Raw genomic sequence first — 106425 nt, forward strand, 5'->3', positions numbered from 1 at the left:
TATCATTGCTCATTAATATTTGACTACTGATAGAACAAAATACATGATTTGGGCACCTTTGGTGCTTTCATATTTTTGGGATATATGAATTACATAACATTCTGATCATTGTATCATTGCCAATTCTTTAAACTGGAACTACTTCTTTGAAGGGAAAAGCTGACAAAATAAAGATTGAAACAACTTCATGATCATGGTATTTTCGTTGTCAATCACCTTCTGTGGCAATGATGATCTTTCTTAACCTTGTTATTAGCCGACTAAGATTGATGTCTCTATTTTCCAGGAAAAAAAGAAAAGTTAGAATGGAAATTCCTTTTTATACTTTTTTTGCATTATTATTAAAATTCTTGAATTTGACAGTAAGAATGTTTCTTTCTTTTTTAAAAAAAAATTATAATTTTCTTTGGCTCTTCCTCTCTAGCTGTATCTTTAGCACTTGTAGTTGGAATTGAAATTTCAGAGTTGTTAAATTTGTTTGAAGGGATTGTTCAAACTGCCCACTTGGAGATGCTTGCACACCGAGTGACTTCGTTTATAAGCAAAGTTTTGAAAAAGAAATATTCACGTAACTTGATGAATAGTTGGAAAGCGACCATATATTTTGATTAGAGTTAATGTCTTTCTCCTCAAGTCTTTCTTGGTTATATGTTGGCCTTTTCTTTTTAGGGCGAATTACACTTTACCCCTTGAGGTTTGGTTAAAGTACGAAATGATCCTCATGATTTCAAAAGTAACAAAAAAAAGTCCTTGAAATTTGGCTAAACTAATAAAAAGCCCCTTGACTGGTCAGCGATAGTAGTCAACTGGCAAAGATAAGAAAAAGACATATATACCCTTGCTTTCAGCGAGAAAAAAAATAAAAAATTACCTTAAGCAGTTGAAAATTAACTAAAATAAAAAATTACTGCAGCTTGAGAGAGTCATTTCATTGATCTATTGTGTAACCCTAAATCCACAAAGTCAGAATATCTTTGATTACAAATTTCTTACCAAAATGTATCTATTGCAAAAATCCGTTCTCCTCGTCTTATGCTCCAAATCACAAACAGCCGTTCTCCTCGTCTTATGCTCCCAACCGGACTCCTCTTTCCCACGTTTTGTTTTTTTCACTGTAAAGAGTAATCGATTACATTTCGATAAAGAATTTGTAATCAAATATATTCTAGCTTTGTGGGTTTAGGGTTTACACAATTGATCAGTGGAATGACTCTCTTAAACTGTAGTAATTTTTTACTTTAGTTAATTTTCAGCTGCTTCAGGTAATTTTTTTCTTTTTTCTCCGCTGAAACGCAGGAGTATATATGTCTTTTTCTTATCTTTGTCGGTTGACTACTATCGCTGATCAATCAAGGGGATTTTTTTGTTACTTTAGCCAAATTTTAGGGGCTTTTTTGTTACTTTTGAAATCACGAGGGTCGTTTCGTATTTTAAGTAAACCTCAGGGGGTAAAATGTAATTCGCCCTTCTTTTTATGACCAAATTTTGGACATATCTGAAGGGCCTGTGCTATTCTAAACTTGTAATTTAATATATCACAGCATATATATGAGTTGGAGCCCTCTCTAGAACATATGCATTGCCGCCTAGTTTCAGATTAAGTTTGACTCTTTCTTGCACTTTTAGTATGGATATATTGCTTTGTGGATAGTTGTAATTAGAAGGAAAAACAGAGGAACATTAGCATGTGTTAGACCTACAGCTTGAAGCTTTGCTAATTAATTGGTTATATTTTTCCCCCTTGTCCGAATCCACCATATCTTAGTTTATAGGAATACAAAACTTCATGAGCATTTTTTTTTAATAATTCCTCACCGAAGAATACTTGATTTAAGACTGAGCTATATACTCTTTCAAACAGGAAAAGTCATTTTGGAAGCTGCTATTCTCACAGCAGTAGTGGTGGTTAGTCTTACTCTGTACACATTCTGGGCTGCTAGGAGGGGCCATGAGTTCAACTTTCTTGGCCCGTTTCTTTTTGCTGCCGTCTTGATGTTTTTTTGCTCTCGTTCAGGTTATCCATGCCGACCTTATTTTTTAGCTTTTCTAATTAGCTTAATGAATAATGCTTCACTAGCTCATGGTGCATCATCTTTTAAACCAGGTTCCTATTTCCACTTGAAAAATTGTTGACGATGATATACGTGACCTGGCAGCCTTGGTGTTTTCCGACTACATATTATACGACAATCTGATCAAATGATTTACCTATGATCAATATATCTAAGCTGCCGTTTCACTGTATCTTGACATTGTCAGTTTGTTCCTTTCGTTACTCACTTTGCTCAGGGCAGCTTATAGTTGAAAATATATTAGCAATGCAACTTGATCGGTTTGTTTTTTCTCTTGTATGCCATATTCATAGTGTTGAACTAGACAACCAAGTAATCTCTAAGATGTAATTCTACTACATTGTTTCTCGGTAAAAAAAAAAAACGTTTTTTTTGCCTAAATCATTTGGCACTTTCTATGCTCTGTCATTTTCATGTCATAAACTAATACACAGATCAGCTGCGTAAGACAAATTACAAATTTATGTCATATTTAATTGCATCTCAAGTTGATCCTTTAAAACTTAAACAAATCAGCTGCATTATAAAATTACAAACTTATGTCATAATTGACTGCATCTTAAGTTTATCAGTTTAAACTTTTCAGTGTTGAAAAATATAATTCGGGAATTTAAATCTTGCTACAATTCAAACTGTTTTATAAATTAATTTTCCATTTAAAAAACTAAACTTGGGGTATAATTGGAGAAAATAATATCTGGAGCATCCTTTCGTGAATTAATCCTCTAGTCCGGAAGAAAAAATTAAGGGAATCTTAAACTATCTTTCATGAGAAGAAATTGAAGGAGCAAGCATATATCAATTATGATAGGCTTTTTGGTAAAGTGCTAATTAAACTATAATTTTATTCATTTGTTTTATACACTGCATTAACTATTTTGCTTCATTAATTGCACCTTACTATATCTACTGCACTAAAAAATAAGGGTGCTAAAGAAAAACCTGATTTGCAAGTTGCATCAGGCTACGGCATTCTTTCCGAACTTTCCATCTTCAGATTTCTTCCATCTCCATTTTCCAAGGAACAAGGAAATATCATCATGTAGTTTGTACTAACTAGATCCGGCCCCGTACCGGGTGGTATACAGGCCAGTTACCTGAACAGGTCAAGTATATGGGCGAGGAGGTTTGATGAAGATGAAACGACTCTTCCATCACTTGTATGAGGGTGGGCACTCACTAAAAAAACTACACCCTGACCTCGCATCAATGTAAAAGACTGCCGATTTGTTTTGCCTGGGGTAAAAGAGATAGTGGAATATGGTGGGGTCAAACGAAACTTGGTATAGTCAGAAAATGATAGTAGCACCATAAATCAAGTGACACGAATAAGGGGTGAACTGTGACCGAGAGATTCGAAAATGGGTGACAAAGTCTCGGAAAAAAAGAAGGAATGAGAAACCTTAAACCATTCGCTAACTAGTCTTGGAAGTAGAAGTAGGTGATATAACCTGGGGGAGGATCGTATGGTCGGTGCTCCGACATCGAAATCTGTATCCTATGATTAGAGGGGGTACCATAAGATTATTGGAGCTTCTCATCGGCTGCCCTGGTATATACAGTTTGTTGAGACTCATACCAATGGTTCGAAGAGTTGTCGGTAGCCATGGGGTGAAGAAAGAGACGAAAGACACAGAAGGTAGAGAAAGGATCAAAAAATGAAGGCGAAGAGAATGGTGAACTTATTGTGATGGTTAGAGCAGAGAGTGCCAAGATGAAGATGAGGACAAAGGCCAGGACAAAGACAAGGGCAGAAGCGAATGAAGACACAATTTTTTTCGGATGACCTAATATACCTTGGTGGCGACATAGTAAAGTTGTCACTTCCAAACCGTTGGATGACGATAGGAGTATGACAACATCTCGCCAAAGTCATTAGATTGCCCAAGCGAAGTTACAATGGTTGCAGCATACTCTCTCTTCCATTAAAATCATAGCAATGATAAGTTAAGAAGCGACACATTGATCTCTGCGACGATTCAAACACGATCATCAAATGGCAAAATTGAATAGGCAACAATGCTCTGTCACCGTTGGATTTAGGGTGTGTTAGCAGCAACATCGTTGCACGACTTTGTAATTACTGTGGTAAATTTCTCCCACGGCCCGAGACAGATACTACATGCCACCCATTAATACAACGGTGTAGTGTGCTAATCATCTGCATGATACATGATCTAGTGCATGCCATCCATTTAATTCTAGGTTTTCTCTCCCCAGTGACCAACACCTAGCCAGCTATCTTAGTGAAATGTGACTACCTCATAGTCAGTTAGACTACGCCTCCTTCAACTGGACTTGAAGGGGAGATTTGTGATGCAGTAGTTTTCTATAGCCTCCACGTATCCCGTGTGGTCAAAAGTCATGTTGATTTATCAGTCAAAGTCAAGATGGGTCAAACATAACCCGAAGGGGATGAGACTCTGGTCGGATAAGGCTCAAAGTTGGTTGAACCAGCTTAGTATGCCTAACCTAGAGATTCAAGTTGATTAAGTACAAGTCTTAGCTCTTGACCCTAAGTCACCTCCTAGCTTTAGGTCTCAGCTCCCAACCCAAACTCACCTCCTGGATCTGGCTCAATGACTAACACTAACTTAGTCTTAGATGTCGTCACCATATATATGGCTCGACCTCAGTTGCCGACATTGCCTCTAACTCAACTCCAGATCCCAACACCATCTACTTGGCTCGACCTCAGTTACCGACATTGCCTCTGACTTAGCTCTAGATCCCAGCACCGTCTATATGGCTCGGTCTCAGCCGCTGACATCTATCTGATTAGATCTTGAGTTATGGCAACATCTACTTGGTTCAACCTTAGGCACCGATATTGTCCGAGGCTCAGTCTCGAGTCCTAACTTCATATACTCTTAATGCCACTACAAAATAGCTTCATTTCCTCACCTCCTCATATTCATATCCTATCTACACCTCATGTGGTTTTCTTAGAGTATGCGAAGGGTAGTGTAACCTCTTTATCATTAAGATCATTCCTCCACAATCGTTGAATGAATGGAGAGACAGTTACTAGGTTGTTAGAATTGGTCTCCTAGATGCTCTTCTTCAAACACGTGGTGTCCCATGGATGGAAAGACAGCTAATTAACGACGGTTAGATCTGGTCTCCTTACTTGCTCACATGAGGATGATGGCGAAGGAATAAGCAGTGCCCACATGGAAATACTCTCTTGATAGTTATATAAATACTCACAAATGTAATGGTGAGGGGATCCCCAATTCAAAACTCTCTACCATGTGCTCTCCTACTTCTTCTTCTCGCATATCACCTCGAACAAATCCTAACATGAGTGTCGGAATGGTCTGTCAAGACTCCCTACACCAATCTAACTCTCTGTTGAAGTGTGTTTCAGGGTTTCTTCATCATCAGCGCCAACAATCTTTAGGGAACGTGTAAGTTGGATTGTTCATTGATTAGTGGCTTGACCATCCACGGTATTTGGCTAGAACAAACACCATTTATGGAAAAAGTATAAAAAAGAAAAAAATCTAAATGATAATATAAAAGTAATTAAAAAAGAGAAATTCATTATCTTAATGGCCCTTAGTGCCGAATATAAAAGTAATTAAAGAATATATTAATTATTGAGAGAATTTAGTGAATTCAAAATTATAAAACAGTGGTAGTAATACTATTTTAAATATTTCTACCACTTCCTTATATTTCTTTTGTATTTTATATGCCCTAAGGCTATGGTACAGTAGAAGAGTGTCAAGTTATCACTTAGGTATTCTCAGTTCGATCTTCAGTTACGGTATATTTATAGAGATTTTTCCTTCAAATGAAGGGCGCAACCACGGGATGCTGGGCTTCTGGGTTGTCCGCTACGAGCACTTCCTAATTTACCTTAACAACCAATGGAAAACTTCCATAGAACCAAGCTGGTCATCTTAGGTTTGATGTTAGAGTTCATCAATTTTTTTTTTATATATTTTTAAGTTCTAAAATTATTAGCATGATTTTTACATAGTATTATTGGAGTCTCTTTAAAGATATACATCTAACTTAACTAACTTAGTCTTTTCAAAAATAAATATCTAGCTAGCTTAGCAAAACTTATTTAAGAGTTAATAATTTAACATATTGGCTCATATTTTTTAACATAGTCAATATATATTGTTATTTATAATTTCCTTTTACACATGGCTATTCAACATATTGTTTGAATTTATTTTAACAAATTCATCTATACTTTTGAGATATTTTCTAACTTAAAAATAAGATAAAATAACAAATTCAACCACATATTTTTACTTTATTAAAATTAATTCGATTAATATCTTTTTTATTAATATCGAGTTAAACACATGGCGCTACTAGAATGGTCTTAGCTGAGGGACTGAATATGTAAGATATATAAAATTAATTTTTTTTTTAGCAAAGTAGTTCTTCTAATTTCCAAAATAAATTTAATATTTTACGATCCGATTCTAATTTATGAATGACTTTTTATTCATTCTTAACAATCGCATATCCAATAAGAATATTTATAGTCTCAATTTAAAATAAAATAAAATTTTAATTTAGTGTATCATATCTAATCCTTTTAATTATTTTGTTTACAATTCTCTCATTAGTGTCATTTATTGTTCAACAGTTGAATTTAAGACGTCTTCTCTAAAACTTATTTGTGTATATTTTTTTATATTTTCACTTAAAAATTAACCCTTTCTTTGCATCTTAAATAATCATTATTGAGATGCATCTTGGTTTGATATTTTGAATGGGAAGTATAAGCGTCAATTTTTTCACTTTGATTATTTTGCTCCAATAATTATACCGTCCTACTCCTACCTACTCCATGAACCGATTAAGACTGTAAACTTTTTTCTCCACCTTTTCTTTTATTTTTAAAATTGTTTAAAGAAAATGTTTATGGACTTCTTCATCTAAAGCTGTTACGAAACCGTCCGATCAGAACTCCAGGCGTGCTTCAATTCATGCTGTAGGTTAATACCAATCCGTGCTTAATTTCCACAAATGATAGGACTCACAAAAATCATAATAATTAAATTTACAATCGACAGGATAAATGCATGCAGGTTTGTGTGGAGGAGAAAGTATCTTGACTTGCAAGTCGCCTGCAAAATGGAGACTATATGCTTTGCTTTCCTCTGCCTTTTTTTCTCACGCTTTGTTTGTAAACTTCTCCTCTAATTGTTTCTCAATTAGGAAGAAGGAAGCATCAAACAGCTAGCAATCATGATTGGGTGGCTCGTGCAGACAGCCTTGGGAATGCTCGTGCAGAGCATCATGGATGCCTTGGCCGTGAAGAACGTCGACGACGCTGTTCAACGGTTCGGTGAGCAGCATGGAGTTGAAGATGATCTCGAGAAGCTGCAGAATTCTTTTGATCACGCCAGGTTGGTAAAGAGAAATAATAAAAAAAATTTGAAAATAGTAGAAGGTTAAGAATATATAAGACATGAGTTTTTTAATCTCTAATATCCCTTGATGCAGTCTCCATCGGCAAACAAAATTTTGCATGTACTTTCCATTGAAAAAAAAATGTATTTTCACTCACTATTTTAATATACTTTTCTAATTGCTCCTGATATTTTAAGTATAAAAAGTTTAAAAATGAGTATAAATCCTCTTAAATTCAGTATATTAAATTAGGACCTAGTATATTTTCTATCAAATTGAGTACGATCTTTTTCCACCTCAATTGGATGGAAAATATACTAGATTTTCTTTAAATGGTACTCAATTGGATGAAAAATATACTAGATTTTCTTTGAATGATACTCAATTGGATGAAAATTATATTAGATTTTTTTTTCAAATGGTGCTGAATTTAGGAGGAATTATATTAAATAGGAAAAAAAGTCGTACTCAATTTAATAGAAAATATACTCAATTCTAGTTTAAAATGTTAAATTTAATAAGAATTATACTCATTTTTAGACTATTTATACCTAAAAAATATGAAGGACAATTTTAATAGAAAATATACTCGAATATACTAGATTTTCTTTAAATGATATTCAATTGGATAGAAAATATACTAGATTTTCTTTAATGATACATAATTGGATAGAAAATATACTAGATTTTCTTTTTACATGGTGCTGAATTTTGGAAGAATTATATTAAAATAGGAAAAAAAATATGCTCAATTTAATAGAAAATATACTCGATTCTAATGTAAAGTGCTGAATTTAAGTGGAATTATACTCATTTTTGGACCTTTTGTACCTAAAAAATCTTAGGACAATTAGGTCACAATATTTGCATGAGGGAGTTGAAGCAAATAAAACTCTGCATGCAGGGAGTGGAAACAAAGTTTTTATGAGTGAGGATTGCATGTAAAATTCAAGTTGTGATTGGAGATTTTTCTCCACTTTACCTTCACATCAATATCATATTAAAAATATAAAAACTTATTATTATCTCCAAAAAAAAAATCATATAACTATTTTATGGTCCTACCTTATAAATCATATATTTATTTATTTATTATTTTTTACTTAATATCTCTATATAATTTTAATTTAATATTTTAATTAATTATAAACTTTTATTTAATTTGTTTATAATTTATAATCAATATATTATTTAACTTATGACTTTTAATTTAATTTATAATTTATATTTAATATTTAATTAACTTATGAAAACTTATCGAATATATTTATTTTCAAAATAATAATTTGCTAACAATTTTAATGAAAAAATTATATTTATATAAAAGAGGGAAGGAGTACAACTTTGATCATTACTAACCATTTTATTAAAAACAATTCGTTTTTAAGTTGCTTGAAATGTTCATATATGCAACAATATTATTATCATTAATTATGAGCTCCATTTTCAAGAAAGAAAAAAATTGGTTTGATTTTTTCACTATCGTTCTTAAACTAAAACCTTAAACTTCCTCTACAGTAGTTTAAAAACTTTTATTCAGTTTTTTTGATTTTACAAACCTCTCAAAAATCTTATACTAGAGATGTCCTAAAGTTCATAAAATAAATTTTTTTCAAAATATTTTGTTGATGCCCTAAGGATTGATTAATTTTTTATTAATATTTTAAAATTAGTTTTCAAGTTGTGGCGAGGCACGGAGACCTTAATTCTTGAGTATAAAAGGAATGTCCACTTTTAGACAAAGCTTTTTAAAAGAAATTATACACTTAAGGATGTGACGAGCTAACTTCGGTTAGTTCCACTTAGTCTAGTAGACCAAGTAAGATACACCTTACCTTACTTGACTCTCTAAATGAAACTTCCATAATGTACTATTATATCACCTCACCCTAGTACTTGATTGGGCAAGTATTGTTTCCTCGGGGCGGTGCGATGGTTAAGGCATGGGGTGTTGCCACATGAGGTCTTGGGGTCGAAATTCGGCGTGACCGAGCATAACCTCCCCCATGTCTCGACCATTTGCACTAATGGTTAGTAGTCACCCGTGATTTACCTCCTACGTGTTGACCTAGGGACAGGTTAATGGGGACACTGGGAGCGAACGAATCGCCTTTTTTTTTACCATATGATTGAGCAAGTGTCAAGCAATTTCATTCTCTTTATATTAAACATGCATGAGAGAAATAAACAAGCATGAAAGAAAATATGCATGGAAGAAATAAACAAACAATCAATTTATTTGATAATAAAGATGTTTTTCTAATTGGCTCCCCCTTAAAATGACTTAGATAAAGTCCATCCAAAATATGTACATGTTCTTGAGGGACCCAATACTGATTTTGTTTAACTTGATTAATCAAATAGTTTTTTTAAACACATGCTTGGATTCTAGGTTTATTTCGATTAACTAGAGATATGAAAGACTTGTTTTGACAAGTTTCTGCTTTGTATCCAAGACCGGCACGACTCACTAAGACCCAAATAGCGTGTCAAGGCCCTTGGAATCGATAAAGAATCGATGCGCTAGAGGAGGAGGTGAATAACGCTCGTGACTTTTTCACTTGTTTCGGAAAACACAAAATAATACGTAGCGAAATAAAGATAAATAATAAAATCAATCGCTAACATGATTTTTTTTACTTGGTTCGGAGCCTATGACGACTCCTACTCTAAGGCTCGCGATCGTTGATTATTTTCGGTGGACAATCACTAATAGCTCGGAAATTCTTTTACAAGTAAGCAATTACAAGTACAGAACAAAACAAAGTATACCAACAATATAATGATGAAGAAATGAGTAGTCGATCGTCGGAGCAGTGGTTGAACGTTGTTGAATCGTTTTGGCATAGCACACAAGAGCACAAGTAGTCTGATTTTCAGTGTCCTTAAAGTGTTGGCCAAGACCCCTTTTTATAGCCTCTTCATACCTGATCCAAATCCTCTGATCTCGGGATCAAGTTTTGACTCAACCCGAATCGATCAACCGATCCCTTGGTTCGGTCGACCGAATCTGCTGAACCCACCCGACCTTCCATCCAAATGCAGCCTCTTCGGATAGATCCCTTGTTCCATCGACCGATCAGTTGATGGTCTTCGCCTCATCCGATCCGATCAACCTGACTCGATTGAATCTCTGTCTATCCTCGATTCGGTCGATCGATCCCGAGGTTCAGTCGACCGAATCTCTGGTCAACACTTCATCAAGAGTTGGAACTCTAATCCTTTTGTACTGGGGTTCGATCGACTGATCTAGACGTTCGATCGATCGATCAAGGCTAAGTCCGACCTGTAGGACCGTTAGATTCGATAGAGGGGGGGTGAATATCGATTCGAAAACTTAGAGTATAAACGCAGCGGAAAAGTAAAATAGACACAGATGTTTTTTACTTCGTTCGGAGCCTGTGACGACTCCTACTCGAAGGCCCGTGGTCCTTGACCACTTTCGTTGGGCAATCACTAGCAATTCGAAATGATGATTACAAAAACAGTACAATGAATGCTAATGAAAATGAAAAGCAAATACCGACAATAAAGACAAGAAAGGAGCGTAGTGTCAGAGCTTTGTTAGCGTCACAGAAGTGCAGAGCAGTGGAAGACTTTTCTTTTCGTTGTTTTTTTGAAGCTCTCCTCTGACCCTTCTTTTATATGAGGCTCGGGGCACCCTGGATGCCTTCCGGGCGCCCTGGTGAGACGTGGCAAGTCCAACCAGCGAGCTCCACGTGGCGACGCGCGATCAGGATGAAATTTCCCTCCCGGGCGCCCAGATCCCTTCCGGGCGCCCGGACCCTGTTTTCCCGTAGAATCCGTCCTGCAAGACAAACGTTAGTCCGGAGGCAAATTTACCCTGCAACACAGATTGTTAGCAAAAGCAAAGTGAGTATGAATTAGCAAAAATAGTATGACTTAGATTCCGTCTTTCCGAGACCGGAATCTAGTCACGATCTCGACATAGATATCCGAAATGGATCTAAGCCGGATCGACGCCTAATGTTCCCTTCCCGGGAACGCGTCCTCGCAGTCACTCCCCTCCAGTGACTTACCTCACTTACCTGCCAGACGTCCGGTCAGCCTGTCGACCCGTCTGGACTTCTCGCCAGCTATCCGGTTAGCCAGTCGACCTAGCTGGACTTCTCGCCAAGCGTCCGGTCAGCCCGTCGACCCGCTTGGACTTCTCGCCAGCTATCCGGTCAGCCCGTCGACCTAGCTGGACTTCTCGCCAAGCGTCCGGTCAGCCCGTCGACCCGCTTGGACTTCTCGCCAGCTATCCGGTCAGCCGGTCGACCTAGCTGGACTTCTCCTGCACACTCGATCAAAGTGTCAGACAACAACAAAACTAACTTAACCTATTTGTCATTCATCAAAACCTGGGTTAAATCGTTAGTGCTAACCGCACCAACAATCTCCCCCTTTTTGATGGAATGACAACCTGGTTAAGTTAGTGAAAACATATGCAAGAAACAACATGCATTTATGTGGTTTTAAAGTTAGTTTGTATTTTCAAATTGGTTTAGCTAACTTAACCACCTAACCCTCCCCCTTTGGCATTCATCAAAAATAAGCAAGGGTAAACAATCATAGTGTAGAGTTACTGTAAAAAGTAATCAGATTTTGAAACATATCTAAATTTGGTTCAATTTTTAACACCAAGTAAAAAAATAGTCAAGTTGACTTGGGGGAGACAAGTTGAATTTTGAAAAGTATAAATTTAAAGTTAATCAAGTTTAACTTTTCAAGTGTGTAAAAATTTTCAAATCAGGTTTTTCAAATTTACTTTTCATGTTTAAGTAACATTTACTTTTTAACAAGGTAAATTTTCAACTTCGATTTTTAAAAAACAAAGCAAAAATTTAAACAAGTAAGAATAATTTTTCAAGAAGTAAAATTTTTGCCAAAATAAATTTTTAAGGATAATTTGATAAAAGCTAAGTTTGGAAAGTTGAATTTTCAAGCATATGTTACAAAAATTGAATAAGTTTAAATTTGCTATATTCAGCTTTTAAAATCAGGTTTAAAAATTAGGTGGGATTAAACTTAGTTAAATTTAACTTTTTGAAAACTGGTGTTTTAAAAATAAGTTAGTTTTCACAATAGATGTAAAAAAGTATTTTTCAAACACACAAAATTTTAATTAATTTCTCCCCCTGAACTTGATACTTAAAAGTTTGAAAATATTTGCTAAAAATATTCAAAGTAATTTTTTTTTTTAAATGAGGTAGAGTTTTCTAGAGAGATTTTAAAGAGAAGATTAAAAAAATAATGCTTAAGGAGATAATTAAAAAATAAACCTCCCCCTGAATTTTATAATCCTTTAATTTGATATTCCTTTAATTTATTAATCCTCCTTATTTATTATTTTTTCTAGGGGATTTAAAAGAAATTGAATCTCCCCCTGAAATGGTTACTCCCCTTAATTTAATATCTCCCCTTTAATACTAAGGTTTGGTTGTGTTAAATTTCAAAGCCCTAACACATTTGTCTAATTTAGTAATACATATATTATTATCTCTGTATCCTTGGTATAACTGTTTATTTGAATTTGATTAATCAATTATTAATTAATTTTAGATTCAGGTGCTTAACTTTAGTTTAAGGTTAAATAAGATAAGATTTTATTAATTCAATACCAGTTAAGCATTATCAATAATTTATTGATTAGTTTTTACTTGATTTAATAATTTAATACTTAGTGAAATAATTTAAATTTCATATTACTTGATTGAGCATTGGGATTTCTAAAACAGCATTTAAAAGGAATTTAAAATGATTTTTATAATATGTTTTATGTCAATTAACATATATTTGATTCAGTTTTGATTTTAGATTTAAATTAATATTAGTGGTTAATTTAAGTTTAAGTTTAATAGTAATTTCAATATTAAGTTTTAATTTAAGATTTAATTTTTAGTTAAGTCAAATTAAAAATTAATTTTAAGTTTAAAATGATGTTTAAGATTAAAAATGAGTTTAAAGTCAAAATAATAATTTTTAAAGTGAAAATAATCTATAGAAATAATTTATTATTACTATTTTTAAGTTAACAAAATTTCATTATAGTGAAAAAAATAAGAAGAATTTTTCAAAATGATACAAAATTTTTAGATAGTTTTAAAATGATTTTTAAAATATTTTTTAAATGATTTTTAAAAGTTTTTTTTTAAAATAATTTTTGAAATAATTTTTAAGTTAAAATAATTTTAATATAATTTTTATATTAAAATAATTTTAAGTTAAAATAATTTTTAAGTTAAAATAATTTTTAAAATAATAATAATTTTTAAAAGGTTTTAAAAGAATTTTTTAAAAGAATTTTTAAAGTTTTTTTAAAATGATTTTTAAAAGAGTTTTTAAAATAATAAAAATGTTTTAAAATAATTTAAAAGAATTTTTTTTAAAAAAAAATTTTAAATGATTTTTTAAAAGAGTTTTTAAAATAATTTTTAAAATGTTTTAAAAGATTTTTTTTAAAGTTTAAAATGATTTTAAAAAGAGTTTTTAAAATGTTTTAAAAGAATTTTTAAAAGAATTTTTTTTTTAAGTTTTTAAAATGATTTTTAAAAGAGTTTTTAAATTAATTTTTTAAAAAGTTTTAAAATAATTTTTAAAAGAATTTTTTAAAGTTTAAAATGATTTTTAAAAGAGTTTTTAAAATGTTTTAAAATAATTTTTAAATGAATTTTTAAAAGTTTAAAATGATTTTTAAAAGAGTTTTTAAAATGTTTTAAAATAATTTTTAAAAGAATTTTTTAAAGTTTTTAAAATGATTTTTAAGAGAGTTTTTAAAATAATTTTTAAAATGTTTTAAAATAGTTTTTAAAGAATTTTAAAAATAGTTTTTAAAGAATTTTTAAAAAATAGTTTTTAAATAATTTTAAAAATAGTTTTTAAAGATTTTTTTTTTTTAAAAAATAGTTTTTAAAGAATTTTAAAAAATAGTTTTTTTTAAAGAATTTTTTTTTAAAAAAAAATAGTTTTTAAAGAATTTTAAAAAATAGTTTTTTTTTAAAGAATTTTAAAAAATAGTTTTTAAAGAATTTTAAAAAAGATTTTAAAGAATTTTTAAAAAATAGTTTTTAAAGAATTTTTTTTTTTAAAAAAAAAATAGTTTTTAAAGAATTTTAAGAAATAGTTTTTTTTAAAGAATTTTAAAAAAAATAGTTTTTAAAGAATTTTAAAAATAGTTTTTTTTTAAAGAATTTTAAATAATAGTTTTTAAAGAATTTTAAAAATAGTTTTTTTAAAAGAATTTTAAAAAATAATTTTTAAAGAATTTAAAAAAAAAAATTAAATAATTTTAAAAAAGTTTTTAAAGAATTTTTGAAAAAGAGTTTTTAAAGAAATTTTTTTTTAAATAATTAAGTTAAAATAATTTTTAGGTTAAAATAAATTTTTAAGTAAAAAAAATAAGTTTTAAAATAAATTTTTAAGTTAAAAAAAATTAAGTTTTAATCTTTTAAATAGATTGTTTTTTAAAAAAAAAATTAATTTTTATTTAATTTAATTTTAATTAATTTTAATTTAATTTGAATTTGAAATTCCAAATTTAATTTTAATTAATTTTAATTTCGTTTGAAAATTAATTAATTTAATCCTTATTCATCTCACCCGATCTATATTATCAATCAGGGAATCCTATGATTTTGTGAGATGAAATTAGATTTTTTTTTTTTTTTTTTACTTATGGAGTTTTGGTTTAACTTGTGTTAGATTCAGATTTAGCTTTGGTCTCCACAAATAGACATTCTTCGGATAAATTTCTAAGCTTGGTGAGTCACATGGACGTCATTAGAAGTAACCAACCTTTCGAGATTTTCCGAATAGTCCTATCCACGGAGCTTAGTACTCAATCTTGGTCTGACTGATTAGGATCCATTTAAGGGTAGCTTCGGTCAGTTCTACTTGGCCAAATGCACCAGATCGAAGCCATATCTTTCTAGACATCCCAAGCTTCCTTCATCCATATTCACCAAGACCATGATTCAAGTTAAACTTGGTCTCTTTTTAACTAATCCTAATTACCCTGCCGGGTTGGTAAATTTTGGGTTACCCTGTCGGATAAGTTAGTTTTGGAGGTGCCAGCTATTCTGGAGCCTCCCCCTGAATTATTGGCCATAAATTTAGTTTTTAGTTCTGAGTTTATTATAGTTAAGTTTTGGTTAAAATTTAATGTTTAATTTGTAATTTAGATTCAAGTTTTTAATTTTGAATTAATTAAATTAGTCAAATTATCTTTTTTAAGAGAATGTATTTAAAATTTTCTTTCATTTTCACTTTTATTAGGTTAATTGAATTATTTTTCTTTAATAGCTTATTTTTAAAATTTAAGTTTTTATTCATTTTTAAATTTGAATTAATTAAATTGTTTGAATTATATTTCCTTAAAGGTTTATCTTTTAACCTTTTATTAATTGTTAATTTTGAATTTTTCAGATTATCTTTATTTAATATGTTATTCTTAACATTTAATTTTAATTTTGTTAAATTTAGTTTTGATTTTATCAAAGTGTTTGATTTTATTCTTATATTTTCTTTATTTTTTAAGTTGATATAATTAGTGGAATTTATTAGATTATTCTTATCATTAAAATTTAATTTTTTATTAATTAAATTATCTTGGGTTTGGATAGGATTTTCTAGATTAATATTGTCTAGATTATTAAATAATTTATTAATTTTATCTAGATCAATATTCACCTTGTCCTCTCTATCATTTGAGTTTTCAGATTTGTTTAGGCTCAAGTTTGGATTTGTTTTATCAGATAATATCTTAAGGGTATTTTTGTAATTATTGTCAACTACATTATTTTCACATATATTTTTAGAAATAACCAGATCAATGCTCATATTTTCTAAACTACTATTAGCAGGGGTGTTTTGGTAAATATCACTAACCTTGAGCGCAACCCCTAATTCAGTAGGCTTTTCGATTGGATCTAACCCGAGTTCAGATTCGATTTTTACTTGATCCTCAAGTTCCATCGGCTCCTCGTGAAGTTTGATCAATTGGGTCCAAAGCTCATGTGCATCTTTGTACTTTTTTACTCTGCATAAAACATTGTTAGGTAAAACATTACAAATGATTTTACTTACATTTGTATTTAGTTTTGAGTTCTGAGAAGGTTTTCTCAATATCAGCCAATAATCAAAGTTTACGCTTCCTAAGAAGCATTCCATTAATCGCTTCCAATAGTTGAAATCTTGATCGTATGGTGGTGGTTCGTGGGGGTTCCGTCCTTCTTGAAGAGTCATTATTCTTGCACACAGAGAAACAGAAAAAAATCCCAAGACTTGGTCTTGGATTAGCAGTGCTGAAAAAATAATATTTCACTATTTTCGAAAAAAATAATAAAATATTATTAAAATATTAATAAAAAATATTATTCCAAAATTTTGAAAATGTAATATTTTATCAATACTAAGCAACGGTGAAAAGATGATGATGTGTTTTTCAAAAACAGTTTTGGAGGGAAAAAAACGAAAGGCGGGTGATATCTAATTTTTCTTTAAAAAACACCCCTCTTTGCCTGACTGGTGATTGCACCAAATCAGAGCGGTACCTGCTCTGATACCACTTGTAGGACCGTTAGATTCGATAGAGGGGGGGGGTGAATATCGATTCGAAAACTTAGAGTATAAACGCAGCGGAAAAGTAAAATAGACACAGATGTTTTTTACTTCGTTCGGAGCCTGTGACGACTCCTACTCGAAGGCCCATGGTCCTTGACCACTTTCGTTGGGCAATCACTAGCAATTCGAAATGATGATTACAAAAACAGTACAATGAATGCTAATGAAAATGAAAAGCAAATACCGACAATAAAGACAAGAAAGGAGCGTAGTGTCGGAGCTTTGTTAGCATCACAGAAGTGCAGAGCAGTGGAAGACTTTTCTTTTCGTTGTTTTTTTGAAGCTCTCCTCTAACCCTTCTTTTATATGAGGCTCGGGGCGCCCTGGATGCCTTCCGGGCGCCCTGGTGAGACGTGGCAAGTCCAACCAGCGAGCTCCACGTGGCGACGCGCGATCAGGATGAAATCTCCCTCCCGGGCGCCCGGATCCCTTCCGGGCGCCCGGACCCTGTTTTCACGCAGAATCCGTCCTGCAAGACAAACGTTAGTCCGGAGGCAAATTTACCCTGCAACACAGATTGTTAGCAAAAGCAAAGTGAGTATGAATTAGCAAAAATAGTATGACTTAGATTCCGTCTTTCCGAGACCGGAATCTAGTCACGATCTCGACTTAGATATCCGAAATGGATCTAAGCCGGATCGACGCCTAATGTTCCCTTCCCGGGAACGCGTCCTCGCAATCACTTCCCTCCAGTGACTTACCTCACTTACCTGCCAGACGTCCGGTCAGCCTGTCGACCCGTCTGGACTTCTCGCCAGCTATCCGGTCAGCCAGTCGACCTAGCTGGACTTCTCGCCAAGCGTCCGGTCAGCCCGTCGACCCGCTTGGACTTCTCGCCAGCTATCCGGTCAGCCCGTCGACCTAGCTGGACTTCTCGCCAAGCGTCCGGTCAGCCCGTCGACCCGCTTGGACTTCTCGCCAGCTATCCGGTCAGCCCGTCGACCTAGCTGGACTTCTCCTGCACACTCGATCAAAGTGTCAGACAACAACAAAACTAACTTAACCTATTTGTCATTCATCAAAACCTGGGTTAAATCGTTAGTGCTAACCGCACCAACACGACCTTGTAAAACTGTTAGTTTTATGCAAAATAGAGTTAGACAAATAGCAAATAATATGTAAATAAATAACTTGACAGCCTTCAGACTGTCTAGTTCTGACTTCGGATTTTTTACGGAACCCCTAGGTTAAACCGACATCTACTGTTCCCTCAATGGGGAACACATCCTCACCTACTTCTCTCACAAGAAGTTACATATTGTCAGACTGGTCATTCAGACCGACTAGACTTTTGCTTAGTGCTCGAGACTTTAGGTCTTCATGCTGGGCGTTCGCTCCACAACCTGTCCAGACTTCCACCCGGTCTGTGACCACCAAGATTTTAACCTAGAGTCCCCGACTCTAGGATTTTGCCCGAAGCGCTCGACCTGCCAAGACTTTCCACCTAGGGTTACCACCCCCTAGGGTTTTCCACCTGCCTAACCGCTACTAGGACTTTTCATCACCTAGGGTTACCGTCCCCTAGGACCTAGGATTACCTTCCCCTATAGGGTTTTCCACCTGCCTAAAATCCACTAGGACTTTTACCTAAGACAACTTAGGATTTTCCTGCAAGCTCAATCAAACTTGTTAGATCATAAGACAACTTAACTTTGGACCCTTTGACATAATCAAAACTCGGGTTCAATCGTTTGGTGCTTCCTGCACCAACACTTTGCCTATGAATCTTTAAGTTTATTAACCTGATCTTTCAAATTGGAATTCTATTCCTCAAGTTGTTGGACTTGAGTTGTGGTTCCACCATGAACCTAATCGATTATGTAAAATACCGGAAATAGGCGAATATGAATAAGGGAATTTTCCAAAATTTTTGGACATTTTTCGGGGATTTTTCGGAGTTCGTACGGACGAGTTAACGGGGATAAAAATGGGGCCCGGAAAAGCCTGTTTAGTCTACCTCGTTTAAGCGAGGAAATGTTTATATTTACATTTCCTTTTCTTTTGTTTCTTTTTATTTCCTTATTTCCTCTTCTTATTCCTCACCTCGCCGAACCCAAGCCATCCCCGCAACTCTTCCCTTCTTCTTCCCGACGCCGTGCCCTAACCGTCGGTCCGGCGGTTTCTTCCTCCCCGGAGTCTGCCCAAGCGCCGGCGAGCGCGAGCCACTGCTGGTCAAGCCGTCGGCTGTGCCCTAGTCTCCTTGTCGACGGCGCCGACACCCACAGAAGATTTCCTCTTCTCTGCCGACGCCGAAACCAATTCTCCTTCCCTTCCTGCGACGCCGACGCCACTGCCGATCCACCGCAGGTGCGTCTGTGCCCTAGTGTTTCCACCGACGCCGAGCAGTGCCGGCCATCTCTCCTCTTCCTCCATTTCGAGATTTTTTTTCCAGCCGATTCTTCTCGGACGCCCTCTGCCCTAGATTTGGGCCACAGCCGACCAAGCTCCTTGCCCTGAATCTGCCGAGCCTCACTTTCATCTCTTCTCCTCTGCCCTAGTTTTCCTGGTGTCGTTGTCTTGGTACCACACTGCCGCCGGCCATCAGGATCAGCCGAGTTCTGTGTGATTTTGGAGGTCACGGATTGGTGTGGTTTGGTTGGGAAGGGACTGCTGATACAGAGTTGAGATTTAGGTATGAAATGTTGGGCTTCAATTTGATTCATCTTGCAATCTTGAGATGTTGATGCAGTGTATTATCATAACATGTGTTGTTTGGGCAGTAACTTTGTGATCCCCAGCAGCGGCTCTGATCTTGTTTCAGCAACCAACGTCTTTGATTTTGGATCAACAGTGATACATACGAATTGAGGTAAGGAGTAGGGATTTGATGCATGATGTAGATGATTGTTAGATTTGGTAAATACATTGAATTAGGTTGGAATTGGATTATTATGATGATGAATTTGAAATAGGTTTATGTGTTTTTGGAATTAGGGTTTTTGCCCTAATTTAGGGTTAAAGAATTTATTTAGCTATTTATAGGAATTTAGCTAAATAATTCGTATATGTTTGGTATTACAGGACTTTGACGCGAGACGAGTATCTCGGAGTCAGATTGGACCTTTCTATTTTCGGAGGCGGGTACTTTTGACTTATGTCATTTGATATGCTTAGTAATTAAATTAACATGTTGCATTAATTGTGTTTCTTATCTGTTTCGGTTAATCACTACCCAAATCTTACATGCTTGATTGATTGATTGGTTTTGCATCTCGTATATTTCCTGTTTGTACATGCTTATAGGGTAGTGATATGTCATGCTTGACCATGTTCAGGACCTAGGTTTTATACCTTCTGTACCTTTGATTCGATATGATTCGTTGACCTAGGTGCACTTTTCTATATATACGGATTAGGTCGATGTTTATATGGTTATTGCCATGCATCATTTGCATGATTGCCGTGCGATAGTCCGCTCCATTATTGTTGAGCACATCGCCATTACATGGATCTGCACACACCACCACTCATGGGTTAGTGGTCGATTCAGCCGAGTGTGTGGGACTCGTTAGGCACCGCTGGTCCGCTCATGGGTAGTGTGACACAACGTGTTATCCGGCAGGATTCCTCCCCGTCTTTGAGTACGAGTTGACAAGATTGCGCTCCCCATCTATGATTTGGGGTAGGAGGATAGGTGTACTCGACAAGATCCCGTCCACTCGGTCACCATCGTGAGTAGTGACGACAGAGTGCACGGTTGTCACCCTACCCACTCGGCCTCACTTTTGTACGAGATGATCGACGCGCCGGGGTGACCAGGACGCATCATCGCATCATACGCATGATGCATTTATTGTTTGTGTTTGCTGCATTTATATGCTGCATATTGTTTGGATACCTATGTTTGACATGCATACAGGATTTCCTTATCCCTCGGACTGTTTGACCTTATACTCAGGACCTGGTTAGTACAGTATTCTCCTGTTTATTTCAGATGCATTCTTATTTTTTTTATCAGGAGACTGTACGCATGATTAGTGCTAGGTGTTGTTTCTTTACTTTGCATATCAACTGTACCTGCTGAGTGTTGGACTCACCCCGCCTCCATTGTTGTTATTTTCAGGTTGATGCTGTCAGGAGGGAGTTCCAGTCGCTAGTCCCCACTGCACGTAGTGCTACTCCGCTGCTGGTTTTTGAGTTGTTTCATTTTAGCTTTTCGCTATCAGACTTTATTTTAGTTTTGTTTTGGACTTACATATGGATATTGTATGGAATCTTTCCGTTGGATGAACTTTTCGTATGATTTGGATTTACTCTACTACATGCCTGCCTGAACGGCAGAAGAGGTAAGAAAAAAATCGGATTTGGGCTTTACGAGTGTAGTTGAGTAGGGTTGATTTCGAGTCAGAGTATTATTACTGCGTGGTTGTGTCAGCCAGAGGCTGAATATATATATATAAACTGCGTGGTGATTGATTTTCATTACTGTTATTATTCCAGCCGTCTGTGGCTGAGTATTTAGTGCTTGTAGAAAATTTTGATTGTCCGCCGTACAGGGGAGATGCTGCCGAAATTTTCTCGGACAGGGACTCTTCTGGAGGCTTGACAGATTACTAAGCTTGGGTTAGTATGCTCCTTGAGAAGTTTGACTTCCTTAAATAGTGAGTTGACCCGGTCGTTGGATTTTTCTAATTTGCTAGTTAAGTAAGAGATTACTCTAAACAAATTAGATTGATCAGTTGAGCTTATGGTGGGGTTAGGTCATTCGGAAACAGATACAGATCCACGGCTTGATTTAGACTTGGCTTTTGACTCAGACTCGGTTCTAGCCATCAAGGCCAAGTGGTTGAGTTCTTCTTTTTCCTCTTCTTCATAGGATGAAAATTTATCTTACATTGCTTTGAGTGCTTTCTTTGTCCGTTTGTTATTCTTCTTCAATTTTGGACACAACTTTGAAATATCTTTTTTGTTGGCAGTCGTAGCCAGGTGAATTTAGCCTTCCATGTAGGTGCTTGGTTTGATCCATCCTTATTGTTCCAAATTACCTTCTTGATTTCTCGTGTGATGAATTATTTCTTCTTTTTCACCAACTTCTGGACAAGGTTGACTAATTTAGCGGTTGTTTCAATGTCGTAGTCAGATTCAGACTCTTCTGACTGTGGTTCAACTCTTGTCTGTTGATTGTTCTCCTTTCATTATCCCGCAAAAAGAGTTATACCCTTTCGGCTTGGCTTGTGTTAGTCTGCTCATGGAATTCAAGTTTGAAAAGTAGTTGATCAATTTTAATTTTAGACCAGTCCCAAGAGACCTAGTAAGCATTTACTATTGATGCCCATAAATTATTTCTCAGGAAGGCTCTTAGTGCATACCTGATTTTGTCCTGATTCTCCATTGTTTTCCGACTGCATGTTATCCATTGAGAATATTTTGTAGTTGGATGTGGAGTTAACTGGCAGACTCTCCTTTTTACATCGTTATATTATATAAATTATTCAACAATAAGTCTCTTTTACTTTGGTATTCGATGTCCCTTCGTGTAGTTTGATCAGTAGTGGATCAAGCTTATTCCATAAGTCTTGTTCCATAGGTGGTTTGTTGACCTTTAAATTGGATCATCTTATAAACCAAGGAAATATTTTTGAGGTTGAATGTGATTATTATTATTGTGTTAATCAAAATTTTATATTCTTTCATTTTATAATATGAAAATATAAATATTATTATTGTGAGAGAATAGTAGTTAAATTACTAGTTAATTTAAATTTATACATATAGTAATGTAATTTGAGGTGTTGAAGGTAAATGATTGCATATATATATATATATATAATTAGTTATCTATTCATATGTAAATGAGTTTTTTAAGATATTTTTCTAATTATTAATCATGTATGATAAAATTTTAAGGGTTTTTGGTAGGATCGTACGATTCTACTATCTGATCCCGATCGATCTAATCCTAACTCCAAATCAATTTTGTGTAGGATCATGATTCTACAAATTATGATCCACATAACCTTAATTGAGTTGTCAATTTTTTTTTCTCAATAAGTACTTTATAACTTTTAAAAAATGCAAAGGCTTTAGTTTTTTCTTGTAAAAAATAAATTCATATTTTACAACTATAATTAATAATGAAGGTAACTATGTCTCTTTATATGGTGTTATTAGCTTGTATAATTAATAATGAAGGTAATTATGTCTCTTTATATGGTGTTATTAGCTTGTAAATATCTGGATGGACAAGCTCTAGTGTTGCCTTTACTCTCCAATATTTTCCATTTAGTATGGGAATAAAGAGGAAATATACGATTTGCTATCATATTAACTTAGCAATTAAATCTATCTTTGCATCTTGAATCTGACAAACTCCTTTAATAGAAATTTCACATGTTTTTTCTTGTATTTGACTTCTTTCCTTTTCCTATATATAATAGAAAAAATAGAGTTGTCATCAAATTTAACATAAATACGAAAAGATTCATTCAAGTAAAAAAATATCTCATTCTATCCACACATGTGATAGTTGGAGCCTATATCTAAATATAATATATTTTGTTGAGTTTTCTTTTTTTTCATGAAATATTATCAAAAGAGACCCTTCTTCTTATTTATTTATTTATTTTTATTAATTTAGTCGGATCTCCTCTTTATTTCTTCAAATTAGTATAATATTTTTATCTATATGATATCTATAACATTCAATATTGAATTTATCTATTAACTTTGATCTTATTAAATGATGATCTCCATGTTATTTATCTCTTCTTTGAAAATAACTCTCGTGGTCATTGTTATTTCTATCTCCTCTGTCTCAACCTCTATCTCAAACTCTGTCTCTTCCCCATCTATCACTCCTATCATTCGTAGTATAATTTCATGATAAAAACTTTAATGTTTGCATTTCATTGATAAATAAGTAATATATTTATAAGCTAATACATAATTTACTCACCGACCCACTGACTCCTCTTACCCTTCAATATTAACTCCACTAACTCTATGATACAACTATTAGCCAACTGCAACGTTCATATTGCATTATAACGTCACTATAGAATTAATGTGTCGGTGTGAAGGTGTGCCTACGTGTTCATTCCTTGAACACGTTCAAGATATTGAACCTGTTCAAGCATGTATGGGGTGGGTCAGCCTGATCCACTCCATGTGTATATATATATTTTTTAAATTTTATTTATTAAAAAAATATAAATTTTAAAATTAAAAATTAAATAAAACAGCTAATTTTTAACGATTATTTTTTAATGGCTAGTTAATGGCTAGTTTAAAATTTTATCTATAAATATCCATCAATATGTATACATATTTTCATTCCAACTCACTATTCCTTCAATTCTACTCTCTAAATATTCTTCCCATCTATTTTTTAAGGTCATACCATCTTATTTTTTATCCGAAATAAATAAAAATAATAAGATATTTTTTTACAAATTTATTGAATTTTACAAACAACTTGTAAGAATATTCATCTTTCCAAAATCCATGAATTCCACCAAATTATCAATACCCACATCCATTTTTAAATATGTCGTTTCCTCCACAAAATCTTTAAAATTTTCAAGATTTTAAAAATTTTATGAATCATCCGAATTATGCCCCTCGAGGTCTATACTTTTAAAAAAAATATGAGTGAAAGAAGAAGATTGTTATAATGAGTATATGATAATAGACCCTATATTTTTATGATGAAGTGGTGAATGTTATAACATTGGAGCGTTGGGTTATCATATTATCTCTCATCCACTTTGCGTCTCTCCATCCAATATAGATAATTTTTATAATCACTAACTTTCACTATTAATTAAAATATGATAATTTCCTTTTGCCCGCTCATCAATCCACTAACTCACTAGCATTGTAAAATTCTATCAACAAGGTTGACCATTGCCACCATTGAGCGCTTACGGATGAAAGATGAAAGCCTGCAGCAGAGCTTGAAGGAGTTCCTGATACGCCTCAAGAATGCTGCTTATGATGCTGATGACTTATTGGATGAATTCCAATACAGAATTTTGAAGCAACAGATTGAGCAGCAAGGAAATGAAGCTGGTAACCGAGCATCGTCTTCCTCCAACTCTGCTCCCCCTCCGAGCAAAAGGACAAAAACTTCATTTTCTAGTTACAACAGTGGCCTTTTCAGAAAAGGAGATGATAATGATGATGATGTGCAGAGAATCAGGAAAATAAAGGGGAGGCTAGATGACAACTCAGTTGCTCTTGAGAAAATTTACAGTTCGCTAAGCGCAGAAGATGATAGAGGAAAGAAACAATTGGTGTCCTGGGATAGCCGGCAAACGAGCTGCTTTTCGACCGAACCTCAATTGTTTGGCAGAGACAAAGACCTGCAAGAACTCAAGGATTTGTTATTGAAACGAGAAATTGCATCTAAATTTGGCCAAAGTGGATTCTCTGTTTTGTCTATTGCTGGTATTGGAGGGATTGGAAAGACCACTCTGGCTCAGGAAGTCTTCAATGACAGTAGCGTGAAAGAATACTTTAAGCTCAGAATTTGGATTTGTGTTTCTGAAAATTATTCCACAGATAGATTGACTAGAGAGATTATAGAGTATGCAACCAAGAAGAAGTGTGATCTCCCGAATTTCGCTGCTCTTCAAGAGGTTCTCAAGGAGAAGATCACGCCAGAGAGAGTTCTTCTTGTATTGGACGATGTGTGGAACGAGGACAGGCACAAATGGGAGAGCTTCTGTGCACCATTGAGGTCTGGAAAGCCTGGTAGCAAGATATTGGTAACAACTCGCTCTAGGAAGATTGCTAACATGGTTGGTGATGTGGATCCCATTTATCTAGAAGGTCTGGATGAGGAAAGCTTCTGGGAATTTTTCAAGAAATGTGCATTCGGTTCTTCAAATAGTGGCATTCATCATCCTCATTTAGAAGCCTTGGCGAAGAAGATGACTTACAAGTTAGAGGGATTGCCGCTTGCAGCAAAGACTCTAGGAGGGTTGTTGAGCATGAAGTTGGATGAGCAATACTGGAAAAGCATTTTAGATAGTGAAATATGGCAGCTTCCCCAAGAAGAAAATGGGACTATGCCAGTGCTACAACTGAGCTATCAATATCTTCCTCCTCATCTCAAGCAATGCTTTGCATTTTGCTCCTTGTTTCCTAAAGATTATAAGTTTTCTGAATCTGAATTGATCAGTTTTTGGATAGCAGAAGGATTCATAGTGCCTCAAGGAAGTACCCGAATGGAGGAGTTAGGAAGCAATTACTTTCATGAGTTAGTTAACAGGTCATTCTTTCAAAAGTCAAAGGATGAAAAATTTATAATGCATGGCCTCATACATGATCTTGCAGAACTCATATCTGTGGGTGAGTCCTACAGGATTGAAAAAGGCAAATCTCATGAAATTCTTAGCACAATTCGCCATCTTTTAGTGCACGAAGAGGAAGAAGGTACGCAGACAAGACGTTTAACAGAATTCTCTCATTGCAATAAATTACGAACGCTAATGTTGTCAGTACCATACAAATGCAAGAGCTTTATTCTTGATTGTTGTGTTTTGCAAAAATTAAAAAGGATTCGTGTTCTTGTCTTGAAGAATTGTGCTTTGGAAGAGATGCCTGATAGTATTGTCAAGTTGATACATCTCCGCTCTCTTAACCTATCCTGCAATTTCAAGATTCGAAGGTTATCTGAGTCATTATGTGACTTGTACAATCTGCAGTCATTGATATTAAACCATTGTGCTTTGGAAGAGTTGCCTAATAATATTGGCAAGTTGATACATCTCTACTATCTTGACTTAGAATGTAATAAGGAGATTAGAAGGTTGCCTGAGTCATTATGTGACCTATACAATTTGCAGACATTGATAATATCTGGTTGTGGTAAATTAGAAAGTCTTCCGCATGGCATGATAAAATTGATCAACTTGAAGATACTTGATGGAGCAGATAAGTTTATTCCTGAGATAACAGAGGTTGGGAAGCTTACTTCTCTTCAGAATTTGTCTGCTTTCAAAGTGCTAAAGAAAAATGAACACAAACTTGCTGAATTAAACAGTTTGAAACAGCTCCGAGGAGCACTGTGCATAACCAATCTTGAGAATGTGGAGAACAAAGATGAAGCAAATATTGCTAACTTGAAGAGTAAAGAGCACCTCAATCACTTGGAGCTAGAATGGACATTTTCACAAGAATCCGGTTCAGAAGTTAATTTGCAAATCTCAGAGCAGGTGCTTGAAGGTCTTCGGCCGCATCACAACCTACAAAGGCTGACAATTAGAGGATACAATGGTGCTAGACCTCCCAATTGGCTAAATGAACAAGTGTATTCGAGATTGGAAGCTCTCGAACTTGTAAATTGTAGAAGGTGGAATGAGCTATCAGTTATTGGGCAGCTATCACAATTAAAGTCCCTCTCCCTGGTGAGAATTCCAGTCCAGATCCATAATTTACATAAATTGTTCGATCCAAAAGACTGCAAGTTCTTCTCCCAACTAGAAGTTTTGGAACTAAAGGGCATTACCATGTTGAAGGATCTCCCAAATCTTGGACAACTTCCATGTCTTGAGTCTCTTGACATTCGGAGTTTGCCGGGAGTGAAAATGATAGGCGATAGATTCTTTGCGACAACAGAAGAAGGCACTTGTTTTCCTAGATTAGGTTTTCTCCATTTCGATGAAATGCCTGCATGGGAGGAGTTATATTGCTCCGATGATAGAAATCTATTTCCCTACTTGAAGGGCCTTGAGATTTCAAATTGCCAAAGGCTGCAGATGTTACCGCCCCTTCCTCCTTCAATAACATGGCTAAAATTAAATAAGGTTGGGCTGGTAGATTGTCCAAGATTCTGGAAAGCAGATGAAAATAGCAACATAACTAATTCTGCATCTGTTACAAATTTGTCCATTCAGGAATGTCCAAATTTGACAAGTCTAGAAGAAGCTTTGCTAGCACACCATCTACAGCAGATTCATATACAGAAATGTGAACAACTGTTGTGGGTGTCAGTCAAAAGGTTGACAGAACTCACCTCTTTATGTTCGTTGTCAATAACAGAGTGCCCAAAGCTCATGAGCATGACACAAGATGAGTACATTGATTTCCAACTCCCACCATCAATCACACAACTATGTTTGTCTGATTGCGGAAATCTTTCCAAATCACTGCCTGGCTGCCTTCGTAACCTGACCTCATTGCATGACTTGAAGATAAGCAATTGTCCCAATCTAGTTTCTTTACCAGTAGAACCATTGCTGAATTTGGCTCGTGTAACAATTAAGAATTGCAATGAATTGAGATCAGTAGAAGGGCTAGGAGTAAAATCCCTCCAGAACTTGAAGATTAAAGGATGTCCTAAGCTTCTTCTTTCTCAAGGAGAGGCACAAACAAAGAAATTGTTGGTGTTGCGCTTAGAGATTGATGACACATCTCTCATAAAAAATTTAATATCCTCTGTCACAGAACTTAGAATCTCATCCTCATGTGAAGCCGCGATGTTTGAGGGGCAAGGTCAGGAGTCATTGCAAAGCTTGACATCTCTCGATTTATTAAGTTTCTCCAATTGCAAGAATCTACAATTCCTGCCAACAAAGTTGTACACCCTTACGTCCCTTCGTTACTTGTGGATACATAATTGCCCACAAATTCAGTCTCTACCAGAGAAGGGGTTACCTTCTGCCCTCAGAGATCTAAAATTTGAAGGTTGTCATCTGGCACTGCAGCAGAAGTTGGAAAGGCACTTGTCGGAGATTAAGAAGTTTGGCGGAGTTATTTGAAAAATGTGAACCAGGTAACATTAACTGGGTCAGTTCCACGGAAATTTTCCATTAGTCACTTAAATCGGGAAGCAATCTTTCATATGCGTCGTAGCTAGGAATCGAACCGCAGGTGTCTGGATGACAACTTGACGCCCTTGCACTGTAATGTAGTTACGTGGAGGTAAAATTACGACAGTATTTATTTTCTTCAGTAGAGTAATTATACATTAATTTGCTATTCATCGGAATCGCTTCTTTGACAATCCTTAGTTTCAAGAAATTATATTGCATAAAGAAAATACTTGTTTTCTCTTACATTATGCCATAAGAAATTGTTAATTTATGAATCAAATGTCTTGCGTAATAGATGTGATACTAGACAGTGCTCCGTATGTAAAAGGTAGAAGGAGATTGATCTTCCAGTATTTGACAAATAAAAACAAACACATATACTTATACTTTTACCTTATTTCTGCTATCAAAGTAGTCAAATCTTCCTGCAGGCAAACATGCATTTAACATTTGGGATCAAGTTAAATGTTGTAATGAATAGGTCATTTTCTGACAAAAAGCTTTAGGTTTAGCTGTTGTTTTATGAATTAATTAGCAGTTAATAGCTTCCATTGTTTACCTTAGACTCAGCGTTATTGAAGAAATTAATGAAGATGATATCTTAACAAAGTTCCTACAAGTGTACTTTTTTTTCTTTTATTCTGAATTGATAGATGTTGGAATGTATTGAAATATTAGTATGATCTTAGGAATATTCAAGGTGTATTGAAATATCAGTATGATCTTAGGAATATTCAAGGTGTACAAATAATCTATAGCTTTTAGGAAAATTAATTAATTATAATTAGTTATTTCCTTTTTTTAGTTCCTTTGTATATCTTTAAATACAAGGCATATAAACTGATTTGATAATATATATAAAAAGATATAATAATCTTTTTTTTGGTTATAGAGCAACTTCTCGTTTTTTTTTAAAACCCTAGCAACCAATTTCTTTTCTTTCTTTCACCATGTCTAAAGTTTTTGATTCCTCTCTTATTGTGACTTCTAAAACCACTGGAACCAAGAATTCCCATGTTGACTCTCATCATGTTCAAATCACCATAATCTGACTCAATGAAGGAAATTTTTTTAGGTGGTCTCAATCAATTAGAATGTACATCTAAGGGAGGGGAAAGATCGGATATCTCACTGGTGAAACCAAAACACCTGTAAAAATTATTCCAGCCTTTGCAACGTGGTAATGGTTTGGTTGGTCAATTTTATAGTGCCAACTACATGTGTTACCCCACTGCCAAAGAGTTTTGGGATAATATTTGTTGGACGTATTCTGATCTCGGCAACCAATCACAAATTTATGAGTTGTAGTTGCGTCTTGGAGAGATTCGGCAAGGGGAAGATAGTGTAATGAGATACTTCAATATCCTAAAAGGCCTATGGCGGGACTTGGATCTATTTATTAATGATTATGAATGGAAAAGTACTGATGATTCATCATCGAAAGATAGTAGAGAATAACATAATTTATAAATTTTTGATAGGATTGAATGTTGAATTTGATGAAGTAAGGTGTACAATAATTGACAAACAATCCCTTCCATCATTGGACAGACATTTTTTGAAGTATGGTATGAGGAAAGTCATCAGAATGTCATGCGGGGCAAAAAGGGGATTAGTGGATTTCTTGAAAGCTCGATATTCACAGTTGCTGATGCTAACGCTACTCTGTCAAATGGTAATAGTGGAAAACTAAATGAAGACCTCGAGTTTGGTGCGATTATTGTAATAAACCATGTCATACTCAAGATACTTGCTAGAAACTTCACAGGAAACCGACAAATTTGAAGGGCAGCAAACCTGGTGACAAAAATAGCTTTGGGACTCCTTAAGCAAATGAAGATGAGGTTAGTTTCTTCACCAAAGAGAAAGCGGATCAACTATTGAAGCTACTTAAATATAATCCGACATCTAGTATTCCTAGTGATTCTCTTGCACAATCAAGTAATACTTCCAAAGCCCTATCCAGTACCTTCAATTCCACACCTTTGATCATTGACTCGGTGCATCAGATCATATGACAAATCTGTCCCATTTATTTGAATCTTATTTCTCTTGCTCCGACCATAGAAAAATTAGAATTGCATATGGGAGTTTTTCACCTATTACAGGCATAGGTTCGTTCGAAATTTTAGAAAAAAATTGAACTAAATTTCATCCTTCATGTTCCTAAACTTTAATTCTTGCAATCTTTTATCTATTAGTAAGTTATCAAAAGATTCTAATTGTCATGTCGTATTCTTTTACTCAAGTGAATTTCAGGACCAAAATTCTAGGATAATGATTGGCAGTGCTAGGAGGCCTCTACTATTTCAATGACATCTCTTCTTGCAATAAACAAGCTCATGGCTTAAGTGGTAGTTCCAATTCTACATCTATTTGTGAAAATATTATGCTTTGGCATCATGGACTAGCACATCCTAGTTTTCCGTATTTAAAACATTTGTTTCCTAATTTATTTAAAAGTTGGATTGTAATTCCTTTAATTGTGATGTTTGTCATTTATCAAAAATTCATGAGTTTCATATAAGTCAAGGTCTTATCGTGCATCAAGACCATTTTATTCTATTCACAATGATGTTTAGGGTCCTTCAAAAATTACTACTTCAACTGGAAAAAAATGGTTTGCCACTTTTATTGACGATTATACTTGGCTTTGTTGAATTTATTTGATGAGTGAAAAATCTGAAGTTCAAAAATTATTCAAAAATTTCCACACTATGGTTGAAAATTAGTTTCAAACTAATACGGATGGTAATGAGCAGACCCAAGAGATGACGTGATAATCAAAGTCAAGGTGACATGGTGGTCAAAAAAACAAGGCACAACTGGAGTGGAATACAGGCTGTTCAGGAAAAACTCAGCCGACCTTAGGGTCAGTTGGATGTAAAGAGTCTAATATCTTACTTTAGCTAGGAAGATAATAGATTAGGCCAGGAAAAACTGTCGGCCGAAAGTAAGGCGCTCAGCCTTTTTTAGTATCCCTATACAGGCCCGGCCGAGTTAATGGCAGACCAGGCTCAGAGGCACTTAGCCTCATAATCTTTCCTAGGAACTCCCGAACAAATAGAAGTCGCTCGAGCTCAAAGGCCCTTAGCCTTTTAAGTATTTCCATATACGCCTGGCCGAGATAAAGGTCGGACGGGCTCAAAGGCACGTAGACTTCTAAATAGCTCTATATACGCACAAGCGAGATAACTTAGCCTCATAATTTTCCCTAGGAACGCCCAAGAAAATAGAAGTCGCTCAAGCTCAAAGGCTCTTAGCCTTTTAAGTATTTCCATATACGTTCGACCGAGATAAAGGTCAGCCGGGCTCTGGAGCACTTGGCCTCATAATCTTTCCTAGGAACGCCCGAACGAATAGAAGTTGCTCAAGCTCAAAGGCTCTTAGCCTTTTAAGTATTTCCATACACGCCCGGTTGAGATAAAGGTTGACCAGGCTCAAAGGCACTTAGCCTTATAAATAGCTCTATATATGCCCAGTCGAGATAAAATCCGGCCAAGCTCAAAGGCACTTAGCCTCCTAAATAGCTATATATGTGCCCGACCTAGATAAAGGCTGGTCAAGCTCAAAAGTGCTCAGCCTTCTACATATTTTCTATAAATGCCTAGCCAAGATAAAGGCTGGTCGAACTCAAATACACTTAGGTGCGTTTGGTTCAGGGTTATCTTTGATAACCTTGGTTATCCATCCAAGGTTATCAACCAAAACCTCGTTTGGTTTTGGTAATAGATGATTCCTAAGTTATGATACATGCCTGACACATCAGCAATTTGGGCATATAGCCCGGAATCAGAAAACCCCATAAAACTGGGGTTTTCCTTGATTCCCTGGTTAACCAAAAATTTAAGACAATATTACCCTTCGTTATTTACCCTTTGAGACAAAAATAACCTTATAGATTTATCAAATTTCAATCCACCCCTCGAATATAACCAAACCCTCCCGATTCTCCTCTCGCGAACACGCACCGAAACCCGCCGCTCCTCCTCTCGCGAACACGGACGGAAACCCTAGCTTTTCGCCGCTCCTCCTCTCGCGAGCAGCACGAAAACCCTAGCCTTTCGCCGCTTCTCCTCTCGCGAACACGCACGAGCTTTTCCCTCTCGCGGCGACGTAGCGCCAATTCTCCGCGACGATCCTCCCTCTCGCGCACACGAAGCTCAGGCCTTCTAGTGGAGTTTCTCTGCGACGATCCTCCCTCTCGTGCACACGCAGCGTTCCTCGCTCTCGCGACAATCTAGCGGCTTCCCCCTTTCAAACCGTCCCATTCGTGAACATCCCCACTCGGCTTCTTGGAAAATGTATGATCTTATACAATGTTAGCGATTGTTGCATCATGATTTGGTCAATTTGAACTGATCTTATACACTGCTAGAACTGATCAACTTTGATTTGGTCAATTTGTCGTCCCATAGTTTGTCATCTATGGGTTGCCCTTTTGTTTTAGGTTCTGTTTAGTTTTTGTTTTGTTCTTGATATTTAGTTGCTATTTAGTTTTTATTTAGCTCTTGTTTAGATCTTGTCGGTTAGGTCTTGTCGGTTAGGTCTTGGTTAGGTATTGTAGTAAGCACCTATACTGGTATTAACAATGCATTAATCTCCAAGGCTTAATAAATCATAATATATATCAATTAAATATTAAATGTATGAAAATCGAGAATATAACACTCTATGAACAAGATCAAAGGGCAAACCTACTATTTGAATCCACACAAGAAACTCAACAGCAGACAAAAGCAAGACCTCCAAGGAATCAGTGATAATGGAGTTCCATTAAGAAACCAAAGGCCATGGTTTACCCTCATTTCCACCTCACTCACGCAAGAGTGAGGTGCCTACTATCGCGAACTCTGATCATGAGAGGGACCATATTGCCATGCCTGATGTATAATGTCATCATCTATGTATGGATGCAGATTCCACAGGAGACAATAGCCTTCTAGTTCAGATACACTTGTCCCAATGTTCAAGTTCAAAACAATATTTTTCTGCATTATAAAATTTTGTATTAACAATTGAAGGAGAATTATGAAAAACTACCTCTATGAATCCATCTACCTGCATGGCATAGTCGAGCTTCAACATATCACTGATGATCTTCATTAGCATGACTTCTGATATTGATGTATCTTGAGAATGGTTGGGCAATGGTTCCTTTTCTTCCTAGTAAAAGTTATTAAATACACTCATGTGCCATCCAAGAAAAAATAATCAAAATCAACAATTTCTTTTTGCCGTCAAACAAATTTATGAGAAATCAAACTGGCCTGCTCAGGTTGACTAAATGTTCTGATACTGACTCTCTGTTAAACAAATTACATATGAGAGATTGGATCTCTCGTCTATTAACTTAGTTTAATGCATGTTTCTTAGTGTTTGTTTTCCTTATTTTATCTTTTGAACTTTTAAAATGTATACTTGTTAGGCTTCTGCTTAATGAAAAAGGATGTGTTAGATTGACACTAACAGAAGGCATGTACTCATCCTATTGCATATGGGCTCAAACCTGAACAATGACAAAAACAGATCACTAAGATAAAACTAAGCTTTTGAGTGTATGTTGTCCTCTTGCTATATATTTTTTCTAAACCTTAATTCCAATGAATTAATTTTCATGAATACTCAGTTTCCTATGCGCATTATAAATACATTTTTCAAGAAGGAATAATTTAGCTGAGAACAAAAAGTGACTTGCAAGCCAGTTTCGTTTGCATGAATGGTAACAACTTACAATTATACATATTTTGAACACTTTGCAACTGTTTAGTTCTTGTTTAGTTTTTGTTTGGTTCTTGCAACTTGTAAGTTGAACCTACAAATTCTCTTTCGACTATTTAGTTTTTGTTGTAACTTGCTGTTTACAATTTGAAATTTTCTACCATGATAATTTATTATTTGGTTCATTGCCCTATTTACATGATAGGTTGATATGACTCAGTTAGCCGTACGACAGGAGATAAAAATGATTTCTGTACTTATTATGCGCATGAAGATGATGGAAAGCAAGTTATTTATGCTCTTATCGTTGGCAATGGTCTTAGCTATTAAGAGGAGGAGTGCTAGATTGAGGAGGAGCATATCATATGCTTATCATGCATTGTCTAGATATAATATTAGGTCTATAAACATAAATGAGATGACTTTTCATAGTGATCGACAATGTGTTGATAACTGTAGGATGGATAGAAGGTCTTTAAGCAAACTTTGTTATTTGCTAACGACGCGTGGGAAATTGAAAGGAAACAGAAATATGTCAATTAATGAACTTGTAATATCTTTTCTTCACATTATTGCACATAATGTGAAGAATAGAGTCCGAAAACGGCAAATAGCTAGATCCGGCGAGACAATTAGTAGGCAATTTCATTTAGTTTTGAACTCTATTATGCGGTTACACAACATTTTGCTTAAGAAGCCAGAACCAATCCCAGAAAATTGCACGGATGTGAGGTGGAAATGGTTCAAGGTACAAGTATATGATTTCTATACATTTTTTTTATTAATCAATTTAATGAACATAATAAAATAAATTGATTTTTTAATACTTCTTTGAGTGTAGGGTTTTTTGGGAGCATTAGATGGGACTTATATTAATGTCAATGTGCCAGCAAATGATAAACCTAGGTATCGAACCAGAAAAGGTGAAATTGCAACCAATGTCTTGGGTGTATGCACACCGAACATGCAATTTAGCTATGTCCTATCGGGTTGGGAAGGATCTGCGGCAGATGGTAGAGTCCTAAGGGATGCTATTAGTAGGAGGAATGGCTTGAAGATTCCTCAAGGTAATTAAGTTGTAATTATTGTAAAATAATAGTCACTTGTAATATATTTAACAAATATTTGGTTTATATATTCGATTTATTTATACATATATATATTAATACTTGTTCACTCGTGATATATATAGGTTGTTATTATTTGTGTGATGCTGGATACACAAATGGGGAATGTTTTTTGGCACCATATACAGGTCAAAGGTACCACTTGACTGAATGGAGGCAAGGTTACCAACCAGCGACAGCTAAAGAATACTTTAACATGAAGCATTCTCAAGCAAGAAATTGCATTGAGAGGTGTTTTGGCATTTTGAAAGCTAGATGGGCTATATTAAGAGATAAGTCATTTTATTCTGTTAAGACTCAATGTAGGATTATTTCTGCTTGTTGTATTCTCCATAATTTCATAAGGTATGAAATGACAATTGATCCGATAGAGACTGAGCTTGATGTCCTTGATTCAAATGAAAGTGGTGGTGGTGGTGGTGGTGATGATGATGATGATGATGATGATGATGATGATGATGATGATGATGATGATGATGATGATGATCTGATTAGGCATTGTGAGACCAGTTCTGCTTGGACTGAATGGAGAGACAAGCTTGCATATGATATGTTCACAAGCTGGCAGTCATCAATTAATTAAATTTAATGTTCTTTCTTGAAATTTCGGTTTCATTTCCATGTACTGAACTTTTTAATTATGTTGTATTTGGATTTATTATCCATTTGAATCATTTGAACAATATGATTGTTTCTGCATTTTGTGTATTATTCATTTGAACAATTTGATTATGATTTGTGCAAAAACAATGTGTTATTTGAATGGTTTAATTCCAGTTTTCAATGGAAGGAAAGAGCCAAAAGATGCCAAATGTAGTTGAAAACGTAGAAAGTTCAATGCCACCGAAGATCAAAAGAAAAACTCAAAGTACCAAACGCTTATGGACAAAACAAGAGGATGCTGCATTGGTTGATTGCCTTGTTGAGTTGAGTAAAGATTCAGCTTGGGAGCGAGAATGGTTTTCGAACTGGGTACTTGGTGCATTTGGAGAAACTCATGGCTACTAAATTGCCATCAAGTAGTTTGAAGGCTACTCCTCATATTGAGTCAAGATACAAGCTACTAAAGAGACAGTTTCATGCTATCATCGAGATATTGAATCATAGTAGTGGATTTGGATGGAATGATGTTGAGAAGTGTATTATTACAACAAAAGATGTCTTTGATGATTGGGTAAGGTAACTTTTTCTACTTTGCGTATTTCCATTTCTTTGATAACTGTGGGGTTTTTTTTTTTTTTTGCTAATGATATGTTTTTAATTTAGAGTCATCTAGTTGCTATTGGGTTAAAGAACAAAGAGTTCCCCCACCTTGATGACTTGATGTTTGTGTGGGGGAAGATCATGCCACAGGAGCTAATGCAGAAACCCCTGCTGATGCAGTAGAAGAGATAAATTTATGCGATGAAGAGATCGACACATCTAATGCAGAAATATTTGCTGAATGTTACAAAGGTGAAGAATCTAATGATGTCAACCAAGCAGTAAGGAAATCTGAGACTCTGGATTCATCAATTTGTCCATCAAACAAGAAGTCAACCACTAGAAAGAGAAAAGGAAAGGCTGATGATGCTTTAGATGACTTGGTGGGAGAGATTCACAAGTATGTTATTGCTGTTACTGAGGCTAATGAGGAGATGAAGGGAATTTCCACATACTTCAAGAAACAAACCGAGAGTGGTGATAGAAAAATGAAGATATATGATGAGCTAATAGAACTTTCTGAATTCTCTGAGCAAGAAATTATGGATGTCGGAGAGCATATTCTCAAGGATGAACACAAGATTAACAATTTCTTTGCAATGCCAAAAGCATTTAGGAGAAATTATGTGATAAAGCAACTCAATGAGATCCATCCAAAATGAATTAAATATTTGAATTAGGTTCTTGGTACTTATGTTTTGATATGCTTTGGTTTGAACTTGAATGTATCTTTTTGTTTGGATTGAACTTGGATGTTATTGGATTGAACTTTAATCAGCTTAATGTGTTGGGTCTAACTTGGATGTTGTTCTTGTTACTGAGTCTATCTATCATGTTCTTGTTATCTGTTGCTGTAGCATTTGTTCAGAAATATGTCAACAGCTGCAGTATGCTTCCCTAGGTAGACCAATTTTGTATTGTTGCACTGCTTGTGTGGAAGTAGATTTTAGAGAGTATCATTTAACAATTAAATTTTAACTGGTGTGAAGCAACAAGTTAACTTGTTCCACAAGGTCCCAGAAAAGGTAAATTCTTTAACTTAAATGACTCCAAAGACATGTTAGTGTCTTCTTGAGACACTTTTTGAGTTAAAATTGTCATAATATCTTTGTTTCATTATTTGTAAATTCATATTAAGTTTCTGTGTAATTTCCTATAGAACAATTTTGCATTAGCAGAACAGGTTGCAAATTTTTTGAAGACTAACTGGCAACAGATGTAACTCTGATATACAACTACCTTTCCCTCATTCTGCTACCCTTTTTGATTGTTTAACACAGTCTTCTAAAATGCTTAATCGTTGTTGTTCTTTACTTTGTCGGCAGCATTTCCTGCCCAACAATTGCCTCTAGCAAAGTTATTCAATGAGGTAATATATTTTGCATCCCTGATTGATCTTATAAAGACACCTTCATTTACTTTTACATGCTTAATATGTTGATTCTGTCATATTATTTCTAGTTATCTTTAACTGTCGAAGCTCAACAATCTAATATACACCACAAAGTTCACGTATCAAATGGTTCAACTATCAAGTTTTCAATCATTTTAACTCATCTCCTCGATCTCAATATATTTCCTTCCAACTTTGCATATTAAAATTTCTAACTTCTCTTCAACTTATTTTTATTGAGTTATTCACTAGGTCCTGTACTGTTTTTGGCAAGGACTCGAAAGAAAACTTGATCCAAATTGGACAACATTAAAAAATTGAACAGAAAATCTGGAGTTCGTCCGAAGCAATTTTTTGTCTATTAAAAATTATGGAATCTTAATGGACATTCAAGATAGTATTTAAACATTTCATTGTTGTGCATTATTGCGTGTAGGATTTATTTGTACCTTCAGCCATTTCTTTAGCGGTTCCACTGCCTTTGATGTCCCTTACTAGGTATGTAATGCATAACTAGCAAATATAAAGTTACATTTTCAATAATATTACTGATATAAATTTGTTGTTCTATTTATTGTAGCGAGGTCAGTGGTACATCAGAGAAAGGTGTCAATATTTTAGCTTCCGAGAAAATGGCTCCTAGAGGACAGCGTGTTTTTGCTGTTGGCATAGGAGCGTTATTGTTTGTTCCGGTGTTCAGGCTATTACAGGCTTGCCACCTTACATTGGTATTCTTCTTGGACTAGGAGTCCTATGGATTTTGACCGATGCAATTCGCATTGGTGCCACCTTACATTGAAATTTGACATATCTGTTTCGTTGTGATATATATATATATATATCACTATTAATAATAGAATATTATCATTATTAAATCAAGGGTAATATGGTAAAATATCACATTAGGTTATGTACTAAAACCTCCAAACAAACGGGATTTTACTAGATTACCTAAATTGAACCAAACAACCAATGATTATGTTTCATTCCCTATAACCTTGGTTATGTGATTACTTGGTAATCACATAACTAAGGTTATATACCATAACTTGAACCAAACGCACTCTTAGTCTCATGGAGTTCCCAATAGTCGTCCGACCTAACCAAAGTCACCTAGGTCTACAGATGCTTAAGTCCATATTAATAATGCTTGATTGCTATTATGTTCAGTATATTGGATCAGGTTTTTGAGCAGGTTAAGATACGAGATAGAATAGATTTATACAAAGGGAAGTAGGAATACGGTCGACCTCAACGATCGACCGAGATATGCCTAGCAGACAACATTCTAACAACTTAGCATAGTTTGTCAGGGAATATTCCTCTAGAACCTTCTTTATATGTTATAGTGTTGCTCATAAGCGGGATAATGATGGCAACATATTCTCTTAATAAGTCTTAGTAATGGTGGGAAATAGAAACGACAAAAGATGTACATCTATGGATATGTAAAAGATTCCTCAGATACTTATTGCACATGTCCAGGTTGTACTTCTTTCCATGACCTAACAAACTCTGGACCTCGGGGGACCACCTCACGATCGCAGAGGTTAGGTGAGGTGGTATAAAAGGGGGATTCTCTCCGCTGGTAGGGTACGCAAACATTTGCATTTGAACCCTAATCTGCGCACAAGCACTTTCTCTACTGTCCTTCTTCTTTGTCATCCATTTCATCGGAGAGATACTAACTTGAGCACCGGAGGGACTTGCCAGAGATCCCCACCTCGGGTTTTGGTCACTAACGCTTTGTTGGATCATCTGAGTGTGTGTAGGCTTTCGGAGAAGTCTTTCATCATCCATTGAAAAATCCTCTAGCGACCAACCAATCGTCCATCAGAGCCAGCGTGTCATCTCTAAAGCTTTCAGATAGGATCACAAACCAAAATAAACATTCTTCGAACTGATACTGGTATTGAATACTTTAGAGAATGTTTGGGAACCTTTTTAAAAGGGAAATGTTTGAACACCAATCCACTTATCGTGTTACTCTTCAACAAAATGGATTAACTGAAATAAAAAATCAACATTTACTTGAAATAGCCTGAGCAATAATGTTTTATATGCTTGTTCCAAAGTATTTATGGGGATGCAATTCTAACAACAAGTTATCTGATTGTTAAATGTTCTATTTTGTGTGAAAAAAACTTTAAGCAGTTGGTTTAGTTGTTGTTTTATGCATTAATTAGTAGTCAATAGCCTCATTGTTTACCTTGGACTCTAAGCTACTGAAGATGCTAAGTTCCTACAAGTGTAACTTGTTTTTTCTTTTATTCTGAAATGATTCATTTCTTTTACCTTTGGCAAAGTAACTCATTTCTTCTGTCTTCTTATTATTAATGCAGTGAACATGCTGAGCTAGAATGGATGTAAAAAAATAACCCAGAGGCAACAACTTATAATTATTAGAGCTCTCTAACAAGTTAATGCTAGCTATCTTCCAACATAGTAATGCAAATCACCAGGTGTCATTGTCTTTTCCTTAAAAGAGGTTAAACAAAGGCATTATACGTACTGTCTTAGTTTAGCTCTGTATGTCTTTTTCTTTCTGCGAAGCTGATACACCGGAGCATTTAGCTGTGTGTTTTTGCAAACTCTATTTTTGCTAGTTAAGTACCTTTTTTTTTATTTTATGAAAATAACTTTGTGAACGCTGACTGATCAAATAGTTGTAATTCAATGGTGAATGTTTACTGTTTGAATACTTCAGTTGTCTTCAAAAAGTTTGTGTTGACAGATATTGGCAACTAGTTTTGGTGCATATATTACTTTAATATGGGGAAAATGTTTGGAACATCAGCAATATATAGACCAACATCTTGAAACGTATAAGACAGTGATGGTTATATGTCACCGTGCATGTCTTTATACTCTTAGCTCGTAACAATAACCATGGAGCCTGGATATGCTCAACAACATACAGAACAGGAAAACCTCACTGCCCACACATACTAGATCCTCCTTTCAGCAAGGTTCGAAGGGTGCGGAGGCTGAAAGGCGAGCAAAGGGTCGGCACTGATGGGGATGTTGGAGATGCTGCTGAGAAGGAGACAAACCAGTGGCGAAATCAAGAACGTTGCTGCTCGTCCGCCATGCATGGTTCTTCAATCCTCTGATTAATCTAACAGAACCATTTGAGGCGTCAACGACAGAAATCGTGGCTGGGAGAGAGAGATGAAACAGGAATTGTCATCTTGGAATTTGCTCAAAACGCTAGAAACTTGTAAGGCATCTTTTTATACAGATTTTATTTCCACTACTAGAACTGTCTACGATGATTGTACGGTAGACTGGCAGTGTTGGTGTTCTTCAGCTACAATCAATATGCCTGGCCTTCCATTTCATTGTATCTCCCCATCTTCAAGCTATTCCATTCGCTAGTCGCTTTGTTCAGGACTGCTGATAATTGGAAGTATAGTTCATTAGTCAAGCAAATCAAAATGTAGCAATTTGATATATCTTGTCTCAGTTTTTTTATCATGCCATGGACTGTCAATTAACATTGTGTTTTCTTCAGAAAATAAGGGCACAATTTCCCTGTTAGTTTATTTGAAAAATTGAAAAGTGTTATTAACGGAGTACCTACAATCGGAGCATGAGCATGAGCATGCGGAGGGCACAATTTCCCTGGAAAGCTGAAGGATATCGGAAATTGGATTTTAGATATTGGATTTGGGATGTACATTTATTATGAAGGAATCCTTAATCGAAGCTTTGGACACAAAAAGTACTATTTAAGTTCTTTTCGGGCCTCCGAATATATTCTTTACTATTTTTTAGTAATTTTTACTTTTACAATATTTAGATTATTTTTTATATTATTTATGGATTAGGATTTGTAAGAGTTCTGTTTAACAGTTTGAAAATTATCCTCTAATATTGAATAATATTTCTTTTTCTTAAAATTCTAGAGGTTGGTTGTTTTTTCCCTTTATTTCTTCAATATCTCTTTTTATTCCTCCACAATTTCTTTTCTCATCAGCTGGATACTCACTATTTTGTCTGACGTCCGAAAACATAAGGAATATATATTTGATTTATGCTATATTTACTCTCAAGCACGGATAAAGAAAGGAAAGAAATCTACGGTAAAAATTATTCTCGGAGGAAGAGAAGAGAAAGGGTAAAGAAATCCCTTCCTTTGTATTTTTGTTTATCTTCATTGAGGAAGATGGATATACGCGACGTAATTTTATAAACAAACAAGGTTACATGCGTCATTTTTTTAGTACATGGTATAATTTTGTAAGTTAAAAAGGGTACATGCATCATTATTTTTGCGTATATGATGTAATTTTGTGAATAAAAAAAGGTACATGAGTTATTTTTTTTCTCATCCGTTGCTTTCCGTCCGATTTTAAGGTGATCGATTTTGGCTCCAAAATCATCCATGATGGATTGCGTTTCTCTTCCATCTAAAAATTTCAATGAAATAAACGATGAAAATTTTTCCATTACAAAATTTTTTTCTTAATTTTATTTTCCGCTCTTCGAAATAAACATAGCATTAGAGCCTAACCCATGCCAAGTAATCAATTGCGACAACGAAACACCAATGGCAGCACTGTTACTTACCATTATAAGGAAAGGGCCAAAAACTCCTCTCAATTTGTGACAGCAAAATTACTATCGTTAATGATGTTCCATAGGAATAACAAAAGCAGGGGAAAAAAATAAAATCAATTGTCTCATAACGTTAATGATTTTCTATCTTTTTTTAATCCTTTCATATTGAATGTATCCACCCTGCACACAAACCAAAAGAACCAGAACAGTCCAAATCATTTTCTAAAGTATAGAATTTTACTGATTAAGAAGATGGGAGCCTAGACATGTATATGATCCAATAAAGAAATAACAGTAGAGATTTATTAGTATTAGAAATTTATACGTATAACGAAGATGATCTATTGATATATCGACTATAATTTAAGCATTTTCAAAATTGTTGAACGGTATGCCTTAAGCCTGTAAGATTTGCTGGGAGTCCCAATGAACAGGCTATCAAATATGACCTAGAGCCTCTACCATGTGGGCATAAATCTTCAGCAATGATTTGGTCACGAAGTATGCTTAATTACGATGTCATGGTTGCAATAACGGCTAAACTAAGAATCTGCGTAGTGATCCTAATCCAAAAATCAAATGTGAGTTGTAATCAATTCTTTACTGTACCGATAAAGTTAGTAAAGGCTAGCAAGTTAAATTTACTAATTCAGTAAAATGGGAAGTTATTTGATGGTTCTAATGGCTAGTGCAGAGATAACTTGGGCCCGAATGCAATCTCTGCCAGAGACTTGGTTGCCTCCTTCCCTCACAAATTTACAATGCATGTTATTACTGGTAGTTTGCCATCTACACTGGAGCATAAGTTGGTAAGACATTTGGCGGAAATTAACAAATCTAGTGGATACAGTGCATGGTATTATTGGTAAATACGGAAACTATCGAGGTCTACTCTTCCTCATTTTGACATGACCTGATCAGAATGATGACGCGAGGTAAATTGTCTGTTTTTCAATAGAATAGTTATACATTTATTATTCATTGGTATCTCATTGCTCAATACTTTATTTGGGAAAATTAAATTGCAGAGAGAAAATTGTTTTATTATGTACTTCTGCCCTAAGAAATTGTTAATTTACCAATCAAATGAGTTGTTGAGTAAGGGTGATAAAAGATTTATTAAATCTTATTAACTGACTAAATCAATCGAAGTTAAAAATTTAGTTCGGTTAATTAAGAAATTTAATTTGTTTTCTTAAAATATTGATGATTTTGATCAAATCGGTTCAGTCTCGATTTTAAAAATATGAATTTGATTAAACTAATTAAACTGAATTTGACTATGTCAAACCAGAATCGGGAGTTTTAAATTCCCTAATTTCCCCTCTCGAGTCCCGATTTAATTGAAAGTTTGATTATTTCAATTTTTGACTAATTTATCCGATATTTTATCAATTCGGTTTGTTCAATTTTTATTTAAAAGTTCGGTTAATTCAGTTAGATCTAAATAGTTTTGTCAGTTCGATATTAATTGATTGATCACCCCTATGTATAAGCAAGTCCTATTGGATTGAAAAAGGGAAGTCTCATTAAATCCATAATACAGTTCATCATGCACGAAGAAAAAGGTACATAAGAAAAAATTTAATAGAATTCTATCGTTATAATAAATTAAGAACACTAATGTTGGCAAGAATATACACTAGCAATAGTTTTCTTTTTGATTGTGGTGTTCATTTGCTTGTGTCGATTAATCGTGCTTAATTTGTAATACTTGACTAACATTTTTGGGAAGTTGATACTTCTCTACTATCTTGACTTATCTGAAAATTACAACATTCAAAGGTTGCCAGAGTTATGCGACTTTACAGTCTATAGACATTGGATATTATGTGTAGCTTAGAAGTCTCCCATCTGGCATTAGAGCTGAGTAAAAGATTGCTTAAATTAAACTCAATTAATCAATTGAACCTATGGAAGTTAAAAGTTCATGATTAATTTCAAAATTCATTTTTTTCCTTAAAATATTGATTTAATGGTCAAATCGATTCAATCTCAATTTTAAAAATTCAAATTCTGTTAAACTGATTAAACTGAATTCGGCAAAACCAAGAGTGTAAAATTTATAATTCTGTAATTAGTAACCCCTCCCCTCACAAGTTTCGTTTTAACTAAAAGTTTAGTTATTTCAAATTTCGATTGATTTACTCAATGTCTTATCTGTTCATATTTTTTATTTTTATATAAAAATTCAACCGGTTCAATTATTAATCGACTACTCACCTATGGTTGGAAAAGGCAGCCCCATGAAATTATTAGCAGATTCATCATCTTTCATAATTCTATCATTATAATAAATTAAGAACCCTAATATCGACAAGAAGATGCACTAACAACAGTTTTCAGTTTTCTTTTTGATTGTAGTATTTTGAAAGGAATAAAAAATATTCATGTGATTGTGTTGAACAATTATGCTCTAGAAGAGTTTTGTAACAATATTGAAAAGTTGATACATCTACGCTATCATAACTTATCAAAAAATTACGACATTCAAAGGTTGCATGAGTCATTATGCGACTTGTACTATCCAGACATTAATATTATGTGATTGTATGATTAACTTATAAAGTCTCCCACGTGACATTAAGAGTGAGCAAAAGATCTATTAAATTGAAATAATCAATCCAGCTATAAGGTGATACATCTTTGCGATCTCAATTTATCCTAAAATTATGACATTCAAAAGTTGTCTAAGTCATTATGCGACCTGTACAATCTACAGACATTAATTAATATTATGTAATCGTGTTAACTTAGAAAGTCTCACAATAGGGGTGAACGAATAATCGATTAAATCCAATCAATCGATTGAATCGATCAAAGTTAAAAGTTCGGTTAATTTAAAATTTTAATTTTTTTCTTAAAATATCTGTTATTTGGGTTAAATTGATCCAGTCTCGATTTTAAATATCTGAATTCAGTTAAACCGATTAAATTGAATTTGAATATATCCAACTCGGAAACGTGAGTTTAAAATCCTTAATGATGTAATTTGTATCTTCCCTCTCCTCTCAAGTCCTGATTTGATCAAAAGTTCGGTTATTTTGATTTTTGACCGATTTATCAATTGTTTTATCGGTTAGGTTTGTTTAATTTTTGTACGAAAGTTTAGTCGATTCAATTAGATATAAATAGTTTGGTCAGTTTGGATATTAACCAATTATTCATCCAGCGAGTTTTACGTGGTTGAAAAAGGTAAGTCCCATGAAATTTCTGGCACGATTCCTCATTTTTGATTCTCACAAAAGAAAACAAAGGTATGAAAAAAAAAAAAATTAATTAATTAATTAAAAAAATAACATAATTCTATCATTATAATAACTTACAAACTTTAATGTTGCCAATAAAATCCAGTAGTAATAATTTTCTTGTTGACTGTGGTATTTGGAAAGAATAAAAAAAATACTCATGTACTTAGTGTTGGCGTTTGGTATGAGCATAGGAATCGGAATCGGAATGGAAATCATTTTATTGTGGAATGAGAATGGGTATGAGCATAGATATCACTCTTAAAAGTAATGTTTGGTTAGTTGTATACTTTCTATCGGAATAAATCAATATTTCTTTTTTTACCCTTAAATGAAAATAAGAAGAAAAAATTAGATATGAGAGAAAGATGAATGTGAGAGAAAAATATGATGAAAGAGAATGATGAGAGAGAAAGTGTGATGAGAAAGAATGAAGAGAGAGAAAGTGTGATGAGAGAAAATGAGAAAAGAGAGTGTGATAGAAGAGAGCATGATGAAAGAAGATGAGAGATAAAATATGATGTGAGAGAAATTATGATGGGAGAGGATGAAGAGATAGAAAATGTAATGAGAAAAAATGAGGAAAGAGAGAGAGTGTGTGATGAGAGAGATTGAGGAGAGAGAAAGTATGATGAGAGAGAAAGTGTGATGAGAAAAAAAAGAGAACAGTGAGTGTGATGGGAGAGATTGAGAAGAGAGAAAGTATTATGAGAGAGAAAGTGTGTTGAGGAAAAAAAAGGAGGGAGTGTGACAAGAGAGATTGATGAGAGAGAAAGTGTGATGAGAGCGAAAGTGTGATGAAAAAAAAAAGAGAAAAGAGAGTGTGATGGGAGAGATTGAGGAGAGAGAAAGTATGATGAGAGAGAAAGTATGATGAAAAAAAGAAGGAAGAGAGTGTGATGGAAGAGTATGAGGAGAGAGAAAATGTGTGATAAAATGATGAGAGAGAACAAGAAGAGAGAAGTGATATGAAGAAAAAATAAATAAATAAATTTTGATATTTGATATTAAGGGAGGAAATTTTAATTTTAAGTCAAGGGTATTTTTGGAATAAGAGAATATTTTGATTGATGAAAATAGGGTAATGGCTCATTGAAGGGGAGGTACATGGGAATGAGTTATTACCCAATTTCAAGGATTCATTCCCTTATTTGTATTCCTATTCCTATAATCCAAACATTAACAATGACAATCAATGATTCTCATTCTCATTCCCCATTCCTATTCCCCTAAACCAAATGCCCCCTAACAGTATTGGGAAGATATATTTCCATAATCTTGGCTTATTTAAAAGTTAAGACATTCCAAGATTGTCTTATGTGACTTGTACCATCTTTTGACATTGATATTATACGATTGTATTAACTTACAGAGTCTTCCACATGGCAATAAAGTTGATCAATATGAGAAAATTTGAAGGACTAGTTAAGTTTATTCCCAAGATAATGGATGTAGATGTAGGAAAAATATTGAAAATTTCAGTATATTACATATATTGTACTGAATATATCGAATTATATCAAAAATTTAATATACTAAAAATTTTGATACGATATATATCGATATGTAATTTAATAGTTTGGTATTTGATATATTGTATCGATACTAAAATTTGAGTGTAAATAATATAAATTTTATATTATACTAAAAATCAATATATCAAAATTTTGATACAATATCGATATTATTTTTATGTAAATAGGGATTAGGAAAGCCTATTTCACTTCAAAATTTATCTGGTTTCAAAATGCTAAAGGATAATGAGCATGCACTTGCTGATTTTAACGGTTTGAATCAGCTTCATGGAAAACTATTATTATAAATTGAAGAATAAGACACAAATATTGCTAGTTTGAACCATAAAGAACACCTTGAGTTAGAATGGACATCTCTATAAGAATCTGATTTGTTAATTTGCACATCTAAGAGAAGATGTTTTAAGACTCCAATCTCGCCCCCAGAGCTATGATGTAGTGGTAAGACATTCAGGTTGTCACTCAGGCACCCGTGGCTCAATCTCTAACTATGACGAATTTGTAAAAAAAAATTCCTTCAAATGGGGCGCGCAACCAAAGGATGCTGGGCTTCTTGGCCGCCCGCTGCTGGCACTTTCCGATTTATCCTAATAACTGGTAGAAAACTTTTGTGGCGCCGGACCGATCATCCCAGAACTAACTGGATGTATCCTTTAAGATCTCCAATCTCACAACCTAAGAAATTTGATAATCAGACGATGCAATGCTGCTAGACCTCCTAATTGGCTACCATAATAAGTATATTCTAGATTGGAAAAACTTAAACTTGAAAATTGTAAAAGGTGGAATGATCTATAAATTATTGGGAAACTATGACAATTAAAGTCCCTTTAGCTTGTAAGAATTCCAGTTCAAACTCATAATGTGCACAATTTGTTCTATCCAAAACATTGCAAATTTTTCTCCCAACTAGAAGATTTGGTACTAGAGGGCATTATCATGTTGGAGAATCTCCCAAATTTTGGATAACTTCCATCTCTCAAGTCTCTTGACATTCAGAGTTTACCGAGAGTGAAGATGATAGGCGATGTCAAGGACGGTAGGACTAGTGATGTCGATGTCAATGTCGAGGTTCGAGGGGTGTGGAGGCTGAATGGCAATCAGAAAGGTCCGCCATCGTTCTTCGATCCTCCAATTTGAACTAGCAGAAACAATTATAGACATGACGAGACCACATGGCCGAGGAGAGATGAAACTGGAATTGTTTTCTTGGAATTTGCTATTCTCAAAATGCTATCAATTGTTAGTCTCACTCAAACAATATCTATTTAGTTATATGAACAATTCTTCAAAAACTTAATTGTAAGGCATATTCGTTGATAAAATTAGTGTATTAGTGGGTTAATTAGTAATTGAGTTAGTAGAGGAGAAATAATAGGATAATGGTTGTAATGTGGTGTTCGTGATTTTTGAGTATGTGTTATGTATTAACCTATAAATAGGATATTTAATTATCAATGAAAATGTGTGTGAAAATTTATTTTTATCCTCCTTGTATCCTCGACTCTTTTATTATTTTTCTCATCAATGGTATCAGCGTGAGATTTTGAAGAGAGTTATGTCTTTTGAAAGTTTTGTACAATCTGTCATTCCTCTATTTGATGGTCACTATGACCATTGGAGCATGCTTATGGAGAATTTTTTAGGGTCCAAAGAATATTGAACGATTGTGATTTCTGGAGTAGCAGAACTGACAGATGATGTTGCGCTAACAGATGTGCAATTGAAAGATCTTAAAGCAAAGAATTATCTCTTCCAAGCTATTGATCGCTCAATCTTGAAACCATTCTCTGCAAGGATACCACCAAAGATATGTGGGATTTTATGAAAAATAAGTATCAAGGTACGACAAGAGCTAAGAGACAACAGCTTCAACCACTTCATTCGGAGTTTGAAATGCTTCGAATAAAATTAGGAGAATCGGTTTCAAATTATTTTTCAAGAGTGATGGCAATCGTCAACAAAATGCAGCTACTTGGTGATACGACAAAGGATCTTCTCATCGTCAAAAAAATTATTCAATTTATGATGGACCTACACATCTCTGATCGCGTCCATTTCAAGTTTTATGAGTTTCTAGTATTCCAAGGACTCCAACGATACTATCCATTACTAATTTAAAGATCCTTAGAGGTGATCGAACGTTACGAAACATCCCAGCCTTATTTTGGGCCTGATATGCTAACATATCAGACCTAACGTTGGGCCTGATAGGTTGGGACCTTGGCCGCTTTGTTCAGCCGATCACTTCCAAATTCTTGCTCCACAAATCTAAAACTTGACACCATCTCTCCCTTCTATAAACTATAAACTCACTACGAATTGTGAAAAAGTATAGAAATTTCAGTAGGCCAGGTCCAACAGTGGGTTTTAAGGCTACGGCGTGTGATTGGAAATTTCTAATAGTAGTGCAATATTGCTTTAACCTCTAAGTAAGTTGTCACTAAAAAATAAAATGGTGGTGCTTGGTGTTGTTGTAAATTTAATGATGTTCATTTAAAGAAATCCAATAGGTGCACATGTTCAGTGTCAACTGGCACAGAGCAAGAGCTTCATTTTTATTGGTTAAAGCTAAGTTTTGACACCATATATAGATTCTACAAACTCAAATCTTGATAGGGAAGGTGATTTTAGAGAAATCCAAGTACCATAGGGTCATCAGTGCGTTTTCACCAAAATCTACTGATGGACCTACACAACTCTAATCGTGCTCATTTCAAGTCTTATGAGTTTCTAGTATTCCAATTACTCCAACAGTGCTATCCATTACTAATTTAAAGATCCTTAGAGGTGATCGAACGTTACGAAACATCTCAGCCTTATTTTGGGCCCGATATGCTAACATATCAGGCCCACGTTGGCCTTGTAAGATCCGTCCTTGGCCGCTTTGTTCATTAATCACAACCAAGATTTTGATCCTGAGATCTAAAATTTCACACCATATCTTACGTCTCTAAACAAAAAAAATTGCTAGGAGTGGAGATTTTTTTTTTTTTGAAATTCAAATAGCCTAGTGCACCAATAGTTGGTTCGTGTTATTATTCTAAAAAAAAATCGATATATAAAAACCTGTCACATTTAATTTATAAAAATAAGTGTAATATTTTGTTCTTATAATGACCGACAACCTGTCACATTTAAATTTACAAAAAAAAACAACCACTAATTTAAATTATCCCATATATATTGTTCGACCTAACCTATTTGAAATTCTAAACTAATTCACAAATCACAATCCGTAGCAAGTTTTTAGTTTATTGAACGAAGATATAGTCTCAAGTTTTAGATATCAGGATCAAAAAATTGGATTGTGATCGGTTGAACAAAGCGGGCGAGGTGCTAACCAATCAGGCCCATGTTGGGTCTGATATGAACGTGGGCCTGATATAAGCGAATATCAGGCCCAACTTGGGCCTAATATCAGTGGGTCTGATATCAGGCTGAAAATTTTCCTAATGGTCGATCACCTATAGAGAGCTTTAAATAAGTAACTCATAGTACCGTTGTAGTCCTTGCAAGAGGGGTTCAATCGGAGAATTCTAGGACCATCAATGGGTTTTAACCAAAATCCACCGATGGACCTACGACACTTGGATTTCTTTAATTTCACCTTCCCTAGGAAGGTTTGAGAGGGGAGAAGCAAGATATGGTGCTAAATCTTGGTTCTAACCACCACAAATGAAGTTCTTGCTCCGTACATTTGAATCTTATGGATTTCTATTCAATGAATAACACACACTCTATCGAATTTTAATATCCAGGGATAACACCTACCATCAATTTATTTTTAAGTCAAAAGTTACTTAGATATTTAAGCTAAACTACAATACAATTAGATATTTCCAATGTTCTTGTTGTAGACTTCAAATCAAGTGTTCAATCTAGCCTATTTGAAATTCTAAACTAATTCACAAATCACAATCCGTAGCAAGTTTTTAGTTTATAGAATAGATATTTAGTCTCAGATTTTAGATATCATGATCAAAAAATTGGATTGTGATCGGTTGAACAATGCGGGTGAGGTGCCAACCAATCAGGCCCAACTTAGGTCTGATATCAGATAATATCAGACCCACATTCGGCCTGATATTATCCCATATCAGGTTGAAAATTTTCGTAACGGTCGATCCCATATCAAGCCCACAATCCGCAAGAAACTCTTGATGTCGCCTGACGGACAAACGAAGACACTTACGTACTCTTTCGTTGGGGGGACGATCTCGCAACTAAAAAAGTGTGAAAGTTTTTCACAATCAGATAGTTTAAAAAGTGTGAGGCTTGCACGCGTTGAGAGAGGGAGGGAGAAAGATGTTGGTGTCATCACAATCTAAAACATTAATGAAATTTTTAAATCTAAATAATTCAAATGTGCTTTGGATGCCTTGAAAAATGGGGTAGCAAAAGATTACGTTAGCGGGAGGAGTATAAAAGGACTTTCATATTTATTAATGCGTCTTTTAGTAATTATAAAATCATAATATATCTTGATAAATAAGTAATTCTGCCAACGCCTTTTGGTAAAAAGGAAGTATTTTGTTTTCTCACATTTAAAGTCAAGACTATATACTTTGCTTTCCTCTCCAGTACTTTTTTTCTCACATTTTGTTTGCAAACTTCTGCTGTTTGTTTCCCAGGGAAGAAGGAAGCATCAAACAGCTAGCAATCATGATTGGATTCTTACTGACAGCCTTGGGATGGCTCGCGGAGAGCTTCATGGGTGCCTAGTTGGGAAGGCTGCCGATCGCATTGTTCAACAGTTCGGTGAGCAGCATGGAGTTGAAGAAGACCTCAAGAAGCTGAAGGATTCTCTCGCCAACGCCATGTTGCAAATCAGCACCATCGAGAACTTGTGGCTAAAAGATAAGAACCTGCAGCAGAGATTGAAGGAGTTGCTGATAGGCCTCAAGGATGCTGCTTACGATGCTGATGATTTATTGGATGAATTCCAATACAGAATTCTGAAGCAGCAGATCGAACAACAAGGAGACGAGGTTGGTAACCGAGCAAAAAGATAAAAACTTGGTTATCTAGTTACACCAGTGGCCTTTTCGGAAAAGGGGATGATGATGATAATAATGATGTGCAGAGAATGAGGGAAATAAAGGGAGGTTTAGATGACAACTCAGTTGCTCTTGAGAAAATTTACAGTTCGCTAGGCGCAGAAGATGATAGAGGAAAGAAACAATTGGTGTCCTGGGATAGCCGGCAAACGAGCTGCTTTTCGACCGAACCTCAATTGTTTGGCAGAGACAAAGACCTGCAAGAACTCAAGGATTTGTTATTGAAACGAGAAATTGCATCTAAATTTGGCCAAAGTGGATTCTCCGTTTTGTCTATTGCTGGTATTGGAGGGATTGGGAAGACCACTCTGGCTTCTTCAATGATAGTTACGTGAAAAAACACTTTGAACTCAGAATTTGGATCTGTGTTTCTGAAAATTTCTGCATAAACAGGTTGACCAGAGAGATTATAGAGTATGCAACCAAGCAGAAGTGTGATATCACGACTTTTGCTCTTCTTCAAGAGATTCTCAAGAAGAAGATCACTCCAGAGAGATTTCTTCTTGTATTGGGCGATGTGTGGAACGATGACAGACACAAATGGGAGAGCCTCTGTGAACCATTGAGGTCTGGAAAGCCTGGTAGCAAGATATTGGTAACAACTCGCTCAAGGCAGATTGCTAACATGGTTGGTGATGTGGATCCCATTCATCTAGAAGGTCTGAATCAGTGGAGCTTCTGGGAATTTTTCAAGAAATGTGCATTTGGTTCTTCAAATAGTGGAGTTCATCATCCTCATTTGGAAGCCATGGTGGAGAAGATGACTTGCAAGTTAAAGGGATTGCCACTTGCAGCAAAGACTCTAGGAGGGTTGTTGAGCAACTTCAAGTTGGATGAGCAATACTGGAAAAACATTTTAGATAGTGAAATATGGGAGCTTCCCCAAGACAAAAATGGGGTTTTGCCAGTGCTACAGCTGAGCTATCAACACCTTCCTCATCTTAAGCAATGCTTTGCATTTTGCTCCTTATTTCCTAAAGATTATAGATTTTCAGAATCAGAGTTAATCAGTATTTGGATTGCAGAAGGATTCAAAGCACCTCAACATGGTGGCAAAAAGACGAATACGCTCGCCCCCAACGCCCTCGCTAACCCGAAAAATTCAAAGCCATAGCACCTCAAGAAAGTATCAGAATGGAGGAATTAGGAAGAGCAACTACTTTCATGAGTTAGTTAACAGGTCATTCTTTCAAAAGTCACAAGATATAGAGTTTATAATGCATGATCTCATACATGATCTTGCAAAACTCATATCTAAGGCGAGTTTACAGGACTGAAAAAGACATGCTCTATAAAATTCCTAACACAATTCGTCATCTTTCAATGCACGAAATGGAAGAAGGTATGCAGACAACACGTTTAACAAAATTCTCTCATTGCAATAAATTACGAACGCTAAGGTTGTCAGGACCATACATTTGCAAGAGTTTTATTCTTGATTGTGGTGTTTTGCTAAAATTAAAAAAGATTCATGTTCTTGAGTTGAAGAATTGTGCTTTGGAAGAGCTGCCCGATAGTATTGGCAAGTTGATACATCTCCGCTCTCTTAATTTATCCTACAATTACACGATTCGAAAGTTGCCTGAGTCATTATGCGACTTGTACAATCTGCAATCATTGATATTAAACCATAGTGGTTTGGAAGAGTTGCCTGGCAATATTGGCAAGTTGATATATCTCCGCTATATTGACTAATCCTGCAATAGCGAGATTAGAAGGTTGCCTAAGTCATTATGTGACTTGTGTAATCTGCGGACATTGATATTCTCCCACATGAAATGAAATTGATCAACTTGAGAAAATTTGATGGAGCAAATGAGCCAAGATAATAGACGGTCGGGAAGCTTACTACGCTTTAGAATTTCTCTGCTTTCAAGTGCTAAAGGATAATGAATACAAACTTACATAATTAAACAGGTTAAAATAGCTCCGAGACGACTATGTATGACTAATCTTGAGAATGCGGAGATCAAAGACTAAGCAAATATTACTAGTATGAAGAGTAAAGAACACCTCAATAGTTTGGTGCTAGAATGGACTTCCAATTCAGACGTTAATTTGCACATCTCAGAGCAAGTGCTTTAAAATCTTCAGCCGCATCACAATCTACGGAGTTTGACAATCAGATGATATAATGGTGCTAGACCTCCCAATTCGCTATACAAACAATGTTCTAGATTGGAAAGCTATCAATTCCCCCATGTCTTGGTCATCTGCACTAATAGTGAGTAATCACCCGTGATTTATCTCTTCCATGTTGACCTGGGAACGGATTGTATAACTATTTTATAAGAGGTAAAAACTGAGAATAAAAGCGTTTTAGAAACAAAACAAGACCGTAATACATTCTGCCCATCATACGTGCCTTGAAAACATAATGCTCCACACCGCCTATCTGCGTGACGATGGTGATTGGTGATCTATAAATGCATGGCTCGATGGTGGATTCACAAGCTAAAGCGATGTCCCACCTCGAGTTACGGATCAGTTTACTACACTTGTTACAACCACAAAATTGCACATAAGTAGACCTGCAATTTTGCCGAGTAATCAATTCACAACGAAACACCAATGGCAGCACCGGTACCATCACTAGAAAGGGAGCAAAATCTCCTCTCAAATTGTGACACCAAATTTACTATCGTTAATGATGTTCCACCATACGGCAAATAAAATCAATTGTCCCAGATAGTCATGGAGGATTACCAAAAGCAGGAGGGAAAAGCATTCTGCAGAACCTACAAGATAGACACTCGTTCAATTTCATGATATTCCTTTTGGGTACAGAGCGTTGTTCATCTTTTGCATGTCATTGGTTGGAAATGCAGATCTTTTATTAATGATCTTCTATCTTTTTCAAGTCTTTCATATTGGTTGTATCCACCCTGCAGACGACCAAAACAAAAGAACCAGATCAGTCTTTGTGATGCAAACAATTTTCTAAAGTATAAAACTTTCCTGAATAATAAAATGGGAGCCTAGACATGTATGATCCAATCAATAACTGGCCGTGGAGATGTGGTAGTATCAGAAACTTCAACGAAGATGATATATTGCTATATCGACTAGAATTTAAGCATGTTCAAAAATGCTGCACAGTATGCCAGCTATAATTGACATTGAAGCCTGTAAGTGGAATTTTTGCTGGGAGTCTCAATGAACAGGCCATCAAATATGACCTAGAGCCTCTAACTGTCTACCATGTGGGCAAAAAATCTTCAGCAATGATTTGGTCACAATGTATGGCTGCTAAACTAAGAAGTAATCCTAATCTAAAAAGGATTCTACTTTTAATACAGTTCAAGGTTGATGCAGGAAGAAAAATGAGGTCTGCCCATAGCATAATTGCAACTAGTAAGACAGAAAATCGATTTTGGATGAGACAAATAAGGTTTAACAGGACAAACAAAAGAAGACTGAGTTTTTATCGGTCAAAAGATCTACAATTTAATTATTCTATTAATGTTTCCACAATGTCAATGATTGAACCAGAAGTTAGGTCATCTAGGAATGAAATTTATGCAAATATGACATGGACACTCACGTTGTTCCATAGAGTAAAATCTTCTGAACTTTTGAGATATCACCACCACCATGGTTGTCCTCAATAAAAATAGTTAAGCTGGTGAAATATTGTATAAATCAGTCCATACATACATTTACTTGCATATTTGAAGAATGTTGTAGTAAAATAAAATTTTATATACTTTTGTACATAGCATTTACCTGCGAACATTTTGAAACTTGACGTACTTCAATGTGACTGGCTTCCCCTGAAATTTCAACACATATGAAGCATGACTATTAAACATACATGCAGTGAAAGCAATGTAGCTGCAAAATCTACAGATTAACACACACACAAAAAAAAAAAAGGCATAGAAAAAAAACAAAGCATAGGTACTTCACCTTTAGATCTTCAGGTGATAAACTAAGGGAGTCGCTTGGTGGATAATCATTAACATTACTGCAAAATTATCAAGTGTTAAACAAAGTGTGTAGCGATATAGGGAAAATTCTAAAAAAATGTTTTCTTTGGGAGATTTGTAATCTTGATAATAAGGATATCTAGCAGCTATACTATACCTGAAGCCCATATGCTCTTTGTTTGCAAAGAGTTTTACTGTCCTAGGACCTGATAATTAAGAGAAGAGTTTTGCCATATCAACAGAAAGTTCAAAAGGAAAAAAGAAATCAACTCAGGAAGTACTGCATTTATAACATCTGAACCCATAGTCAACTTCTCTTGCATTGACATTGTGAAACATGGATCCCACAGCTGAAACATGTGGTGGCATACATTGCACAATTGTGTTTTGGAAAAAGAAATGGACTGCATTATTATCTAGTAAGGTTTAAGAATTATAAAGATGCCTTGTCATTTACTAAGTAATTTAAAAAAGGTATCTATATTAACACAATGGGATATAAACAGTGACACAATTAAAAAAAGAAGCATGATGACTCCTATAAAAAATATAACTAAACAAGAATAGCTCATGCAACAGTACAATGAGTATGTGAAGATGGTTTTTACAGTACAGGTCATGCAAAATGCTTACTCGCACTCTTACAGAGTGTAACTTGTAAGGGGTACTAAACAACTGAAGCAATGTGAATGCCTCAGATTTGATGCAAGGATTATCATCTCAATCTCAACAATAAGCTTTGCAATGAATAAGGAACTTAGTTCCAACAGTAAAGTAGTTCAAACAGTAAATCTTGATTTTAGTATTAAACAAGATTCAAATTGAAGAACTCATGGGCTAAAATCCCTTGTGTAAATTTTAAAAAATCATTCACACAAAACATGTACTGGAACAAAAAAAAAAAAATTGAGTTTGGTTCATACGCATAAATCGAACAATATCTTCTCCTCGGCATTTACAATTTAATATCAATCTACATAAGTCATAAAAAAACATGTAAAATAACTAAGCAGCAAGGACTATTTGTAAAGTGTTGCCTATTCATGTATTTTTAAAAACATGCAAACAAAACACACATATTGGAACAGAGGAAATTGAGTTTGGTTCCTATGGATAAATCCACACTATTTTCTCCTTGGCATTTGCAATGTAATCTTAATCCACACAAGTCACAAAATAATGCAAAATAACTATTCCAGCAAACACCATTTGTAGAGAAACTTTGCCTATTCCTATCATGGTAACTCCACAGAAAAGCTATTTTTACATGCAGCGAACCTTATTACTAAACTATATTCTTCTCCAATTTGACATTGTTCAGCCACACAAAGAACAACTACCAGGCAACCTATCATTTACCAAAATTTACAATGAATTTTCTATTTTTGTCATCTTACCTTGACTATTATAGACAATGCACTTCAAAAATGTTGGTTAAATTTCCCCCTCAAATTCTTAGAAGTCTTCTCTCACTGAAGTTAAATGTTGGGTTTACATGAAAGGGGAGAAAGTAGGAGGGAGAAGTAGTAGTTTAAGCGAAGAGAAAGAAAAGAAAATAATTATATTATCTTATTTCAATGCATTCCAGTCATCTGGTTACTTGATCAAATCGAAAGGAAGGAATAATATAACTCATTTGCTTTTATCGGATGCTTCACCTTCATGGGTAGAAACAAAATAGAGGAATTGGATGAAATTAAATTCCTCCTCTCTATTTCCTTCGATATTAACAAGAGAAATTGCCAAAAAAAAAACATCTTCTATTTTTTCCTGTCTTACTTCTAAGTAAAAAAAAGAAACATAAGTTTCCAGTCCACAGGTGGAACAGAACAGGTTGTTTACTATGTAAATTTACAAAAAATAGTAATAATAAAACATGTTGTATATCTGCAAATCATAATCAGTTGGAATCGGAGTTGTACGAGTAGCAAGATCAAGCAATTGAAGCAATAATATAAATGCTAAGCAGTTACTTGGCATGCTAAAAAGAAATCAGAAAAGACACTAAGAATGGAAAGGGCTACTATATGATTAAACGCATCAAAAAGTGCTATTATTTATAAAGCAATCAACAAAGGAAGATTATTTCAAATTTTAATCCTACCTGATATTTATTATCGCTACACCAATAATGAATTATATCAAACATTAAAAGAGCAGGCCGGTTTTACAGTTGATGACTGGAGCAAAGAAAAGACAGCACCTTCCTCCTCCGGGCCCGTGATCACAGCCGAGTGCAGCTTAACCACTTGGGTAAAAGGGATATAAATCAAAAGCTGCTCGTCAGCGTCACTCTCCAGATGCAAACCATCGTCATCCCGGTAACCCTAATTTTAACAAAGAAGCAGAATGAACGATAAAATCATTCCAAAGACAGAAACTATGGCATCATTCATGCTATAACTATAAAAAAAAAAAAAATCTGCCACAAACGATAGGTCACCTGCTTCAAAGTATTGGCAATCGGGTGATTCCCTGTCTGATTGAGGCACTCGACGCCGCTCCAGTCCACGAAATCAACGAGATCCACCTTTGAAATAGTGGGGGAAACAGTTTTAAAAGAGGAACTTTTTGAGACAGCGAACTAGGAGAAACTTGAGAGAATTACCTGTCCCCGCGGGATCGCGGACGAAGACATCGCCGAGAAAGAAGAAAAAAAAGGTGTCGAGCAGAAAGAGACGAAGGGCAACAAAAGAAAATTAAAAGGGCATATTCGCCCTTCCAAAATTATATATACATATAAAGAATATAGTTGCTGTTAACCTTTTTCAAATTTAATAATTTCATCAATATAACCAAATTTGAAATATATTCAAAATGATATTTGTTTAAACAAAACTCCATAGGTAAATACTTTCATTATAATTTTAGTATACCACAATCTTTTCATTTTAATGTCAAATCAAATTCAATAAATATACTTTTTTTATTATTATTTTTTCTTGTTAGCAAATGTCCACTTGATAGTTCTACACTTCTACTTCTACATCAACTTGCTTGTCAGCACGTATCCTCTTGATAGTCCTGTAAGTTTCTGTCAGATGATAAACATTTATCAAGCGAACTGTTGTATTATCTATCTGCAATCAAGAAATTCTCCAAGCATTTATATTTTGTACACGAAAGGGATCATTCCAAACTGTGGAGTTTTCTCCAAGCATTTACACAAAATCCACATTCTTGCGAGAAAATGATATATAGACAGGAAAGGGAACTACTGAAACAGCTTCAAATACTATTCAAACTTTTAGTACATGGAGGTTTAGCAAACATCATCTACTCATACTAAACTATCAGCCTATCAAGCTATTCCATATTAAGGAACTGGAACAAAATCTCCTGAGACCTAGTGTCAAAACTTCAGTTAAACGAGCACCTTAAGTTTGGTTTCTATGTTATAATGCCGGTCCTTTGAAGCTCTTGGTTAGCCATATTGCCGTTTCCCTCGGAGAGACCTTCCCAGGCCCGAATGGCTTCAGCAAGACACCCAACTCTTCGTATCTCTCCTGTTGCAACAGCTGAGCACTGAATTCAAGCAATCCCTCTAGTGCTTCCGCCCTCTGCTGATATGATGAAGGGTCGAACCTCCGCTGCCTTGATTCTGATGATCCCCTACTAGAAGCATCTGTTGCCACTGTTGGATTTTGATCAGAAGAATCACTTCCTTTGTCACCTTCAGTTCGGTAAGTTTGAACAGTGCATTTGTCCTTTGTGATAGAACGTTCTCCGTAATGTGGAGTGGCTGAGGAGCCATGAGCTGATAATTTGGGAATTGGTAGCAAGGGATCTTCGGATGAAGCTAATGGAAATTCTGCAATTCTGTCTATTCGAGGGGAGTTGACTGAGACGTCAGGGGAATCAGCTCGGTGGAGAACGCTATAAGTTGATTTAGAACGAGTTTCGAATGTAGACAAAGGAAGAGATGCTCTTCGAGAAGCTTGGCTGATTCTATCAGCAGGAGTTTGTGATCCAAGCTGCATTAACAATCCAAATATTAGTTGAGTGCAAATAACTAATAATCTTGTGCAACAAGAGTTCTAGTGACACCAATGCACATTGAGTTTTCTGGATAGATAAGCATTTCTCCATCTAATTCAAAGCGTTTAGACTAGCCAAATGTGGTATACTGGTCAAGCTGCTTACGGTGAACTTACTTTAAATAGGCATGATATGTAAAACTCAACCTCATAGTATATTATGAAATCATTTGTTTAGTACAATGGCAACCACAATGCAGTGCTGTACATATCCCAAAATGAAATCTTAATGGCTGGAGCTACAAATTTAACGAGCTTGTGATTCAGGTTGATCATCTAAGCAATTATTTTGCTTATTGGGAAGTCCAACCCAGTAAAACAATGTAAAATCTGATATCTATCAATCAATGCTCTGAATATGATACAAAGGTTTATGCGAACAGGAAAGGATATGAAAGCTCTATATTTTAAATATCCAAATAAATATCTAATAGGTAAATCCTCAGTATATTAAATGAAAGAAACACGACAGTAGTGTCATGGCCATACCGATTCACGTCTGGGTTTTGTATGCAATGATTTTGAGGGTTCCACTTGTGTCCTAGGAACCATCTTCAAAGTACTTGATTGTTCACTGATTGTTTTGTCACTACCCATCTCCACGACTTGGCTGCTGCCAACTGAAAGATCCTTTATCTTCTGGCTCCTATAATTTGGGAAATCTTTAATAGTCTGAGTTAAATTTATAGTATCCTGCTTCGCAGGCTTGTTGAGTTTCAAGATCCTCTCATTGCCTAAAGATTTTCTTTTTTCCTTATCCTTGCACACAGGATCATGCTCATCATCTTGAAATCTGATTTTCCTTGCAGGATTATATGGAGCTTGGTTAATATGAAGCATATTCCTTGAAGGACTACACTTTAGATTGACTTGAAGTACATAAGGTTGGAGATGTGGATGTTTGAGCAGTTCTGCAGCCTGTTGATATTATACTTGTATAAGGGTCTTTCGACTGAAAGAATCGCAAAATAAACTCTAGAACAAAAGAGAAGCTTCCAATATTTGCTCCTTTTTGTCAAAAAAAAACATACACTTGGCCTGTATTCAGGATTTTTTCTGAGCATGCTTCTAATAAGTCCCCTACTGCAAACAATGATAAAAAAAATGTCAGCATAATTTGGATTAGTTAATGTGTCTACCTGACAAATTAAAAGAGATGCTTACAATGCACCAGAATATGAACTCGGTAGAGGAGCCACTATGGACTTGCTGATTTTGTTTATCAAAGCCTGCATATCCTACTTGAAAAAAATGGCAAGATAAGAAACAAACTTACATGTTATTGTCAGCTGAATTAGATAACAAGTTTTAAACATTAAAAAAAAACTCAAACTGACTTTCTTCACGTCAGTTCTGTTAAATGTTAATCACATCCTATCGTCCACAAGATATAAATAAACATTTTATATAGAGGGATGGTAATCCTGTTTAAATGTTACATTCACATTCCAGCTTGCAAGATCTTTTGGTCTCAAGGCATAAGATAATCATGAACTTGAGGATATTTCTTTGCAATAATCTAATGAATCCTGAATCTATGAAAAGATGTTCATCAATCTATTACAAGATCCAAAATAAGGCATCTAATCAAGCAACTGTATGAAATGAAAACTATCAAGATAGGGATTAGGGACATAAGACCACCACAAACTTGAATTTCAAATCTGTTTCTTCCGCAACTATGGCACTGCATTTTCATTTCATGTTATGTAAAGCTAGGTGTCCTCCAAGATTAGACTAACAGAAATACAGGATTGTACTCATAACTAGAGCAAAGGTAAGAAACAGATCAAGATTGACTAAGCTACAAACTTGTCTCCTCTTCCCTACCAGGATTCCTCTTTTCGTTTGTTGCAATAGGAAGCTGTGTACAACCACACAATGACATTATCATATAATAAAAAATAAATGCTGGTTAAAGGTAGAATTTACAGAAATAATAGAATGACGATCTTGATAACGTGTAGGAAATCATACAACAGATACCAGTTGTATGATATCGACAGTAAAGAAACAAAAAATCTATATTTAAAATAATCGTTTTTATAGTGTACTACTCATATCATAGTGTACTAAAATTGGAAAGAAAAAAACACTGTTTGTGACAGACTTGCTAAAATTCGTAATCGGCCTACAGATTACTAGCCTGACCAGTAAATTCCAACCATACAATGACACTGATCCAAATTTTAAAACCCTGATAAAAGGGCTAATTCAGATTAAACAGTGATAGACAAAATAAATAGTCCATGAATAATTGTAAATAATAGACTTAATCTTTGTTCTAAAACTGGGTTCAAATATTAACTAATTATAAACCAAAAAAAAAAGCAATAGAATTGTATTTTGATAATTGAGTTATTAAAACTCACAAAAGCTTTGAATGCAGGCTTGAGAGCAGTCATCTCATAGATACAACAACCTGAACCAGGAATTTGAATTCATAGGCAATACAAGAAAGCTGCTGATTAGTATTCAGAAAGAAAAGAAAAAAGGACTTTACCTAGAGACCAAATATCAGACTTGCAACCATAAGGAATATCAGCTAGAAGTTCTGGGCACATATAACTAGGAGTTCCTACAACCTGCATCAGGACCCAAAAGCTTCTTGACAATAAGGAAATATGAAGAATCTTTTAAGATGCTTAGTCAATAATCATCTTTAACACTTACAGAACAAGCCAAATCATCTGAAGATAAAATTTTAGCAAGCCCAAAATCACCTGCAGATAAGATTGAAGGCCATAAAACTTTATACAAACCTGAAATTTTTTACTCAAATTGCGAGAACATACCTAGACGTATGTTTTGATCTCTGGTAAGGAATATATTTGAACACTATAAAACAGTAGTGAAAGGAAATCATTAAGCATGAAACTTATCAACAATTCGACCAAACACAAAGGTGATATTTAATTACCATGATAATGCAACTTACCTTTACATCACGGTGTAGTATATGATGGTTGTGCAAGTAATCAAGAGCCATAAGAAGCTGCACAAGCCACTTACATAGCTTCTGTTTGCACAGAACAAAATAAATTGAAGATGGTTTGGTGAAGAAGAAAATGCAGAAAAGAGAACAAATAACACAAAAATATACCAGAAGAGTACTAGATATGGTTACTAAGATCAATTACCTCCTCAGGAAAAAGGTGTCCACTGGCCTTCTTAATGGCTTCAGCCCTGTAACAAGAAAAGATGACACATCATATCTAAATCTTGGCATAAATGGATTTTTAGGTCCTAAACTACACTGAAAAACAAAACTTACATATCACCTCCCTCGCAATAACCTATAACAATGCTCACATAACAACCCTGAAAGAAAGCCATGGAAAGGTCATTAGGAGATCGTACATCACATAGCTAGTTGAAAGTCGGAAGAAGTTGTATATAATGTTCAACTCAAATCCATAATCGAAAATTTGGTGAGGAGAAATTCTAATAGGATTCTCCCAAAAATGTCCAAAGCTTTCCAGTATATGTAAATCAAGAAACCATTATCTCGTAAATCTAATGACAAATATCAAGAAGTTAAATTCCAGGGAATCAACTTTAGAGATGTTCATTGGACGAATAGTATCCTTCGCATGCAGAACTGAGTTGATTATTGACATCTACATACAAAGTCCTGTAAACAACACAATCTGTAAAACCTAAATCATCTCAGACATCGTTCATGATCAGGACATCAGTCAAACATGTGAACCCTTTTCTTGTCCTATCTGCAGCTAATTTATGGGAACAACATCCAAAGTGATCGTTGAGGTTTCACTTCTCCAATTTCCTTCTCTTATAAGCTAGGCAGCTGTCACAAGAGAACCCAAATCTGCTTGATAAGAAATAAGAAAAATAATACAAAAATAATAATCTTAAGCAGAAGGTTGGTTTCAACTTTCAAGCATAACATTAGAGAAAGATGATCAGACAGGGAGAGACATAGTAGCTTAGATAAATTATATATCATTGTTTTTGAACGACAGAGGAAATAAACTAGGAAACTGTGTGGTCATAAAGCATCCATTTATGATCTGAATGCAGAAGCAGAAAAAAAAAATTATGATAATAAATCAAGAAGATGGAAAATTTTAGAAAACCTTTTCAACCCAGGAATCTTTGTACTCCACAATAAATGGGTTTCTTACTTTTGAAATTAGCTCCATCTGCAACAGTGACAAAGATAAGCAAATGAATAAATAGCAAGAATTCTCTATTCATAATACATGCTATGATGCAGCATATGAACAAGTTGACTTCTTTTTTTTTTCCATATAGGTGATAAAACAAAAGAAACCACTATAGATAAAAGGTTTTAACTAGAGTAGGGTCCACGGAAAATTTGAGCATCCACATTCAGTTATCACATGGCAGTCTACACTTAACCCACTAACATGTGAATCCCAACGAAACTAAGTTAGGGGCATACTTTACCACAAGATCTGAAGAAAACAAATGTTGCTTAGAACATCATAATGAATGAAAAAGGCTCAAACTTGGAAATATTAATTATTATAGAGTTGGGCAAGCTCTATCTAATAACTTCCAAATAGTGATCCAGTTGCAATCCAATAGCTATCATAGTCATAGAGGAGTCATCAAAGAAAAATTGTCTGATAATATGCAAAAAAAAATGCCCAAGATGGGAATACAGGCTCAGCCATGAATATGCTCCATGTCGACAAAGTAAAAGTTCTCACTTCCAGGTGCGCAGACCGACGGGACCTGTTAGTTTGACGTGCCAAGCGTATCTTTTTCAAGACATACCTGCAGAAACAATCGAAAGAATGAGATAGCATTCCAGAAATGCGGCAGACGAGAGGAAGGAAGAAGGTGATATGGAGATGGAGCATACAAAGAACTGCAACAGCAAAAGAGATGGAGATATAACCCTCACCTCTTGTTCTCGACCTTATGTTTCACCAGTAGAGCCGACCCAAAAGCGCCTTTACCTATCTGCTCTAATACCTCATACTGCTCCATTTCACATCCAATCTTCTCGCAACTCGTTTATAGTAAAACGATGTTAGTCCTACAAACACAAGTGGAAATCAAACCTTCTTTTTCCGAACTGCGACCAAATGTTGGAAAGAACCCTATGTCATACACCATAAACTAATTGAATGTGCTAACGACAGCAAATAAAAGCCGAGATTAGAACCGGACCCAAATGTGGACCTTTTAGGAAATCAAGAAGGGTAACAGAAGGGAAAATGCCTCCTACACAGAATGTGCAACGGAAGAACACATATAAGAACTCTAACAGGCATTTCTACCAACGATTAGCCAAGAACGTGGAGCACAGGAGGAGCGCCATTAACTGCATTACTCGTGGTGGATCGAGCTGGATCTCAGTCTCAGCCAACATCAAGCATTCATCACTGGAACCCTGGAAAGAAACAGACAGATGTAGAAGTTTCTCGCACTTTCTTGTACTTCGTCAATACCATCTCCTCGTCGCCATTTAAGGCAGCTCCACAATGCGCAGAGGAGAGCGGGGTAGAGAGAGAGGCGGCAAAGCGGATGAGAGCAGGAGACGTACCCAGATTTCAAAGTCTCGCCTTTTCTTCCCCCTCTTGGCCCTTCCCTTTTCTTTTCTGCTTCTCTCTCTCTCTATCTCTCCTCCACTTAAGACACGAAGTCATCCCGCGGGAGTGGACACTCGACAGTGGTGAGCACTGCTTTCGCGTCCAGGTTTAAGTCACTACTTCGTCGACGAACCGCCTGACGGGGCGCGTTTGGACAAACGGCGCGCACGGGCTGGTGGAAAGGCCAGATTCATTATTCGTAACTTAAATCGTATTACTAGTCACGAACGCGCCGAAACCGGAATCGGCTGCGGCTCCACTGCTACAGAACATTTGGTTAAACACGCGTGTATCTTAATCTTCCATTCAAAGTTCGCTTAAATGTCTATAATTGCAAGGGGGCCCACGCGAGTATGCACGTGGCATGCTACTATTGGCTCTCTTACTGCAAGAGCACGTATCGTCGACCACCGGGTTGATAACTACCCAGCGGTCCATCTTACTCTGTTTCAGTGGGGAGGGCCCCACTTCAGAGTTCATACACCTGCTCGCTTGTAAAAGACGGTGGGGTGGGAAAATGGGTGTGGTAACCTCTGGCTCGATTTAGCTGCGCTCACATGTTTGCATTTGTCTCACTCACTTGCGGATTCTATTCATTACAAAATGTCATCTTCCTCTGTAAAATCTTCACAAGAATTCATATTTATCTGTTTATTAATATTAATTATTTGCAGTTCTTGGGATGTGTTCTTGGTCAAACATGTAGATTAGAGTTGTTCTTTAAGGAGTTGTTCTTTTGACCATACTTGCTCTTGCTTTAGCTTCCTCAGTGTCACAAGATCCTCATGACAGTAATAACTTCTCCATCTCTTCAGCATGAAGAACAATAACTTCTTATTTCTTCATTTACTTCAGTTAAAAATAAGCACAGAGACCAGCAATGTCTGCTAAAGCAGGAACCTGCTCACATCCAAAGGCTGAAACAACTACTCTCTCACTTTACCATTTCCACACCCACCAACAACTCCACCATGACTGCCAGAGAACCTGCTAATTTCTGACAGCAGAGGTAAGTGGTCTTGCTTTAAGGCCAGTAACTTCTCTACTCTTTTACTTTTCTTGTTTACCCCTGGGAAAGCTATGGATGGATGGATGGAACAACCTCATAGATAGGGGCGTTGATCTCTTGACCTGATGGAGAGACGGAAATGCAGTGTTTCTTCCATGGCCACAGTGAATCTGCTTCATCTAGTTCCCCACTTGTGGCAGAGCAAGGGCTGAGGAGGGAATCTGGGGCAGGTCCAGTGCCCTCCCTTGTCATCCTGATTAGTCCTCATCTTGTAGTGCATCTCCAGCATTTCAACCATAACTACAGAACAATGAATACCTTTAATAAGAATATGAAGTTGCCACCGTCATTAATTGCATTTTTTTTTGTCCATTTCTGATCAACCATGCATCACCATATGGTGTAAGCTAAAAGATGGAACTTAAGTTGTTAGATTTTGACAGTAATAAATCAATATTTGTTATGGCTTTCTGTGCATGAGACAGCACTAAGCATGTGTTGTAATCAGTATTAATTTCTTAGCTGCATCAGAGTTTCAATCCAAATCATGTCCTTAATTGCCCCAACATTTGAACCCCAAACCATTACAAGCAACTCTTGTAATCCATGTTTGCATCCTTAGATACAAACAAGGAACACATGGTTTGCAGTTTCCTAAGCCTGGGTAGTTCCATTCATACATGTGGTATGTCTGCCTTGAATCTTCTCAAACTGATCCTCCCAGGGCAGGTATCTTATTCTCGACTTGAGAGATCGATTAAAATTAGGGATGTAAATAAATCGAACCGAGTTGAATAATATTAGGCTCGAGCTCGACTCATTTAAATTATATTCGGGCTCGAGCTCGGCTCGAGCACGAATCGAGCTTTTATCACAAGATTCGAGCTCGACTTATTTTAGAATTATCAAACTCGCGAACAGTTCGAGCTCGGCTCGTTATTAGCTCGATTATCAAAGTTAACGAGTCTAACTCGTTAAGCGAGCTCATATTCGTTTTCAGACTCGTTTAGAGCTCGTTTTTGGCTCGTTTTAGAGCTCATTTTTTTTGTTCATTTTAAAATTCATTTTAAAGCTCATTTTAGAACTCATTTTTTTGGCTCGTTTTAGAACTCATTTTTGGCTCGGTTTAAGGCTCATTTTAAGGACATCTCCAATGGTTAGAGTTCTACAAAAACTTTTTTTATGATTTCAATATGTCACATCATACCACATCAACATTCTAAAACCTATTGAAACAACTCCAAAAACTAAAGTTCTAAAGAATTCTAAATAACTTTTAAGTGGTCTAATTAATAACATGTAATTACAGGGCTACATGCATATTACATCAATTTCAAAGAAAAAAAAACAGTTTTAAAATTTATTACATCAATTTCAAAGAAAAAAACAGCTTTGAAATTTCACTATTGCTCTTAAAATACAAAGCTCAAACCTTACATCCACAATAATTAAAAAAAAAATTCAGGTTTTTTATTTTTCAAATCTCTTTAAAAACCTTGGATTGGAGATGCCCTAAGGCTCGTTTTTTTGGCTCGCGAGTCTATAAACAAACATGTTCACGAGTTCACGAGTCGAATATCCTTAAGCTCGAGCTCGGCTCGATAAAACTGTAGAACTCGAAATCGAGCTCGAGCTCAACTCGATAAGATACACGAACGAACTCGAACGAATTTTTTATCGAATTGAGCTCCGAATAACTCGCGAACCGTTTGATTCATTTACATCCCTAATTAAAAGGGAGATCTTTCACTTGTTCTTATGCATTTTTTTTAATATCACGAAAGTTTTTGATACTTTGATAGAGTTGATTTCTGCAACCTAGAAACTATGTTGGAGTCAAAAGCAATCATGAGATCACTCGATAGGGGTATTTTAATAATTGGACACAAAAATAATTATCACGCGTTCATTTTTATTTCTAAACCAAAATTTTAAAAACCTTATCCCTGTTCTACGCACTCTGCGTTCCCATTCCCGCACCACTAGTCTTCTTCCTCACCGCAGTAAATTCATCGACACCGAAGCTCTCCAAAACGCAGTCGTCGAAGATGTGAGTGGTCTTCGGGTTCGGCCCGCGCGAGATGATGCAGGTGTAGTCCTCCGACTTCTCCAATTCCGCCACCGACACGCTCTCGCCGGCGAACGCCGGCGGCGAAAAGGGTGCGCCAGGGGAGACCAACGCCAACAGTGAGTCCTTGTTCTTGACGCCGAACTCAATTGGCGATCTTGGCGAATCCATGGACGGAATTTTAGTTTTCAACTGCGATCCGAACAGGATCATGCTCCCCTTGGCTGCGTCTTCAATGAGAGCGTCCACAATGCCGAGTCCAATTGGCTCCGACTGCAATTCCAAAGGAGGCTTCGCGGGCTGCTGCTTCTTGGAAAAAGACAAGTGTTTGGGCTCGGGAATGGAGTTAGGGTTCATGGCGACCGCCTCGTGGTCTGAGAAGCCCTTGGAGGAGAAGCTCCTGAAGAGGCGTCGATTGGGAGAGAGGGACAGAGGTGAAGGGGGCTTCTTGCTCTTGGAACCGCCATGGCTGGAGGAAGGCGAGGGCTTGCCCGCAACTGGTATGGATCTCTTCCTCAGCATCGTCTCTTCTACTTCCTGAAACTCAATAGCAACCAAGTAAGCACGCAAGAAACAGAAACCGGAATGGTTCTTCCAGGAATCGACGAGCAAAACCTCCTTTCGCTTCGGTGCCGAATAAATGCCCAAAATTTGTGGTTTCTTGCTTCTGTGCCGGATCACCAAAACGAACTGTACTCAAACATCTCCATGAAATTGGAGAAAGTAAAGAACCCTAAAACTTAAAAAATCCGATTTTGATGACGATAAATTAGCAAAGATAGCTCCTTTCCGAGCGTGATTGATGCTTCAGAGAAGGGATTTGGGACCTGCTAATTCCCGGGGGAGGAACAAATACAGCAAAAGCTTGATTTAAAGAGAAGAGGAGGCGTCGGAATTGCATTACCAATTCCACTAAAACTGCAACATCTGGCGAATAATTTCCTTCATTTTTTACTCTTATCTTATCTCCTCTGATGGGGACTGCTATCGAATGTAACAATTAGTAGTGATTTTTTGTTTCTATTTTTTCATGATAATTGCTGTGAAACAGAGGGCGCAACGAATCTGTGGTCCAGTACATAAATTATTCAATTGAGTCATTTTTATTCATTCAAATTACTACCTAAATTATTAATTTATTAATAAAAAACATTTTGACACAACATAAAAGGTTTGAGAAGTATTTTAATATTAATTTATGAAAGATAATAAATGCTGATTGTGTTTTGAAAACCATCCTATTTATTTAGACATCTGTGAACAACTATTTAAATGGTGAGTGAATTAAACAATTGGAGAGATTATGAAAATATGAGACGTGGCGTAAGAAATGTTCATATGATTTTGTTCGATTCCAATATCCTTTAAAATATTTCTGGACTTCTACATCGCATTTGGTATGTGATGGATTTTGTCGATTGATTCAAGAGACTAAGAAGTCACATTGAATATACGAGTACAGTCGGTCGATTTAATTTTTTTTATTAAAAAATAAAATTGCAATATTTCTAGAGCCATCTTAAAATTTAGTTAATATTTTTCTTATACACCCTCACACGTGTCTATACACTAGTGTATGAACTTCTTCCAACATGTTAAAGTCCTAATAATAATAATAATAATACTAACCACAAATAAACAAAACTCTACGATGAAATGGACTCATTACACATTTGGTTGAAAAATAAATTATTCCGTGTTGAAATTTAATTAGAAATTATACAATTTAGTAGAGTTAATTGTCGTCAAATAAAAATATACATTCTAAAAAGCAGTACAAAGAATGCCACATGAGCTACATCTATTTATTTGATTGCTTTAGGTAGCAGAAACACAGAGATACGCCAACATGGCTGCTAAACAAGCAAACGTCCAGTATTCCAATGAGGACTTGGAACCTCCAATCCTATCCATCGAAGATGCTATCGCAAGGTCAAGTTTCTTTGATCTGCCTCCCGCAATCTATCCTAAGCAGATCGGTGATCTGACCAAAGGAATGGATGAAGCTGATCATAAGATTCTCTCAGCCGAGGTAATTTGATGTACTTTTTCTCACAGTTTTACCAAGATAAATGGTAGTAACTTCCTCATCTTCAGCTTGGCTAGTGTTTTCACTGGCTATTTTATATTCTTGGCATTTCTAGCTATGTGTTTGCTATTGGATTCTTTTACATTCTTTTTTGTATTTCCTTAATATCTCCTATGTTGTTTGTGAATCCACCATTCTTCATGCCCTAGTGACAGAGTACATGACTATTTGATGTCTGTTGCATATGCCTCCAGAGGGGTTTGCTTGCCACGTTCATAATAAAGTAATAGAATAAAATGCACATGAAAAATTTATATCCACATGCTTATCTCCTTAGTTCCTGGCCAATATTATTTAAAGACAAACCATCTACCATAGTAAATGACAAAAAAAAAGACCAACCATAATTTCTAAAGGTAGTCTCTGCCAGATAATTTATTCTTTAGAAATTCCAATTTTGCGGTAATGAACTTGAACAAGAAAATTTTCATCTTGTAGTTAATCAATAATTGGTACATCAATGAACAGAAGAGCATAAATATTTAGTGAAAATGACATTTGGTAGTGGTGCCACAATTACATTTCTGTATATTTCTGACATTAGCTGTATTTGCTTGTAATCAAAGATGCTTCTAAGATGATGGCCACCTAGAAATAAAGTGACAATTCTGAAGTTAAATGATTGAAATAGTTATATAGGTGCCACCTGGCATTTTGGAATACTAGTGTCTAGTAACGACCTATCTTGCTCACATGGTGGCACACTGATCTTTCTAGACTCTGCACTAGAAGTAGCATTCTGCTTCTTTTAGTATGATTTTGATTTAGCTATCCCAAGAAACAGCATGAGTAATTTTCCTGTGTTCTGTTACGTTTCTAATTAACTGTTTGTGATGGGTATCTACAGGTTAAACTTGGTTCCCAACATTATTTTTACATGGAAACACAAACAGCTCTTGCCATTCCAGATGAAGATAACTGCATTGTGGTTTACTGTTCAACTCAATTGCCCGAGCAAACCCAGGGTGTGATTGCAAAATGCCTTGGAGTACCGGAGCATAATGTTCGTGTAATTACAAGAAGAGTCGGAGGAGGTTTTGGCGGGAAAGCACTACGAGCCGTGCCGGTGAGCATCAAAATTTACAAAAAAAAAAAAAATCTATTTGAAGTATTTCATATGGATATGACCCAATATTAGAGCTATTTTGTTTTCATTTTTTACTGGAGAAATGATAATGATCATATAATACAGAGCAAAGAAGTCTTTGGATAACATATATGCTAGCATTACCCTAGGTGAAGCATGATCTTATTTTCGCCTCTTTGTATCTATTTGTTTTAGCTACCATGTATTGTCAGAACAACATGTCTTGCCACTATCACTCACATGACATGACATTTAGATTACTCGTGTTTGAATTTTATTAGACATTTCTGATTTCCCTATTCAAGATTGTATATTTTTCATCCAAGAAGACCAATGCAATTCTTTTTGTGATAATGCAATATACAGAAAGTTAAAATAGTAAGGCCAAATCCTTAATGTTATATGAGACACCATATGCATTTACTATTATATGAGATTGTCCTAGAAATGGTTTATAATGATCTGCTATGTTAAACTGAAATGTGTTTAATCTTCTTTCATATAATTGTAACTTCTGGTATTTGGTGAACTTTACTTCCCACATATTGGTGTTTAGGAAACTACAAAAAGATTATATCTCTTAGCTAATGTTTTATTGAGAACTCAATTAAGATAATATCCTAATATGCAAGGTAGTTCAATTATTTTATTTTTGGCAGCAGTTTATTTAATGCTGTGTTAAAACTCTAAAATATGTTGTGATATATAGATAGCAGCCGCATGTGCTCTTGCAGCATTTACATTGCATCGTCCAGTTAGGATGTACCTTGATCGCAAAACAGATATGATAATGATAGGAGGACGACACCCAATGAAAATAAACTATTCTGTGGGTTTCAAGTCTGATGGGAAGATTACAGCCTTGCACATTGATTTATTTATAAATGCAGGCATGACAATCGATCTTAGTCCACTTATTCCATCTGCTGTTATAACAGCTTTGGAAAAGTACAATTGGGGTGCTCTCTCTTTCAATATCAAGTTATGCAAAACGAATCTTACAAGTAAATCAGCCATGCGAGCTCCAGGAGATGTACAGGGATCTTATATTGCTGAAGCTATTATTGAACATGTAGCAGCTTTCCTATCCATGGATACTGATTCTGTCAGAAGGAAAAATCTGCACACCTACGAAAGCCTTAGGTCATTTTATGGACCCAGCAGTGGTGATGCTTCAGAATATACTCTACCTGGTATAGTCGATGAATTGGCTTCAACAGCCAGCTATCTGCAACGCCTTGGAATGGTCCAATATTTCAATAATTGCAATAAGTGGAAAAAACGAGGAATATCCTGGGTACCTATTATATACCGTGTTACACCAAGGCCGACGCCAGGGAAAGTATCTATTCTAAATGACGGCTCAGTAGTTGTTGAAGTTGGAGGTGTTGAAATAGGCCAGGGGCTGTGGACAAAGGTAAAGCAAATGGTAGCATTTGTTCTTGGACAGCTTTGGGATGACGCAAGTTTAAATCTTTTGGATAAGTTGAGGATCATCCAAGTAGATAGTTTGAGTTTGATTCAGGCAGGTTTTACTGGTGGAAGCACCACATCTGAATCAAACTGTGAAGCAGCTCGTCTTGCTAGTAGTATTCTAGTCAGCAGATTGAAGCCACTCAAGCAAAGTTTAGAAGAACAAATGGGTTCAATCTCATGGGAAACCCTAATTTCCCAGGTGTGCATTTACGTCTCAAATTTGATTGACTATTATTTAAGCATTGTTGTAGCTCATTTCTGTAATTCATCTTTGGCACTCTCATGTACTGCATGGGGATCAACTGTTATTTCCATATCACTTATAATACATTTAGTAGTTAACTGCATACTAGAATTAAATAATAGAAAATTACAACACCACCTCTTCTATTTAGAGGAAATGCTTTCATATCTGCCAGACAAAAAAACAAGTTTAAAATTTTTAAATTGTCATATATCTTTATCTTTACTCTAAGGCCAGTAAGGTCAGTCAGTCATTGTCATGTAGATAAAATAAAAATAAATTATATGGTAAGTTTTTGGATGCCTTAATGCCCTTTTGGTGAAAGATAAGTTGTTCTTAAAGCATTGGCAAGAATATTACTGCCAATTGAAAATTTTCGCTTACAATCAACAAGCAAACACTAACTGCCATATATATTTATCTTTCATATATTCTACTTAAGAGTATCGTCTGTCTAAACCCACTTTCAAATGTTATTGGTCATGAAAATGATGAAACAATTTGGAAACCTACAATGCATTTGTTTTTCATGAAGTAGTAGTCAGTCTCACATAATACATTTTTTTCCTCTTTTGCTACTTTGATGGTATGCGCCTACTTTGGAGTTCATCTCTAATTATTTACATTCCATTATGAATTATGCACAGGCAACTATGCAAGCAGTGAACTTGTCAGCAAGTGCTTTTTGGGTCCCTGAGAATAAATTAGACTATCTGAACTATGGAGCTGCTATAAGTGAGGTAGCTTCATATAATCATTGGTGTTTTCACCTTTAATTCCATTGCTCATAACATTGTGGTGTTGCAATAGCCCGCTTTATTCAAGTTTAATTTGCATTCTTCGTAACTTGTGATTTGGTGCACAATGTAGGTGGAGGTTGATATTCTTACAGGAGCTACTACCATCTTAAGGACAGATCTTACTTATGACTGTGGGCAGAGCTTGAATCCTGCTGTGGATCTAGGACAGGTCTGGTGATGTTTCCATTGAATCTCCTCTTTCATCTGTCCTTTTTTTTTTTTTTAATTTTGATCGTGATAACGGCAAAATGTCTCTCTTGATAAGGGTCCATTTGGATCTCATTGTGCAAATTTTATGACTGCAATATGCCATTGGGAACCCATAGTTCTTTTACTACAAATTAATCTTGCTATCTCTTTTTTCTACAGATTGAAGGTGCCTTTGTTCAAGGAATTGGGTTCTTTTTGTACGAGGAACATGTGGAAAACTCAGATGGCTTGGTAGTTTCAGACGGTACTTGGACATATAAGATCCCTACCGTCGACACCATCCCGAAGCAATTCAACGTCAAGCTAATGAAAAGTGGACATCACGAGAAGCGTCTACTTTCCTCAAAGGGTATGAACACCAATTTTGCTCACAGTTATTCTTCTACTATGTGAACTAACTCTACTTTGAAACCTGAATCTGTAAAGTAGCTTATGAGCTTCTTGCATGTGCAGCTTCCGGAGAACCACCACTGCTTCTGGCTTCTTCAGTTCACTGTGCGGTTCGAGAAGCGATTAGAGCTGCTCGGGCCGAGTTCTCGTCCAACGACGATAAACATTCCACATCAACATTCCAACTCGACGTTCCAGCAACCATGCCAGTAGTGAAAGAGTTGTGTGGCCTAAACACGGTGGAGAAGTACTTGGAGACTTTGGCGTCTTCTCAAGGGAAAGTGGAAGCCTAACAAGCTTGACTTGGTATATACAGAAGCAAGATCAGATACAATATAGTGATTTCCAGGCATCCTTTATTCACTCGAACAAATAGTTATATATCTAGTGAGTGATTCCTAATCTAGTTATATATTTGCTTTGTCGTCTGATGTTGATCAATAAGAAGTTAGTGCCATGCAACTTCCTCTGTTCTCTTCTGAAAACTATCGACATAGAAGACTTCCCTATTGAAAGGCCACCCACAAAATTACAATTCCAAAACCACAAAATAAAATCATTCAATTTATACATTTAATTACATGCAAAATAAAACCTCCCAATTGCTCCAGCCGCCGGTCCAAAGCGTCGAGGTAAGCCAAACCACTCCCGAGCCCCGTTCGACCTTATTAATATTAACAAATCAGAGGTTATACATCTTTGGAACACATTTACTTTAGTTTTAGTAACAAATTTAGTTTAGTAATTAATTTTTATAAAGTAATTAGTTATTTTGAAATAATTTTTTTCTAAATCAATCCACCCAAATCCAACTTTGATGGTGTTATTTTCATATAAAGTTAGATTATGCTCATTTTTGAACGGGTCGAATTAAATATAACTAACATAACTATAAATAAATAAAGAATACTATTTTATAATAAAGATTTTTTTTAAAAAAAATGTTTAAAACAGTGTAGATGTACAAATCGTTGAATGATCTATGAATAAGTTCAAGAGGGCTGAAAATTTTTGATGTTCAAACCTAGGTGGTTATAGATTCAATGTCACATTCAGTAAAAATTTATGATACATGTATAGGGTGTACTCAATGTGTACGAGCTTGCCCTACGGATGTGTTGGAAATGATACCGTGGGACGGATGTAAAGCTAAGCAAATTGCTTCCGCACCAAGAACCGAGGATTGTGTAGGTTGTAAGAGATGTGAATCTGCTTGTCCAACGGATTTTTTGAGTGTCCGTGTCTTGTGATCAAACATGTAACCAATAACCACTTAAACTTTGACTTAATTTCATATTGGTGTTGTTGGACATAATTTATTAGTAAATAGTTTTGTTTCTCAATCTAAGACTTTGATCTTGTGAAAAATAATAAATGATAATAAATTTTTTAAATAAATTATTCATAAATTTGTATTTTTCATCCCCATTTTTTCTCAATTATAATGGTTGGTAATGTTGGGACCTTGACGTCCGCTAGAGGGGGGGTGAATAGCGTCTCACCCAAAACTTTACTTCCTATAATGTTAGTGCTTGCACAGCGGAATACAAAAACAAACTAACAAATATGAAAGTTAACCTAAAACAAGAAGGAAGAAGACAACAAACCAAACACAAACTCTAACACAAGGCGTTTACGTGGTTCGGAGATAACTTGCTCCTACTCCACGGCGTGTCCGTAAGGTGGACGATCCCTCAATCCGTCGGTGGATTAGTCCCCGGCAAACTCCGGCTAGCTCAACCTCCTTGTGGGTGGAGAAACCTCACTACAACTCCAACCAAGACCTCTTGGCACACAAAGATCTCTTGAGCACTTTGGTGACTACTAATTAGGCTTTAACCAAGTCTAATTTAGTCACCATGGCCGGCCATCCCAAGCTCCTTCTTATAGAGCTTGGAGCAAATCGAACTGATTTGCCCGTTACCAATCGATTGGTCATTGCACCGGTCGACGGTGCAGCTCAATGGCTATCTCAATGGCTATGCTACAGTGCATCAGTCGACTGCTACAGTATCGCTACAGTAACGCTACAGTAAACCCTAATTTTAGAATTTTGCCTCGAGTACATTCACTCAGCACTCGTTCTCGCCCGACCAACCTAGACCTAGCCTTCTAGCCTCCTCCATCAGCCTCGCGTCCCTCGGATGTCTCCCCATCCTTCACGTCTTGCCTTCTGGAGCTTCCTTCGGCCTTGTCCATATTGTTGGGTCTTCCTTTGCCAAGAGGCTCCTCATCTCCGGGGCTTCATCCATTGCCAAGTCACACTTGGACTTACGTTGCCAAGACTACATGCTTGGACTTACACCGCCAAGACTCATTCTTGGACTTTCCTCCTTTGCCAAGATCACACTTGGACTTTTCTTGTTGTACTTGTATCCTGCACACTCACAATGCATATCAAATACAACAATAAACCTAACTTAAACCTTTGCCCAAACATCAAAACCTAGGGCACCTAGATTGCTCCAACAATCTCCCCCTTTTTGATGTTTGGCAACCTGTTTAAGTTAGGGAAACATAAATGCAATACATATGCAAATAAATATGCAAATCAACTCATGCATAAATAATGGAACCTAAATCCCTAGGCTCCCCCTTCACCTAAGCTCCCCCTTGAGCTAGGATTTCTCGCAAAGGTAAACTTCTCCCCCTTTGCCTAAACAATCGCTCCCCCTTTACCTAAGCTCCCCCTTGAGTTAGGATTTCTTGCAAAGGTGTATAGGTTTCCCACTTAAACCTAGACTTCTCCCCCTTTGCCATACATCAAAAAAGAGCTCCAACAATATCCCAATTGTTGAAAACATGTCATCCAAATTGACCCTAAACTCATGTATTTATCCCCCATTGATCTCATACATTTAAACGAGTTGACACGGTCAAGAACAATGTCGAAAAACACTTTTAGGCTGGTATCAGTCGACTGAACTAGGTACCAGTCGACTGCCCCCTTCGACAGAACCTCACAGAAACATTCTGTGGTCGAAATCTACTGTTACCAGTCGACTGGTATCGGCATCAGTCGACTGGTATCGACAAAATGAGCTTACAGAAACATTCTGTGCTCAAAAACACTGTTACCAGTTGACTGGTATCTGTACCAGTCGACTGGTACCCTATTTCTGAAAAAATCAGCATTTTCAAGCCAACTTCATAAATGCACCAGAAATTCCACAGACCTCCAAAAATTTTCAAATTTTGTGGAGAGGTCTATTGTACCCATGTCTACTTGGGAAAAATATATATAAAAATATATTTATCACAGATCCCAAGATTGACACAAAATTCAAAACTAGCTAAATGGTTCAATTAAACCTTGACCTAAAGTCCTAGTTTTGGCTTCCTCTTGATGTATCTGCCCATACTAAACCATAATGAATTACTAGCATTAGTTTATATGGCATCTCTACATCAAAAACTAATTTTCATGCATTATGAACCCAATTCATATTTCTATGCATGAAACTCAACTCAATTGTGCCAACCCACTATGTTAGAGACTTAAGTCCGTCTCCTAACCACTTGGCACATTTGATAACCCATCTACCATGGGTCCCAAAGGATCTTCCTAACCTTAGGAATCTTAACCTTAGTCACCTCCCTTGGTGATTCATCCACTATGGCTAGGCCACTTCGGTGCACCTCGGGTGACACTTAGCCTACAAAACTCACCTTCTTAACCTTAGACACATTGTCTTTGGTTAATTTCTTCTTGTCCTTAACCTTGGACATCCCATCCTTGCCATAATTATATGTCACCCTAGCATATTCCTTCTTATTGGCCTTAGATGACTCTCCCTTATCCTTGGTCACACCTCCCTTACCAATGTCATGTGCTACCTTAGCACTTGACCTCTTTTTGGTCTTGGAGGGACCTAATTTGACATTTTTAGGTTTTTGACTACCCAAATACATGTCAAGTCCTTTAGGTCCAATAATGAACCTCTCTAGGACTTTCTCCATTTCCTCAAGCTTTGCCTTCAAGACTTGATTTTCTAATTCTAGGGTTCTAACCCTAAAGTCAACATGTCCATCTTGGACATGCCTAGACCTACCCACCTTCCTAGGCATATGTCTCCCTTTCTTGGGATTAATGCTTAGGTTTTCACCCACTTTCCTTCCCTTAGGCAAAGTGGTTTGGGTCTTAATAGGTCTACCCTTAGTGTATGATTTCTTAGGGTTATCTACCGTGTTAACCCTATTTCTATCATTATACCTAAATCCATGATTATGCTTGGGTAAATAATCTACATTATTTCTAACAAGCATATAAGAATTAGAGCTTGGATCAAGCTTCAAAATAGGAATTACCTTCCCTTTTACCTTTGAAGCTCCCCCTTGACTTGTGCTCCTCTTCTTTTCCCATTTCTTCAAGTGCACCAATTTCTTGAGCTCTCCTCTCCTTGGGCACTTTGTGTGGTAGTGACCCCACTCACCACATGTAAAGCACCTAATGTGCTTCTTCTCCTTCTTCTTCCTACAACTCACATTAGTTTCTAAATTAACTTTAGTGAGTTTAGGGTTTACCTCCTTTACCTTCTTGAGCGAAGGACACCTACTCTTGTAGTGCCCCATCTTACCACACTCAAAGCATTTGATGTGGTCCTTTTTGCTCTTCTTGGTAGTTGAGGTGGAGGGTTGAGCTTCCAAGATCTCCTCTTCCTTGGATTGCTCTTCTTCCTCTTCACTTGAAGATGTGGATGGTTCCACTTCTTCCTCCCTTGAAGATGTGGATGATACCTCCTCATCTTCCTTCTCCTCCTCGGATGTTGAGCTCGTGTCAACATTCGATTGGTCCTTCTCTTCTTGGACCAATGAGTCATTCTCCTTGGGTTCCTCCTCTTCTTGGATTTGTGTAGGACTCTCATGAAGCGCAATTACCTTTTTCCAAAGGTCACTTGCATTCTCGTATTCACCTACATTCAATATCGCATTAGGAGGTAATAAATTAATTAAAATTCTAGTTACCTCCTTGTCCGTCTCCGATTGCTCCCTTTGCTCCTTGGTCCAATATCGACGTCGGAGACGTTTTCCCTTCTTGTCAGTTGGAGTTTTAAACGGTTCCTCCAACGCAATCCATTGGTCCCAATTCATTTGGAACCACATCTCCATGCGCTTCCTCCAATAGTCGAAGTCCTCACGCTCGTATGGAGGTGGGATTCGGATGTCCCATCCGAGAGGTCCCTCCGACTCCATCTTTTTCCTCTAGCCGCTCTCTTGGCGATTAGTCCAACAAGAGCTCACCTTGCTCTGATACCACTTGTTGGGACCTTGACGTCCGCTAGAGGGGGGGTGAATAGCGTCTCACCCAAAACTTTACTTCCTATAATGTTAGTGCACAGCGGAATACAAAAACAAACTAACAAATACGAAAGTTAACCTAAAACAAGAAGGAAGAAGACAACAAACCAAACACAAACTCTAACACAAGGCGTTTACGTGGTTCGGAGATAACTTGCTCCTACTCTACGGCGTGTCCGTAAGGTGGACGATCCCTCAATCCGTCGGTGGATTAGTCCCCGGCAAACTCCGGCTAGCTCAACCTCCTTGTGGGTGGAGAAACCTCACTACAACTCCAACCAAGACCTCTTGGCACACAAAGATCTCTTGAGCACTTTGGTGACTACTAATTAGGCTTTAACCAAGTCTAATTTCGTCACCTTGGCCGACCATCCCAAGCTCCTTCTTATAGAGCTTGGAAGAAATCAGTAAGCTGATTTGCCCGTTACCAGTCGACTGGTCCTTGCACCAGTCGACTGGTGCCAGCCCAACGGCTCTCTACAGTGCACCAGTGGACTGCTACAATCATCAGTCGACTACTACAGTAACGCTACAGTAAACCCTAATTTTAGGATTTTGCCTCGAGTACATTCACTCAGCACTCGTTCTCTCCCGACCAACCTAGACCTAGCCTTCTAGCCTCCTCCATCAGTCTCGCGTCCCTCGGATGTCTCCCCATCCTTCACGTCTTGCCTTCTGGAGCTTCCTTCGGCCTTGTCCATATTGTCGGGTCTTCCTTTGCCAAGAGGCTCCTCACCTTCGGGGCTTCATCCATTGCCAAGTCACACTTGGACTTACGTTGCCAAGACTACATGCTTGGACTTACACCGCCAAGACTCATTCTTGGACTTTCCTCCTTTGCCAAGATCACACTTGGACTTTTCTTGTTGTACTTGTATCCTGCACACTCACAATGCATATCAAATACAACAATAAACCTAACTTAAACCTTTGCCCAAACATCAAAACCTAGGGCACCTAGATTGCTCTAACAGGTAATAGGATTTACCTCGTATTGAAGGTCGGCAGGACAATATTCCTAAGACCAGTAGGGCAATATTCCTTAGGCCAACAGGATAATATGCTTATAGTAGGGCTAGCAGGATAATATTTTTCAAGTCGACAAAATAATATTTCGACAATATTCCTCAAGTTAGTAGGGCAATATGCTTAGTAAGGCCCGCAGGACAATATTCTTCAGGTCGACAGGACAATATTCTTCAGGCCGGCATGACAATATACTTAGTAGGGCCAGTAGAGTAATATTCCTTAAGTTGGCAGGACAATGTTCTTATTAAGATCGGCAGAGCAATATGCTTAGTAGGGCTAGCATGACAATGTTCTTAAAACTGACAAGACAATATAATCTACTTAACGTCAACTGGGCAATATTCTTAATAAGATCAGTATGACAATATGCTTATTAAGACCGGTAGGGCCAATATGCGTAATAAAGCCAAACGGGCAATATAATTAAGTATGTGTATTGTTAGCAAACACTTGGTTATCCACACATGGTAAATCGGGAAAGTAACAGAGACAACTCCCTTGAAGGTCTTTCATCCCTTACGTGGTAATTAATAAGTGGATGATATGCATCACTATCCAAGAAGGTATTCTCGAAGTCTCTTCATCTTATGTGGAAACCATAGATTGTTCTCACTATAATCAACTCATGGAACTGCATCTTCATGAACTAACTGCATCTTCACGAACTTGGGCAGGAAAGGGAGAGGAAGTGTGATAATTGACATTTGGACACTTTATTTTATTATCATAACTCGATGTTTCTATCTTCTTATGTATCCAATTATATGTTTTTAATGTGTTTCATGAGATTGAATCTTTGTTAGTCTCCATTTCAATTCTTATACATTTTATGAAAATTTTAGATATTATTTGATTATATTGCGTTTTATAAGAATTTTAGATCTGACGGTTCTTGGCAAATTTTCTTCACATCTAGTCAACTTTCGAGTGGTGGCTTTATAGGAAGTTGTGCTTCCACTGTGGTTGATTGTTTTTCTGACTAGCAGCGTCGTAGTCCACTGAAGTCAGGAGGTTTCTGAGTGACAACGATTTCCTTTCTCAGTAGTTGCGTTTGTGATAGACATAATGCTTCTCATGTTTCATCGTGGATTGTGGTTGGATGGTTTAGTTTACTTTCATGTTTGATTGTTTTATGTTCAGTTGGTAGCTTATTTTCTTGTTTGATTTTATGATTGTTATGATGCATGCTAGATTTGTTAGTTCATGTTATGTCTATTGGATGATTCTTGTGTTGTATGGTGATAAAACTATATAAGTCTGTCTTCGATAGTTAGATAGGATTTTAGTTTTATTTCTCGTATGTTATTTCTGTCGATGATGTTATATGTAATGTAGAGTGACATTGTATTATAGGTTCATTATTGATGGTTATATGGTCCTCTCGGGGCGGTGCGATGGTTAAGGCATGGGGTGTTGCCACATGAGGTCTTGGGGTCGAAACTTGGCGTGACCGAGTATAACCTCCCCCATGTCTTGACCATTTGCACTAATGGCTAGTAGTCATCCGTGATTTACCTCCTCCGTGTTGACCTGGGGCGAGCGAATCGTCTTTTTTGCCACATTATTGATGGTTGAGTGACAATAGAATAACATGGAAATTCCTTTTCTAGACTTTATATACACTTAGACAATAATTATGAGATATGTTGGTTTTCCCAAGTGATGCCGCGCTTTTTCAAAAAAAAAAAAAATGTCTTTCCTTAGATATTTTTTTTATCTAGAAAAAAAGTGATAGTATTAAGCTTATTTTAATAAAATTATTATACAAAGTTAAACTCTTGATTCTGTAATAAAAATCTTATTGATTCTGTAATAAAAATCTTAGAAATCAAATTTAAGATGTTTTTAAAGAAATCTGCTTAAACTTTTATAATAAAAGAATCCTTTTTAGTGGAATGTGATTAGAGGACTTAATTGCTATTCATTTGAGCTTTTGATTAGTTAATAATCTATATTTTTTTATTAATTTAGATATTTAATTCTTATAATTAATTAATTTGGCAGATAATCGGTTCGGTCTAAAATTTTTCATTGACGATAAATCCAAGAGAGTAAGCATCATCTTGTTGTCAATCCCCCACCTCTCAAATTTTTTATTAGTAACTAGGGGTTATGCACATGCATTGCGTTACCAGGTGGGATAATGCAGGAAGAAATTTTAGAGAAGAAAAATTGTCTTATAAAAAATAGTTTTAATTTTTTAGTATTATCCTTATCTTTTTTTTTTAGTAGGGTAAGACTCTAATATTTTTATAATTTTATGCATCTTAATGGACATTTACAAAAGATTAATGTGGGACATACTTTTAATTTTTTTAGTGGAGCACGACTATAATATTTTTATAATTTTATACACCTTAAGAGGTATTTATAAAAAATTGAGGTGGGACAACTGCTTCACCAAAGTTATACTCAAGCATAACTTGTATCCATGCGCTTCATATTAGTCTGGAGTTCGCTCCCAGCAATATAGTCATTCCTATCCTATCACGTCAATCCCACAAGCCTCTTATGCATTCTCGTTCGATCACGGTGGAGGAACAAGTCAAAATAGAAAAACTTACATTGGATTTAGGGATAACTAAGCTCGAACTGATAACTTCGACCATGTCAAGGTGACACTCTACTGCTGAGTTATATCCTTCTCGGTCCCATCGAGAAATAGAACTAACTAATCCTAAGGCAAAGAGTCAAGAAACTTAATGCCATTATTCCTTAACAGTACCGACCTTCTTTTCGCACTATTACTATTATGGATGGTAAAATAATGGGGAAAATTAGATTCAATTGTCAATTGCTCCTATCAGAAATAGGATTGTCACCAAAGTTATGCGTGGCTCCGTCCCTTGTTATATGTGTAAAACACATATGGATTAAGTTATACGTGACTCTGTCCCTGGTTGTGTGTATAAAATAATACATGAATGCATACCGATAATGGACTCTCATTCCTAAAAAATTATTTAATATTTAATATCATATATTAAACTTGTAAGAATAAATATTACATTTAATCTTAATTAATAAGTGTGCGCCAGACCCATACAATAGTACAATACTAGGGTGACATTCAAGAATCCCAACAGTAAGTTACTATAACGGACTATCCCTTATAAAAAATTAATTTAATATCATACTTGATTTTAGTCAAAAATTTAATAAAAATATGTTTTCTAACATCGCCCGTCCAAAATATTTATAGAAGATTCTCTGCTAGCAGTTCTAAGATATGAGACTAAAGAAAATTCTAAATTTTTAATTGATTAATGAGAATTTTTTTTAATAATATGTTGCAACTGAATCTTAAATTTTTAACATTTGAAAATTATTAATAAATTTTAGAATTATTTTTTATACGAATAGAAAAAAATATTAACATAATTTTTTGAGTTTAACAGAATTGGTCGGTCAATGGATGGATTCTCAATTAAAATATAAGATAGTAAGATGAACTATGATGATAAAAAATACATATGTTCGTCTAGCGTCCTCATCAATATGTCCGACCAACAATCTAGTAAGATGTACCAGGTTTGAGGCGTCAGTGCTTGAGAACAGTTAGAGCGTCGTGGCCGTTATAAAAAATTAAATATAATAATAATAATAATAATAATTTGATATTATCCGATTGTCCCTTTGGCAGTTAAAGCGTCGTCTCCGCCGCCTTTTATCGTTACGCCATCTCAATCAAATTCAGTAAAAGTGAAATCGGTGATTGAGATGGCGGCGCCTCCCGAGCATAATTGAGATGGTATCTGAGTATAATTGTTAAATGGTGTAAGAGTCAGAATTTCGATAAGGTCGTGTGATCATATCCTTCCTTTACAGTTTTCTAATGGCGTGGGACAATCATGGGCCACAACGGATTTCACTTTTACTGTATTTGATTCAGATGGCGTGACGATAAAATGCGTCGGAGACGCAGGGCTCACGGCAGAAGAGGCGGTTGCGTTAAGGATGGCGGGGAGGTTGGTGTTGGCTGTGAACGCAAGAGGTTCGAGTTAGCCAAGTCGATCCTTCCACCACCTTGCTCGAATTCTTGAGAACCCGCACTCGATTCACTGGACCCAAGCTCGGTTGCGGCGAGGGTTAGCGGCTATACTCTCTCTCTCATATTTTGTTGATTTCGAGTTGGAGATAGTCGCTTGGCTTGGTTCGGAAAGGTTTTCCTTTTGGGCGGCTGGGTTGTTTCCTTGTCGAAAATTAGTGTTTTCTTGCTGCCGAAGATGTTTGTATTACTTGTTCGCGTAATTAGGGTTCTTCTTTCTAGGAGGAAAGTTGCAATTTTTTCTCTGAATTGAAAGTTTTATTGGTTGTCTAGCCCTTCGCACAATAAATGGATTAGCTTTTTCAGTTATTGGTTGTCTAGTCCTTCGCACAATAAACTCAGGCATGACATGTCTTTTGTTTTAACATAATCTGGTAATTTAATTGTGCAGGTGGATGTGGGGCTTGTGTTGTTCTTCTTTCTAAATACGATCCAGTTAGTGATCAAGTGAAAGAATTCAGTGTTAGTTCTTGTCTTACACTGCTTTGCAGTATAAATTTCTGCTCGGTTACCACTACTGAAGGACTTGGAAATACCAAAGATGGCTACCATTCAATTCATCAGAGGTTCTCAGGGTTTCATGCAACTCAGTGTGGCTTCTGCACTCCTGGTATGTGTATGTCACTCTTCTCTGCCCTTACAAATGCAGATAAGACTGATGGGCCTGAACCTCCCATCGGGTTCTCGAAGATCACCAAATTTGAGGCTCAAAAGTCTATTTCTGGTAACCTTTGTCGATGCACTGGTTATAGACCCATTGCAGATGTCTGCAAGAGTTTTGCAGCTGATGTTGATTTGGAAGATTTGGGTCTGAATACATTTTGGAAGAAGCCAGAGGATGCAAATGTTGACAGATTACCTCCTCACAACCAAGGCCAAATTTGCACTTTTCCTGAATTTCTGAAATCTGAGATCACTTCCTCTATGGGTGCCTTGGAGAGTTGCCAAGATAGTGGCTTGCCAGAGTGCCAGTGGTATCGGCCTTCTGGCCTTGAACAACTCTACAAACTTTTGAATTCCGATGAATTCACTGAAAATCAAGTCAAATTGGTTATGGGTAACACAGGATCTGGCGTTTACAAGGAAAATGACTTGTATGATAAGTACATTGATCTCACAGGTATACCAGAACTCTCAGTCGTCAAAAGGGATAGCAAAGGGATTACACTTGGAGCTGCTGTGACAATTTCCAGGGTTATTGAAGTGCTGAAAGAAAAGGACAATACTGTACTCCATTTTGGTGGAAAATTAATCTTTTGTAAAATTGTTGATCATATGGATAAGGTCGCTTCTCCCTTCATCAGAAATATGGCTAGCTTGGGTGGAAATCTGATTATGGCACAAAGAAATCAGTTTGCCTCAGATATTGCTACAATACTTCTTGCTGTTGGATCAATTGTTTGTTTTCAGACCTCTTCAGGGAGGTTAATTATTTCACTTGAAGAATTTCTTAAGTTGCCTCCATGTGATGACAGAACCATACTCATAAGCATACATATTCCTTATTGGAGTTCGGACATAGATTCTTCCTCTGCAACTAGCAATGCCATGGTTTCCGTTCCTAAAAGTGATTCCAGTATTCTGTTTGAAACATACCGAGCAGCTCCACGCCCACTTGGGAATGCTGTTTCTTATCTGAATTCTGCTTTCTTGGTTCATGTTATTTCTGATAAGATCTCTGGGGATCTTATTTTACTAAATCTACACTTGGCTTTTGGGGCTTATGGTAGCGAACATGCCATCAGAGCAAGGAAAGTTGAGGAGTTCTTGACGGGCAAAATTCTCACAGCCTCAATTTTACTTGGAGTCATTCATTTACTGAAAGAGACCATCATACCAAAAGTAGGCACTCGTCATTCAAGATACAGAGCAAGTTTGGCCATTACTTTTCTATTCAATTTTTTTCAACCACTTGCTAAAGAATTGGTTGTGGCTGAGAAGATTAACCATGTGGATGTATCTAGTGTTGCTACTCATTATCCAAATGACAAAACCAATGGGTCTGAGGACATAATGGAACCAAGGACATCAAAATTTGAACAACTTTGCAATCCTAGCATCATCTTGTCTTCAAAGCAGTTAGTTGAGTTTAGCACAGATTACGATCCTATCGGCGCGCCTATCAAGAAAGTCGGAGCTGAAATTCAAGCCTCGGGTAAATGTTTTGGAGTTAACTCTTTTTTTTTATGGAGTTTTTTTTTTGGTGAAGAATACTCTTTTTTTTCGTAATCTTATCTAATTCTTAGATATGATATTGTATCTACAAGTGTTCACATGATATGATGCCTCATGATATTTAAAATTTTAATACTTTCAGTTTATTGTGCGTCTCATAATAATATTACAAAAATGGTTATGGTTAAGTTGCCAACTCACATAGTTCTTCAAACCAGCAAAATCAACTTTGTGTTTTCATTATGGAACTGAGATTGGATCACACCTCTAATGAATATTGGAAAACTGTGTGCTCAATTTTACCGTAATCTAATCTCTGGCGAGGGGAATTGTTATGATTGTTTTGGTATCTAGGCCATTTCTATCTACCGACATTTTTTGTACTTGTATCCATTTATTATATCTAGTTGTAGATCCACTATGATAATATTTGAAAGAATATCTAAAATGATACTATAAGGATATTAAACATTAGACTACTTAGCGATCTTTTGTTCTGGGACTGAATTGAGATTTTTCTTCTGCACGTGCGCACGCACACACAAAAAGTTAGAAATACAGAGAAACCTCTTGTTATTATTTTAAGTTTCTAAATAAAGAAATTCTCATAGCAAGTAACTTCAATTCTATTTGTTGGTGCAGCGGGGTCGGCAAGAAGGGGGTGAATTGCTCATATAAAAAAATAAACCCCTTCTCATTCTTTTGATTTGATCAGCATCACAATAATAATAAATAGAATAATAAAAATGAACAAAAATTAAGAGGATAATCTATTTATTTGGTTACAACCTAGGTGGTTGTTAATCCAAGACATTGAAGAAAGCTCCACTAGAAAAACTCCTTTGTTGAATGCGGAGTAGACGTTTACAGATCACTGAATGACTAGGAAGTGAATACAAGACTTGTAGTTCAGTTGTACCTTCTTTCCTAGGTCCAGGAGTCTTTTTATAGCCTTTGAAAAATCTTATCCGAGGCTGGAAGGTGCCTTCAATAGGGTGAAAGGCGCCTCCAGTGTGACAAGTTCTATCCATGCAAAGATAAATTTTATCTTCGCTAACGATTAATTGGAAGGCACCTTCAATAGGTTGGAAGGCGCCTTCGTACTATTAATCGAAGGCACTTTCAAAGGCTGGGAAGCGCCTTCATACTGTTATCAAAGGCGTCTTCAAAAGTTGGGAGGTGCCTTCGTACTGTTCATCAAAGGCGCATTCCATCCATGGAAGGCGCCTTCTACATGGTAGATCAGCTCCTTTGCTGATCTCTTTGTGTAGGTGATTCTCCGGCTAACCGGAGTTGAGCTCACCTGAACCCAACTCCTACCTTCTCCTCGAGCAGCCTTCCTCCCTGGCTTCTCGTCCCTCGAACCGCAGCGCGTGTCTTTCTTGTCCGTCGGTGTATTCTTTCGCAACATCTCGTATTTCGAATGCACCGAACCCGTCGACTCCCTTCCCGTACCATCCTTCTCGCTAGCTGCGTTTTCCGCTCGACTTCTTGTGTTCCTAAGTTCCTGCACACTTAGACACAATGATCAAACACAATAGGACCTAACTGAACTTGGTTGACCACATCAAAACTACCCTGGGTTCTAACAATCTCCCCCTTTTTGATATTCATCAATCCAAGTTCAAGTTAGGGTTAAAAATGAAATGAAATAGTAAAACAATGAATTTAAACAAGTTAATTGCAAAATCAAAATAAATACAAGGATAAAAATCCTAACTCCCCCTTAATCCCCCTTAACTTTTACTTATATCTCCCCTTTGATCACATCAAAAAAAATTTGGGAAAAAAATTGAAAGCATAAAGTAAACTGTTAGAAAAATTTTAAAAACTTTTCTAGGGGTACATTACAAAAGATTACCAGTAAGCTAATATTTTTCAGAACCAATTTAAAAAAATATATGCTATTTTTAGTAATTAATCTCCCATTTTGACACAAATAATATAAAAGTTACTTTTATATTTTGAAAAATCTTGAAAATATTTTTCAAATCTACATAAACGCGTTAGAGCAGTAAAAAATATATATTTTTCTAGTTTGAGACAATTTAGAAAATTAGAGTTTTAATTTAAAAAGAATTTTGGAACCTAATATAGGTTCCTGCCTACTGGATTCACTAAAAATTTGGGAGGTACATAATTTTTATAGATTTTCGTAATTTGTCCTTGGTGATTCCTTATGTACCAATTAATTCTACCATTATTTTTTAATGCTGATTTTCGAAAGATATTTGAATTCAAATATGCATTGTCATTTTCTAGTTTTTCTATTTGTGCTTTCAATTTTTCATTTTCTATTTTTAGATTATCAAACATATCTAAGGGGCATGACTTTGCTAAGTTTAATTTTAAGTTTTTAACCTAGCATTATCTTTTTCTAATTGAACTAAGTTCTTTAAGAGTATTTTAATAAATTGGAAAGACTGATTGGGAGAAAGTGCACGTACCACACTTACCTCGTGTTCTGATGCTCCCATTTCATCACAGCTTTCCTTTGATGATCCTCCCCCTTCATCGATGCTCATTTCTAAGCTGCTTTCATTTTCTCCTTGGTGGTCTGCCATTAGGGCTAATGTGGCATAAGCTTCGATCTCACACTCGGAAGACGACGATTCATCCCATGTGGCCTTCAGATTCTTGTGCTTTGATCTTGTTGGTCTTTTGCCCTTGCCCTTCTCCTTCTTCTTCAGTTCAGGGCAGTCGTCCTTGATGTGTCCTTCTCCTTGGCAGTTGTAGCACCGAACCTTCCTTTTGCTCTGAAAGTGCTTTTTTGCCAATGACTTATTGAATTTATTAGATTTAATAAATTTACTAAATTTTTGTACCATTAGGGCCTCTTTGTCTTCATTAATTGACGCTTTGGAGTCTAGGCTCCTTTAGATTCGTGAAGTTCCAAAGTGGAAAATAAACTTTCTAGTGTGCTTACCTCTAGATTTTTAGAAATATAATAGGAGTCGATAATTGAAGATCATTCAAGTGTCCTTGGAAAAACATTTATTGCATACCTTAGGGAATCTTGGTTTGTTACCTTTTCTCTGAGATTCATGAATCCAGTGATCAGCTCCTTCAGTTTAACGTGCAGTTGCGCTACTGATTCTCCTTCTTTCAACCGAAGGTTGATCAGTTGGCTCCGAAGCAGATCCCGTTTTGCGAGCTTGGCTTCGGACGTACTTTCGTGTAGCTCCAGGAACTTCTCCCAAAGTTCTTTTGCTGATTCGTAGGCGTCGATTCTGCTGACTTCTTGCAGAGGCAACACGCTCAACAGATGGAATTCGTCTCGTGCATTTGCTACGAAGTTTGCTTGCTCCTTCTTGGTCCACATATACTCTTTTTTTTTTCTACTCCTTGTTGGTCTTTGGGGGTTACAAAATCATATTTAATTATCAAAAGGATTTCAAAATCTGTTTTAAAAAAATGCCTCTATGCGTTTCTTACATAACACGAATTCTCCCTCGAACTTTAGCGGGTAGATGTTCGGTCCGGCCATCGTCTCGGTGCTTCAGTCGGCGGTTAGTCCTTCTGTGGTGTTCTGGCTCTAATACCACTTGTTGGTGTAGCGGGCCAACAAGAGGGGGTGAATTGTCTATATAAAAAAATAAACCCTTCTCGTTTTTTTGATTTGATCAGCAACATAATAATAATAATAAACAGAATAATAAAACTGAACAAAAGTAAGAGGACAATCTATTTACTTGGTTACAACCTAGGTGGTTGTCAATCTAAGGCGTTGAAGAAAGCTCCACTAGAAAAACTCCTTTGTTGAAGGCGGAGTAGCCTCTTACATACGTTTACAGCTCACTGAATGACTAGGAAGTGAATACAAGACTTGTAGTTCAGTTGTACTTTCTTTCCTAGGTCCAGAGGTCTTTTTATGGTCCCTGGAAAATCTTATCTAAGGCTGGAAGGTACCTTCAATAGGGTGGAAGGCGCCTCCAGCATAGCAAGTTCTATCCGTGCGAAGATAAACTTTATCTTCGCTAACGGTCACTTGGAAGGCGCCTTCGTACTGTTCATCGAAGACGCCTTCAAAGGCTGGGAGGTGCCTTCGTACTATTCATCGAAAGCGCCTTCCACACGGTAAATCAACTCCTTTGCTGATTTCTTCACGTAGGTGATTCTACGGCTAACCGTAGTTGAGCTCACCCGAACCCAACTTCGACCTTCTCCTCGAGTAGCCTTCCTCCCCTTCTTCTCGTCGCTTAGACCGCCGTGCGCATCCTTCTCGTCCGTCGATGTACTCTTCCGCAGTATCTCGTACTTCGGATGCACCGAGCCTGTCGACTCCTTTCCCGTGCCATCCTTCTCGCTAGTTGCGTTTTCCGCTCGACTTCTTGTGTTCTTAAGCTCTTGCACACTTAGATACAAGGATCAAATACAATAGGACCTAACTGAATTTGGTTGACCACATCAAAACTACCCTGAAGTTCTAACACTATTTTCGTATGATTTATTACATAAAGGAGAATTTTTTATGAGTTATTCTCCAAGTATACATACATTTTTATCTCTAATTATTTTATATTTAGAAATTAAGATGCTTCTTTTCATATGGTTTTTTGTGTTATTGATTTTCTCCTTGTAGCATGATGTGACTGTTCTTTCAATCATTATCTTTCTTTCATGTGGGGATTTATTGATTACTAAGGCTTCACATTTTGATTTGATGGAAATAATAGAAATATTATATTTTCTTTCTGAATTTGTAGGCTTGGAAGAACTTTTAACAATTTTTTGTGTAGTTAACAATGGATTGCTAAATTACACACCATTACCATTTTACAAATGTTATATCTGTTTGGCAAGGTCATAGTTTATGTAGTTGCCACTATTTGGTTTTACTAAATCTTCTTACCGAACCAGGTGAAGCAATATATGTTGATGATATTCCTTCTCCTAAAAAAAAAAAAAAAAATAGATGCGCTACCTTAGTGGCCCCCCTAATGCCGGTCCCATGGATATGGAGGGAGGTTCATGCAGATACACAGGCCATAGGCGTATGGCGGGGTAAACTCCAGGTCGTCAATTTCTGAAAATCGACCCCTGACCATTACGCTAGAGATACCATACACCCACCGTCTGCGCTACATCCTGGGGGCGATATTCCTTCTCCTAAAGATTGCCTTTATGGAGCATTTGTGTACAGCACACGTCCTTTGGCTCATATAGAGGGCATTACATTCAAATCTACACAGGCATCACCTAAAGTCATTGCTTATATCGGTGCTAGTGACATCCCAACACGTGGGGAAAACATTGGATGTAGATTTGTTTTTGGAGCTGAACCACTATTTGCTGATTCTTTGACTGAATATGTTGGTCAATGTCTTGGTGTTGTGGTATGCCCATTCTCCTCTGACTAATTTTATTGCTATCTGTTTTAGTGGAGTATTTCACAATTTAGTAGAGTTAATTGTCGTCCAATAAAAATATACATTCTAAAAAGCAGTACAAAGAACGCCACATGAGCTACATCTATTTATTTGATTACTTTAGGTAGCAGAAACACAGAGATATGCCAACATGGCTGCTAAACAAGCAAACGTGCACTATTCCAATGAGGAGTTGGAACCTCCAATCCTATCCATCGAAGATGCTATCGCAAGATCAAGTTTCTTTGATGTGCCTCCCGCAATGTATCCTAAGCAGATCGGTGATCTAGCCAAAGGAATGGATGAAGCTGATCACAAGATTCTCTCAGCTGAGGTAATTTCATGTACTTTTTCTCACAGCTTAACCAAGACAAATGGTAGCAACTTCCTCATCTTCTGCTTGGCTAGAGTTTTCACCGGCTATTTTTACATTCTTTTTCACTTAATATCTGTGATGTTGTTTGTGAATCCACCATTCTTCATGCCCTAGTGACAGAGTACATGACTATTTGATGTCTGTTGGTTATTTAGCATATGCCTCCAGAGGGGTCTGCTTGCCACATGCATATAAATGGGGAGAAATAAGATGCACATGAGAAATTTTATATCCACATGCTTATCTCCTTAGATCCTGGCAATATTATTTAAAGACAAACAATCTACCATAGTAAATGACAAAAAAAGACCAACCATAATTTCTGAAGGTAACTCTCTGCTAGATCATTTATTCTTTAGAAATTTCAATTTTGCGGTAATGAACTTGAACAGATAAAAATTCATGTTGTAGTTAATCAATAATTGGTACATCAATGTGCAGAAGAGCATAAATATTTAGTGAAAATGGCATTTGGTAGTGGTGCCACAACCACAATTATATTTCTGTAATTTCTGACATTAGCTGTATTTGCTTGTAATCTAAAAAGCTTCTAAGATGATGGCCACCTAGAAATAAAAGTGACAATTCTGAAGTTAAATGATTGGAATAGCTATGTAGGTGCCACCTGGCATTTTTTTAATACTAGTGTCTAGTAACTCTCTGCACTGGAAGTAGCATTCTGCTCCTTTCAGTATGATTTTGATTTGGCTATCCCAAGAAACAACGTGAGTAATTTTCCTGTGTTCTATTACGTTTCTAATTAACTGTTTGTGATGGTTATCTACAGCTTAAACTCGGTTCCCAATATTACTTTTACATGGAAACACAAACAGCTCTTGCCATTCCAGATGAAGATAACTACATTGTGGTTTATAGTTCAACTCAATTTCCCGAGCATACCCAGGGTGTGATTGCAAAATGCCTTGGAGTACCGGAGCATAATGTTCGTGTAATTACAAGAAGAGTTGGAGGAGGTTTTGGTGGGAAAGCACTACGATCCATGGTGGTGAGCTTCAAAATTTTCAAAAAAAGGGAAAATTCTATTTGAAGTATTTCATATGGATGTGATCCAATATTAGAACTATTTTGTCTTCATTTTTACTGGAGAAACGATAATAAGCAATAATACACAGTGAAGTAGACTTTGGATAACATATACGCTAGCATTACCCTAGGTGAAGCATGATCTTATTTTCTCCTCTTTGTATCTATTTGTTTTAACTACCATGTATTGTCAGAACAACATGTCTTGCCAGTATTACTCACATGGAATGAGATTTAGATCTAATTACTCATGTTTGAATTTTATTAGCCATTTCCCTATTCAAGATTCTATAATTTTTATCCAAGAAGACCAATGCAGTTCTTTTTGTGATAATGAGATTCACAGAAAGCTAAAAGAGTAAGGCCAAATCCTTGGGGTTATACAACACACTAAATGCATTTACTATTATATGAGATTGTCCTATAAATGGTTTATACTGATCTGCTAAGTTAAGCTGAAATATGTTTAATCTTCTTTCATATAATGTAACTTCTGGTATTTGGTAAACTTTATTTTTGACAGCAGTTTAGTTAATGCTGTGTTAGGCTCTCTAAAATATGTTGTGATATATAGATAGCAGCCGCATGTGCTCTTGCAGCATTTACATTGCATCGTCCAGTTAGGATGTACCTTGATCGCAAAACAGATATGATAATGATAGGAGGACGACACCCAATGAAAATAAACTATTCTGTGGGTTTCAAGTCTGATGGGAAGATTACAGCCTTGCACATGGATTTATTTATTAATGCAGGCATAACGATCGATCTTAGTCCACTTATTCCATCTGCTGTTATAACAGCTTTGGAAAAGTACAATTGGGGTGCTCTTTCTTTCAATATCAAGTTATGCAAAACGAATCTTACAAGTAAATCAGCCATGCGAGCTCCAGGAGATGTACAGGGATCTTATATTGCTGAAGCTATTATTGAACATGTTGCAGCTTTCCTATCCATGGATACTGATTATTAAACGAATTTTGTTTCCGTTTTTTTTTTAAATAAATATGATTTGAATGTCTTATAATTCTTAAGGCGGTGACATTAATGATGCCGGCCTTATTAATATTAACAGATTAGGTGTTATGGAAGTGTGGGTCCTATTAAATATAACTAACATAAATATAAATAAATAATTAATACTATTTTATGATATATATTTTTTTTTTAAAAAATTGATTAAAACGGTATATATAGATGCAAATCGTTGAATGATCTCTAGAAAGTTATGAATAAGTTGAAGAGGTTGAGGTTATGAGATTTTGGTGTAGCCAATTGGAGTACAAAGTTTCTTTCACAGGTAACGAAGACACTTTTGTTTTTTTTAAATATATTTAATGGAAAAGTCAATTATAATTTTGTTTTTTATATATTTAGTGTAAAAGTCTATTATAATTAAATTAAGATTATTAAACATATCAAAATTTCGAGTGATGCTGAGTGTTTTTCAAAAAAAAAAGTCGCTCCTTGTCTTTTGAAAATTGAAAGGAAATTAATATCCCCAAATATAATTTTTCTTGTCTTTTGAAATAAAAAAGTATTTCTATTATATATTAAGTGAGAGAGTTTTTTTAATCTGGAATGAAATTATTTAATAATATTATTATACAAAGTTAAACTCTTAATTCTGTAAAAAAAACTTAAAAATCAAATTTAATATGATTTCAAAGAATTTTGCTCAAACGTTTATCATAACTTTTCCTCCTTACTCGTATGTGACTAGACGACTTAATTGCTATGTAATTTGAGCTTTTGATAGTCAATAATCTACTTTAATTTATGCTGAAAGGGATCTAGCTTTATTGAAAGGGATTTAACTTTGAAAAAAAGTGAGAGTACTAGTAATTTATTTGTCAAATCTATTACAATTTTGAAGATACGAGGGGCATTTTAATAAAAGAAGGAAGAAGAATGCGGTGTCGCTAGAAAGTTCAAAGACGAAGACGCAGAGTGAGGAAGACGACGACGCACGCGAGATTTATAAACTTCGTGGCCAATCGATCTCAGCCGTCTGATCCAAAGCTACAGAAACCTAGAAGTAGATTCTATCGTTGATTTTGAAAAGGCACACGACTCGTTGCAAGAGGATATCCGCCTGTCACATCGAGCGTGCGGCGGCAGTGAGGGACGCGTGCCCTTCGGTCACCAGATAGCATTTAATGAGCTTAATTAAAAAGGTATCGTTGTGTGCTCGACCATAACTATCAGAGATTTACACGGTCTTCAAGAAATTTGAATGACATCAGCCAAGACCAAGCTCGCCCGAGGACGCGTAAGGAAAAGGAAAACATGTGCCGAGTATTGCTGCTCATCGTCCTGATCGGCGCAAAGAATGGGTCATAGGGTTGAACCCGGCAACGACAAAATGAAGCTAAGCGACGTTGGCTTGTAGGCCGATTGGCGATTAAAGACCAAACACAGTCCGATCGACCACTGAAACATATGGGCCGAACGGACCTTAAAGTTGCCAAAAACACATCTTCTTATCTAGTCAGTCGGACTTGTAACCTCCTTCGATTAGATTCGAAGGGGAGGCTTGTGATGCGGCTGTAAGGAGGAGCCTACCTGGCACGAGTCAACGACCACGGTGGAGGTCAAAGTCAAAACAGTCAACGTCAGGGCTTAGATGCTCAACCGTGTCACCCCAAGCGAGAGGGAGCTACATAGGCCGATCGGAGGAACCGCTGTCCAGTCGATCGTCTGGATGAAAAAGTGTCTGGTTAGTCCAATCAACAAGAGAGTGGGTCGAACGAGCCACCCGTCCAGCTCAGGATATGTCATTGAGAGGGTAATGAATTGATATAATAAAAGAGAAAAAGACAAATATTTAATAAAGAGAAGAAAAAAAAGAACACTTTATCTATCATTGAATGTGGAGAAGTCAAGACAAAGATACATTTTGTCTGTAATTAATATTATTAAACAGGGGCATATGAAGGGTCACTAAAACATTTATAGAAGAGTATGATAGGTATGAAGAAAGGCAAGGATTTATCTCTGTCCCTATTATTTTTGATTCATCTTATTATGTTTCTAATTTGAGCATCGGAGGGCCAACACTAGGGACCTCTTTTCTAATTTGATTTATTTTACAAATAGAAATAAGGTCTTCATTCCGTCGGCAAAATTGGCATATCTTGGCTTTCCAGCTTTATGCCTTCAGATAGGATCAAGGCATGTTTATCAGTGAATTATATTCTTGGGTCGTTATTTGATTTAATTAGGATTGCAACTGCAATGACTTTGGTGCAACTTTTGTTTTGTTAAATATATTAATTGTAAGAACCATATGAGAGTTGAACTCTAATATTATCACAACCATCTGCTCACTAGTTGACAACTGTTACTCAATCTTCTTTTCTTGGCTCTTGTTTACCCGGAAGGATGAATTGAGGAAGAAAAAGAATTCAAAGCGGAAACAAATCTTCTCAGGAAAGATAAGGAAAAGGAAAGAAATGTAAGTATCCAAGTTAGTTTTGATATAGTCAACTAAATTAAATTAGGTCATGTATATTTGATCTTTATATCTAAGTATATAAGAACTTCGGAACATAAGAAGTCGGACATAAGATGTAGTATACGAGAAGGATGATACGGGAAAGGAGCTGACAGGTTCGATGCATCCGAGGGACAAGGAGCCATGGAAGAGTACACCGGTGGACAATAGAAGGACGTGTATGATGTTCTAGGGACAAGAAGCCGAGGAGGAAACCTATTCGAGGAGAAGGTCGAAGTTGGATTCGGGTGAGCTCAACTTTGGATAACCGGAATATCATCCATGTGAAGAAAACCAACTGGAGGTTGTTCTGCCTTGTGAAAGGCGTCTTTCATAACCTATGGAGGCACCTTCAATGTCTCATGGAAGATGCCTTCAAGCCTATGGAAGGCATCTTCAATAGCCATTAGCTGAATAAAACCTATCATATTAAAGAGGCCTTGGATAACCTTGAAGGCGCCTTCAAGCCACGGATAATATTTTCAGGAGCAGGACCGGCCCTGACTTTTGGGGGCCCTCGGGCGAAAAGAAAAAAGGGACCTCTATAGAATTTTTTTTACTGACGTACAATTTGAATATAGTTTAATAGAAAAACTTAAAAATTAATATGTTTTATTTAAAATATGATAAACTCCATATAAAATATATTTCTCAAGGTTCTTCAAAAGTGCAACACAGTACAAAGTATGTTTCCTAAGTTTCTCCAAAAAAAGTGAAATATCTACAAATATAAAAAAAAACAAGTATGAAATAATCATTGAAAAAATTTATATCTTCTAGTATTTTGAGAAACAAAATCATTAATAAGGTCTTCAAAATCAAGTTTTTTTAACACCTCATTTTCGATACATAAAATTGTCAAGCCATTTACATTCAAATCATTATCATCATTTTCTCTCAATTCTTTTTGATCATTCGTTGCACGATTATGATCATCATTTTCTTTCAATTATTCCCTTTCATTGATTATATGATTATTTAGTTCTTCTTGATTATTCGATTGCTGCTCATTTGTTGCATGATCATTTAGTTCTTCTTGACTTTCTTCTTGTAATTCATCAACTGGATCTTCAATTGAAGAGATAGCTTTAAAAAACTTATAAAGAACACCTTTGTGAGTTTTAATAATATGTTCCACTCTTTTTCTTTTGTTCCTTTTCTAACTCCAAGATTGATATTTCTTTAGAAACATGTTTGTACTACAAATTTTTAGTGTAAAAATAAAACACACAAAACCAGCAACAAAGCTAACAATGAAACAAACACAAGCAATGAAAATATAGTCAAAGAACAATAAAACCTGATTTGTGCTAGAAGCAGTCGATATAATATATTCTATGATGATTAAAATTGGGATGATTTATTTAAACTCTTTCAAATCTATAACACCCTGTTTGGAAACAACTTAAGTGAAGGAATTGAATTGAATTCCATTAGGAATTGAATTCTAGCAGGAATTGAATTCAATTCCTATGTTTGGAATGGATTAGTGAATAATAAAATTGAATTAAATTCCTTAATTTGGAATCTATTTGAATTGAATTCCTTAATTTGGAATCTATTTGAATTGAATTCCATTTTTATACATTTACCATTTTATCCTCATAACTAACCATTTAATAATCAAGTTAAGTATTAGAAAATAGGAAGAAGGGATCACACAGTTAAGACAGCACTGAAAAAACTCAAAACTTGAAATTCTTAACAAACACAAAGATTTGACAAGTTATCTACGAGGTCTTACTTCACTCACTAAATTGTTATTAAAATGTTTACGAGGCAACTTCCGTTCTGGAACATCTCACTACACTTCGAAGCTTGGATATTTGTGATTGTCCGAAATTCCTTTCTGCTAAGGTTGAGTCACAAGAATTTTTAAAAGACAAGGAAGCCTGCGACATCATCTTCCTCAGTTTTTGATCATAGTAATAAAGTTGTTAGCATCCTTCCATCCTCACTTGAATCCCTAGAATTTTCAATGTAAGAGATTTGCAGGCATTTGATCAGCAACAGCAGGACTTGGTTGATGTTGCATCAAAAGCTATTTCTAATAGACAAGAAATTATAGAGGAAAATATCAGTTTGATATAATAGGTTTGCAGCTCATGATAATCAAATAGTCAAATAATCTGAAAAAACATATAGTCAAAGAATCACATATTGCAACTCATAATCAAGAAGCAAATACAAAAGAAAGTAGCAACTTGAGTATTTTCCTACACAAACATACCGTAACAAATCTAACTTCTCCCTCCCCCCAAAAAAATACATACATAAAATCACCAACTTAACTTTTTAGCTAACCATTGCAAGCGTAGCTCTTATGGGAAACCAAAAAAAACTCCAATAAGATTAGGAAGTTTATTTAGCAATTCAACAGCTTTAAAAAGTTTGTCAACCTCCAAACCCAATTTAGCTACTGCTTCATATATTTCTGCAGGCTTCCAAACTTGAGTGTTTGTATTTAAAATAGCTTGTGCAATATCTTTCATTGCCGAAGACACCTCATTTAATTGGGATGAGTACTCATTTGTCATTGGTGCTTTTCCTTTTTTACCTTTCGCAACTGAAGCATTAGGTACAAAAGGATTTGATGTTCCAAATTGTGATCCCGGTATTGATGGCATACTTTCAAAATCAAAGGTAGAAAAATTATCCAAATAAACCTGATTGTTTGCTTGCATCTCATCAATTTCATCAATACTAATATGAGCCTCCTCCCTTTCCCATTTTTGTACTTTTTCTTTAGCACTCTCAGCTTGAGCTCCAGTTGCTACATCTTTCTCATATATCTCTCTGAGAATCTCCAAGTGATGAAGGGATTTTCCTTTGATATTTTTGTACTTTGGATTGGTTTAGTAACAAAAGGAAATCACAATAAGAAAGTTCGTAAACAAGCATATGCAAGGAAGATGCTACCAACTATATTATAGGAAATGAAATATAATACTCATACCTTTATCAGAGATTTCCACACCTCTAGAGGAGCCTCAAATGTTTTAGAAGAATCATTCCATCCTATTCCACTTTTAAACTCAATTTCTTTTGCTAGCACCATTTGTTCTTTAAGAGTTTTGAGACGATTCATCATTTTAGTTTTGTTGATGTTCAAAGAAAATATATCATTAATTTCCTCTACCACCTTCCTATATGTTTCAGTAGAAAAAGCTCTATCTTCCTTTTGACCCTTACTCTTTTGCTCCCTAAGAACTTCAAGCATTACACCATCCATTTTTGTGGTCCACTTAAAGTATGCATTACAATCATTTCCTCCTTCCACTTCAAAAACTTTTTCAGCATCCATATCACCACCTATAATGTACTAAAATTAAAATAACACAATAATAAATTATAAAACATGAAAGTTAATCATCCATTATAATGTCACATCCAATAACAACTAATAAATCAAACCATACATCAACTCTAGTTCATGTTTGAGAGCAACAATAATACACAAAAATAAAATAAAATAATCAATGTCTAGTTATATAATCACTCCACATTTGGGCGGCAATAGAGTCTCTTAAGATTTCCCCCCTTCGTCCATCTTCTCCTCTAGCAATTGCTCCATTAGCAAGTCCATGATCAGACTCATTATTCATGAGATCCCTATCAACTTGTGCAATAATTTCTTCATCTGGATCAAAATCCACTAAGAAGTTGTGCAAGATGTAGCATGCTAAAACAATTTCACTCACTGTCTCTACATCATATCTAGACATTTCTGCTAATATTGGAAACCTATTCTTCAAAACACCAAAGGCTCTTTCAATTGCATTGTGTAATGAGAAATGTCTTAAGTTGAATAACTCTTTTGGGTTTTCAGGCGGATGTTGAGAATATTCTTTCAAATGATATCGAGTGCTTCGATATGGAGTGAGAAATGTTGACCTCAACATATATCCAGCATCGACCAAGTAGAACTTACCTAAAAAATAGAATTTAAAATATTTATATAAAAAAATTCAGAAAAGTTTTAAATAGACATGAAACAAATTTATGGAAAAATCTAATACCTTGAGGGACATTTAGATTATCTTCTTTACTTAACGCATTATCTAAAATTCTTGAATCTGAAGCGGAGCCCTCCCACCCAGGTAATACGTATGTAAATTTCAAGTCAAAAGTACAAGCTACCAAGACATTCATTGTAGGATAGTTTTTCCTTCCTCTATACCTTGACACATCTTCTTTTGAAACCTTCACTCGGATATGTGTTCCATCTATTGCACCGATACAATTCTAAAAGTTTCAACATAAACCAGTAATCATTATCATGTGACATTACAAAAATAAATTCAAAACAATGTTTATATTTAAAAATACCTTAAAGTATGGATAGAATCTTCCTCCACTGTTGAGTATTTGTGGTGAGACAGTAGAACCATTTGGTTGGACTAAAAATTGATCTCGAAGTGTTATTAAAGCTCTAAGAACTTTGTGGAAATGATGACTAATGGTCTCAGTAGATCGACGAAAGAAAAAACTTTCTGATCGAACACGTCCTTGACCACTTAAAATATGTAGAAACTCTCAACAAAACTGTATTGATTATCCCTCAGAAGTCCTCTTCCACGAAGTATTGCAACTAATCGAGTGAAAGCATCATAACTCATGCGTATTATAGAGCGTGAGTTATAATGGGCTTCTAATTGAGCCATTAATTCTCGGCGCACTTGATTTCCATTCGTTGTGATTGGGTAATTGGTCTTTCAATACGAGACACATGTCGAGTCATATATTGCATGCAAGCTAAATAGCCAGCATAAGCAACTATGGCTAAGATTGCATTTCTATCAAATTGCCTCATATTACCTACAATGTAAGTGTCTTTCAATTTTCCAATCTTGGCTCACATAGCCATATTGAATGCTAACTCTGGATTTACCAATCTTTGCTTGAACAAGTACCAACTTCCATGTAGTAGATAATAGTTTGGAAAGAAACAAATAACAAGATAAGTTGTACCACACAAACAAGCAGTATAGTTTGTACCTTCTATATTTTGTACCACACAAACAAATAACAAGATAAGTACCATCTTCAATACTGAATAGTTTATGCACAAAACCAAAACCAAACAAAGCCACAAAGACACGGAACAAAACCAAACAAAGGCAAAACCAATAAAGCACAAAACAAAACAAGGGGCAAAACCAACGAAGCACAAAATCAACAACATCCATACCTCCGATTGATGATGTAGCGATGGCGACGGGAAGAAGGTGGCGTACGGGAAGAAGGTGGCCGACAGCAATATGAAGAAGGTGGCGCACGGAAAGAAGGTGGCCGACAGCAGTATGAAGAAGGTGGCGCACGGGAGAAACGACGCAAGAAGAAGTTTTCGACGCAAGGAGAAACGACGCATGAGAGAAAGGCAGGAGAAAATAAGAGAGTCAGCAGATGGAAAAAAGGGTTTTAAGTTAAAAGGACAATTAAGTAATTTTAGTTGTTCATGGTAAATTCCCTATCCAAATATGATCATTTGAGGTCTGATTCACTGTTCACGTTTTGAATGGAATTAGAATTGAATTTCATATTAAATCCATCTAAAAAATTCATTCCAAACTATGGAATTGAATTCCAATTACCATAGGAATTCAATTCCATAGGATTCCAAACATGGTGTAAGAAAAATCATGTTTTATTGGCTCTAATACCATATTTAAAATTAATATTGAATATTAACAATAAGAAAAAATATAGATAAGTAGGTAACTTACGTTGTAAATATATATATTGATGAATGATGATATTGATGAAACTAAAATTTTAATTGGAGAATAAACTTTTTTGATTTAATTAGAAGAGATTCAAAGAAGTAGAAAGGAGGAAATTAGCGTTCAGAATTCATACTTTACTCTTCACAGTCTTATGACTTCTATAATCAAATTAATGAAGAAAGAGTTGTATAAGAAATAAAATCTTGGAAAGAGAAAAAAAAATGATTGTTTATCTTCTTTTTTTTTCTTTCTTTTCTTTTTTAGATTTTTTCTTAAATTTTAATAGAAAAAATATATTTTTTTTTGGACCTTTATTAAAATAATTCAACAATATATATTTTTGGGCCTTTCTTAAAATAATCCAATAAAATATAATTTTTGAATTTTTATTAAATTAATCTAATTATATATAATATATAATATATATGCATGTCAAATTTGAGACCCCTAAAAATTGGGGGTCCTTGGTCGTCGCCCCTGATGACATATTTCAGGACCGACCTTGTTTAGGAGTTATAAAAAGGACCCTAAACTTAGGAATTAAAAAATAACTTTGTATTTATTTTTTAGTATCTTTTTAAGCTATCAAACCGTATAAGATGTTTCTCCGTCTTCAACGAAGGATAATTTTAATAAATTTTCATCTATCTTAAGTTAATAACCACCTACATTATAATTAAGTAAAATACCGAAGTCTTCTTACTTATTTTCTTTTATATTATTATTCTTTAATGTTTAATTGCTTAATTTAATATTGTATTCTTACTCTGTTGAAATAATAAGATATTTAAAAAAGAAAATCCAAATAATACATCTCCTCTCATCAGTGGCATGGACCAACCAGAAAAACACAGAAAAGAAAAGAAATTAAGAAATAAAAATACAACTGGCGACCGCATAAGTTGACCTCATGAGGGGTCAGCTCCTGCGGCCGCATGAGACGAGCTAATATAGAGTCTTATGTTGCCTCTCACAATCGCGAGCATCACTGGCGTACCTTTTGGCGTCGAGTTTTCAAATATATAATATTATTATGTGAAATTTTGAGATTAAATTTGATATATTTAAGTATTTTTTTATGCCTTGATTATTTATATAGTTAGTAGTCATATGTGTTGATTTAGAGATAGATTTTCGGAGACTTTAAGACGAATGAATTATTTTTACCACATGAATATCTTTGGGATAAATTAGGAGAGAGGAAAGAGAGTTTTGGACTGACTGAACAAAAAAATAAAAAATTTAATTTTTTAATTATGCTGACCATTGGTTGGGACTATGTTTTTTTTCTTAATATTTTTTATTTCCGATCTGTCAAATGAATATGACTTGAATGTCTTAGAATTCTTAAGGGGTTACATTAATGATGCCGACCTTATTAATATTAACAAATTAGGTGTTATGGAATGGTGGGTCATATTGGAATGGGTCATATTAAATATAATTAATATAAATATAAATATAAATAAATAAATAATACTATTTTATGATATATTTTTTTAAAAAAAATTGATTAAAACGGTATATATAGATGCAAATCGTTGAATGATCTCTAGAAAGCTATGAATAAGTTCAATTGTGAGGCTGAGGTTCTGAGATCCAGGTGTAACCAATTGGAGTACAAAGTTTCTTCCACAAGAAACGCAGACACAAATGGAAATATCTATTATAATTAAATTAAGTTTATTAAATATGAGAAAATTTATGCTCCGCGGGTGTGGGCAGGCACGCTTGGCGCGTATGACACTTACTCAGACGGTCTAATGACTAACATTTGAGGATTATCATCATGAGATTTAGAATTCGAATCTCAATAAAATCGATGTAAATACATTTCTTATGTGTTAACCATTATTCTAAAGGCTAGTATTGGTTTTAGGACGGATTGATGGAGACGTCGAGATGAATATATTCACCTTTTTACTACCATTAAATATATCAAAATTTTAAGTGACTCTAGGTGTTTTTTTTTAAAAGTCGTTCTCTTTTGAAAATTCAAAAGTAATATTCCCAAATATAATTTTTCTTGTCTTTTGAATAAAAAAGTATTTTTATTATATGTTAAGTGAGAGATTTTTTTTAATCTGGAATGAAAGTGATGGTATTAAGCTATTCTAATAATATTATTATACAAAGTTAAGCTCTTAATTCTGTAAAAAAAAACTTAAAAATCAAATTTAAGATGATTTCAAAGAATTTTTCTCAAACGTTTATCAGAACTTTTCCTCCTTACTCGTATGTGACTAG

The 106425-nt window shown here is 35.7% G+C and overlaps 6 protein-coding genes, 3 long non-coding RNA genes and 1 pseudogene across 9 annotated transcripts; 6 read left to right on the forward strand and 4 right to left on the reverse strand.

Annotated features, from left to right (window-relative positions):
* Positions 1–1866: 1866 nt before the first annotated feature.
* On the forward strand, positions 1867–2447 carry LOC121984821. Its single transcript, XR_006113057.1, has 2 exons — positions 1867–2014; positions 2105–2447. It is a non-coding gene; the product is annotated as an uncharacterized LOC121984821 (long non-coding RNA).
* Positions 2448–18691: 16244 nt separating this feature from the next.
* LOC121985346 lies at positions 18692–20159 on the forward strand. The gene is made up of 3 exons (XR_006113214.1): positions 18692–19713; positions 19802–19890; positions 20103–20159. It is a non-coding gene; the product is annotated as an uncharacterized LOC121985346 (long non-coding RNA).
* A 4790-nt stretch (positions 20160–24949) lies between these two features.
* LOC121992845 (disease resistance protein RGA2-like) lies at positions 24950–28994 on the forward strand. The gene has a single exon (XM_042547448.1). It carries the CDS (start codon positions 24950–24952, stop codon positions 28784–28786), a length of 3837 nt encoding a protein of 1278 aa, XP_042403382.1. The 3' UTR covers positions 28787–28994.
* Positions 28995–33450: 4456 nt separating this feature from the next.
* On the reverse strand, positions 33451–34005 carry LOC121985835. Its single transcript, XR_006113341.1, has 2 exons — positions 33902–34005; positions 33451–33831 (listed from the first exon to the last, which is right to left on the reverse strand). It is a non-coding gene; the product is annotated as an uncharacterized LOC121985835 (long non-coding RNA).
* An 18644-nt stretch (positions 34006–52649) lies between these two features.
* On the forward strand, positions 52650–53958 carry LOC121986364 (annotated as a pseudogene).
* A 1343-nt stretch (positions 53959–55301) lies between these two features.
* On the reverse strand, positions 55302–59336 carry LOC122046368 (PITH domain-containing protein At3g04780-like). Its single transcript, XM_042607029.1, has 8 exons — positions 59228–59336; positions 59063–59149; positions 58823–58946; positions 56777–56825; positions 56600–56657; positions 56417–56463; positions 56235–56312; positions 55302–55575 (listed from the first exon to the last, which is right to left on the reverse strand). Exons 1-8 carry the CDS (start codon positions 59255–59257, stop codon positions 55527–55529), a joined length of 522 nt encoding a protein of 173 aa, XP_042462963.1. The 5' UTR covers positions 59258–59336; the 3' UTR covers positions 55302–55526.
* A 369-nt stretch (positions 59337–59705) lies between these two features.
* Positions 59706–66339, reverse strand: LOC122046371 (serine/threonine-protein kinase Nek2-like). The gene is made up of 16 exons (XM_042607045.1): positions 66199–66339; positions 65823–66045; positions 65554–65688; positions 65357–65423; positions 64757–64822; positions 63931–63977; positions 63797–63842; positions 63595–63675; positions 63452–63494; positions 63330–63379; positions 63160–63241; positions 63029–63078; positions 61821–61894; positions 61688–61739; positions 61146–61574; positions 59706–60593 (listed from the first exon to the last, which is right to left on the reverse strand). Exons 3-16 carry the CDS (start codon positions 65637–65639, stop codon positions 60015–60017), a joined length of 1752 nt encoding a protein of 583 aa, XP_042462979.1. The 5' UTR covers positions 65640–65688; positions 65823–66045; positions 66199–66339; the 3' UTR covers positions 59706–60014.
* A 2763-nt stretch (positions 66340–69102) lies between these two features.
* LOC122046376 (FCS-Like Zinc finger 8-like) lies at positions 69103–70311 on the reverse strand. The gene is made up of 2 exons (XM_042607055.1): positions 69937–70311; positions 69103–69858 (listed from the first exon to the last, which is right to left on the reverse strand). Exon 2 carries the CDS (start codon positions 69841–69843, stop codon positions 69205–69207), a length of 639 nt encoding a protein of 212 aa, XP_042462989.1. The 5' UTR covers positions 69844–69858; positions 69937–70311; the 3' UTR covers positions 69103–69204.
* Positions 70312–71123: 812 nt separating this feature from the next.
* On the forward strand, positions 71124–76041 carry LOC122046382 (probable aldehyde oxidase 2). Its single transcript, XM_042607068.1, has 7 exons — positions 71124–71353; positions 72258–72476; positions 73207–74172; positions 74865–74957; positions 75088–75186; positions 75387–75576; positions 75681–76041. The coding sequence occupies exons 1-7, from the start codon at positions 71171–71173 to the stop codon at positions 75908–75910; spliced, it is 1980 nt and encodes a 659-aa protein (XP_042463002.1). The 5' UTR covers positions 71124–71170; the 3' UTR covers positions 75911–76041.
* A 9891-nt stretch (positions 76042–85932) lies between these two features.
* On the forward strand, positions 85933–95929 carry LOC122046399 (indole-3-acetaldehyde oxidase-like; the record flags this gene model as incomplete). Its single annotated transcript, XM_042607085.1, has 7 exons — positions 85933–86032; positions 86384–88147; positions 93028–93066; positions 93283–93503; positions 93661–93870; positions 94700–94918; positions 95531–95929. Coding segments are annotated over 7 exons (2952 nt in total), but the record flags the coding sequence as incomplete, so codon positions are not given.
* Positions 95930–106425: the final 10496 nt, after the last annotated feature.

This window comes from Zingiber officinale, chromosome 1B (assembly GCF_018446385.1).
Source record: "Zingiber officinale cultivar Zhangliang chromosome 1B, Zo_v1.1, whole genome shotgun sequence".
Taxonomy (NCBI): Eukaryota; Viridiplantae; Streptophyta; class Magnoliopsida; order Zingiberales; family Zingiberaceae; genus Zingiber; species Zingiber officinale.

What these genes read in the sequence shown, in the direction of transcription:
- LOC122046368 (XM_042607029.1), bottom strand. Translation starts at nt 59,257, where the DNA reads ATGTCTTCGTCCGCGATCCCGCGGGGACAG. An exon ending in TTGCCAATACTTTGAAGCAG is followed by an intron (nt 58,947 to 59,062) that starts GTGACCTATCGT and finishes TGTTAAAATTAG; the next exon opens with GGTTACCGGGATGACGATGG. An exon ending in ATTTTACTCTATGGAACAAC is followed by an intron (nt 55,576 to 56,234) that starts GTGAGTGTCCAT and finishes GGTCGTCTGCAG; the next exon opens with GGTGGATACAACCAATATGA.
- LOC121992845 (XM_042547448.1), top strand. Translation starts at nt 24,950, where the DNA reads ATGAAAGATGAAAGCCTGCAGCAGAGCTTGAAGGAGTTCCTGATACGC.
- LOC122046376 (XM_042607055.1), bottom strand. Translation starts at nt 69,843, where the DNA reads ATGCTGAGGAAGAGATCCATACCAGTTGCGGGCAAGCCCTCGCCTTCC.
- LOC122046371 (XM_042607045.1), bottom strand. Translation starts at nt 65,639, where the DNA reads ATGGAGCAGTATGAGGTATTAGAGCAGATAGGTAAAGGCGCTTTTGGG. An exon ending in CATAAGGTCGAGAACAAGAG is followed by an intron (nt 65,424 to 65,553) that starts GTGAGGGTTATA and finishes TTGTTTCTGCAG; the next exon opens with GTATGTCTTGAAAAAGATAC. An exon ending in TATTGCGAGGGAGGTGATAT is followed by an intron (nt 63,843 to 63,930) that starts GTAAGTTTTGTT and finishes TTCTTGTTACAG; the next exon opens with GGCTGAAGCCATTAAGAAGG.
- LOC122046382 (XM_042607068.1), top strand. Translation starts at nt 71,171, where the DNA reads ATGGCTGCTAAACAAGCAAACGTCCAGTATTCCAATGAGGACTTGGAA. An exon ending in AAGCACTACGAGCCGTGCCG is followed by an intron (nt 72,477 to 73,206) that starts GTGAGCATCAAA and finishes TGTGATATATAG; the next exon opens with ATAGCAGCCGCATGTGCTCT. An exon ending in GGGAAACCCTAATTTCCCAG is followed by an intron (nt 74,173 to 74,864) that starts GTGTGCATTTAC and finishes AATTATGCACAG; the next exon opens with GCAACTATGCAAGCAGTGAA.